Consider the following 138,597-nt stretch of genomic DNA (forward strand, 5'->3'; position numbering starts at 1 on the left):
TTTTGGGCATAAATGTTAATGCAGAATTGCATAGAATTTTATGTTCTGAAAATGACATGCCTTAGTTAACCTCTCAATATTTAGAGAGCTACTCTACTTACATGCAAATGCCAAAAATCCTAATAAGTGAATGCAGGCTCATAACTTTCTCTGCAAACTTTCCTCTTAGTCTAAACCAAACATTCCCTTAATTCTGCTCCGAGCTTCGACGGGGCTGCATGAATAGTAAACAGTTGCTTTGATTATTGATTTTACTGCTAAAAGCTGTTTTAGTTAATGTGGCTAAGATAACATGTCAGCATTGATTCTCAGTCAACTTTATGATACATCCCATTTCTAAAAAGGAAAAGTCAACGGCAGGTTTTCCACGTCAAAGCTTGTAATGTCGGAGATGTGTTCATTTGATATGATGTTCACTTGATGAGAAGTTTGGAAGTGCATTTTTGTAGAATTTAAATGTCGTGACCAGGGATTTTAACCTTTAATCAGTTAACCACTGATAATATTTTAACGGGTTAATAGGTTTATATTGCTATTCTTCAGTTTACTGCACAATGCACCAACTGGGTCTTGAAACCCCCTTTAGCACATAACCTACAGTATGTTATCACTGGTAGCTTTGTTAGTACAGTTAGCAGTGTAAGGAGGATTAGAGGTACAAACAGGGTAAACAGTGCTAAAGTCCTAGGGTGTCCGGTGGCTGAGTTGATAAAGCTCGCCCAATAAATGAAGGCAGTGTCCTTGCCACAGTGGCCCCGGGTTTGCGGCTCAAAATGAAACTCACTGGGGCAATATGGGGGAAACTGGAGGATGGCTACCATGTTTAGTCGCTAGCTAGCTTCCACCTGACCTGGATGGGGCGCAGTGCAGAGCGTCTATTGTTAGCTTACCAGTGGAGACGGGAGGGTGGGCAGTTGGCAGGGCACCCCCCACCAAACCAAAATATCCGTAGTTGATGACTGAGGAGTGCACCTCAACAATCAACTAAAAGTTGCATAATTTTGCCATAATGGGTGTTCAAAAGCAAAATTAACCAAAACTGATGACTCTATTAATGATCATTCTTGAATAAAGTTAATTATTAACCCCATAAAAAGCTGTAAATCCGTAATACATAGATTTTTTTTACCCCTTACCACCTTTCTTGGGAGTCTGTCTTTTGAAATCCCTATTTTTCCCCCCAGCTGGCGTGAACTGTATGTGATTAGGTGGATTAGACCATTGGGACTTCACTGGAACATGTATTGATTAGCTATTAACCCACTAACACCAAATAATCCATTTTAAATGTTCCAAGATTTGGCGGCGCTGGCCTGCATTTGATTCGAGGTTGCCTCAGGACATAAACTTTGATTTCTCTGTTTTTGCCGGGAAAAACTGGAGGGGTGGGAAGCATCTCTGCAGTCCCATTACATATTAACAGCATCTCCAGTTATGTTCTTAAAACATGATGAGTACACTGAAGCTGAGTTGCCTGCAAGATTAATTATTGACACTGTCCTTTGCGCAACCCGATCTTAAGAGCGCATTCACTGTTCCATTTCTTTAAAAACGTTCTCTTATATAAAAATATATTTCCTGCGTTACTTTGGAAAGCAGTTTTATTTTTTCTTGTCAACATGTTGGAACACTTTGGCTTAGATGCATGTGGTGTGGATTGGGAGTTGAGACCACAGAAAGCTATGGATGGAAGTCATCATCATTGAGATTCACTTAGGCGCTTAAATGTCCACATTGTAGCCTTGCCTCGCCTCTGATCAGCGCCTTTAAAGTGTGTGCAGCAATCTGGCAAAGACATTAGGCCTCAGTTTGTAGCAATCGGTTGTTTTTTTGTAGCGATAATGAGTTGAGGAAAGATTTGACTGGTGAAATCACAGTTTGAATATGAGTCCAGTCCAGCTGGACCATTGGGGCATAAATCCTCATGTACTGCTGCATGCTGTTAGCATATAATAGGCTCCTCTCAGCTTGTCTCATTCCCCTCCTGTCCCTCTCAGCCCCTAGTGGTGTCATTTTGTTTATTAGCAGGATTCTTGGGTCCTGTTGTTTATTCATAAGCCATTGTTTTCAAGCATGCTCTATTTTGAGGGGTTCCATATTTGTCAGCTGAGTGTCGGTGGATGGCACCAGCACGCCTCCCAGCACCTCCAGAGACTCCCATTCTGACAAGGACATTTTTTTCCTCCCCCATCCTCTTCAAGCTCGCAGTGTAATGAAAACTAAATACGCACATCTTCCCTTGCTGTCTGTCTCTTATCCAACTCTCTCTTTCTCTTCTCTTTGCTCTCCCTTTTTTTATCCTTCCCTCTCTGCTTTCCTGACACCTTGGCCAATGGGAGTTGTTTTTGTGCCCAGCGGTTGTCAGGAGAGACAGCCAATAAGCAATCAAAGTGGCGGCCAGTGGCTTAGACAAAGGAGCACTCTGCCTTTTTCTGAGGTGCTGCAGCGGGCGGTACAGAGGGGGCTTGCATGTATAATTAAGTGAGAGAGGAAGCCGGGGCCACTTAATCTTCCCCCTAATGGTGATCCTAGCTCCATCACCGGGGCCCCTCTGGGGGGGCCGTACCCCAAAGACCCACTCTCCGGGTCACCGCTGTCCCCCAATTGTCATTGGCAAATCTTTTTCATCGGCCGGAAGAGCTGTTTTCCTGGGCCGCTGGCATTGATCCATTCATCATGGCTTTGTTCCTTTAAGAACTCTGAGGGCACAGCGAGGGTCTGACGAATGAGCTATTTATCATCCAGCAGAGAAAAATAGAGAAAGAAGTGAAGAGATGCATATTTTACACAGAGTTTTTCTCAAAGCTTACAATAGCCTGACATATTTTCAGGTTTGGGTTGTATTGTTACAGGGGTCCCTGTCACCTGTGTGATTTATTTGGACAGCAATTATATTGAACCTCAATGAAACGGTTGATTATTGATTCTAAAGAATACTCTTGCATTGTAACCATGACTTCCTTCTGATGATAAGTACATACTACAGGTTTATACAGTATATTGAGATGAGTGGGACTGCTGTGTGTGGGTCTGCTCATCATTACGTTTGTTAACGGAAAAGTTACTTTATTTGTGTCTCATGTCTGTACGCTAACTATGTAACTATAATCAGCAACTGATTAGCTTAGCTTAGCATGATGACTGTAAGCAGGGGGGAAACAGCTAGCTTGGCTGTTGCTATGCCTACTGTAGCCTACTAACACCTCTAAATCACCTTATAAGTTGTTTGCTAAATTATAAGAAAACAGCAACAACTTGTAGCTGTATGAGTATCTTATTTGCTAGACTGTTTCTTATGCTAAGCTAACCACCTCCTGGCTTCCTTCACATTTAGAGTAAAGACTTACAAGTGGTGTTGATTATTTCATCGGACTCTTGAAGCAAATAAGCATAGGCTATTGCATGAAATTCTGAACCTTTTTTAAAGGAGTTCAATATGATTGACAGCATATCTGTGATTCAGAGTCTAAGCTGGGATTGTCTGCACACAGCTGTCAACATTGAGGCGGCTTAGCTGGCAGCTAGCAGCTAAAGGTGCTGATAGTGCTCATGGTTTTAACCAGGAGGGTGTTACGATTACCTAGCTTTGATTTTATCAGCAGTAACCACCGTATGAGCACAGTGCAGAGCAGCTTCAGTTAGCGAGCCAGTGGGATACGCACAGGTGTCTTACATGCACTAACATGCAAAAGCCACAAGACTGTGAACCACAACAAAAAACAGAAAAGCTTGGATAACAACACATACAGAGGGAGTGTGACTTCATTACTCCACTGTACCTTTACAAAGCATGATTTGGTTTGCTAATATTTTAAAACCCTGGATGACATAAACAAAATCTTTCAAAATCGGTGCATTAATAAATACATATTTCCCAATATGTATTCACGTGATGTCTCTGAAGCTAGTTTTGTATTGTTTTGCCATGTGTTTGTAATGGGAGTTCTTGTAGTATTGTAAAGTAATTGCTTCCTCCAGCTAGTTTATTTACTGAACACTGATTTTTGTGCATGGATTTTTAAAACAGACATAGTAGACACATAACGAAAACAGGCACAGACTTCCTTCTCCCAGACAAAACAACCCAAGGTTTAATTCTCCTGTTTCCTATTGACACAGCTAAAGGCAGCATAATGGGCCTATTACAGGCTACCTGCATCATGCCTAATTCATCGGGTGGTTTCACAGTGTTCCTTATTCAGCAGCCTCCTCATCCTTGTGATTCAAAGCAGCAGCAGCCAACAGGGGAAAAGCCCCCACTAAGGTCCCTTATGTCTGGGCTGGCACTTCCAGCCACTAGTGACCCTTCACTTCCTCAGGATGGAGGTGAGGATCTGGGGACGAAGACAGGAGAGCAGGGGAGAGGAGGGGAGAGGACCCGTGTGACTCAGTCCAAATGGAGCGTCTTGTGCTTATCCCTTTAATACAGACTATTATGTGGTCCCACCACTGACACTAATGGGATGTTACAACGATTTAAAATGATTTAATGGCTCCCAGGTTGGGGCCCCTAATGGCCCTCTTTATACGCCAATGCGTATTATGAATGGCAATGACAGTGTTGTGAAGTGCCTCTGTTTCTCTGGCTTTCTTTTCTCTTTTTTTAAGCTGCTGCTCAGGCAGTGTGACAGGTGTCGTTTTGTGCGGTGATAGGGCTGCAGACACTGCAGTGAGTCAGTGGATGGTTGACGGATTCCTTATAGGCGCCCACAGTGTCGCAAGAGTGTTCATTAAATGTCTTATCGCACGCTGCCTCACTGATGTGCGCCAGACCACATGCTGAATGACTTGTTTGTATTGTGTGTTCATCCATTCTCTGTAAAATATCTGATATGATGGCAAAAAATGACTGAAAACAACAAAATTATATACATATTTTAGCTTTTTTTGCTGTATTGTATAACAAATTATTAACCAAATCTGCAGGGTCAGACCAAGTTCAGATGCTTCTATTACCCGGTTTTAGAGTCAAGCGTGTAACCATGCAAAGAACTTTCCACCATCAGTGCTAACTGTCACTGTAGAAGCACCACCCAGGACTCTATTGATTTTTGGTATGTATGAATTTTAATGTAACAGTTGTGGAAAAAGCAAATAGATCCTTACTTGAATATAGCACAATACCTAAATACTCCATTACTAGTCTTGTATTTCGAATCTTACTTGAGTAAAAGTGCAAAAGTTTTGCCAACGAAATGTACTTTTTGTGAATAGTGGAACCTGTCAGTGTGATACGCATGATTAGATTACACAGAGGTAGCAAAACTTTTTTCTATGCTCAGGACGTCATTACTATATCTCTACGTAGCCAATATTGGTTTGCTGCGATATGAATGTCCTGAATGTTGTATACAGACACTTTCAAATGCAGAAATTTGTATGTGAGAATTTTTTTTAGCTAAAATGTAGCTGGAATGTGATAAATATTAAACTGAAAATATTTTTGCTCCCCTGCATAATAAAGTGCCTTCAATAAAAGGAAGTAAAAATATTGGCTATACCAATGATACAAAGCCGTGTCTGACAATCAATGTAGCACAATAAGCAAAGAACTTAAGAAGAGACATAACTAATTATTTTAATTATGAAGTACTTCCTTTCCCTCTACTTGCTTTCTTCCATCATGTCCGCTTTCCGGTCCTCACGGACATTTCACAGTGTGGATTAAACCTATTGATCACCTAAACCTAGCCTAGTGGAGAGGTTAAGCAAATTGCTTACATCCTGCCACTCTATAACAAGTCTCCTTCTTTCACTAAACTTCCCTCCCAAACCTCCTGCTTCCTACAGACATTTGTATTAAACTCTCAGCCACAGAGGGAGAGAAAGAGAGCCCTCCGGCCTTCCAAAATACCCTCTATTTCCCCATAGTATGATGTCTCTAGATGGCCTGGATAGCCTCTGATCCCCGGCTTTACCCACTGAAACCAAACTGTCCAGCAGACTCCCCCTACATTGTCCAAGCCACAGAGAGAATGAGAGGTTTGCTTATATATATGCATGTGAGGGTGTGCACACGTTGGTGTGCGTGTGTGTTTAGGAGTGGGAGTGCTCATGCGAGTGCGTATGTGTGTCGGCGTGTGTGAGACAGAAAGAGAGCCCAGAGGATTGACAGCTCTAGCAGTCATTACACGCTGGATTGAATGCTAGATTAGTCCAAAGTGGCTCAGGGTCAAGCGGCTGCCTGCTCCCTTTTGGCACTCAATGACTTTAATACCCGCTACTGTATTAGTCAATTACTTCAAAGGCTAGGCTGCCCTCTCGTTACCCCTCCCACAGTCCTGACTCTATACCTTCTGAAGCATTGGCTTTTTATTGTATCTATTATTGATTTGTCTTTATTTATACAGGATGTATCTCTGAGATGAAAAAAAAAACAGAAATGTGTTTTCAGGATTTATGTTCAGGCAACACTGTATATCCAGTGTAAGCACGAAAAACAAGCCGTGCTTTAGACGAGCTTGTAAATGTGTTATTTGTTTGACAGCAAAGGATTTAATTCATCTTCTGGCCTGTGAAGAAAGCTAGCAAGCCTTAATAGTCATTTCTTGTTTATATGTAAGCTTGGCAGTTTTTTTTTTACCTTTTCATGCCTCTGCACCAGCGCAGCAATAGCCGTTGCCAAACTGAGTTTGATTTTTGTGGTCAAACGTAAAGGTCACTATGACCTCATTACTCTTATGCTTGTGAACACAGAATCCCCAGAACATCTTGAGGGTCTTTCCTCAAATGTGGCATGAACCTCTACTTGGACTGAAGGATGAACTGATTAGATTAAGATGGTAAGAGGTCGAAGTTTTAGCTCACAATTACCACGTTTTTGGTATATTTGTGAATGTGATATCTTAAAAACACCTCAGGAGGAATTTCTTCAAATTTGGTACAAACATCTGCATAGACTCAGGGAGGAACTGATCAGATTTTGGTGGTCTGAGTTCATGGTCACTGCGACCTTATGTCTGCCTCATTCCTGTACATGCAATATCTTAAGAGCACATTTAGGGAATATCTTTACATTTGTCACATATGTCCACTTGGACTCAGTGATTAACTAATTAGAATTTGGTGGTCAAAGGTCACTGTGACCTCACAAAACATGCTTAAATCATAACTCAAGAAATTGCACGCTAATTATGACAAAATTTCACACAAATGTCCAGTAGGATAAAATGATGAATTCATAACATTTTATATCCAAAAGAGCTTCACTGTGACATCATAATGATCAACATCAAAACTCATGAACACAGGGAAAGACATGTGGTCAGTTACTGAACTGGTGACACTAACATTTGCTGTCCATCTTGAAACTGTGCTGATTGTAGAGATCTTCTGTGCGAGCAGGTTGAAGGTGTGTTTGAAGCATCCTTGTTGTAGAATTTTTTAGCCTCTTTGCAACAACATCCATATCCGAAGATTTGTTTACTGTAATGGCCACATGAGTCTGGATAAACATGGACGTGAACTGTAACCGCAAGTTGACTGGTTAGGCATACAACCTTGAGACAATAATTCTAATTCAAAAGTGATATCTATTTTTATAGAATTATAACACATTATTCCTTTTTAAGACATAGCAAATGATAATCTTTTAGTTTCCCTAAAAGAAATTAAAATCCAAAAGAAACATTTCGCTAAATGGGGAAATAATCCCTTCACTTTAAAGTTTTTCCGACTTGGACGTTTTTGTCTTCTGACCATCGAAACATCACGTGAAGCACTCTGTCATTAGATCAAGCTCCTCTGCTCTCCACCTCTCTACTGTTCTCTCTGTCTATCACCGCTGCACTCCTCCCATTAGCTCTGATGTTAAATTGCTCTTGTGTGATTGTGTCATCGGGCTCTCCCTTCCCTTTCTCTTGGGTGACTGATATGACCTTTAGGTACACCGACTGACAATTACTGTCACCGAGAAATTGAATTATTAGCTTTTTCTGCCAACAGAGCCGCGGGTAGGTGGTTGGTAGTTGAGAGTAAAATGCTGTAATTACTTAGCTAAATTGCCATATTATATTTTTCGCCACTCCTTTTCCTTTTTCATTCTTCCTCGTGAGTGATATAAAAGCGGGGTAAAAAAAATAGGAAAGGTGTTGAGCTGTGAAGCTTCTGAAAAGATGATTGTGAATGCCTCTCATAACCTTTCCTGGGTGTTGATTGTCAATAGGAACAATTTAGAGATGACAAGGGAGGGGTTGGAGGGAAAAGGTCACACACTGTCCTTGCTTTTTGTCTCTTGGTCAGTCTCTCTCTTTTTATTTCTCTCTCTATATATATCCTTCTCTCTACCAAACTGCGAACAATTGATTTGACCCTAATAGTGTTTCTCTTCTGTGGCCCTCCTCTTTATCACACACAACACTCACACATACACATACTGGGATTGGCCAGGCTGAACGTAATTATTTTTTCCCCATCTACTCCAGTTCTGAGTGAGCAAGTGGTTTTCTTTGCTTAGCAGCTTGTATCGTGGCCTGTCAGATCCTGCAGTTTGATTACAGTATCTAGCTATTTAGCAAAAAAAAAAAACCTAAACTGTGCTGTCGTTAATTAGCCAGCGTTCGAGGAGGATGGATGACTGCAAGGGCCTTCGGAGGTCACATGGTTTCCTAGGGAAGAGGATGTGAGGTTTAAAATGCAGTGGGGAAAAGAGGGAGATATGTACGACAGGAGGGGGAGTAAAGGAGGCCGCTTGTTTTCTCCTACCTCTCAAACATGAGCTCAGCCCCTGGCATTGTCATCCCTGTGTGCACATCTGTATTAACCTTTTCAGCTCTTCTCTAAATACACACATGTATGCATAGATGCACAAATACACATTCATCAGGCATACACAGAGCAAATACTCATTAAAAAACTTAAGGCCTTCATACTGTTTGCCTTCTTTTGAATGTCAAAAGGTGCTCTCATTCGACCTTTTGTAATTAGAGTCTATTGTATATGCATAATGAATGTGTTTTTGTGTAATGAATGCATATCATGATTGCTTACTGTAAATGTATGTCTGCGTACACACTATTGAGGCATAAAGAAGCATTATTGTGTTTTCAGACTAGGTTTTAAATTAGTTCAACACATAAACTTTTCTATAAATGTTCAGTACAGGAGAGGAGGAGAAAATACCACACCTGTCACACGTTTTTTGTGGGCACAGCAATATGTCAAAGGTAGAGTTAGAATTCAGTAATTTACTGAGTTTTATTTATGCAGTTGTGGTCATGAAAAGGTGCTGTGAACTGAAGATATGTTAAAAGAACAGGTACAGGGCACCTATCAAATTTGAGCACTGCCAGCCAAAGAAAGGATGATTAAACAATGATGACTAAGTCTAATACACAGATGTAGAGATAACATTAAAAAATGATGTCACTTTCTTAATTTTCCCTTACAATCTTTGAAAAAAGAGTATGCCTCCATATGTTTAAAGAAAGTTGTATCAAGTTTTTTTGTGACTAGCGGCTTAAAGGTTACATGAACGGCTAGCATAACATATCTAGCGTCAGCAAATCACTGATATTTATTTTGTGTGTTTCATACATAGCATATCAACATTTGGTGAAGGGAATGATGGATGGTTTGGCAGCTTGGCAGCAGAGTCACTGGTGTTTGTTTTGTTGTTTTGTTGGTTAGACCAACAAACAACAAAACACACTGGGTTATTTCCCAACAGCATTTGTGTCCCCAATGTTTTAAGCCAAAACATGATCTTTTCCTAACCATAGCCAAATGGTTTTTGTACTGAAGCATAACTACAGTTTTACCACAGCGTTGTTGATGAAGTTTCAAAGAATCCTCTACAATGTAGCGTACAAAAGTAATGTATAATTTTTTCTGGCAGCTTGGTTGTGAAACGCTGACCAGACTGTTAGCAATTGAGTTGCACTGTGGGTTATGTCGGCACCTGGTTTTGACAAGACAAGGGATGCATGGAATAAAAAAGGCAATGTATTTGGTTCTGCTGCATGAATTTTGTCTTTTCTTCTTACTTTCTATCAAGAGTCTGACATTTCTATAGGAGTGTGATGCTAAATTTGTGTTGTACTCTTTTAATACACACAGTGTAGTACACCAGCAAATTTCAGTCTTCACTCCAAATGCATTTTTCCTCAAACTCTTCATAGAATTATATTCACTTCTTTTATGTAATATTTCATTTATTTATTTGGCATTCTACTTCTGCATATTTACCACTACTTGTGTAAATTCTGTAAAGACACCTACTACAAATCCGAAATGATATTTCCTTTGTTCAGTTCTCTTTTTTTCTTCCACTTGAAATAGTTTTTCTTTGTCCAAATCGAAGGGGCGTGGATGTAATGTGTTGTACAAACTATAACACCATCTGAGACAAAGTTGTGATTTGGTCCTATGTTAGTCAAATATAATTTGACTTGATTTTGTGCACCTGTTGCTGTTGCCTCTTTGGGCTCAGTTTAGAAACAGAAGTCCTGGGAATCTGCTGTTTATAGCTCTGCGGGAATACAGGACCTTTGACTGGCTTATGATTTATGATGTCACTGTGATTGTCATTTTAGGCATAGTTGGCATCCCATTTGAGGCTGACACTGATGCTGAAAGGACCCACTACTGGATACATATGATTGTCTCCCTGCAGTACCTTTCATGCTGCGATATTGTTCAATTTTAAATGGTTATCATGCATAAAATCTTACAAATCCTGTTCTTTCCTTTAAGTGGCTTTATGGCTTTGTGACTGAACATATGTACAAATTTATGAGGTGGCGCACACTTATATACTCATAAGAAGATGCTGGATTAATATCATCTGTTACTTTAACAAATTCTAAAAAAGCAACCGAGATTTTACAGGCCTTATCGATTTACCCGTTAATTCACTAGATAGCATCTAAAATAAATGTGCTATGAATCGCAGCTCGTTACAAGCTGGTAAAGACTGAGAGAGAAGCCCAAAGTGAGACTGGGAGAAACAGGCAGAAGATGAAAGACGAAGATGGTGTTTTATTCCATCAGCTATCATGTATAGCTGAAAAAGGTAGCAGCGGAAAATATGCGAGTAAAAACTCGGAGTGAAAGACAGAACGAATGAGTGAGAAGAGACCCTGAGCGAGAGACACTCACTGTACATAAAAAGAAAATAAGAGAGATGAAGAGCGGCGTTTGTCTGATTTTTCTTCCTTAAGGTCGAGCCTGCTCAACCGCTGTAAAAAAGGGACAATTTGCACGCGCCATAAAGGACATTTATGCTCATTGCTGTGTCCCAGCAGAACCCCATTGCTCTTTGTTTTAATTGTCCATGAACAAGGCATTGTTCTGCAAGATCAGGGTCTGCAGAAAATTTCCTCAAACTCGTTCATTGTTGCAAGGAACACATTATAGGGCCTTCATTATTTTCACTCTGATATAAAGAATATGTTATTTGAATTTACATAATTCTCCGAGCAGTTTCAAAGCCACTTCTATAAATAGCGTTATTCAACTTGAGCGCAGATTCAAACAAAGGGAGAAGTCATAATCTCTTACAACGTTGTATCTTTGTCTCTCCCTCACAGCTCTCTTGTGTGTATTTCCACACAGACCAAAAGCTCACTATATCCATGCATTGTGCATTCTGTATCGGGTTTTGTTATGCACGTCAAAATCACCCATTTTTCAATGAATGCTGTGTGCATGCTAGCCAATAGGAAGATTAATTTGTTGTCTTGTAACACGGATGACTTTCTGGCGACTTTGTGCTGCTTTAAATGAAGTTGTTGTGTCGTACATTTGGCAGGGGGTTGTCCCACTTTCAGGCTCTTCACTTCGGAGACTGGCCTCGAGGTGCTGCTTCCCTCCAGCTCAAACACACAGAGTCACACATCCACACACTGTCGAGCAAACACAGACAAAAAAAAAATCACACACAAGCCCCCTCATCTGCACTTATCCTCAGCCCCGGTTTGCCCTGAAGTTTGGTTAAAAGTGTTTTATAAGCTGCTTCTGCTTGGCTAGCGCGGCTGTGCCCGAGGACATACAGTTGATCAATGTGCCATCACAGACAGAGGCAGGACTAACAGAGGCGCATGACTGACTCCAACTCCGACTACTTGGGGTGTAATAATTCTATTTTGTGGGTTTTTCTGAGTCCAGAGGTTAGGCACAATGCTTGAAGAACATCAGTGTTTTCGCCTGCTCCAGGATTTACATTTACAGTCAACTCCGGTTTCATTACACCCCACGTTGGCACAGGAATCTGGAAAGGAAGGATGTGATATATTAGCAGTATGTTAATCCCAAAAGAACACTAAAATGTATTAAAAATGAACCCTTGTTAATTGTAATGTTGTTAGTGTGTGGCCCTGGGCGCAGAACAGTCCCTCTGTTCTTCACTATTCACTAAAAGTTTATGTGGTTTTCAGAATAATTTTCCCACTCAGCCTTCTTCTATACTCCCATGGCCAGGCCGCGCTGCTGGGCGCTGCTGTATCCATAAACCCAGCCCGCAGTCTCTCACCTCTCGCCTCTCATTTCTCATAGTATTAATAATACAAAGGCATCCATAAAGTGGGAGCTGTGCTTGTATTAAAACAGCACCGGCCCAGGATATATCCAAGGTCGCCACAAGGCTGAACTGTTATTCTCCCCGCGCACGGTGAGAAGGCGAACCAACGGTCATTCCAACACATGGAGGTGAGGGCCAAGACTGAAGCGCGTATTCTCTCCTTTTTAAAAAAAAATATGCAATGAGTGAGCCATCAGAGACTTCTCTGGGTTGCGCTGCGCCTAACCTTTTTATGCAACAGCGATGTCATCTGCATTCTTTGTTGTGTTAAGAAGAGTTAAATGACCACTTGGGATAGGTACGGGCTGACCTTTTAACCCACGAGGATAATGAGTGAGATGAGGAGCGTCAGGTATAATAGACCGTTGAGGTTGATAGTATAGCAGAGGGCAAGCAGGCCTCTCATGCTCACTCTCTCGTCTTTTTACCTCGTTGGTAAAGATGATGCAGACACAGAGGAGCAATTACAGAGAGAAACAGACTTCCATTTCCATTCGACAATGGAGTGAAAAAGGCCTTGGCCTCCTTGCTTAGGCATGCAGACGGCCAGACAGTTACAGGAAGCAGGAGAGGGTGACAAAGGCCAACAGCAAGTAGCATCCATTCTCAGACTAATGGTTCTCACAGGTTTTAGAATTATGATCGCGAAAATGAATTTCATGATGTGTCTATTATTCATTAATTCCCAGACAGAAGTCGAGAAAGAAGAGGAGGAAGAATCAAGCAGGCGTCTGTGATTATTGATTACAATGCTGAAAATATAATGAACTAGATATGAGGATTCCTCATACATTTGCCCCCCCCCCTTCTCGACTGTCACAACTGAGTGTCTGTCTCGCCCCGGTGTCTCTGTCTCCAAAAGGGCACATTCGTTGTATCCGTGCTGTTGTGTCAAGAAGATGTGTGAAAGAATAGATCCCTTCTTCCCCCCCTCACACACACATTTTTAAACAATCACATGCCCGAGGAATTCATTTGTCTTGGTTTGCCTTTGTCTCTTAGGTGACACACAAGCGGGGGCTCCTTTTGTTGCTCAAAATTGATGCCGCTAACAGTGTAATAAAAATGTCCAAAACTTGCGACGCTGTTTGAGGAAGAGCTTCTTTTGTTCCTGGAGAAGCCTCTTGTACAGAGGAGATAACTGCAGGCTGTGTTGGTGGGCAAGATTAATATGTTACTCAGTTAGACCGGGATGTTTTCTTACTGTGGCTATATCTCTGGTGTCAACATCATAGCTCTTCCTTTGTGTCTTCTCACTTTGAATTCAGCCCAGTCATTCTGCTGAGGCGGTAAACAGCACAGTGTAGCGATCGTTAATGTATGATTCTCGCCTCCGCCTAAATGATACTGCCGCCATCAGGTTTGAGATACTCCAAAGCGAGAGAGTAACCTCATTTAATCATTAAAGGTTGACTTATCAGAGGGTGATAAGTATCACAGTTTGCTCATAATGGCCTTCAGTGGAAGTGCTGAGTACAATTGATGACAGTTTGGAATCAGATGAAGCTTTGAAGGGATGAATCCAAATAAAGGAAATTCAGAGGTGCTTTTCAAATGATTTCTCATGCTGATTTATTTACTTTTTTTTTTTTTGGCTCATGACAAACGGTAACCTGACACGGCTGAATTACTGAACTGTGTCTGAGGACTAATGAGAAAAATTTCCCCAGAGAATTTTTATCTATTGCTCCTCGGAGAGCACCTTGGGGACTTGCTCTCCTGTCTGTCACCTCCAACACACATTCTCGTGCACACACCCCGAGTCCACCACCACCAACCCCACCTCTCAACACCGCTCTCCCACTCTGCTGTCTGCCCATCATCCCCTCTCCGCCACCTCCCTAACCCACTGACACCCCTGTTTCCTCTAACACTATCATGTAGCACAGCCATTTCACTTTTGCACCTTGCAATTAAAACCAGAGGAGAGGCGGAGGAAAAGAATACTCCTATACTTCCCCCCTCCTCCTCCTCCTCCTCCACCTCCAGCAGACACCGCTCTCCTATCTGCAACACAACCTTTCAGGATTCCTTTTTTATCTTCTTCTTTTTTTTCGCTCATACGTGCGATACACATGTACACGGTACGTGTTAAAAATCCAGAGTTTACGAGAATGGCAAGCATGGAATTAATTAACAAAGGAAATCTCACCGCGGCTTTCAGTTGAGGTAGATAATTTCAGCTTTTTAGTTTCTGCTCTCATGATGGCAGGTGGAGGTGGAATGTGGTGAACACAATAATAAAAAGAAAGGTAAAAAAAAGTGAGATTTGTTGTGCCAACTCGAGAAGCTGAGAGTCCGCTCTCTTCTGCTGCCCAACTGATTTAACTCTTGTAGACAAGGCGTCTGTTTGGAGAATTGGTTTCACTGCGGTGGGCAACACAGAAATCTTGTCCACCATCACACAAACATAGATCGAACACACGGCCAAATGTGAACATGGTCACTCAGTCTCACACACACGTACACACACCGGTGAAGTCAAAGAAGTCTTTGATCTTTGGTGTTTCTATACTGACCTCTGCAGGATCCTGCCCCAGATCTCTTGTGGGTTTGAGTGTGCATGTGCGTTGTGTGTGTGTTTGTTTGTGTGTGTGTGTGTGTGTAGGTGTGCGTGTGTGTGTGTGTGTGTGTGTGTGGCTCGCCATGACTGGTTTGTGGGATTTGTGTGTGTATATTTGTGCAGGTGAATCAGAATTCACAGACTTAAAAGATAACAGTAAAGTTCAGTGAAGGACAAATCAGTTCTTTTCTTATATCACTTACAAAATGATCCACACTGTTGCACTGGGCGACATGTTCCTTCATTACAAATATGGAGACTCGTTTATTTTAAGTCATTCCCACATATACTATTCTGTGTACTACAGATTTTTTTTAAAGATTCATATTTTCAGTAAAAACTATTGGGACTTAGACAGGCTACAGAAATTATGCCAGCCTTACACAACATGAGTCTTCATGCGATTTCACTGTCGCAGACAAATTTCCAAAGTCAGAATAAAATCTTGAGAGTGTTATCTCAGTTGGTGCAGCCTCCCCTGATCTCAATCGTTTGGTGTTACGTGGTCACCAAACTCAGTCCGAGCTGTCTTAAGTGAGTCATTTTTTCGTCTTGACAGTCTTTGTCTTGTTCCGACAGAATGTTTGATATAATCGGATGTTTTTAGCCTTGGCTCATGCAAATACTGAAGGTCAATGACATGAACTTTGTCAACAACCAATAGCTGTGCGTTCTTTATCACCAAAGAGGGAAGCAGCAAACCGGGTGAACAGGAAACATGGAGGGGATTCCAGTGGGGTGAAAGATGGTGAGCAGGTGTCATCTCTCATGTAATGTGGAAAGAGAGGAGAAGCTGGTGGAACTGGTGTGTGCACAAGGGACAGTGTTTCATTTGTTGTGTATGTAATCTAACAAACAGTACTTATTGTAGTAAAAATCCTCATTTTTGAAGCAGTTCACCTCTCATTTACACTGTCTCTTTCCACATAAGTAGCACAGCTAACCAACGGAGGCTGGTAGCAACAAAATCCAAAATGTAAAGTTTATATCATATGCAGTTTATTTCTATGGACTATATTGATACTGTTGAATTAATAGAAATACTGTCAAAATATGACGCCTTTTATCTTGTGTTTTTAAGAGTTGTGTTTTTTTGTGGACATGTAAGGAATTGTTAATATGTCATAATTGTTAAAGGCAGTTTTGGCGTAATATTTTCCACCAGGAGCAGGATGGGATATAATCTCAGAAGGAATCTAGTTGTCATGCTCACAGTGACACTGCAAAATCCCAAGTCTTTGCAAAATCCTAAAGTTCGTGACAAAAAACTTAGATTTTCTTTAGATGTAAGATGGTGTTGGACTTCAGTCTTTTAAAAGTATTTTCATAGTCTTTTAGTCTATAGAAGGAATTCGAAAGTATTAGAATACAGACTCATTTTTGTTTTGGGGATTTAGATTGCCTGCCTTATTCTATAAGATCAGAAACTAGTTTTTCAGGGTTTACTCAGAAGTGCTTGAAAAGGGAAGCATTTGAATGACAGCTCACACATGTTTTAAGGCTTGGAGTAACGACTGATCATATTTTCAGATGTTCGAGATGATCATCAGGCTAATAAGTCTTTCCACATGTGGAAAGCATTGTCTGCTGTGTGTGATTTCTCTGGCAGAGTAATCCAAAAGTTGCTCAAAGTAATTAGGACATTTCATTTAATGCGGATGACCCAGGAAATTACATGGCTGCCTGCAAAAATGAAACAGGTGGTTAGTTATCCTTTTTATGGCCATTTTTGTGCCAGACAAGTTAAAAGCATGACCGTGTGTGTTTTAATCCATGTGAGAGAGTGATTTGTGGTGATCTGTGTTTGGATGGAGGATACCGATCAACAAACTAAGGGGAACACTGCCCAGTGTAATACACACACACACACACACACACACACACGTGTACACAAACATCCACACACACCAAGGCCTCATGGGACAACATCATCACACATTGAGTCAGAGATCAAGGCTGGGTAAACAGCAGCTCCTGATTAGTGTTACATTACTGTTCAATTTTTTATTTGTTCCAAATTGGAAATCTGAGGGTGCTGTGTTTTTGTTTTCCCCCCTCCTCATCGTATGCCACAGTTCCTTGATATTAAACATGGATTAGCAATGTCTAAGCTCTTGTTGGCCAGACATGAAGGAGTGTGGGTGGATGGGAGACACTCCTCTTTCCCCTCAGAGGCCATTGATTTTCAAGCTACTTACGTCCTGTTTGTATGTACGGACACACTGGAGTGTAAGCTTGTTAAATGTGAAGTGCATCACCTGTCACCCGCAGGTCCCAGGCTCATCTTCCCGTGGCTTATCAGCACATAAACACACACACGTACACACAGAGTGGAATCTGGATATTTTGCAAATCAGACCGAGATATTGAATGCGTTGCGGCGTCTTTTTACAAGGCTGGTTGTATCAAGGCCCCATCACTGATATCAGGCTGTTGTGGTTTGAACATAAGATGGTTTCCTGGTAAAGTGCCTGAAATAAGTTCTGTGGTCAAAACAAGCTTAAGAGATTTTACAAGTTTTGTTCAGTAAATACCCCACTAGAGACTTGAGAGACTACAATGCAACAGGTCAAGCTGATGTGAAATTTTATACTGGATGTTAAGGCACATTACTTGAAATACTCTGTTGCGCTTATACACTGTGAATTTTTAATTCAAACAGGTTAATAAAGTTTGAATTTAACTACACTTAAAAAACAGTCTCATTTTGAATGGCGATTGCTAGCAAGTGGCTGAATGGGACTACAGATTGTCAGTGCCTTATTGTGGTAGGGATGCTGAATTCTTGCAACCAAAGTGTACTTCATTTAAAGCCTATTGCTAGCTTCTTACTTCTGGTGATTGCATTTAAGCTTAAAAGAAAAAAAAAGTGGCATTGATTTGTGAAGATTAACTTGCTGAACAAAACTTAAAAGTATCAAACTTTTGTTTGCCACAAAGTTTATTTTCTGCAATTATCTAAAATTTTTGGAGAGGGCCTTAGGGTGACGCTAACTTCTGTGTCAGCATACAAAAACAAAACGTAATCCCTGCAGCACTGTTTTTCTTCAGGCCTTCAGATAGACGTGGAGCACTGCTATTAAAGTATGGTGTCTGGTTACAGATTCCATCTACTGTTATTATTCTCCTCTGAATGAGTCAAGATCTCTTGAAATTAAATTAGAATTTAAATGAAAATGAAAATTCATGTCAAGTTATTGTAATCAAGTGAATGCGCTCTGTCATTTATAATATAATGTCTTGTCTTTAATGAAAATAGTTTTATTTCACCCTAAAACTCCTCATAAGGGAAGGCAGTTTTGATTATCTGTCAGCTCCAAAAAGAAAAAATAAAAGTTTGTATTCCTCATAAAGCGAGCTTTCTATCCGGCCTTGGTACTGAAAGACAGCCCAGGTGATTACAGTCTGTAGTCTGCTCCAGCTTATTATGCCAGAACATCACTGGGCCCTTCTCCAAATATATCATAAATAATTATTACAGAGTGCATGTTCAGTGCTCTGGGCCATGGATATAACTTGTTTAGTTTCAAACACACCCCAATCAATATAAGCCTGTCATCTAAAATTTATGAGAACACCAGCTTGTATTTTATTTATTTATCTATTTATTTATTTATTTATTTATTTTATTTGGCTCAGCCTCTTGTTCCTAACTAATCTGAGTGTGTGTAGTGTACAAGCGTGTTTGTGTGTGTAAATACTAGGAATTGTGCATACCATTGTGTGCACGCTCTCCTCTGTGTGTGTGTGTGTGTGTGTGTGTGTGGGCGTGTATGTGTGTCTATATGTGTGCGAGGCGGCTTGGTCCAGCAGGCAGCGCCACTCAAGGGACCCTGGAATTATGGATTGAGGACAGGAGTCATGCGATGATTGACAGCCGCATTCCGTTGGAGGTGATTAGGTGCGCGAGGCCCAAAGAAAACAGACATGATGGAAATTTCAACATCCCTACTCTAATTTCTGCTGCGGGTAATTATGATACATGATGATCTGCAGACATCATTGGCCACACAGTCCGCTGTGCTCAATCTCCCCTGCCCGAGCTGTCTCTCTTGTTCTCCGTCTACCTCAGTAACCCGCTCACACATACACACACAGAGGCAGACACACACTTCCATACAAACTAGTGGCGTCAAAAAGCGGTGAGGCATTATAATTCAGCAATGGAAATATGGAAAACATCTGTAATTTCTATTTTATTGCAGTTTGTCCTTCAGTGAACTAATAGCTTTTTTAATTCATCTAATTATCCTTTTTAATGTATGATATGTAACATTTCCGCACCAAACTGTCTTAAAATGACTAGACTTGTGTTATATACAGTATTTTTATCGAGTTGTGTACTGTCACTATCCCAAATGTTTAACAAAATTCAAACTCAAAGAAATGTGCAATCTTATTCAAGATAACAGTGCGTTCTATTTAATCGCCTGTCAGTGACGTCAAATAACCTTTACCTCTTCAAACTGCTCTAACTTTTTGGGGAGGCACCAGATAGCATTTGAAGTCATACAGTTTCACTGAATTTCAGTTAGTAACAGTAAAACAGAATTTTAGCTGCCACACATCACTTTTTTTCAGTAATTTTGTGCCATTTTACAGCACAATGATCTAGGAGAACCCAAACTCTTTGTTATATTTCAATTATAATCCAGTTTACTACAATATTTTACTATGACAAGTGGCCTATGTCAGCCTCCAATCTAATACATACTAATGCGTATGGTACAATATCAACACTGACTGACACACAGTAATTTTCTATTTGTTTTGCTAACAGCGCTACGCTACTCCACAGTTGAATTGGCCACATAATATTAGCTACAGTCGCTGTATCAACTAGGACTAAATAGAGCTGGATGCAGCGTTAGAGACGTGGCCATGTTTATTCATATGAACGTTGCTCAGTGGCATATAAAGCCAAAATAGTTTGATTTCAGTAGTATGAAATTACTCAGATCTTCCACATCATTGAGCCCATAGAGCAGGCACACAAGAGACTTCTGGCTGCCAAGCAGCTAAATTCCAGTGTAGTTGACGCTAACTTGAATTGGGAAAAAAATGATTTCATCGTGCGGCTTGTCTAGACTTTCTCTACTTGAGAAATGTTACCAAGCCAAATGGACCAAAGCTTGATAGCGAAATGAGTCATTTCGCAGGGGCAGTTACACTCCAAAAAATTTATTCACTGATTAACAGTCTTCAATTTCCTAATGTAAGTCTGTCAGAGAAAGCATTTTTGGGCATCACGTGACGGACCCAGAAAGTGCAGTTCCATGTTTGGCCACTATATCAACTTCGCTTTAAAGCCTGGCGTTGTTCCCGGGCGCTTAAGCCATATAGGTCTAATCATCTAATGCTAATGCTAAGTTAAGAAGTAAATGTTGTTATTTTTGTTTGTTTTTGTTTTTTTCATTCAAATTAAATGACATATCATAAATAAGCATCACTAAATGCAGCATGAACAAAACTTTTAGTTCATTTCCTTGTCTGTAAACAATATTTCTGCCCGAGTCACATCACATAGATTTTCATCAGTAATGGTGGCTGTTTAACAGTAAAAACAAGTACTCCTATGATCCCACGCTACCTCATGATGTTATCAAAGTCCATCCCTTGGTTTTGATTGATAGATGCCTGGCTCCAGAAATCACATCACATGTGGGGTTTGAGTAAAAAGTCAACATTTTGAAATAAATGTATTCTCTTTCTTGTTAAGAATTAGATGAGAATCTGGATAGCACTCATATCTGCAAGGTAAATATGTACAGGGACTCCATAGAAAGGTAACAAAATCCACTGTACATGATATGTTGCCTGTTTAGTCCAAACAAAAAAAGCTGTAAAATTGACGTATTTAAAACTATCTTTTACTGGGGGGTTGTGTGTTAGAAAATTTCTTTGCCAGGCAACAGAAGAGACTCCTGAAAGTCAGTAACTACCCATAAAGTGGTGAATTGTCATTGATTTCTGTACCTTTGGAAATTATGCTAATCCAAGATAACTGACTTCTAGCACCAGCCAAGTATTTACTGTAGAGGTGAAACTGGTATTGATGTTAACATCTAACTCTAAGAAAAAACTGAATAAGCACATTTACCAAAATGTCCAATCATTTCTATAAACAATGGCTACAAGGGGTTTAAACTGAACAGCTTTAAGCAAGTATCAAATTTCATTTACCTAAACTGAACTGCAGCATATTGATGGGAAAACTAATCAGGATGGAATTTAACTGAAGCATTAAATCACACCACACGCCATCCCAAAAATCAACAACCTGAACACACACTTACTCAAACACACACTCACAGGCCAGATCTGTGTAAGTCACCAGTCTACCATCATTGCTGCGGAGCCACAGTCGAAGTGTTATGATCTGAAAGTTGCAATATTCCTCCCAACAGTTCCCCTCAGCCTCTCCTCTCTCTGGTGCTCCTCTCTCTCTTCCCCTTCTATCTGACAAAAGCTGCACGTCCTGCTCTCTCTCCCCCATGTCAGGTGCATTTAGCATGGCTTTGAACGCCATGCCTCCATATTTTATTGAACACGTTGTTGGTTGATGCTGGATTCCTCCACAATGCCTGGCGATGGGTTCATGCATTAGAGATGTGAGCTTTGGACGGGGGGCCGGAGGAGGATGGAAAGAAAAGATGAGGTGTGCAGGGGGGGGTGCTGGCGTGTGTTTTCTCTCTGTTTTGGTGAACTGTATAGAAGTCGTTGTTATTTAGCATTTCAGTATGAGCTCATGCTTGCTGCAAAGGAAAATCTATGAGTGCTCTCACAGATTCTCTCTCAAGGATAAGAGCTCTATGAGTGCTCTCATCCTCAGTGTATCTGACTGTTGCACATTGACGTGTTTTCTTCTCTCAGCAGGTGTATCTGATATTGTTTTTTCCAAGGTATTTCTCGAATGTGTACTCAGTTTTGACAGTGTGAGGTATTTGACCACCAGGATTTGTGAGTCTTGCAAGCCCCTTTTACACTGCCTGTTCAAGGTGGGAATATCACACCTTGCCATTCTGTAGAAAAGGTACGATCGCAGAATGAGAGACAGAGTTGTCTCACCTTTAAGCCTGCACTGGAGGTAGTAACAGTGCCGAAAGATGTCTGTATACAAGGTTCCCACACATTTTTATCTTTGAATTCTCAAAACTTTTTCAGAACTTTTCCATAATATTTGTCCCCATTTTGAAGACTTTATTTAAGTCGTTTAAAATGTGTATGCTCATAAACGTGTGCCTCCCAGGTATTTGGGAATAAGCAAACTGCTCAGTACTTGCAAGCTAGATTCTCCTGCTGGCAACTAGCTGCACATGCCAATAGACCAGACCAGCACATGTGAGTGCTTTGCAAAATGTCAAAGCTGCACCTCATTTTGGAGGATAGAAAATCAAAGATCCAGTCAACAGTCAAGCAATGATGCATTTAATTTTAAATACAACATATTTCACTTGTGTTAGACATGTTTTGTGAATTTTATGAATATAATTGAAACACTAGCTAAAACAATGCATATTCAAAATGTTTCCAAAACATTCAGTTAATTGCAAAACATTTCCAAGCCTGTAGAATAGTTTTTCTAATTTCATAACTTTTCCAGGACTTTCATGACCGTGGGAAGTCTGTGTATGAAAAGGGCAGATAGCACAACAGTACCATAGTCAGGATGGGTGAGACATTTTGATGGCATGTCACACAGCCACAGATGGCCAAAGTGTTTTACAGATAAATACAATACAATACTAAAAATCACACACTGGAGCGACGTGGTGCTGTTGTTGTTTGGTTTTTGGAGTCAAAGGCAGCACAAAGAAGGGACTTTCTCTCTGTGTGTAAAAAGAGCTATAGCTACTCTCTATCTTCTCCAAACTGTTGCTTTCTATTGTTATGATGTTGTAGTTTAGGAAAAATGTTTGAAAAACTTGGAAAGTGTCAGCTAGTGCTGACATTATGAGTCATCCTGGTGACCTTTTGCTTTCAAATGAAACACATTCTTGGGTGTAGCACATATAGAATAAGGCGATTTGCATATCTAAGGTTAAGCCCATTTGCCCTTCATATACAGTAGGTGTGAAAATACTGATTAATCCCCAAATGGGGTGAGTGTAGAACACATATCTGCAACCTCCTGATTGTAATGTGTAGCAATAGGAAAATCAGACAGTGATATGTGTCAGGCCTTAAATTAGCGCTCCATATTTTAGTGCTATTTCCAACAGTGCCACATTGCAAAGGCCTCTACAGACAAGAGGCATCTCACTTGTTGTCAGACAGCCTTGTATCACCTCTGCATCACTTTTCATGCATTTGCATAACATTTTGTTTCTGTTTCGAGTTTAAAATTGGAATATTAGCCAGTATTTTTCCTTTGTTTTGAGTTTGTTTTGTTTTGTAGAATTAGAAATAAATAGTGTCCAAAAGTGATATTAAACTAGCAAGTTAATGCTAGTGTTTGTATAGCTTTTGGATTATTTACAAAGCCTCTGTAAATGTGCTACTAGAAAATGTGTTTTCCGTCCAATCCATGGTTGCTTATTTGTCTGCGGGCTGCTGTAATTGTTGAGGCATTCTCTGACTACGACGCCACAGCCAAACAGATGTTTCATTTACAACTAACAATTACACACAGAGGAATCGTGGGGAGAGGGGGTGGAAACCCTGAGTTTATTTAAACAAAATCTTCACATGACGTGCCCTCTCTCCGGCACCTAGCAGATTTATTTGAAACGAAACAGTTTGTGCTGATTCTCTCATTTACTTCTCAACCCCCTCAGTCCGGGGAGCAATAATCTGGCTTCCTGTAGACTAAACATAAAATTAAAAAGCAATCTGGCTGTGCCGTATGTTTTATAGAAATCTGAAAAAAAAAGAACTCACATCAGCGACTTTTACAGATAAAAGTGCCACGGCTCGCCAAGTGAAAAGGCGTATAAAAAAAATGAATATATCTTCTTTTTTTTCTCTCCCTTCCTCTTTTTCGCCTTTGCATATGTTAGAGCAGCTTGATTAACGGCCGGGCCGTCCAAAAGCTAATTATTTTATTGAGTTGGGGGACAAGGCGGGATCCCACCCTGGGGATTTGGCTTTGGCTTTGGCTGCAAAATAGAAAAGGGCCCCACATGTGTTGTGTGATTTCTCCCTCCTCCTGGTGCCCGTCCTGCACGGTGACAGCAGGATGAGCCCCAGGTATGGGTGGTCTCATCTCTCGTCTATCAATAAGGAGCTTACTAGCCGTACTGGAAATGGGAGGGAATACAATACCGTTGCAATTTGATTTTAAGCCCCACAGGTCAATCTCCTGAACCCCCTTTTCAGGCAGTTCCTTTTATCATTCTTTTTCCCCATCCTTCAACTCTCTTTTTCTCTTTCTGAGTCTCTATCACTCTCTCACTCTCTCATTCTCTTTTGCTTCCTCAAACTCACTGTCTCTATCACACCTCTGCTCTGTGCTAAACTGTTACTGTGATTTAATTCTTTTCAGAGCTTCCCGTCTGTAGAGGTTTGTGATTCAATCGAAATTTTACTGTCACAGTGACACCTCTTTCCTGTTTCCAAGGCCAAATTATTAATTCATTTATCCAAAACCTGAAGTTCATTATGTTTTGTTTTATCTCCAGTTTGAGTTTTGATGGCTGCAGATAATATTTCACTAAAACATCCATGCTATACTTGACTTGTGTACGGTATAGCGGCAAGTCCTGAATGGTTGGCGATGCTCTTATACCACTATCACTTTCCTTTGTTACATTTAACCGTCATGAATCACTGTTTTAATACTTGAAAACTAACTCGTAGGCCTTTTTAAATTCACTTTAGAGGTAGGCAATATATCAATTGCACTCAGTGTATCCTGGCTTGTTCCATGTGGGATGTGTAATAATAACTGTATAGAGAACATCCAGTATAAATTGTCATATCATTGTTTAAAGCCACCAGCATGAGACTCACTTTAGCCTGTCGGCTTTCCCTCTGTCACAGACACAAGACAGGAAAAAAAGACTTGCAAAATTATTTTGTAACTGCGGTTCATTTAAAAATTTTGTATTTTAGAAGTTGACTGTAGTTGAGATTTCCAAATATCGAAAGAGATATATCGCGTATCATGATATAGCCAAAAAATATCGCAATGTTATTTTAAAGCCACATCTCACAGCCCTACTTGATAACTTACTTAAACTTAAAAAAAAACTTAAATTTTTTCTGGGGTATACAGTATATGACAGAATTAGTATGCAGCAGCCACTGAGTTTGCAAACTCTATTAGCTTTTTCAGTTTGACAGATAAACAAAATAAGTTCCCAAAATGTCAAGAAGGTTTTATTTGAAATAAACCCTTAACTGAGATTAGAAAATATGCGTTTTTTCCCTGCAGTCCCTTTCTGCCGTAGCGGTTGATTACCTGTAATGATATCCCCACCACTCACAGTCGCCATGATTATTAGCTCAGCTGCCTGTTACACCGATAGATACTGACCTCTAGTGTAGCGTGCTGTGCACTCCTTACAGTAAGTTTAACAGAAAGATGAGTGTCCGTATTTTTGACAATATTCCCTGGTATACCATAATACCGTTATACCACCCAAGTCTTATAACTAGTGAAAGTAAAATCATACTCAAAGTATTTCCACGTGTTTCCATTGATGGCTCAGTCATTAAGGTAAAAAGTTGGTGCTTTGGGAAAGCAATGAAGTGTTATACTGTAATGTGTGTCTGTGTGTGTGAATGCATGTGTTCACATGCAGGTCTGCAAGTACTGTATGTGTGCACATGTGCACACTTTTATGTGTTTGTGTATGTGCCTGCATGTCTTTGTCTTTGCCTGTGTCGCCGTATCGGTAGTATCTGATTGACCTCACACTCCTGTCAACAAGATGTGGCCCCTGGGCTGTGAACTCCCTCTGAAAAAAAAAAAAAGAATACCTCTATTGGCCACTCTGTATCGAAGTCGGGATGCGTGGTGGACAACAAATTGGCTCCTTCATGTCTCCCTCTCCAAATGCTAAGGTTAGGCTTTAATTGTGGCACCTGGGTTGGAAAGCAGCAGCAATATAGACAAAATAGCGACGCTCGTGTCAGTGGACGTGTTGTGAATAGTTCACATAATACCAGTGTATACACAGTGGACACGGAGCCAGCCACCTTTGCTCCTCTCCCCTGTTCTCGCTGAATAAGAATCTGACATAAATTCTGCACATATAAAATTAGTAAATGCCACTGTAGCGTAGTTAAATATCACACAAACCCCCAGGGAGGAGGGGTGGGGGGGTGCTGGCAAGTTACCTTGGCCTATTTTTTTTTTTTTTTTTTCGAGGGGGGGAAAAAAAGCCAGGGGGGGAGGGGGAGGGAGTTTGACTAAAGGAGAAAAAGGGATTGTGGGAGGTTAGAGAGAAAGAAAAAGGGTGAAGGGGAAGGAAAGAGGGAGGAGAAAACAGCTGTACATCGTCAGAGAGGGTGGGGTGAGAGTGGTGGCGGGCTGCCTGCGACAGAACGTAGCTTTCAGATATGGAGCTGTCATGCTTCACACTCCCTCCTCTTCCCCTGCTGCTCTCCTTCCTTTCTTCATATTGAAACTATCAAATAAAACAGCGTCGTGCAGAACCCTCTTTCTTCAGCCTCTCATATGGCATCATTAGAGGTTAAGTGCAGTCTAATCTCTCCCCTAATAAAGTTACTTTGAAGTGAGGAAAAAGGGTGGAGTGGGGCCAGGGGTTGTTCACACAGACTATTTAGTGAATTAGCTCAGCTGAAGCGTCGCTGGCGAAGGCTGGAACCCTGTTCAATGTGAAAACTGAACCACCCGCATACAGCTATGTTGATCCCTGACAGAGAGTCATTCTTACAAAATGTTGCTTCTTAATAAGTTTGGCTGTTGGGGGGATGTTTGCTCCAAGATCAGTTTGCTCTAGTTCAAGAACGGATGTTGATGAGTGCTCTTTTTTCAAACTTTTTTGACTTTTTGTTGAGCAGGAAAGTAAATGTTTTACATTCTGAACAACTTACATACTATGTCTGGAGAGTTGTTTGAGGTTAAGGAGGTCATGAAAAACCTGAAAAAGTCATAAAATTTGTTTTTGAAAAAACACTTGTATAATAGAGTATATGTGGTTAAGTTAACATCGACTGAGAGAAATGACTATTGGTTGAACAACACTTTGATGTTCAGGCAGATTGATCAGGCCACTTGACGTTATGTTGTTCCCTATGTGGGTATTTTCAAACTTTGACCTGTCTTAGAGCTCTGATTCGCTGGCCGAACCTGATTCGCTCCAAAGCGAAGCTTAAAACCAGAGATAAATTGCTTTGGGTCCAATTCAGTAGTGTGAACAGTTTGACAAAATAAAAAAAAAAAAGAGAGAGAGAAGGGGGCTGCAAGGCGACTTGGTTGGCAGTGTTTCCCTCTGCCTCCCCAGCAGGAGGAGAGATGTGTGTATCATGCAGCAAATAGCGGTGTTTATCATTTGAGCTCAACATTGCCATGGACTGCCGAAGTGATCATGAAAATTTGCCCCAAAGTCATGGAAATTCTTTAGCGAAAAAATGTGTATGAACCCTAAAGAAAGTCTTTCTGCCATTTACATCCTCTCAATAAATCTTCCATATTCACAGTGAAACAGAAGGAGCTTTAACATAACCTTTTGTTTTATTCACTTACGTCCACATTCCCGTATGCCTCATCTTCGCACACTCAGCCTCTCACTGTGCCCTTCCTAGATCCTCCATCTTTCCTTTTTCATACCAGCCTGTTGCCTCTACAGCCTGGGCCTGGCAAGGTGCCAGCGCTGGGCGGGAATGCCCCCACTTCCTCATTAATTTACCAACAGATTGGCACGCAGTGCTCACAGTTCACTTACGGGGGTGTTTACAACAGTTAAGTGACGAACTGATAGCCATTAAAACCTTAATGTAGCACAGCATTGCAGGGCAAAGACTCCCCTGTTTTGCCTGGCACACATGATGATACAGCAGCCAGCATGCTGTTGGCCTTCTGCCTTAATTGGAAGTCTTGGGCCACAGCCAACATCAGCAGCCAAGACACAACAGGTCTGAGGCATGCACTCATGCCAACAAACAAATACATGCAGACACATTCTCTCAACGAGCGCAATTTCTGTCATAAGCAATGGACGCAAATTATATATATGAGGATATTCGACTCCTTACATGTCAAATTGATATAGATTTATTATTGACTAAATGTGCTCTAACAGGAAATGTCTGCACCTTTTTTCTATTAATTGCTCAGCTTGCTTAAAAAAATGTGGCTCATTTTCTAGCTTTTCCTTCATTAGCAGGAACATAAGGTACAATTTACTGTATGAACGGTTATTGTTAAGGCAACTTACCTGACACAACGCAGCCCAATGTGGTAGTGATTTGCAGAGTAAATGTTATTGCACTCGCATGCATCAACACCACATGTTTTCTGTGTCTTTTGTTAGAAATTTCCCTGGAAGGGGGCAAGATTCTTTCTCCAACGGGATCATGTTAAATTACTCCAAACCGTTTAGTGTCCAACACACAAAATGGCGTTTTCTTGACCATATGGAACTCTTTATGTAATGTTTTCCTTGTTGATATACAGAATCTATAACAAATGATAATGGATTGCAGCTGTGGGACGGAGGGGTGCAGTGTCGGTCGATGGCTTGATGGCTTCAACATGAGCTGCGTGCCCGATCCTGATGTTGCTCTCCGTCCCAACAATACCGGTCTTAATGTGAAGTTTACGACTCCTTTATTCCTTGCAGTTAGGGTAAACTGGCAGATGAATTTAGGGAGGAGAATTTGAAATTACAGTGAGAATGCTGAGTGTGGAAGAGCTCAAAGAAGCTCAGCAATCAAGAACTGTAAAGTCCAATCAAATCAAAGTTGTAGTTTGACTTGATGATAAGTGGAGTAAACGGTGTCTTGGAAAAGCATGCAGAAAAGGAGATCTGGAAAATATACCCCTGTTCACACATGCAGTCTTATCCTTGAAATGTTAAGATACGTTTCCTGAATGGGGTCATGTGTGAATGGGAGCAGGGATTGATATTCAGGGAAATCTGTTCCGCCGATTCCCACCTCAATACTTGAGCCGTTTTTGCATAAGCGTTCCAGAGAATCATGCAGGAACATTGCACGGAGCTTCCTCATTCACACATGTGGAACACAAAAGGAGATTGTCCATGTCAGAAGCATTCTTAACTAATGGAGATACTCTGTCTGGTTTAGGCGAGGGGTGGTGCCTGGGTTGAGAATGCAGGACATGACGTGGCTTACACCGTGGTCACGTAGCCGATTCATTATTTGTCATAAACAAGAGGGTTTTTTGAATTTGCCTGACAATTGCAGGTTCGGCCCTCAGCAACAGAAGTTCCTGAATCTCATCATCTCTCCATTTAGACGTTTTCATTGCCCTTTTGATTTCAATTACCCTTCTTTTTTACCCCCGGATGTTTGTTTTCTCCTGGTATCACGCAAGTCGCGTGATAGAAAAGTCATCAACATGCCCATTCGCTCGCTGGAAGGATAAAGTCCGTTTAGTGTCTGATCCAACTGATTCAGATATTTTTGTATTCACATATAGATCCTATTAACAACGTCTTGACAATTTCAGGTTTGCAGTGCATGTGTGAAAGGGGCTCTGGCAACGTTTCAGGAAAAATCCTGGATGGCTGCATTCTGATTAAAAAAAGTAACATTGCAGAGACAAGCAACTAAGGGTCTACGTCCCTCTGAGAAAGCTCTAAGAAGCTTTCACGAGGAGCAAGAGAACCAATCACAAGACTCTGCCGCTGACATATTTGAAGTCACAACTACTTTATGGTGTAGCATTTAAGCAAATGCCTTCGTAAGTAATTTGATGATTAGAAGCAAATACACGTTCTTTCATTTGCAACCATATACTCCCATCGTGTTCCTAAAAATAAAAAGAGACGTCCTCCACCGCGTACAAATTTGTCTGGCCTTGCCTTATCCTCTTCCGCTGTTAATGGCAGGTAGCATCTGTATGTGTTGCATTGCTGCCACCTGCTGTAGTGGTCCTCGCCCCATATATTACAGCATGACCATTGCTTGTGTAAAAACGCGAAAGAAGAGAATGTCCCTAAATGTATTTAAATCACTATTGATGCCTAAAAGGTTAGTCCAGTTATTTACCAGGAACTATGTGTGAAAGGGGCTCATGATTCAGTTATGGTACCTAGATGAAGCGTGTGCTCTCAATTTTTCCTTCTGTCATCATGTTGATTTGGTCTTGTGTATCCATGCACAGAGCGATTGATTTTGATGATTTTGAAAGGCCCATAGTCTTGATTGTACCTACTATTGCGTGACTGAATCGTATCACAATAATAATGGAGCATTTCCTAGATGATTGCCGATATCTTTGGAAGACTGAACAGCTGGTAACCTGATGATCTCTGATATATATGCATATAAAACTTGATTTTAACAACAATTCACACTGATGGGTTCAAACATTCATGGTGATGTGACAGCTCCTTCTCATCTATTGTCACCTCAATGAAGGTGAGATATCTGTATGTAAAGGAGGGATAAATAGCAGATGCTGGTAACTTCCTCTGTCAATCATTTGTTAAAAGGTGTTTTGATGGAGGGCAAAGACTGCAGCAGAGAAAGAGGTTCAGGAAAAGAGGAAATTGTGACAGCTCCTCTAATGCAGTATGTGGAAGTGTGTCCTCTTGGAAAGGTGATATACTGTCGGTGACCACCAAAAAATGTAGGCGAAGCGGTGACAAATTGCAATACAGAGCAAATGGTCGAGTTTTTAAGAGGGCCCAATTTGTCGTCTCCAATAATGGCCATTGGTGCTCAACAGTCTGGGCTTATTGCCCAATGGCTGGTTAGAGCCAAACTGATTGGATGTAATGTCTGGCAGCTGTCGGGGGTCTACACGAATTGAGTCAACTTCTGCGTGTCACGCCAAGTTTTTGTACATCAATATGTATAAGGCAAAAAGAGAGGCCGTGAGGGCAAAGGAGAGGGAGAGCGAAAGAGGCTGCTTTACAACAAATGCATGACTGCCTGTTGTGGCAACAAGAGGCCCCATCTGGCGCTGCTTTAGGTTCCTCGGGCTGCATGTGTAGACAGAGAGGAGGTTGGCGAAGGGGGGGAGTGGTGGTAGTATGTGAGGTTGGAGGGTAGGGTAGGTGGGGGTGTTGGTGGTTACAAAAGGGACACCCCAGGCTCTGGAGGCAGTTGGGTGAGAGAGTGTCTGGGTCAAGAGGGTCGACTCTATGGACTACCTCGGGGGCCTGCAGTGTGACAAATGGGGTAATGTGGCTGTGCTGGAGATGGGTGGGCATGACATTAGCCCTGTAGGATGGGTTTAGTGAATATATATTGTAGGTATGTGTGTGTGTAGCCTGGTCTGAAGTTGTGTGAAATGAGCTTGATGTCCAAAAGTGAAAACAATTTGGGCTATGTATATACAAAAAGTTAAGGAAGTATGTTTACCCAGCATGGGAATATATTTCAAGAAGACCTGTTTGTTGGAGGAAAGCAAGGTTGCTATCATAAATCTGGCACTGCATGTTTAACTGCCTTTTTTTTTTAAAACAATGCTGTGGTTAACGTGTGGTTATATTGAGGCACAAAAACTGTTGGTTATGATGAGGGAAGAAAATATGTTTTTAGTTCAAAACACCAATTTAGTTGGCACAATCACGGCTGAAAATGCTTCAGATGTCTTGCTAACAAAACAAAAACTGCTTTTAGTGGTACAAGGATGTCTGGAAATGATGCTGATGTTTTGCTAACAAAAAATAATTCAATATTTCAGTAAAAAAACACCTCCTTTTACTGGCACAATTTAGGCTGGGGATGCAACCAATGTCACAATAAAAAATACCCACTTTGGGTGCCACAAGCATGGCAGACATCTGGCTAAAAACAACAGGTTTCATGGCACAATAATGACTGAAGATGCTGCAGATATTTTGCTAAAAATAATCTCAATCACAGCTGGAAATGCTAAGAATATCTAACTGAAAACAACTGCTTTTTGTGGCACAATCTGAGCTGGGAATGCCACCAAATCACACCAAAAATCCCCACTTTGGTTGGCACAGGCATGGCCAATATCTAGCTAAAATAAAAAAATGTTTGGTGGCACTATCTCCACTGGAAACACACCCCTAGTCTTGCAATAAAACCTTTTTTTTGTTGTTGTTTGTTGCTCTCCAAAGGTGGTCTGCAGCTTAGCAGCCGTCTTGCCTGGGTGTCCCACCATCCCCCATCAGCTTCACTGATGACACTCACAAAAACAGGTAATCACAACTTTTTTCTTTGTTGTTTCTTTTAATTGACAAACCGAACATATACAAAACATTAGGTAAAAGGACGAGTTGACTCAAAGAATTTCTGTTTGTGAATGAAAATGTAGTGTTTAGAATAACAAAATTCATGAGATATTCAAGAGCATTACTGTCTGGACTAGATGATGATATCCCTGATGCCAAAGCAGTCGACTGAGCTGGTGGTTTCAAAGTAGTGAGAATCCAGATCTGTCCAGAATTGTTCAGATATTTCACAATTAAAAAAGAGATGTGTAATAGTTTCTGTCTTTGCTAAAGCAGCAGGAGGGTCAGTGTCTGTAAACTTAGCAATAAGGCGAATAGCAGGGTATATTTTATGGAAAATTTTGAGATGTACCTCAGGTAATCACAACTATGTCATTCTAGAAATATTGATATGATACGTACAAAACCCACAATTATAATTTATCTGGTTTGCAGAAATGCACAATGCCAACATTTTCTTCTGGCGTCTTGGCTGGCGTGGTGAACCTTTAATGCAAGGCAGAGTTTTCTGCTTTGTGGTCATTACCTGCATGCATTCGGACATGTCTTCTTGCTTAACTTGCACGTACGTTAATGTGTAGGCAGCTATCGTGTGTACTGTATGTGCAACAGTAACACTCATCTTTTCCGTGCCCCTCCCTTGCCCAGGAGTGCGAGTTGAATCAAACCCCCCTGGCTTTTAGTGGATTTCAGATCTCTGTCACAGATTATCCAGCCATTAGCAGTCTCTGTTTGTTTGATTTCCTCTATCGATTAAAGCCAATCCCCAATCAAACAAGCTTTATTGATGAAACAACACGACCTCCAGCCCCATGGATAAACACAACACGGCCCGTTGTGTACGCCGTCATTATTGGAGGCAACGACACCAATTCTATCTCCGCATTTCATTTCACGACTAAACGCACCACGGTGGTTTCCCATAAGAGACTTGTAGAGGAATTATCCCTGACAGCACGAGCAAAGACATGTGATTAGATGCCATATTGTTATTGCGCTGCCATCTTTTACATACAATATTTATCCTATTGATTTCTTTTGATTAAAAATCTAAGCAGTCAGCGTTGCCTTGTCACCAGGAAAATCTTCACATTTCCCGTCCTTTTGTGAGGGATGTGTGTCAGGTGGATTAATATTTCAAAGTGCAGTAATTCATTTATGACAGGCGGCTGTTGTGACTGCGTGGGGGGAAAAAAGTGTTTTTACAGAGCATATTGAGAAAGAACAACAACCGTGTTACTGTTGATGTTTTCATTTATGTGTTTGTCAACGAGGCGCCGCGAATTGGCAACAAGGGAGTCAAGAGAGCGAGAGGAAGAGAAAAACGTGTTAAATAATACAACAAATTAGGCTGGCAACTTTCTTCCTCTCTGTCGGGAGAACAGATTTGAATATCTATTATTTACACAAACATCTTGTTAGCTAAAGAGTAAGCAGTGTTGTTTACTAAATATGTGTTTTGGGTCGGGGATGAAAACACCACAGTTGCATAATTCATGGAGCCGGGGCATTGTTTGTTCACGTAACTCAAGCGCTGTAAAATGTTGTGGTGTCAGGCACATCCCTGCACATTAAAAATAGACTAGCGCAACACAGCAAAAGCTCCTTCTCTCCAGTCACTTATTCATACGCGCTTCCACACATTAATATTGCAGATTGTACACTGGCACGCCAGGCTTTGTGTGTGCCTGTTTTTACTCAGTTTGCTAATGCCTCGTCTCAGAAAACAGAGGCAGAGGATTTCTCTGATGCTTCCTTTCTCCCCCCCCCTCAAAATTAATCCTCATTTTAAACGTCTGCTCTGGTAGCAGATCAGGCCAGGTGAGAGATTGTCTTCTCTTCCCGCCTTCAGGGCATCTCAAGCTCCATTTAATCCAAATGCCAATTTGTAGCACACAAATAGGAAGAGGCTGGAGCCAGCTGCCTGGTTGGCTGGCTTGTTTGGGCATTTTGTGCAGCACAAAGGTGTGTATGTCTTTTGCGTGTGTGTGCGAGCGTGCACACGTGAGTTCCTCTGTACGAGGGTTTACACGGGGCCCTCTCAGCTTGGTGCATCTATAATTGGAGAGCAGGGAGCGTCCGGAGGTGTGGGGTTGTCAGTCACTGTTTAGGTTGCCCCCGGGCCCCTGGCACTCCTGTGGGTATCAAAGTGGCGCTAATTAAATGTGGGCCCTGCCGTACGGCCCTCCACATCACGGGGGCCGACGGAGAGCCCCCGCTCGGCTGTCCTCCCCGTGCCTTTGAGAATCTGCTGCTTGCACTAATTACCCATTGTCCATTTGACTTGCCCATTCTGGCACACAGACACACACATTTCATCCCGTATCCCAACCCCCATCCCCATCACGAACCCCCCGCCCCCTCCGATATTTATTATTTTATATTTTCCCTGCCCACTCTGTCTTTGGCTAGCCGGCCTAATTAATCTTATGGAAATCTCCTCCAGCCAAGGTTGGCCTCCGATGTTTGTAATTTGATTTGGGGATGATAAAAGTGAAAGCCGGGTTCTGGGATGGTGAGGGAACAGTGTCATTTCTCTGTCCTCTCGCCCGTCCCCCTCCACATCCCAACACTCGGGAGACGCGTGGGGGCTATCAATCTTTCCCACGTGCCCAGCAAACTGATATCCCAGAAAATTAACTTCAATTAATAACAGAAATCCCCTGATGCGGCTGTGGAGGCAAGCCGGGGCTTTGAAGGAGAACCTTCAAAGATGTCTCTCTGCAAGTCTTTTATAGGCCAGCTGGGGAGGGGTTTTCTTTTCATTATCATCAGCCACCATTTGAACGCTCACTTTCCCCCCTTTTTTTTGTCTGTGGCTGTGGACATTTAAATAAAACCGCTGTCAACACAAAAAATCGATTAGATTCCCTCTGGCTAGAAAAGCAAAAACAAAATGGCTGCTCATTACGAAACTGCACAACCTGGCCTCTGCCTTTGTGTGCTCAATAAGCCTCTCCAGACCTTGTTTGTATGAACTGAATCACCACTGAGGTCAGCCCTCACATTAGCTTACTGCTGTTCAGAGTGATGATGAGCTCTGAAAGCTTTGGCTGAGGATGGAGGTTTGACTTTATGATATTTAGGAGGCTGGATTTGAGTCAGAATCTGCTGTGTGTTTCTGGAGGTTCGTGATTAGAGGCAATTGTGTAAGATATTAAAACGCTTTCAATATAACATTTTGAATGACCGGATTAGAAATCAGAAAAGATTCAAGTGGCTCAGATTATTGAATTCAGATTTGTCATTGCTTTTAATGAAAACAGCATGAGATTTAGATAGGACCAATTCTTTGGCTGGTCTGATATATTACCCGATATTAGCTTATTGCACATATAGATTATATCAGCATACATGTTACTCGATAAGAAACAAAAACTGTACTACAGAAATTTGTTTGGGTTCATCAAACAGTTCACACTGTTGCCATTTCATAGTTTGTCATCAAAGAGTTCTGACAAAAGTATTTTTCAATGTCAGTATTCAAAAATGTTGTATTTGCTTTGTGTTCATGTCAAAAATGAATATCTGCCAATATATAATAATGCTTTTTTTTCTGTCCATTTGACTGTTTTTCTTTTCATTTCTTCATGCAATTGGCATGAAACCAGACAGTTACAGCGTAACTCCACCAACCCTCAACCAGGGCATACGTTAAGGCACAGTTTTAAGCATTGCTTTATGAAAATACACCATAATGCAGGTGAATATAAGATTATCATATAACTTCAAAGGCATGGTACATTTTAGCTGTAAATGAAGCAGTATTTCAGTTAAAAGAATTCAGTTAAATATTTGAGTATTTTTAGTGCAAAATAATTTAACCTCATATTAAACCTTTCAGAAATAAAGGGTTTGTATGTTTTATTGCAATTTTTTTTTTTTTTTTTTTAAAAACCTTCCTTATTCAGTTATTTCTCGCATTCACTTTTATATAAACAGTACAGCACAGAAATATGTATCAAAAGAAATAAAATCAAATTGAATTAATAATCATAATAACCCTGAAAATAACCAACATAAGAATATCAGCATATTACAATAAAACTAAACATGGAGTTATATGTAAGTTAAATATTCTGTCAATATCCATAGGAAAAAGTAAGATTTTCTCTTTACACAAAAGTATGCTTTAAGGGTACTTAAGGATATCGCCTACAATCTGCATGTATTTCTTTTTTACATTTTATAAATACATCTTTGAATAATTAACCACTCAAAAAGGGTGGGGGGTCATTTCTGAGTCATCTTTTTGTAATTGTTTTCTTTGCTGCTGTTATATGTGAAAGATACATCCTTTTGCATCCATGAATCACATGCAGTTTCATGCCAAGAGTTGCTATCAGAGGGTCCCGTATCAGTTGAAATATTTTAATTCTTTGTTCGCAGTGGTAAAAATGTATTTACAGAACTTATCTAACAGTGAGAATTGCCAAAATATATATAAAAATATATGCCGGTGGCTGTATGAGCCTGAGTACAGCTATTCAGCCAGTCCTCCCTTATTTCCTGTTGTAGCTGTTCCACTTTTCTTTTCACATAATAGTTTTATTGCATTAAAAAATACGGCCTGGAACTGTAAATGGTCCTTTGCCCCAGAAGCAGATTTCTCCATGCTTGTTGTGTCCTCACACGCCCCCTTTAACATCCGTCCCCACAGCAGCAGCTTTACTTTAAGTGGCACAAATACAACAAATACACCATGCTTATCGAGTCACAGTCCCCTGCCACCCGCACAATAAAATACAATTCTGTTTTCTTCACGCCGTCTTGTGGAGTGCTAGTATGCCATGGCGGTCACGTCTGGGGAGAGAGCTCTCTGCTTATTTATTTGTGGCTGTTTCCTCGCCTGTCAGGATAAAGAGGGCAACACGGAGCCAGTCTGAGAACATAATTTCACTCTGAGTGCCTTAGCCTGAAGCACTGAACACAAGCACACACACACACACACACATACTCTATATACAGGCACACACAAACACACGCAAGCTGTGAGAGTGGCTGTTGACCTGCTGAATAATGCTTTTCGACTGGTGAAGCAGTACAATGTGTGAATGTGTGTATGTGTGTGTGTGGCTGGTTAGCAGCTTAGCCCTCCCGCTGACTCCTGTTAAGGGCTAAAGGGATCCATGTCAACAACAAGCAATAAAGAAGATGCCTCATCCAGAGAGACATGCACACACACACACACACACACACACACACACACACACACACACACAACATGATGCGCATCCGAACACACACATACAAACACGTGTACACACAACAGACTTGGCATGTCTCAAATAAAATATAGATAGAGGTGAGAGTGTTTGAAGGGTCTATTAGCGCAGGCTGTCGGGGAGTGATAGGGGTGGGATCAGTGTCACAACTCCACTCCGCTCGGCTCGGCCGCGCCGCACGCTGTGGGGAGCTTGGAGCGCTGCCAGCTGCCTGTTTACAAGCCAGACGTGCGTTTGATACCGGGCTGCTACCACTTGATAGCAGCCAAATCCCCTTCCAATGAAAAATAAACTAGAGGGCTTCCTCTGAAGTGGAATAGGCCAGCGCAGAGCAGCTCAGCTCAGCCAGGATGCTGTCTGAGAGCTGCTGAGTCAGTTTGTTTGGCTGCCCGGGTGACTGGCTCGTCGGATGATTTAACGGTTTGCTGGCTGTTGGATTGACTGGCTGACTGACTGTCTGCTTGGTTAGTTGACTGGGCCGATAAGCCTAAAAAAGTCTTGCATTTATCACCTTAAATGATTCATTTGGAGCCTCAAGTGAAAACCGGCTGTTGTAATTTTCTAATTAAAAGTAACTTTTTCAAAACTTTCTTAGAATGGAGAGTCTTCTCACTGATGGAGCCATTTGTGATGTTTTTGTCTAGTTTTGTGGAATTTCCCAAAATTTTTTCAAGCTACACTTTCTGTGAGGAGGCCAGTAAATACAATTAACGTTTTTTAAGCCGCCCTAACTCCATGGCATGCTAATTTAGGTGTCTGGTTCACAGTGGTGTAATCTAATGAAGATTGTAGTATTTTTTTTACTTTGCTACAAATTCTACCCCGACAGTGGCATGTGCCAGTGCCATTCACTTCACCATTGTACCATTGTACCGATCCTTTTTATGTCACACAAGCTTTTGTGATATTATCATAATAATGTTCAACGGGAGCCACATAACGCTAGCAAATTGTCTGGGGTTTTAACTGGTCCACTTAGCTCCTCCAGAACTAGTATAGGTGTAGTCATGCTGCACATCTATAGCACTGATTAACAAAAAATAATTGTCTTTTTTAATCAGTAAAAGTTAAATCACTCAGTTGAAATATATGTCAGTTACTGTTTTTGTGTCGTTTTCTTTTGTGTAGAATCAGCCATTTCTACAGTGCTAGCCGCCCCACCTGCAAATGATCCACCGCCCAAGACTATTGTGATTGGCTTAAAGAAATACAAATAAGCCAGAACATTTCTTTTCCCACAGCAAAATGCGTGCTTCCAGACCTTTCTGTAGCACTGTGTTTCAGTTGCAGCCCCTGCTATGCACTGTACCAGGAATTTTTTTTGTCTTTTACAGCTGGCTGTTATTTTTTAAAACAACCTAAATGATCCAAAGCAAGAGAGTCTATTATTATATTATTAATACACTATTAGTATATTTCCTAGCATTAGCAGGCTGTGAAAGTTGTGCATAATGTAAGCATCCTGCAGGCAGAACGGTGGGTGGTTAATGAAAGGTTAATTCACATTCTGAATCAACCATTTAATCTGAAAATCATCTGTAAAAGATGCATCTATTTACACCAGAATCTCGATATGACTTCTCACTGTGGAGAAGAAAATTATGATTTCTGCATTGTTTTGCAGTGCATGTTCCCACGCAGCTCTCCCACTCTTCGCTCTGCTCTCTGCCCGAGGCAGTGCCTCTCCTGTGGGAAGGTTTATATGCAGCAGTCGGCCCTCCGCTTATTGATCACAACTAATGTCTCAATGATCTCTGCCTCATGTTATTGGTGGGAAGCCGTCGGGTCCGCATGCTTACTGATTGCTTCAGATAACGTGTGATTAGGTGCAGAGTGCGATTACGCCGTGATTGTGTGTGAATGTGTGCGGACATGTGTGTACTGCACATCTCCACATGCCTCTGTATCTCTTTTTGATCTATAGCCACTCGTTAATTAGCAGCGATGTTAATTAAAAACCCACTTCCTTTACATTCAGCGTAGTAATGGAGGTTTTATTCACTTACATCTCATGTACGTCTCTCCTTCCTTGCCCGCCCTCTCTTTTCTTCAGAATCCAACTTTCGTGTCCTTCCTTCTTCCTCCCTCTCCTTGTTTCTTTATGTTAAAACATGTTAGAGCAAATTAGGGGTATTTGATATGAAAACTGACAAAGCATCAGATATCAGAGGCATGATCACTGTAATTTCAACCTGTTCCTGCTTCTGCACAAATGTAGCACAGCGAGCCAAAGAAAGACAACGTATATGTGGCTACAAAGGCCTATGCTCTCTGTGAACGACCAGTGCAACACTTTTTTCTTTTTTTTTCCTTGTGCCTATGTATATTGTAGCATTAATCATTTTCTCCAAGCTGAATGTCAGAGTCTGCCTGCTAGCCCTGAATAAACACTGTCATCCCTCTGCAGGAATAACCTTCACATATTGCTACTGCCATGTGTATGTGTGTGAGTTTTTGTGTGTGTCTGTGTGTGTGTTTTCGAGTGTTTGCCTGCGTATGTACAGTACAGCATGTGTGTGACTCTCACTAAAGGTTAGGAGGGCATGTAAATAAAAGAACAGTACATGGCAGGCCGCGAGCACTCGCTTTATGTATCTGTACATTCTCACCAGCCTTTTATAGCACTGTGTTGTGTTTGATTAGTCTGAGGCAAGGCAGACTATCTCTCCTCACACACACACGAACACACACACACACACACACACACACACACACACACAAGCGAACCCCTCTCTTTTTTTGTCTGTCCCTTCCTTTCTTTCCATCTCTCCCTCTGACTGTATCCCTCGTTTGTTTTCATTAGTGTGATTGCCTCAATGTCTCCCTGACCTTCAGCCATCTTCAGCGCTCAGGCGTTCACACACACATACACACAAACATTCCTCTGATTTCAGGGCTCATATTTTCTACCCATCTCTCTTTTTTTCTCCTGTAACAGCATGACAGTAGATGTTTCCTCCTTCCTGTGGAAAAAAAGTCAGATATAATTACACTTTTACTTTTTTTTTCTTTAAACATTTCATTTGAAGATTCCTAATGGACAGTTGCTTTCAGTGTCTTGTTCCGTGAAGGTAACGTTGCGGTTGCTATGAAAAGGAGGGGGCTGGAAAAAAAGATGGAGAGATGAGAGGGACAGGGCAGAGGAAGAGAGATGTATTGCTGAGCAGCCGTGACCTTCAGCAGTGATTAGGGACAATTAAGTCTTGAACGGCAGTTTGAACCGTGAAGCCAGTGGGACAGAAAGAGGGAAAGAAAAAGTCGCCAAGGTGTGGTCACTGGCATACATCTGTAAATGCTTTGTTTGCTGCTTCTCTCACATCAGTATTTATCAGCAGCAGCGTGGAGACGAAAGGGTTGTTGTGTGGGGGGGGGGGGGGGGGGGTTGATGATTAATATTAATTCGAGGGCTGATTGAAGGCAGCACTCGAGTGAAGTGGCTCATGATGATGTCTCCTGAGCAACTCCCACGCACTGCTCCCGCCATGAGTGGAAAGGGGAGAGGAGACTAAAGAAGACAGGATGCTAGAATTGACAGCGTGAGGAAGATGTGCCGCCTTCCTCCATCTGCCCACCCACTCCTTCACCACGTCGCAAAGAGAGATGCAGAGGCAGGGCTGTGTTTCATCACAGAAAAATCATCTATCCTCCGAAGCATTCAGCAGGCTTTCAGGTGTAATAATTCATCTTGTTGGAGACACTTCTATTTAGTACATTACCTGATGTATCAAACTGAAGCTACATACTGCTAATTGTGGCTAGCCATTAGTTTTCTTGCTTGCTAATGAGTTAGCTATCAAGAGGGAGACCTAAGTTTGTCGAGCTGAAACTTTACAGTTGAAGGTAAAGCAGAGGTCCTCTACCTTTTTTTCCAGCTAAAAACCCATTACAACATTTAGGGTTTCCGCGTGTGCATTGCAAGCCTAGGTTGACCCTGAAGACACACCAGCAGCAGGACCGTTTCTAGCTTTTTTGGGACCCTGTGCAAAATCTTTACACATAAAGAAACTTTTGAATTAACTTAGCTGCATTGTTTATATCAAAATTAAAGCTAAGTTTGTCACTGCCCCCCATCAAAAAAGGACACTTGCTACAAGGTGCATCATCTTTTCTGAGGAAAACCCTGCAAGATAGAGTAAACTGTATGCTGGGGACCCCATCTTGCCTGTCCCTTTTATTAGACGTAACCTGTTTTTTACACTTCTATATTCCTAGTCATGTAAAAGAACAATACAAGAGAAATGCATTGAAAAGATATTAGAAATGTATTAAAAGTATCTGCACCGTCTCAGAAAACCTGTAGTAAATAGCACTGTAACTAAATTAATTGTCAAAGGTAAATCAAGAGGAAAGGAAGTGCATTTCAGTACATACACATACTCGCATATCAAGAGATATTCACACTAAGTAAATAAATAGGATAGATAAAAAGGGGGATTCTGAATATTTAAAATAATAAACAATTTGTTAGATTAGAATAAAATCTATGAACTGTTATACATTTCAAAATAAGAATATCTCTCAAATTATGAAGCATTTGGTAATTGAATAAAAAACAAATTTATATCTCTGAACAGTTTTCCCAGTGCCCACTATGAGAATAACATGGAGCTCATGAAAATAATGTTAACACGCAAAAGAACTAAAGACCAAAGTAACACTGTTATTAAAAAATAATCTATATGTTCTGTATTTGATTCAAAAAGGCAACAAAAGTTGAGCAAGGCTCAGCATTTGGGTTTTTTTCACTGTTTGATATACACTCATCAAATCATAGTAAGTTATTTTTTTAAGCATCTTTCATATCTTTCTCTAAGTTGTGACCCCACAGTAGAGTACATTATGTTCTTCCAAGTGTCAAAGCATTCTCTCCCTCTGTAGGGACTCATAAAAGCTGACCAGAGGTGTTGGGTTAAGTTATGGTAATGTTGCAGGGATCATCCGAGTGTACTGGGAGATAACATGTTTTTAAGTCCGCATTGCTCAGAGGTTGAATGGCGTGGAGGCTCATGGTTGGATTGGTACCGGCGGTCTGTAGGGATGTTTGAGCAGCTGAGGCTGGACGACGTTTGAGGGCAGGCCAGAGGGGCTGGATTGGTTGAAGCACTGGGCGAGGAAGGGCACCCTTAGGTGCTATGTGAAATTAAGAATGATTAAGAGGGGAGAAAGACCGGGAGCGGCGCTTTGGAACAAGGCTTGCTGAATGAACATGGCTCGGGGGAAAGTCTTAGATGCCGACTCTCAGGGAATGAAGCAGAGAAGTGGACAAAAACATTCCTAAACATACAGAGTTAGGAATGCAGAAATTGGAAAGTTAAAATGGGCTGAAGTTTCCACCTTAAAAAGTCATTCTAAGCAAGCAACGTATATATTTCAGTCAATCTTCGAGATAGTGTATTTTGTATAGATTTGTATCCAGGTCTTTGGCGCACAGATTTTTAACTTAAAGCAGGTGAAGTGCCTGCTCAGAGGCAAGCGAGAGGCGAGGAGGTGTTGTAGCGTCCATCAGGGGCTGACATTTATTTTGGCTCGGACAGCTGATGTAATTAACTTTTAGACCTTCCTGTTCGTGGCTGCTTCTCCGGGGCAGGTGCGCCAAGGAAAACAAGCCAAAACGTACCCACCCCTCCCTTTCACATTAATTTGCACACACACACTTCTCTCGTTCCATCTCCATCTCCACCTCGCCTCTCTTTACCCCCTCACTTTTCCCTCGTTCTTTACCTTCCGATCTGCCCCTGCGTCTCACTTTCTTTCTCTTTCTTCCTCTCACGGTGCAGCGAGGTGTCTCCAAGCTTCAAGTCCTTGTAACCAGCTTTAGTGGCTTTCCCTCCATCAACACGAAAGTGCTTCCTTACTTTGTAACAAGTTTGTACTCAGGGGAGAAGTGAGAAGTGCTCAGTAGGCCTACGAGTTAACTTCAACCGCTGTGACACTGCAGAGTTGCTTAACACAGCACTTTTTTTTTCATCAGCCTGGCAGTTTTGCGTTGGAATGACTGACAACATACAGCTATTGGGTGCATGTTTGTACATTGTATGTGTCAGCGGGGCTACGAGAGTTTTCCATAAGTTTCACGGGTTATTAGACCAACTTTGAAATGTGTTTGATGACGAGATGAATACATGAATAAAAATGAGTGAGCTCCATATGAGGTAATGGCATATCTTAAAGACTTGTCACCTCACCTCCTTGGCAGGTAACCCCTCCACACCTGTGAGTCTCACTCAGCATCCCCCTTGAGTGAACTTTGTAAACTTCCTTCGCCTTGGCCATATCATCTTTAATGATGAATAATGAAGCGTGAGGCCTGTTTTTAACTTAAAAACAGGTACAACAAACATAAAGAGACACAAAATAACTGTTAAAATGGGTAATAAAATTACAAAGAGACACAAAATGACTACAAAGAGACACATAATAACAAAAATGGGCAAAACATTCAGACAGAGACATAAAATATATATAGAAATTGGGAAAACCCATAAAGAGACACAAAAAAAAACTACAAAAATGTGGAAAACAATCATAAAGTGACACAAAGTAAGTATAAAAACTGTCAAGACAAGCACAAAGAAGTGTAAAATAACTACAAAAAACAGTAAGCAATAAAACAACTAAACAGTTAATGACATTACATTACATTACGAAAATATGCCAAACAACCACATAGAGACACAAAATCACTAGAAAAAAACAAAGAGACACAAAACACAACCACAAATAGACACAAAAATAATAACTTTGAAAAATGGGCGATGGCGTGCCATATGAGTTAATGGCATATCTTAAAGACATGTCACCTTACTCAGTTAACCCCTCCACACCTGTGAGTCGCACTCGACATCCCTCTTGAGAGATGTGGTATGCAGACTGTGGGCACTGCAGGTGTACTTTGTAAACTTCCCCCGCCTCGGCCATATCATCTTTAATAATGAATAATGAAGCCTGAGGCCTGTTTTGTTTATTTGCTGGCCTGGAAACAGGACCTGGCTTATATATTGCAAGAAATCTGAGGCAGATATTCGGTTATAATGGTTGGCAGATGCACTGGCCTGTGCCGGGGCTGTAGAGAAAGCGAGGTGTTTGTTTGTACAAGCTGATTTCTCAGACTAAACGGGGTATCGCGTCCTACCAGCTGCTTTGGATCAAAACAGTCAGCCAGAGGGGGCGGGAAGGGCCCCCAGTCCACCTGGCAAAACAAGATGGGACCTCGGCGTGACAGCGAGTATAACATCTCTGCTAATAAATGAGCAGTTTACTGAGATGACACATCTGAAAGGCCTGTGCTCTGTTGTCTTAGCTGTAAATTTAGGCACAATTCAGTTATAGACAGAAGGGGGGTCAGAGAGTTAAAAAAAGAGACAGTGAGCTCCTGCTTTGTCTTCAGATCAGGGTCAGACTGAAATATGGGATCTAACACAGGCTACAAGAGCCAGACGCTATATTTAGTCTTGGGGAGTCATGAGCAGAGACAAAGTGTCTTCACCTCCTCTTCTCTTTACTCTCTGTCTGTCTTCTCCGATACACACACTCGAGGTGGTTGCGATGACAGCCGCCTTGCCTCACAAATCTACTCAGAGATATTTTGGTCAGTAACAGCGCTTGTGGAGGCATTTGGTTTACATTACACCATGCTTTCATTGTGCGTGTGAATGCATCTCTGTTTTTGCCGTCACGCACTGTCGGGTCTCAGTCAGACGCCATCAATTCGGTGTCGTTGGGTCTGAATGAAACAGTAAATCACATTAGTTATTCAGGTAAACAACTGGGGAATGGCACCCCAGAGAACTGTTGAGTTCACTCAGCAGTTTGCTCGCAATGGCACGACGAGAAAGAAAAACACAGCAAATGTTCTCATTTGACGGCAAGTCATATGTTAATTTTAATGACGGGTTCGCCCGGCGCACAGGTGCGTTAAGGCAGAGGTTTGCTGTAAAGAGGTTAATGCTCTCAGTCACTCGCAAAAAAACTTCCAGTGCAGCAAGCAGGAGGACTGGGAGAGAGAGTTTTGAAAGAGAGGAAGAGGACAGGCAGAAGAGTTTGAATGAGTTCTGTGTGTTTCAACAGGTTTCTGCATCTTGAGGAAACCTGCTGGTCTCATTGGCCAGCAGGCGGTTACCTTTGGGAATACTGAGGAAATGTCCTCATTTTCTGTTTTTAGAGGCACACCTCTGTCGATGTGTGTGCACGTGGATCAGTGTGTGTGCACCAGGTGCAGGTGGGGTTTCTAGAAAATCTTTCACACACGAGAAAAAGCGAATTCTCTCTACGTTGTTGCTCTAGCTCCATTGTCTTGATTAAACAAGAGCACATTTTAAATTGTGTGTCAACGTTTGAGATTTTAATATTGTCTGATATTTATCACCTTGTTTTCTGGTGAATATAATTACATTGACTTTACTAGTATTTTTTTGCAAGTGGTGTCAAAACACAATTTCTTATACATGAACAATTAACCCTTCAGAAACTAAGAATGCATGTATTAATGCACTAAAAAAAGTGCTGTTCAAATTATACATCTTGCCTGTTTATGTTTATTTTGACCTGGGGGAAAAAATGGCTTTAACATTACACTGTCTTTCTTGCTTAATTTGAAGAATTTAACAACCACTTTTCACTTGTTATAGCAGTTATAGTAGTAACATTTTCTGGCCCATAAACATGGATGGATCACTGAACCTGTCTACTGGGTACAGGTCCAGGGACCCACAATGTCAGGGGCCCCCTCAGCCCACATCTGCCAAATTTCACTCAAAATTACATACCAGAAGTGCCAAAAAGCTAACAAAACAACCACAGAGACACAAAATAATTACAAAAATGGGCAAAACAACCACAGAGATACAAAATAATTGCAAAAATGGGCAAAGCAGCCACAAAGAGACACACATTAACTACAAAACCAGTCAAAGAACCAATAAAAAGATGCATAACGACTCCAAAGAAATGAAAAAACAACAACAAAAATAGACGTACAAACACCACAAAGTCTGTGTGTCTTGCTCGAATGTATGAGAGGTGGTGGGGCCCTATGAAGATCTGTGCCCAGGGCCCCATTGTCTCTTCATCAGCCCGTGCCCATAAATCAAACTCAGAGAGTAAGAAAAGAGATTGTTTTGCAAAAAATAAGACAAATAGGCTAAAAGCACGAAAATGAGAAAACTGATTGAAGTTCAATGAGCATATACTTTAAAAGAATAGCTACTTGTCTCTCTCTTCTCCTTTAATTTTAAGTTTCCTGCATTAAAAATGCTGTTTGAAAAATCCTTCATCTCTCAGTATTTAAGGTAAACAAATCCCTGCAGGGAGCGAATTATCGCCTCCCTCTCCCTCTCCTCCAGCTGCAGTATTTACCTCATCCCTTCTGCTCCTCACTCAAATGATGAGCGCACAACATCAAGTAGTATCAATCTTTTAAAAGCCATAAGGATAGCATGGCTGCAGGCCACGGCATGGCACGTAGCTTTGCTGCACCATCTCCTCCTTTATCGCCTGCCTGTTACTGCTGGTGCCACTTCATAAATAAAGCCATTACACTGCAAAGAGGCTGGAGGGGGGGTGCAGGACTGTGTGTTCACATAGACAGATACACATAAACACGCTGACACACTCTGGGCAGGTACTCGGTCTCCCGTCGCTGGGGAGCTTTAACCCTGACCAGCTTAGTTCAGAGGCGAGGGGCTTTATGGGACATCGGGGAGCAGCTTGCATGGAGTAAATAGAATATCCAGTGGTGTCTGTCCCAATCTCAGATTAAGCCACCAAAATCTCTTTTCTCATTCTTTTCTCACACACTTTGAACACACGAAAAAAAAAAAAAAAAACATACACAGAGCAGTGTCTGTGAGTGGGTCCCACTGCAGCTAAGGGTTTTATGCTGACACGAAAGAATGTGTTCATCTAGGAGTGAAGGGCCTCTCTCTCCCTGTCTGTTACCTGCCTCGCTGACGGACTGACTTGCTGGCTGACAGAAGTGTAGCGTGGTGTAGTGGGGATCTGACAGGGATCTCCATGTGATCCGCTGCAGCTCCCAAAGGGCCCGGAAAGCTAAAGCCATTCCCAAGCGAATTGGTGAAACACTACTCTCTATCTGAGAGGCTCGCAGGGTGGGCCTCGAGTTGAGAGAGCTTTAACTGAAAAGTCCAAAGACGAAGAAGGTGTTTGATTTGTCAAAATGTGCCTTAGTGAAAGAAACACTACTGTTTTGCTCACCGAAGGTTGCCCTGGACAGTGATGATGTATCTGAAAACCATACTTGAGTAAAAGTAATGATATCTTGACTTTGGCAGAAGTTTACGTCACCTGTTAGAATATTGAGTAAAAGTCCTAAAGTCTCTGATATTTTCTGTACTTTAGTACAAGTAAAGTGCCGGTAATGAAAAAAGTCAGAATTTTGAAAAACATGACATTTACTTTTAAAAAAGGGGGGAAACTTGTTTCTCGCCCTATGAATTAAAAGCCTTTTTTTCTTTTCAAACCTTCCTGAGTGCCTGGATCTGGTTCTTACATACCATGTTTTTTTGTTTTGTACTCACCCCCCCCCCCCCCCACCCACACACACACACCCCTTTTTTTTGAAGTATTCTCTTCCATGAGGTGGTTTGAGGGACACCAGAAGCACTCCTGCTGTCTCTCTTTATGAAATTTATTTCTTCGTAACATGCACCACCTTAAAAATGGAGCGCTCATTTCACTGGAGAAGGTCTTTTGTAAAACTTAAAGAACTGAAAGGACGAAATCCAGATTTTCCTTCCTCCCTTCCTTCCCTAATTTGTGGTAAGTAATTAAAATGCTTCGGGAAAATGTAGTGTAGTGAAAGTATTTGTTTTATTTAGGAAATGTAGTGAAGTAAAAGTGAAAGTTGACAGAAATATTAAGACTCAAGTAAAGTCCCAACAACTTGTAAGTACTGTAACAAAGTACTGTTACTTTGTGGCATTACACAGCTGGATCTGGATAAGTAAATGTTGCTGCGCCTGTGTAGGAGAGCAAACCAGGGGGTAAATGATTCAAAGCAAAAGTTAGGGATTGTTTGAAGAGCCTTCTTCAAAACTGCGGTAGATAAAAAGAAGTGTTATGGAGAGAATGAGATGGAGAGAAAGAGAGAGAAATGGAGTGCACCCTAAGGTTGCAGAGCAAGTACAAGATTAAATCTGTGCCACTCTCTCCCTTGCTTTCTCCTGTTCTGTCCTGAAGACGGCAAGGTGGAGAAACATAATTTATAACACGAGCGAAGGGAGTTCATGAGCCGATCTTGCTTGAGAAAGAAATAGAGAGAGGAAAAGTTAGGGACAGAGTGCGATAAAGGTAACAAAACAGACAAATAGGCGGTGGAATACAGGAGGAGGAGAGGAGGTGGTGCACCCCGGAGCATCCCTGCAAGAAAGAAAATGGCAAAAGCTGAATTGGAAAAAAAAACAGCTAAATTTTGTTTGATACAGTACAATATCTAAATATTTATCTTGCTTTCTCTTTGTTAGCTCAGACAGCTCTGGAAATACTTTTACAAGTCCCTGATAATATTTATAGTTTTTACATGTGGGCTCGTAGCAGGAGCGCTTCAGGTTTCTCTGTGACGTTTTCACACAGCGCAGCAGGCATGATTGAATTCCAGCCCTGTGCGTAAGTGTTTTTTGATCTACTAGGCTTGATCCTTGCGCACCAAAGCACCGCCACCACCGCATGCACACATGTGTGTACAAACACGCACACACACCACATTATACGGCATCAGCGGCTGCTCAAAGTGGATCATTATTTACTAAACAGGTTGCCTAACAAGAAAAGACTGATTCCCCTGCAGGCTTGTATAAAAACCCTGGAAGCATGGCGGCGGAGCAATATCCATCATAATTGATGTGTTGCAAAGCAGATTACACACATTAGCGCACACTGTTCTAGCTATGACAGCTCCAACTGAACATGACAAATTCCATAATGTGGAAAAAAAGGTATTTTACTCTCTCTGGGTATTAAAAAGGCACGGCAACTAACAAAGAGGCATTTGCATTTGCAGGATATGTTTGTGTGTGTTAGTGTGCATGCATCAGTGTCTAACTACACCTCCTCCATGCTCTCATCTCGCCTTAATTACATTCTATTTGTTCCACTCGGGGCGGAGGGTCCTGTAAACTGTTTGGAGCTTGGCACAGCTTCCACAGCTCGCTGACAAGACTTCATTCAACACGGCTAATCCCGACATAGCATTAGCAACATGGATGATGCGTGTGGAGGCCACTGACAGCCACGGCATTATTTACTGAACACAGCACAACAGATAAGCCCATTGAAAAGTGCAACGGCTCATTCATTGTGTGGAGGCATTAAGGGTGTCTGTAGCTGCCTAATCAGTGGGCTGGATGCTGGAGGAATAAATAAGCTTTGGGGAAGAGGGGCGGCTCGACTCTCGCTCGCTCACTCCCTCCTCTCTTCTTAGTCACTCACTCACTCACTCACACTCTCAGTCACTCTCCTCTCACTCTTCTAATCAACTCAACAGCGTTACGGCAAATCTGCCACTGGAATTCCTGCTGGCTGCCTCTATTTCTGTATGAGTGCTATTAAAATAGAAATGATTGTAAATAACGTGCACTTACTGACAATTTAAAGCCCTTTTTTGTTTTATTTTTATTGTTTTTATTACATTTTTTAGAGATGTTTTTTGTTGTCTACTCTATACAAAACTTCATTAATATTTCTTATAATTTTAGCCAATAACTCTCAATTTAAAACACTCTGGCTCGCTGTTAATTTAATCAGTAAATAGCACTTAAAAGAGGCTACAAAAAAATGTTTTTTCGTCTTCACAAGCACAGCTTCATGTTTATTTATCTGAGCCAGATCCGCTGTCTAAAAGACATCATTTGACATAATCTCAAAAGAAATCTGAAATATTAATTTTATATATCTTTTGTATTTTCCTAAACATGTCCTCTGTTCTCAGAAATTATTTAATTCTCAGTATCTCCTCTCTAGCCTCTGATTAAATTGAAAACATTAGAAGATGTAATTTAAATAATTCTCCTGAGCACTAATTGTAAAAATTCATTTTTAATTTTAAAAGAAGGCCCAGGCTGCGGCGTGTTTATGTGTGACCAAGCTGTTCGTGTCGTTAGCCACACACACCCACTCCCGACGACCCACTAATTAACACCCCATGTTAATCACTCTCAACCCAGCCAATAACCAGTGACACGCCATCATGCAGATCACTACATCATAGCACAGCACAGCAGTACACCCAAGCCTGGGCTGATAATTTTCCCTTCCTCCTCAGTGTTGTGTTGCAGAGACGTCTCGGCGAGTATTTTGACTCATTTGACAGTATGAGAGAGAACAGCTTGAACTGTTTTCCTGAACTGGGAGTTGGTATTTAGCAGGACTTGTCATTCATAAAGATACTGAGGTGATATAAATACTTGACAAAGAAATGTGTCACCACTAACCAAACCATCTGTGGCTCTAAATTGACCCTGTGTGTTTTCCCCCAGCACTATAATTTCTGATAGCACATTTATTTTTGTCACCATACCGAGTGCCACGTGTATTAGATCTAATCCATTAGCCTGATCCTACTTTACATACACTGCTTTAAGTACATGTTGGCGAAATATCTTCCAGCTGAATCTGCCGTTCTGGCTGAAATAATGATTTTGATATAAGTTAAGCTGATTTGCCTAAGCTACCGAGTAATTAACTGAACTTAATCATTTCATTTCAATTCATTTCCATTACCTGAATTATTTTGCCAGTCTCCCCTATCTTTTGTAATGTCTGCTTTAAGCTCACTGTTGTCTGCTGGTGAAAGCAGGGGACATCTGAACTCTGTTACAACACTGACCTCTAGTGTCAGTTTGGCCCTGCTCTGGCTGCTGCATGTTTTAAATGTGACATTTTAGCATTGGTAGTCCTATCTAAAGGTAATGAATCCGCTTTGGACAAACTGCCGAGTTTGAAGCTTTAGCCTCCAAACGCCTGGAGCGGGGATTGCCCAGGATAGGGCAGAGGTAGATTAGGAGTCAGTGTAATGAGAAGCAAAGCGTCTCTTTAGCTCACCCTTTGTCTTTGCCTCCATCCACCGAGCCTTGGAGGAGAAGTGATACTTCTCAGGCCGGTGGCAGCCGCACGGGCATTGGCTTTATTTTTCATCATCCTCTTCTCCTCTCCTCCCTGCTGGCCTCTTTTCCCATCTCGGATCTATTTTTTTTCCGACACATGCCAGAGCGGCCTCACGTCCTCGATAGGGGATTGTCAGATCTTTGAGAATATGGATAAAAACACTTGGCACACTGGTGTGCAGCACGTGGGTAATAGGCATAATAGGGTCAGGGCTGCATTTAATAAACAATTACCCATGTATAATAGATGAGTCCGGCTCCTAGGGCCCAGCGCCTGGCCTGGGTCGAGAGAGGGAACAGGGGAGAGAGAAGAGGAGAGGGATGGATGAATAATGCAGACGAGATGCCCATCAGAGGGCCCAAACGCAGGGGCTCACGCAGCACCAATTATCTTCCCCTGCTAATGATGATCATATTGATGCTCTCCCAAAACTACCCCCTAACCCCTGCAACCCTATCCCTAAAACCTTGCCACTCATTCCTACTCCCAGACTCACCAGGCAGGAAGAAAAGTACGAATGCATGATAATATCGGCAAGTCTACAGTATAGGCTGAAAGTGGCTTTAAAATAAATATGTATTGGAACTGGCTAACATGCATGATTTCTGTGGATATGACAACCTGAGGTTTTTTTTATTCTTTTTATTTTAGTGACAAAGTGAGCGTGTACAAAACATGATAAATGATACAGCACAGGTAACAAAACAACATATCTAAAAGATATACAAGTGTGTATGAAGAATATAAACACACACAGATAAACAACAACCATAAAGAAAAAAAACAGGGTACAGGCATAAAGATAAATAGGTATATTCAGTAAGAATTTGGGGAAGAAAGTTGCACATTTTTTTTCAAAAAAGCACATATATATATATATTGATATCTGTATCGGTTATTGGCCAATTGAGTTGTTATATATCGGATATCGGCAAAAAATCCAATATCGTGCATCCCTAGAAAAAAGTGAAGACTGTTTTGAAGTGGTCGTATTTTATTTTGTAAGGGTTAGGAAAGGGGTTTCCTGGTAGCGGAAGGGGCACAGTGGCCATCACTCCTCTTTTGAATTACAAATCAATCAGGGACCTCTCTTCAGCAGCTTCCATTCAGTCCAAGGTCACCCAGATTACACAAGGCTAAAGTGTGTGTGTCGGAGTGTGTGCATGCAGAGAGACCTGTGAGGGGGGGGGGCTGTCGCCAGCTGGATTAGCATACAACTCCGACAGAGCGAGGGAATTAAAGGCAGCACAGAGGTACGATGGCCGAGCAAAATGGTCCCTGCTCTCTGCTGTATTTGAATAGACGACCTAAGATACGTGAAAACAGAAAGGAGAAGCTCTTTGGCCCCCAGGATCAGACGGGGGAGGTGGTTTTGGTGGGAGGACCCGTGGTGCTCTAGCAGGCTGCTAGTTAAGTAGATAGGGCCCCAGTAGACTGCTTCAGTATGGGCTCTGGGAAAAATACACAGCCATTTTGGCTCCCTCCGGGCCCAAGACTGTGGTAATAATGGGATCAGAGCCATGACCCTCCCAGGACGCCGTACCACTATTCTATTAGTTTCCTCTGCAGTGAAAAGAAGTCTGTGCTCAGCTACTTTTCTCATTCCGAATCACATTTGTTTTACTTTTATGTTGCTTTAACAGTGACTAATCAAATTATTTAAAGTTTCCAGGACTTCATTAACAATTGAAGAGAGTGCACTGCTCCTTATGACGACTGTAAAACCTTCTAGTATATAAAGCTATGTATTGTGGATATCTTCTAATCATATCTAATGTACTTTATGCATGCAAGGATATTGTAAGCTATTAACATATGCACAAAAAAAAGGCGAGCCCCATAATTGTTCCTTTTTACCATTTAATCCCAGCACTGGAAGATACAGCCGAGATCACATTAACATTTACATTTCTGAATCCCCCACCTCCTTGATACAGCTCCAGCTTTCAGCCTCAGCATCTCATCTGCCTTTACATAATATCAGGCTGTATTAGTGCTACATATGGAGCTGCACTGTCTGTGCCGCGTAGATTTACATTTTCCTAATGATGTGCTTTCATTTTTCCTCCGCTATCCCCCTCCTGTCCTTCCCTTCACCTCCAGCCCACAGCCCACGGTGATTTAAAACACATACAACTGTACTGCCGTTTTACTGCGGAATAACACAAAAGCGCGGGTTGAGACACCTTTGGTCGCCCCGGCCCCCATCTGTTGCACATCTGGAAGTGGTGCGCCGCACCAATAATTGGAAGTCAATTTGTTTGAAGTTATGTATTTGGCATCTGGCGCGATTCATAAAAACTCTGGAAATCGCATTAATTTTATAGCATCTCGGGAAGGCCCGGCCACTTCTTTTCTTTTTCTTTTTCTTTTTTTTCATCTCTCTTGTGTGCCGTCGTTAATGCACGTGGGGCCTTGCTAGTCTAGTGACGTGGGAGTTTTTTGAGCATGGTCAGGGTGTGGTCCTTAATAAAAGCAGCATGGAGGCTAATGCCCTAAAGCCGTGGTTCCCAACCGGTCCAGCCACAGGGTCCAGAATTCAAAGTCTACGCATTAGATAGATTAAAAAACAAAATAAAAGCTCTGTGCCTGAAATTTGCTGTACTTCAAAATAAAGTGAGTTTTTTTACAAACTTGACATGTTCGTTAGTCACTGCGGTCCATTCAGAAAGGACCTGCGACCTTTCTGACTGAGTTCCCACAGTCATGGAAAACCTAGAAATGTCACAATCACATTTTCAAAGGCCTGGAAAAGTCATGGAATTAGTAAAAATCATTCAAATTCATGTAATTTTGTTGTGTAAAAATGAAATTGTTACAATAATCCACAGAAAAACCTTACATACATAACACATACAAAACATAACATCACATACCAAACATAACGGCAAATTTATTTTCTGAAGCTGTTTGCTGAACGGAACGTTTTTGTTTACCGTCACATATGTTGCTTTATTTTCTCCCCACGTTTCTCCATGCCACATTCCTGAAGCTGTGTTTGCATGTAGTTTGAGTCTGACGTGTTCGAAAAACACCAGGCAAGTGGGGCAAGATATTTTTTTATATTTTGTATTATGGATCCTTGAAAAGTCATGGAAAAGTTTTGAAATTTTGGCCATGAAAATTTGATGGGACCCTGACTGCTGCAGTGCACCAAGGAGACCATATTGATTGCTTGGGTTCCTAATAATTACATGCAATGCTCAAATTTTTGCAAAGTTTTGTAATTTCACCTTTAACTTTGACCTCAACCTCAGATCATTTCTTATTTTTCTCGAAGCAAAAACTCAACCAGGGCCTAGTTTGCCACATTTCCAGCAGACGAGCTGACTGATTGAGAAGCAGCATGGTATTGTTTGTCACACCGCTCTGAATCATGGCTGAAAATAGATATGACACTTGATGTTTGGTGCCTCACTGCCGCCTGTCATATTGTTATTCCCACTCAAATTTCACCTAATTTGTGCACAAGTCTTGTCACAGTCCAGATCCTGATGAGAGCTTTTAGGTGGTTATTTTTTTTTCCCCTCCCCATAGCTTCCCCGTACGTGTGGCAACGAGGTGCAATGAGACACACACCTGTGCGTGTGTGTCGTATGCATATCTGTGTGTGTTTGCACACATTTGATTAGGCTTGTTTGTGTGCGGGCCCCTGTGCGCGTGCATGCATGTGTGTGTGTCTGTTTGCAGCGCTCCAAAGTGAGTCACCTCAGCGGGAGGTGATTAAGAGTTGCCAATGGCAGGCTCGACAGGTGAGTGCATTGTAGCACGCTGGCAGCTGTGGCATCTGCACAGGTGACAGCTTCTCCTGCTCAGTGGTGGTGTCAGTGTTGGTGGGTGGCAGGAGGTCTGACAACGTTGTTTTGGTGACAGAACGACTCTGCTGTGAGGTTCACGACATCACTTGCCTGCTTTAGATTTGTCAGTTTATACTGGGAAGTATAGGGAGTACCGGCATATACTGCCGAAACACTATTCCATATGTGAAAGAACTGTTTACAAACTTTTTATTTTTGTTTGATTGGCTTTTTTTGTTTTTAACAATCAACCACAAATGCTCTCTGTTGTACCACACTCCTGTATTTCTGTTTCCGAGCACATTGTGGTGACAAAGCAAAGCCCACTGCTGCCACCTGCTGTTTAAAACATGACACAGCAGCATCGCTTTCATCCTAAGAGTGAGGTCATTCTTTCAGGGAGACCATTTTGCTGTGCATGCATTAGCAGCACAAAAAGGAATGGAGAGATTATTTTACAAGGTGTACCGTTTTTGGCAACCAGAGAGAGATCTGTTTCATATAAAGGAGGTTTGGTGGACTTGAGAGAGAGAGACGAAAAGGTTTGAGGGATTACAAACTTTCCCAAACTTGTTTTACATGTCCAAATTTGCGTCCCCGTCTCGACATATGCAGCTAATGTCTCTGCCATAACAGCGTTATCGGATACCTGTTTTCTGAGTCCGCACTTCCACATCAGTTCCTGCGAGTTTCCAAACCGTGGTTTGATGAACTGTGATACTGCAAATAAAAAGTCGCTTGTTCTGATGTCACCGTTGCCTCATCCGACCACAGTTTCCTTTTGAAGCCTGTGCATAACTGGCCTTGAACTTTGTCCATGATCGCCTTTGATATGAAATGTATTAGTTGGGAGGTTTAATCTGACTTCCTTTTTTTTTTTTTTACCGCAGAATGCTTTGTCTCTTGAGGTAATGTGAATGTGTATTACTGTCAATACTTTCATTAAGGGTTTGTATTATCCTACTGCTGACTTTCATCAATTCCCATGCTACACTAATTGGATTTGTGTATTTCTCCCAACTTTGAGAGAAAAAAAAGCGCTGAAAATCTAAATGTAAATTGAGCCTTTTGAAATTTCAGTCACGCCGACTCTTTCTTAGATACTCATGAAAATCTATATTTACCTTCCATAACGGCTTTGGCCAATTACCCGTAAACATCACTCACCACTTTGTAGTTGGAGTGACTGTACTGCGTAATGATTGATTGGTCGGGTCTTATTTGCGGCTAAAGAGGAGAGGGATGTTTCGATTTCATTACAGAGAAACACACGCTATAATAACACTCTAAAACATTAATTCAGGGAGGCTTTGATGAGAAATCCATTTGGGAAGTATTGGCGTGTTTTTTTTTTTCTTAAGACTGGTCTGTTTGTTGTATTATTAATGCATGACTACAAGATTAGAAAACTGCATGTTGATGGATGATTTTTGAAAACAGTGCGATTTGTTATCGCATTATATTGAGGTCAATGTCACAAACTTTTCCTGAGCAAACTTTATTAATGATACAAACAGTTTGCTATTGTAAGAAAGGACACATGTCTTCATGCTGCTTACCTCAGAGGAAACTTTCTGAGCTCTCAGCCAACAGCTCTCACGGTGGCTCTTTATCCCTCGCCATTATTCATCCTCAAGGGCTCATCAGCTCACAGTAGGCTCATCAGAATTATTACTCCTCCTCTACTTGTCTTTATTATCCAATTTCCCTCCTCTCTCCTCCTTTCTGCCACTCATTGCCAATCAGCCACCTTGTAAGCCGGCCCTTCACCTTCTACTGTAAAACTTTTCTGGCTTTGTTCACTCTTTTAGTCCTGCTGCCTTCCAGTTAGAAGATTTCACACTCACTTTACCACTGGTCACTTAGTCTATCATGTCTACCATCATGCCCCTGATGTGCTGAGCTTCCTGCTCACTCAACATAGGGGAAGAGCCAGAGATTAAATGTAAGATATTGGTCATTTGAACTAAATGATGATATATTCTGGTTATTTGTCAAAGATAGTGAGCAACACTTTAACATTTGAAGTTCTAGAAATATATCCCTCTTATTTTCTCATTTTTTAAGGTAGTTTATAAAGAATTTAGGAATAGCAGTTGCAGTTAAAGAGAGTTTTTGGGGGGCATTGGTGCATAACTAGACAATTGGCCCCTGGGCACAGACATATTAAAGGCCCCACCACCTCTTCTATAAGACTGGAAACTGTTGTTTCATTTTGTGTCTTTTTTATTTTGTCATTTTGTGTCACTTTGAAGTCATTTTGTGTCTCCTTATTCTTGTTTTCACTCTTGTGTAGTTATTTTGTGTCTCTTTGATGTAATTGTTGTCCCTCTGAGGTCATTTTGTGCGTGTCTCTGAGGTCATTTTGTGATTTTGTGTGGGGGGGTTAGGAATTATTTGTCTTTTTGGTCATTTTGCCCCTTTTGTAGTTACTTTGTGTTTTTTGTATTTCATTTTGTGTTTTTTATTAAGTAATTATCTGGGGTTTTTTTTTTATTGTTTTATGTCTCCTTTTAGTCTTTTTGTGTGTTTTTTGCCCCTTTTTGTAGTTTTTGTCTCTATGGATTATATTTATTTTGCCCTCTTTTGTAGTTGTTTTTGTCTCTGAAATCTTTTTGTCTCTTTTGGGGAATTTTGAGGGATTTTTTTGTCTTTTAGTTGTCATTTGGGATCTCTTTGTATTTGTTTAGGTTGTTTTGTGTCTCTGACATAATTGTCTGTTATTTAGGTTAGTTTTTTCTTTTTTTATTATTTTGTGTCTGCATTTATTTTGACCTGTTTTGTAGATGCTTTGCTTTTCTTTAAGCTCATTTTGTTGTTTGTTTTTTGGGGTTTTGGTCATGTTTTCTTTTTGTAGTTGCTTTGTGTTTCTTTGTATTTGTTTTGTCCTTTTTATAGTTATTTTATGTCTATTTGAAGTCGTGTTGTATCTCTTTGTAATTTTGTGGTAATTTTCTTGTCTCTTTTGATCATTTTGTGCCATTTTCTTTTTTTGCATTTGTTTTCCCCCATTGTCGTTCTTTATGGTCTCTTTGCAGTTTCTTTACTTCTCTTTGTCATCTTCATGTGCCTCTTCCTGGTCGGTACATCTTAGTTTCAGTTACATTCCACAGGTGACAGCCAGGGGGGCCACCTGCACTTTGGGTCCCTGGGTCTGTGCCCAGCAGGCCCATGAATTATTTCATCTATGGTTTGGGGATGTATGATTGCAGACCTTAAATACATGATGCCTTGTGTGAGGTGACAACAACAAGCCAAAATCAGGCATACCAAAAAAAGGGGTTTATTATATTTGTTCCACCCCTGCTAAGAATAAAAAAGATAACATGTTAGATAATAATATATATCTTTTTCAGGAGTACATGGATTAAAACATATATAAATACATAAGCAATTATTTAACAAAAAAAAAACACTTAAAAGACACAGACATGTTAGGCATTGCGGTGAGTACATCAGTCACATGTTCAGATCTCTTTATAAGACAAAACAGGTGTTTGAATAAGGCACATCACTGTTTACAATCCCTCTGTGAAGTAGTAGTTTTTTCATTTTAATAAAAAGACAGTTTTGGCAGGTTTTCAGTGATTATTTTTGCATAAATGTTACAGTGTACAGCTACCACAGTGTTTACATAGACAAACAGTAGACATGGTCATTTACATTATGTACTTAAAGACTGAAAAATGTCTCCCTTTTTCTTGTGAGTCTGTTTCTGCTCTGTCCGGGAGGCAGAGAAACATATTCATTGTCTATAGTGAAGTTAAAAAGAGCAGGTGGAGGTCCATGAGTTATTTCAGGTCCGTCTGTGCTTTGGAGAATGCAAGATTTTTGGGGCCACCCACCTGGCCAACAAGAACTACACACTTTATATACAGGTGGCACTTTTAGGGGCACTGTCAGGTGTGTTAGCTGTCATTTAAATTACTTGCAACCCTGTGAGTGGTCATTGTTTGCTGGGAGCCATCAGTCTTTTAAAGGCTCTGTGTACGCCCCGTTCCCACTGGGGATTACAGTAGTATTGTTGTGTGTTACTGAGGGGGGTGCCTTATAGGTCGTCCCCCTCTCCAGAGCTGAAGCTGCTCCTGCGGCTGCTGTCCTTGGACGCGACTCCTGGCGAGCCGCCAGCCGAAAGGAGCGGGTCTGCCCCAAACGGCGAGAGAGGGTCGTCCATCAGGATCTCATCCAGCCGGTGTTCTTCCTTAAGGGTGGTGCTGAAGAAGTCTGTGAAGTGGGACAGTGGGTCGGAGAATGTGGTGCAGCCATCGGCGCCTGGGATGTGGTCCTGCGGCCTGGCAGGAGTGGGAATGGATGGCACGCCGGCCACAGCAGCTATCCTCTGGAGGTAGTCGCTGTTGGGGTCCTCTTGGTAGAGGGGCGGCTGCTGGGGTTGCTGGGCCTGGGGAGACGACTGCTGCTGTTGCTGCTGCTGCTGCTGCTGTTGTTGTTTGAGGAGATGGGACGACAGTTCAACTGTACCCAAAGCTGAAGCCATGTTTGGGAGGCCGTGTGCTCGTGCCTGGATCTCAAGCTCCTGGAAAACACCGGAAAAGAAACCATGACTTAAAAATGGTATTTTGAGAATATTATCTCCACACTCATTGCATGTTAGTGTAGATAAGAACTGAAAAAAAACACCTGAAAATGTGTGAATGCCAAACTTATGAAAAAATTTGCGATTACATTATTGTTTGACATCACCACGCACCACATCTCCTCCACATACTGAGGTCAGGTTCGGAATTAATGATACTTTGGGAGTTTGGGTGTTGACTCACACTCTTCTCCCACACAAACACACTCTTATCACAGCATTAATCACCTATCAGTGTCATCACAAAGACCTGTTTGACCTTTGTTAACATCTGTGGTAGTCAGTGTTTCCTGGATAGTTTTGTCATCTTTGAAGATGATTACAGGTTTTGAGTTCTTCCCATCATTTGAGGGAACTATATATCTGCATTTGTCAATAAGCATATTTTCATAAGTGCTCATCATCTATTCCTCACCTGTTGTTTTTCACTGAAAGAGCCAGGGTCAGTGTGTTTACTCATTAGATAATTAGCACTGAGCCCTCAGAGATAGGCAGGAGTTGAAGGAGCTCATGTAAACAACAGGAGGGATAAAGGGGGTTGGTCTTGTTTAGGTTTAGGGGTCATAATGCTCTGGAGTGAAAATGAGTTTACGTTGTGAGGCCGTAAAGCTTTGGAGTGTGAAGCACCCCGGGATGATTGAGTGAGGTGGGGTTGACAGAGTGAGCCCTCTGTCTTCACCAAACTGATGTTAGTCGTAATGAAACAGGCCTGTTAGGTGCCTGGGGGAGGCTGTTTTTAAATAAATCAGTAATGTGATAATAAGAGTTGACTTGGATTTTGCACTGGGAAGAAGTGCAGAGACTTGAGTTTATTGGCTAACCCTTTGTGTTGAGGCGTAAACTCACATTTACTCGGAGTATCACTGGTTTTGTGTTAGAGGAACGCTATACATTTTAAAAGCCAGCGCCACATGATCATTATAACCAACTCTTTTTGTAGTTCTAAACTTGTAACTGTGTTGTCCTGCAAATGATATCCAATATAAATCATTTAAAGATCCAGTGTGTTGGGTTTAGAGGATTATGAGGGACATATTGGTAAAAGTGGAAGATAATAATAATATTAATTATTATTATTATTATTATTATTATTATTATTATTATTATTATTATTATTATTATATAAGGTCATGTCATGTTTTGGTTTTCTAAAAGTGGGTAGCTCCAAGTACTGTTAAACCAAATACTGGTTCTAGGTAAGGGCCATTCAAGTTTTCGCTGTAATAAGCAGCCCCTCCACAACAAGCTGAACAGTGTCAGAGAAACATTGATTTTTAACGTGAAACTGCTTTGATTCAGTGTTTTTACCGGTTTAAATCCAGGGGTCTGTTTCTTTTTAGAGAAGAAGAGGCCTCTGTAGATAATTTGGTTTCTTGTAAAAACCTCTTGAAGATATCATAATGCTTGGCACACTGGAAAAAGTTTCAGCTGGTTGCAATCTGCAATCCTCACCACTAAATCCTACCACACTGCTGCTTTATTCTTAGTTTGAAATGTGAAATAATCTTGATTTGTAGGCCTCAATTTCCTTGTTGCCACACTTTCCTCTGACAAGTAAAAGCGCAGCAAAAAAAATGTCATCTCATATTATGCTTGTGCATCTTCCTTTTTTTTAAGACTAAACAATAATTTAATAGTAATTTACTTGTTTTAACAGAACAGATACAGATTTATGAGTTGAGGGCTGAGTTTAATTGTTTTAGTTAAAGCTGTTTTGTTGCTGTGCATACCACAAAAACACACCGAACACATTTGGCGCGTTATATTTTATTACCTGGATTCTCAGCAGAAGTCTCCTGTTGGCTTGCTCCAGCTTCTTCTGACGGCTCTCCAGCTCCCGAGCGTGCTGCTGCTCCTTCTGCAGCCACCTTATGTACTCCACCGAGGCCTTCAGGATGGTGCCTTTGTTCCAGCGCATGTCGCTGCAGAGCAGAGAAATGTAAAAGATAACCTTTTACACAGAACCCCCTGATGTCGGCAGAATATCCTCCGTAATAAAAAAAGAAAAAACGGTGGGGGAAAAGTTTTAACACAGAGGCTTTTTTTCCCCCTTTTATGATATGAATAAGAAATGGTGATTTACATGGGGCAATTATTCATCCTTGGACATTACATGGGGACACTGAATGGGAATTTTAATAGAATAGTTAAGTAGCTATGTGGAAAGTCCATTCTCGTACCTCCTTGTTCGGTAAAATTAATCCTCGAGTAAAAATAGGTGAGGGGAAAATGAGCTAAGTAGCAAGACGGAGGAGAAAATGGAGCTTTGGACTTGAGGTGCTAGAGTGCAAGTCATTCTTTTGCAGATATTATTGCTTTTTTTTAAGGGGAGCTGTAGTAAAATTGTCCTTTCCCACACGAGTGAGACGTTGGTCTGATCAGCGCTAATAATCTCCTTTATCTGGTGTTAACGGCGCGACGACAACGCCAACCTCCCATTTAAATTCGAAGCAAAGTTCAATTGCGAAAGATGGCCGGTGGATTTCAATTCAGCTCCACGCTCCATCTCTATGTTCCAATTGTGCTTCAAACTTTGATTCAAATGGTGCGGCCCACTTCTTTGCATTTGACCCTTTCCTCATCATTCATGCTTTGAGCTGAACTGCTGGGACCCAGCGAGAGGATGTACAGCTCTTGGAGAGTCGACTACAATGGGAGTTCAAGTGCACCCTTGAAATATGACTGAAATGTGCTTGAGTACTCATTTGAATTCAATGAACAACGTTTGGAGTGTCTTTGTGCTCGGAATTTAATATGCTTCCCCGCCAGACAAGGTCTTGCAGTTGTTCCAGTGACATAAAGTGAAGCGAAGTAGGGGCATTGTTTCAATAAATACATTTAGATTTCGCAACTTACGGGTCGTTCGACTTTGGTATGAGTGTCCCCAGCTCCTTAATCCTGTAGTTGATGTTGTATCTTCGCCTTCTTTCAACTAAGCAAGCAAAAAAAAAAGGGGCAATGATCAATAGGACATTGCCATATCCAATTCTCAGATGATAATCTGCAGCAGCAGGAGACACTTACTCAGATTATGGTTGTCTTTTTTCTGTCTCTCTTTGGCCATCACTCTTGTGTCATGCTCTGTCAGAATAAAAAAAATCACAGAGGGAGACAAATTGATTAGTGACGCACACTAACTTAGAAACTGTAAAACAACGAACACAGAATTCCACAAAAGGTCCAGTCAAGGGACACACAATCAGTTGTTTGAGGGAGTTCAGTGGCGGGGTCTGCCACATTGCGGAGTTTCCATGCATTAGCCCAAAACACAGACACAAGCTTGACCTCCTCACACACACACACTGGATGAGCCCAATTTATCCCCTCCAGCATGTCTGAAGCTCATTGTGGACGGAAAAAATGGGGATCACTTTAAAACTACCATAATTAAGACAGTTTAGCAAATTCGCTAATCTGTCCTGGAGAATGCCACTACATCCATATTTGTGTTCACATTCTTCCAAATTACATAATTGGCGACCTGAGATTGGATTTCCCAATTTGTCTCTGTTGATTCAATCAAGACAATTTAAACTCTGTGGAACAGCCCCATTGTCCTCTGTGCCCATGCTCAAATGAAACAGATGGCAATTTCCTTATTTGCTCCCTGAGAGTGAAGGGTTCTTCAAGCTTCCTTTCTATTTCCTAAATCAATTGGGCTTCTTTTCTTGATGCATGACATTAATAAGAAATGTCTTAAAGGGCCCTTTGTTTGTTTTTTGTTTTTGTCTAGCACTGTGTCGAAAAGTCTACACGTTTCTGCAGCCTATTAAGGGAGCCAGTGACAAGCGGGACAGTGTTTGTCAAACGCTGGACACAAATCGGCTTAGACGTTTGTCTGTTGTTTGCCTGACACATGTAATTGGAGTCGACTTTAGCAGGAACAGACACATTGCCTTTTTTTAGCTAACACAGGTACACTCTGTTCTTTGTAGCACCCACCCAGAGCTTTAAAGGGATAGTTTGGATTTTTTGAAGTGGAGTTATGGGGAGGTTATCAATCGTCAGTGTGCTATAGTCATTATCAGCTAGCATGCCCCCAAGTTTGGAGAAGCAGGCTGGAGTGCGACACAGAAGCTAAGCAATATACTGCTGTGGATGGTGGGAGAGGGGGCGGTGGGGGGCGCACAAGAAATCAACGAATCTCTGGGGGGGGGGGGGGGGGGGGGGGGGGGCAACAAAATGTATTTTAGCCACCTAAAAAAATCCCAACTGAACAAAATCAATATCAGTTTAAGTGTATGCTCTATTGAGAGTATTTTCACTGCTTTACTGTTCAGTCAGACAGACCATTAGTTCCCCATCTATGATCTTGTGAAAGCCATTGTCAAGATTCCACTGAGAAAAACAATTTTAGCTTACTGAACCCTGGAGCTGCTGGTCTGCAGCTGCTTCAATCAGTGAGCAAGTTTGTGTTTTCAAACCCAAAATAACTAAATTCATGAGGCACCTGTAAACTAGCAGTTCCTTTGTTCAGCAATATTAAATGACTGTTCTCTTATTAGAATCTTGCTTTGAATAGAGCAATATAACAACTTCATTTTTCCATTTAAAACCCCTGTCTGACATTAAGGTAGAACAGTGAAAATACTCTCAATATGGCGTACTCTTAAACTGATATTGATTTTTTGAGGTAGCACTTTTTTGAAGTGACTGAATTTCATTTTGTTGCTGGCCCCCTTTCACAACAGTACATTTCTTAGCTTTCATGTCCAACTCCAGCCTGCTTCTCCAAACTGGAGGGGTGCTGACTGACATCTACTCTTTGTCATATACTGTCAATGGATAAGTATCTCAAACAACCCCACTTCAAAAAAATCTGAACTGTCCCTTTAATGTACCAGTAATGTGCCTTATTTTTTGTTGTAATCAAAACGCTTTCTTGTAGCGAGCAGCATTTGTGTGATTTTAACTTTTACAGAAATGTGAGCATGTAATTATTCATTAATCCTTTAGTTGTTTGATCAGCGCTATGGTATGAGTTCATACCTGTGTATTCCCTTTTTACAGTGAGCTTTGTGGGGTTAGATGTGGGACTCAGTCCACCATTAGGGGCGTTCATACCTTGTTCACCCCCATAGACGTCCAGCATGCTGCTACTGAGGGACACCTAGGAGAGAGGGGAGGAGGAGGGAGGGAGAAAGAGAAATTGTCAGTCATGTGTTAAGCATGCAAACACATTTGCAAACCACAACATAAATAGCTGTTTTTAGCCACTGTGTGGCTTTGTTTATCATTGACAGAAATGACAAGAGGCGAATGGAGTGATCACAGCCTTGCAGAGTCGGCTGTCAGTCCCCAGGCCTGTGGCTCTGGACTTCCCAGCAGGGACTTGTAGTATCCACATGTCTGTCTCAGCAGGACGTACTGCATGCTCATCTTGTATCACAAAGAGTAAAAAACAGCCTAACAAGACCTTAACCTTTCTGAATCTCGCTGAAACCGGGTCAATAGAGGGTCAACCTCCAACCGTACTCCATCTAACCCTAAAGCCTTGTGAGGTTTGGTTTGCCCAGACGCAGTGCCTTGATCTGCTAATGTCACCATTTTCAAAACCCCTCCACTTGAAAGCGCTCCTAACACAGAGATGTGCTCTGTGTTAGAAATAGCATCCCATTAGATGAAAAGGCTAGCTGGGTCAATTGCTTGAACAGAGGCAAAACTGTTTTCCTACGGGTCTCTGCTCGTCTGGGAAAAGCGTGCATCAGTTCTGCGATAATGACATCTTTTCACGGACCGGGGAGATGTCAAGATATGGCGTGCTGACACACATGTGTGTCTAATTCGCATTTGTGTATTTATGGGAAAATGCTACAGAAGCCACCATGCATTCCACCAATGCGCGCAGCCAATTTTGTCCACGACATGTGTGTCAAATCTAACTGCCAGACCGGTGAACGTGATAAGGCTGCATGTCAAGTCAAGAGATGGGAAGGAATGGAAAGTAAGGGAGAGAAAAAAAGGAGAAGAAACATAACACAAGAAACTGCAGACATTTCAGTTATCTGCAGTTGGTTTGCATTTCTTTCTCATTATCTCACCAAGATGGGAGAAGAGGAGGAGGAGGAGGAGGAGGAGGAGGAAGGGACAAAAAGTGCTTATCAAAATGAAAGATTGCAACAATTCCCCTACTACTCCTATTGTAATCACTTCAGTCCCTCTCCCGTCTGTGTTCCTGGATGTGTTGACACGGCGAAACGACGTGATGCATCGTACTGTATGACTAATTAGGATGAATTGATCCATTTAAGCATGGTATCATTTCTGAACAAGCCCATGGGGAGTGTATGCATTAGCCCAATCCAATGGCTCAGTAACTCTCTCCAACAAAAATCTCTCGCTCCTCTGTCGCGCCTCTGTCCTCATTTGAAACCCACTGTTTCTCCCATTCCTCTCTCCCAGTGCTTTATCTCCCCCCTCATTCCTTCCCTGTCACAGTATCAGTTGTGTTTTGCTGTGTGTCACTTTATCTGTGTGCATGACTCTTTGTCTGCCAATCTGTCTCTCCCTGTATTTAAGGAGTTAGGCCAGATTCCCAGTTTTCCCATCCCACAAACTTTCTCAGTATTTGGCTCAGGTGTCGCTATGTTCTCCAGCCAAATGGACCCTTGTCCCACATTTTTGCAGAGAGTATTTGAATTCCTTCTTGGCCATGAATCCAGATGATGGTGCTTGTCTGTGGTGCCATTGCTACACTGCAAAAAGGATCCAATTGTTTGAACCTAAAAAAGCTAGTGTCCACGCCGCCTTAAAATTTTAAGGTGACTGAATTTGAGAGGATAAGTTGAGGTCAATTTGTAACAATTTTCCTCTCAAATGCAGTTGACTTAAAAATTCAGGCAGCTCGAACACTTTTTTATTTTTTATTTAATCAAAACAAATAGTTCCTTTTTACATTGGAGAAGAATGGACCTTAGTAAGGCAGTTACTAATAGGGCTGCACCGATTTACAGGATAAACATTGGTATCAGCTTATATTCACCTTTTTGACTGCCATCAGCCTATTAGTAAGTAAAAGGACATTCACCGATGGCTGATGTTTTTCTGTTGCGTCGCATCAATTTTTCGCAGGATAAAAAGCAGGGCTCAAGACTAATAATTTACCATTGTTCCTGAGAAGCTAGAAAACGTGTTTGGGACAAACAGAGATCTTCCCCGGGACACCTTTGGGATGAAGTGAACTCACTATTGACACATCAGGGGTGCACCCCATTTTTTTCCTGATGATGCTACATTGTGAACAACAAATTTCTGTTTAAATTGCCAGAAGGGGAATAACTATGAGCTGTTAGTTGTTAGCAGCTGGTGGCCAGAACTAACAGCTAACAGAGGTTGTACTTTGTTCGATTATGATGCGTTCAAAATCTGTTCAGTATAAATTATTATTGACCGAAGTGGTCAGTGTAAACTAAAATGTAGTTTTTGGCATGAAACTTGAATAAATACATTTTTTGGGGGGATAAATTAGTTAATGTTTTCCAGGTAATATACAGTATACTGTTTATATGATTGAATTTGTGCTTATTCAAAGCTGGTGTAATGAAGGACTGAATGAATTTAAAACAGTTCAGTTATTCTTTAAAACGAAGATTTCTTTGTGTCCGTCGGTGTCGGCTGTTAGCCAAATTATTGTCTTAATCATTAGCACTGGTGAATTTCTCAATCCCTCATTGGATCCCTAGTTACTACATATTTTTTTCTATTGTCTTTAGGTATAAACCTCTGTCTTAAAACATCCTCCTTTCATTTTTTTTTTTAACTTAATCTGCATTGTTGATCTTCTTGAGTAATGTGAGAAATGTTACTAAGCCCTGATGAACTTTGACTCATCACCATACTTAAGCTGACCCCAAACTAAGACAGGTCCCCTTTTTCCCAAGCAAGTCAAGCCTGCTTCTAAATGTTTGGGTGGAGGAACCTCACTTTCAAGTCCTCCGTTCAACTTGACAAAAGAGTAAGATTATTAGTTGAGGAACTTAACTACAATAATGAGAGCAGGTTAACAAAGAAAGGATTGTGCAGAAATCAATAGAAAAGACCTTCAAACTGCTGACCGTCTGTCGCATTTGAAAGTGTTAATGTAGCTGTTAATGTGAATCATACTTACATTGTTTTGCATTATGATGTTAGGCTCCATGCAATCCAAGCCTCCATCATTGAAACCGGATTCAAGACTAATTAGGTCATCAATAACTTCATCCATTGGAAACTAAAAGAAAACAGTAATTTCAGTGTACTCATGGACAGGCTGATGATGTTTCTACCAGAATATCAATACTGTCCAAGTCGGATCTTTTTGAAATCTCAACATTCAAACTAAAGTAGACACAGGGAAGGGGAGGGACTGTCGAGAGACTAATCCAATAACAGACAAGTTTTCCAGCGCCTAGTTAGTTAGCATCGTTGGCGAGAAAAACATGCATCTGTTATCAAACTAGTTTCCTGCTTTGGAAGGGTTCTCTCATCAGAGGCTGCATGTCTGAAGTTATTGATGAACACATCAGAGAGAGAGAGAGAGAGAGGGAGATCAATAATGGCATCACTTTGTTTGGATGATAAGTTGGAAGTGCTCTTTCAAACCCAGACATATATCGGATGCTTGTGAATTATATTACATACTGAGTGGTTGTCTAAACAAAGTGTCAGCCGTGATTTATCTCCCTTCATGACAGAATTTACAAGGACTAGGACAGAATTCTTACAAAGGGCATACAAAATGATCACAGAATGGAACATTTCCTTTGACAGGAGTGTGGTGTGTTAACAGAAAAATATGTCAAGATTGTTGCGAAATTTTAAAAAAATTATGACACACACTTTTTTGGTATGTCGCAGAGTCTATGGTTCCAATTTTGTTGTTGCAATTTCTCATCTTTCCAGTTCCATTTTGAGCTTGCTCAATTTCAGTTCCATATATTCACCAACATCACAGTTCACACTTTCTTTTTCTCACTCACCTCGCTGTCGTGATTTGCCATAGTAAGGAGGGTAACAGGGCTGTTGGGGTTGCTGCCGTCGCTGACGGAGGGCATATGTCCATTCCTCATGATCGGTACGGTGGCCAGTGGTTGGCCAGGAGCGTGTGGATGCGCAACAGCGTGACCCTGCCCAGCCGACGAGGCCAGTTTAGAGCCCAGCGTCAGGTACTGCTTGACCTGTTGATTCTGGGTCTGGTGGAGGTGGAATTTGGAGTTCTCCAGGTGGCTCTGTACCTGCAGCGAAGACAAAGCAAAAGTTAAATAGTTGACTAAACAGAAAATTAACTGAAACAGGGCTGACTAAGAACATATGTGCATGAGGTGTTCACAGCAGCTGTCGGCTTTGCGAAAAGATGGTCCAACTCAACAAACAGAAATAGTTGCGTGTCAGTATTTCCCATTATTAGTCATTTATGCCGAGCAAATTTACAGACTTACAGCAGTCCTGTATTTTGAAGCACACTCACATTAAAGTGAGTCATGTTGAAATGTCTTTATGAGAATTAAGTCTCATAAGGCCCTTTCTCAAATAAAGTATTGTCATACACTCTGACTGAAAAATGTGGTCAATGGCAAAAGCTTTTTCCCCCAGAATTCAGCTTAAGTTGACAAACAAAACAACTTTCTTCTTACTTTTATATTCTATTAATCGGCAGTAGCAAATACATATACATACAGCCAGAAGTCAAGATAGTCAAACCCATGATAAAAGCTTTACAAAAAAATATGAAAACATGAAAGGACTATTCAACAGAAAAATTTTATCAGGTATTTTCCTAGATTCTGATGTTCTTACATTTGAAGCTCTGGTCGCGTCCCGCATCGTGTAGTAACTGCAGTCAGTTAAGTGTGGCATTCTCAGAAAAGCAGATAATCTTCAGATTTGTTTGTTTTGGTGAAGCAGCAAGTCAACTTTGGGCATCCAGATCTGCTGCTGCTGCTATCCTGTTGAGCTGCTGACTTCTTGGTGACTGTCTGTACTTCCAAGTCCCCTACCAAAGTCTTATAAAGGGCCCTAAGTGAACTAATTGGCCCAAAGCTGGGGGTAAGCCTTTATGTTGCGTAGCATGATAATCACTTCAAACACTGGACTGTCAGATCACCCAGGGTTTGATCACTGCAGGATATCTGCCTTTAGCGTCTGTCACTAATTCATGAAGACCGCCCTTTTCTGTGGAAGTGACCAATCAGTGGTCAGCTGCCGACGTCCTCTCCTGCCTGCTCCAGGGGTTGTGGCAGCACAATTGACCCTTGTTCCCCAATGGGGGTTTTAAATAACTCTATTGCCATTTTTAACAAGTCTTTTCATTCATTCACTGGTTTCAATGTAGACAGTTTAGTGTGATCAGTTTCTCAAAGAAAAACTGCAATAAAGCTATTTTGAGGTCTTTAGAACTGTGTTTATGGCTATTCAGAAGGAACATCACCTAAAAATGACAAGATTACTTACTGGTCTGGAGCAAACAAAGAAGCTCACTGTTGTTACTTTTGGGTGTGCCCAGTAATAATACATGGATTGTTAGCAGTGGGATTATTATGTTAGTCTTGTCAGCTGTAGATGTTCATCGTGTCTCTTTTACCCAGTTTTGTTTTTGAACTTCCTCTTAAAAGTATTCTTTTCACTGGCCAAAATAGCGTGCTCCATGGGCTTGCCTGAACTTCTTTTTATAAATACATGGCTGTTTTTTCCATGACGGACCTCAGCTAATCAGTTAGAGGTCGTTAGATAAGTCAGATAAGCAACAATGCTGGTGTCTTACTTTAGAAGATTTAGAAAACTATGCAACATGGCTTAGGCTAAAGGAATACTGGAATGCTTCACCCACAAACTGACCATTTTTATATCAGTTAGTCATGCTGTGTTACCTTGAATTTGTGAAGAAAATGCATGCCTCGCAAGCCTCCACAGAAACCAGCATATTGATCAAAACATCTGTTTACAAACTCTTACACAAGTCATATAGTATAATCCAAGTCTCATTTATCCAGTCATATGGTTAGTACTCCCCAAACATGCATATTTGCTAAAACCTTACGATTTTTAACTACACCGAAAGTGAAACTTAGCTATGCTCTAGGTAACATGTTAAACTATGACGTATGTTGTTATTTATTGGTTAAGTGAATGCTTGGTGTTATAGGGTTCTTGCAGCCCCATTAGTAATGTTTATTAAAACCTATAGCCTATATCTACTTTAAGTTTGCTGAAACAAACAAACATAAGCCACTGTTAGCTCAAGTAAGGCTGCGTTCACAAAACTACTGGAGAATTCAATCGAGCAACAATGCATTTCATTGCTTGTGGCTTGAGTTTTAATTTCAAAGAGTAAGAAAGTTGCATAGTCTCACAGAAACGATATCTGGAATGGATTAAATTAGTAGCTTGCAAGCAATTAGCCTGTTGTGTTATCAGACCTCTAGTAGCAATGAAACTTCGATTTGGTTAAATGTCAACTAGCACAACACTGCTAAACCATGGGGACTTTCAGCCATTTCAAGTGTGGAATTGTAGTGAAACTCAGCACTAAATTCTTCATGTCAGCTAGACCAGCTTCGGTTATTCACCACTCATACTCCTAACTGAGAACGGGCTCATCCACAATACTCAACTTGTCAGTAGTGACTGAGAGCTCTTATCTGCCTTCTTCAGGCCAAACAAGATGCCAGTTGTTAGCCAATCAACATTTTTTTCCACTACGGATAGCAGGAGGGATGCCAGGACTGCGACACACCGCATCTGCTTTGTGTGACAGTGGTTTGTCCTGGTTTCACTTCAGCTTTCTCACTACTGTAAATGCCGGAGACACGCTTGTTATCCACTTAAGGGAATCTGATTAGATTTGAGAGGTAATGGTGCTTCAGTCACCGAGGCCAAGCTTGACAATGGCAGGCCCTGTGTATGTGTGAAGAGGACATGCTGAAATTATCAATGCCCGCCATACACATGGGACAGGAATGAGATATGAATCTAATCAATCGAGGGCCAAGTTTGGGATTGTAGTGACTATTTTGACGTTTGAGAGTTGAGCGTTTTTGCACTGTGGCTACCGGCACCTGCTGCAACAGTTGAGGCAGTGTTTGAGGTTACGGGTAGAGAAGAGGTCACAGGTTCACTTTCCATTTGCACACATTTGCACAGTTATTCCTGGCGTGCAAAACCTAGCAGGCAAAAAAATCACTTACATCAAAGCAAGTATATCAGTCAATGCATTTAATTTTTTTTTTTTCTAGCTCCAGATTTTTTTTCATATGGACACTACATAATGCAACTTTATCTAGTTTTGGTTTATAGTTTCTACCCTAAGTTAAAAGATATAAGTGCCATTAGGAGATCAGCTGCATCTTCCTAAACTGATTATCTTCATTGGAGACGTTTAAATGATTATAATAAAGATGTCAGAACCAGACAACGCCTGCATTCAACACGCACAGCCTATTTCTTTCTCTGTCAGACTTCTTTACTAACATAATCAGTGTACTTGCAAGGATCTTAACCACACGTGAATGCAGCAGGTTGATGGAGTCCAACAAATACTCTACTATGCTCTACTATTAATTCACATTGCACTAAAGATGTCAAGAGTCAACCATTAATGAGTTAATGGCAGGAATATTTTTGGTTACACATGTCCGTCTGCTGTCCCGTCCCGACCCAGCAGCATTGTTCTGGAAACATTGTGTCCACCCTCCAGTTGCCCCCCAGCTCACCCTGGTGAACAAGCGGCTTAATCTTTAGCTGTAACCCATCAACATTGTTGATATGTTACCGATGTTAGCTCTCTTAGTTCTCTTTGCAGTGTCAGCACAGCTAGTGGTGCTAACATGGTTAACAATGCTGAAGGGGGTTTGCGGTCAAAATGAAGCTGGTCACTCAACGAGGCAACCTGGGGGGAGTCTGGAGGGTGGGCTGCAAAAAGTTCAGCCACCAGGATAGTTTTACCAGCTGACAAAGAGCGGTGCAACTAGCTAGCTAACATTAGCTTCCTACAGATCCAGATTGTGTGTAGTGCAGAGCAGTCGAGGAACAAGTGGGGACCGGAGGATGGATAATGTTCATTTTTCCACAAGTTGGCAAGCCAGCCATCTGTCAGCAAAGCCAACAGAAAATACAACAAAAGTTAAGACATTTACATCAACATTCAAATTTCACCACCTCTAAATAAATAGCGCTTTGCAGAGCTAAAGGTCACAATGGAGCGCGGACTAAAGGGAAAGACCATTTTGAATTTCATGCTTTTTTTTTACTTAAAAATTAAGCAGTTTGTCACCAGTGAAAGGATGTCAGTCTATCAAATGCTAAATTAACCAAAACTGTAAGCCCTACAACACGTTTTTTCAATGTTTACATAGCACATGGATTTGATTTAGGCAAGCAAGTGCACATAACTGGAACTATAAAGCATTTCACAGCAATGCCCTGGTAACAACTCCATCACTCCATCAGGCCATATACTCCTAGTTATGTTATTAAAATCACACATTTTCCACAAAAAGACAACTTTAGGCTAGACACACACAGACACCCAAAAGTCCAGTTTAATATATTCTTTCAAACGATTTCCCTATTTGTGAAATTAAAAAATTAAAAAAAAATTACCTCTGAGTAAAAAGTTTTTCTTTAGTCCCACTGAAAAGGCTGCACTCACACTGCCATTGTGAGAGACAGACAGACAGACAGACTCACAGGTGTTCCCTCTAAATGAAAAGCTCTTGCTTAACTCAGTTTCAGTCTTGCCCAAGTTCTCCTTTCACTTCAGAAAAATCCAACAACTTATGAAACACTGGGTGATGGTGACATTAACTTAGCTGTACAAATTATGGACAAAACCTGGTAGGAGGTCTGGATTCATTTCTGTAAAATGTTGTTTTTGACAATGCACTGAGAATAGATTATATTTCCCCCATTTTTAAATCTACAAAGATAAGACGAAGGCTGAACGAAAAGCCTTCCTTGGACATGCTTACTGTTTTTCTGCTGAGGCTGCTAACCAGTAAATAGCTGTAACCACACACACCCTTGATTGTGAAATGTCAAGGAAGATAAGTCTGGGATAGCAAACTGATCACTAAAATTGCATTCCACGGTGGCTGTTCAGTGATTCAGCTTGTAAGTGCATGCCTCTTATAAAGCTTAGACAAATTTCTCATGCAAATACAAACATCTGCACACACAGTTACACTTTTCTATATCTGATCTCGTCCCAATTTGCCTGGCCTGTAGCCGATTCGCTTCCCCCTACCTGTAGAAGTTGGATCTCTGTCAAGGTGATCACTTTGACCACACAACAGCGACTCATGGCTCCCAGAGTGGCAGCGTCTCCCACCACAGGAGCTGCAAATTCGTACAGAAGAACATGAACTGTCACGGCTACAGCTGTGTCTCACTGAGACAGGGAGAGAAGAAGAGGAAGGAGAAGGGAGCTTTTGCAGAAATATCAGAAAGGAAGGCATGACACATCAGCTTATTTGGGAGCCGCATTGGCTGTTTCCTGTGTGTGTGTGTTAGAACGTGTGTGTTTTCGGTCAGGGAAAAGGCCTGACAGAGGCAGAAATACAGATGGCAGTTAGTGGGGTTGGGGTGTGTGTGTAGGGGGTGTAATAAGTTGACAGAATGTGAGTTCCTGCTTGTGGATCACCACACTTTTCCTTCCTGCAGAACATCCAGCCCAGCTCAGCACATTCTACCAGGTTATCTTCACGACACCCACTTCCCTTGGAAGGCTTCTCAACCATCAAGCTACACTCACAGTCAACTAGGGAAACGCACAGAAATGTAATCTGTGTATGTGTGCAAATATGCTACAACACACAGATGTACACTCACACGAAGTTGTTATCATGTCCCAGTTGCTGTCAGGCCACAACAAAGGCCGATAGAGGCCTTCCCAGAACCGCTCTTAGAGAATTCCTGGACACAGCAAAACTGTACGGGGGTCATTGCAAATCCTCCCTGTGGTCCCAACCTTTAGATAATAAAAACAATCAGCTAAATCAGAAGCCAAGACTTCTGACTTCTCACTAAATACAGGAAAAGGGAGTCCAACTTTAAAATCCAACCACAGTTAGCAAAACAATCCAAGCTAGTTTAGCATTTTTCTCTCAAAACAAATGCACATTTTGTCTATCTTGCACCAAGTTCACCTTCAAAAATTTGAGCAGCACAGCAAACAATGCAAACACAGAATACTGCTAGGTTTCTATCCTACCTGCATTTACCTGGCTTATGTAAATGATACCCCTGCCCCACCAAAATTGGCATGTGCATGTAGGTTTTTTAAACATGCATAAAAATAGGCCATAGACTGCTTTCCCATTGCCTGGAGCGCCGAGCTCTATACACGGCTCTGCAGCAGACGAGTCTGTGTGTGTCTGTGTGTGGATTGTTTTGTCTGGTTGAGGGTAAACAGTAGACAGCTGCACAACGGTGGTTACTTGTCTTCATATATATCTTACTTATTCAGTCTGTCTTTCAAACTCAGTGCAGACTAATTTGGATCAATGTTTTAGCGCTTCTTAGGTGGAGAGGGACTGTAATTATTGGCAGTGCGTCATTGCATCTCGCAGGTCACGGAGCTGAAATTAGCATGTTTCCATCAATGCCAGTCAAAGCCAGAGGTGATAAATACCTGTGATAACTGGAGAGTCAAATGACAATGTCTATTGTAAACATTACCATTGCATTAAAAAGCCAGATGTTAGCGGGTTATTTGTGTAGTGGAAATGAAGCTCTAGTAAACAGTTTTAAACCTAGAGTAAAATCCAACATGGTTCTTTACAGTTTTATTCTCATTGCTGATTCAGTAATTATTGCAAACATGAACTGAGGGTTTTTTATATCTTTTGATACAGCTTGGGTATTGTTTACATGGGAACCACTATCTGTTCCTCTACCTGGAATTTAGGACAAATAACCAAGGGTTAATTTTTTAAAGTACTTTTCTTTCTCTGTGATGACAAAAAAAATATTTTTGAACTCTGCAGGGCTGAGGTAGCTGTCTGTTACTGTACTCTCTGCTCGTGTGTTTATGTGTGTGCGTTTGTGTGTGTCTGCTTTTCTAGCAGTAATCCTTGCCTATTACTTAAATCATGTAGAATAGAAAATAGACCAGTCATTGAAACTGTCGCAGCAGATTAGCACTGCAGTGATAACTTTGGCTCAAAGGGAAGCTGACAGAGAAGTTGTTGCCGTTGTAGGATGCTTCCCCTTCCGATCTGCAGTTGAGACAGGTGGTTCTGCAAAGCTCTGTTGCCGGCCTCAGAGTTTTTACTTAGTGACTGACCCAAGGACAGGCCTCAAGAATGACTCTTTGGGACTAGCCAGTCTTTTCGCTAATGGTCTTTTTTGCTTTTATAGGCCATACAGTGGCATCAGTATTAGTATTTGTATCAGTATAGAGACTGTTTCATAACCAGTTAAAAAATCCACTACAGTCACTGCTGTAATAAATACATCAGAACCTAATTTGAGGACATCGAACGTAATAAAGCAAATTGAATCCCAATGCTTCCCTCAAATCAAGCGGGTGCAGATTATGTTTTTTGAGAATCAGTTTAACACTGTAGTGCACAATAAGCTAATGTCTCCTCTCAGCTGTTAAATTGTAATTTGTCCCACACGTGTCCATGGTGGATGATTTCATTACATAGAGAATGCTAGTCTTGATACTCTTCAGCACAGCAGCTGGATGGGTGAGCATTATTTATGCTGCTGTGTCCAAATCATTTTGCTGCCATTTGAAGGTCAACATGACGCACACTCAGCTGTTCTTCACGTCAGCTGTGTCTTCATGTAAGTGTGTGTGTCCATGTGTCTGTTGGTACATACACACATCACTGTGTTTTGTATTCTTACAACTAACCATTACCCATGTGTATATTTGTCTGCTCCTTGTTTATTTGATGTCCGCTGTGCGTGCTCAGTCTATCAGATCTAGCCAAATTCCTCGCTGGCCATTTTTGGCTCATCTCAGGGTGAGCCACAAGTGCTCACCTTTGTTAGTCCCCCTGCATGGCATGTTTTAAACATCAGGGACTTCCTGTAAGAGTTGGCCTGCTTCTGAGACAACACTTCAAAGTGCAGCTCCCACATCTGAGGACTGTTTTATCCTGCTAGAAAAGGAATGCATAATGGACACGGCACCACTGCACTTTTAATGATTCTCATATGAATTAAATATTATAGCCATTTTAACTGGATTACACGTGAAACTATGTGTGAGTGTGTGTGTGTACTTGTTACCTTGATGAAATATTGAATTTATGAAAATTGTCTGCCTCAACAGTGGTGTAAAAAATAATCAAGATTCATACTTAAAGACAGAAAATGACCTTGGTACCCAATGGAGTTTTTTTTTTTTTTTTTGAAAAAAAAAAAAAAAAAGAAGTGATTTTAGTTTACATTTCAACATTTCTTGGTGGTTTTGTTTGTTTTGAAACCATGTTTTAAATGAGCTCACAGTTTTGTATATCACTCTGTGATTATAAGCCTCTTGGGGTGAGGGCCAGTATTTTGAGCTGATCTAATCCAGTGAATATCCTGGCCAAGACTTCTTCTTCTCTGTCTGGTTATTGCGCTTAATCTTTATAAACATATATCTGCATATAAATGCTAACCACCTCTCTACATATTAAATGTTATTAGTCATGACTACACGGACTACACACAGAAACCATAACACTGCTGAAACCAAAACCTTGTATGATAATCAAGAATCTTATCTCGTCCTTTCTCTACAGATTCTGCACGCATATGCAGATGACGCTGTCCCTCTTCAAATCTGAAGGTTTCAGCGTGTCCCTGAACGCTGTGCAGGAGCTCTCTGTAAGTTCTTTTTTTTTCTCTGCAGCAGTTTGTTACTTTGCGGGGTGGTTTATTGAACTGTCATTACATTCAGAGCTGATCAGATCAATAGATCGGACGAGCAGGCACTGCAAGTGAATGCAAACTTTAAGACTCAGAAGAATGAACAGTTAAGTTTAACTTTCAATGCACCTGATGTTCTGCTGCTCCTTCGGTATAAAGAGTACGCTCTGCACTCTGTGAGTATGTGTTATACAATTCAATAGCGCTCCTAATGAATGGTCAGGCTCCAAAAATAGAAAAACTATTTGTGGCAGATGCTTTAATTGTGTCGAGCTGCCACAAAAGATAAACGTGTAGGAAACCAAGAATATAATATAGTAAATATTTACAGGAAAAAAGACAAAAAGCTCCTTGACAGTTTCGTAGACTGCTTGGTAAGCAAACAAGTGCTTCTTTGGTATTTAATTCATTTAATGGTTACACCTTTGATGTTAACAAGGGATAAAACTTTTAGGAAAGTGTGTTTTTGATTAGAAGCCATGTAAGTTTGTACAGAACTATGGTTTACACCTGACTTTTTTTAATACCCAATATGATCATTAATATCCCACAGTTCTGGCTGCTGGACATTTTAAATAACTATATAATATTCTACATTTAAAAAGTAAAGGTCTTAAAGAACGCAGTATGACAAATGTCATTGGCATTCACTCGCTGAGGTGGATTGAAGTGTATTTCCCTTCTGATCTTTAGACCCACGGTGTGTTTAAGGTCTCCCCAAAGAACATTATATGTAATGTTGTCACCTTATCACACGAAGCATGATAAAGCTGGACATGGAATTTGACAATTCGAGCCCTTTTGAGAAATTTTGTTGCTCATTTCCAACTCCCACAGTACAAGTAAATTGTCTGCAATGTAAAGCCAAAGCTCTCGACTTTTGTGCTCACACTGTGCGTCCAGTCGTCAAGCCAAGACCTGACTGCTCTCACTATACATCACTGTGACTGCTGTGGATGTGACGTATGCTCTGAAGAGGCAAACACTCTGCACAGCTTTGGTGGAGAAACAGATCTGTCTGTAACTGAAATCCTAAAATCTGGTCTGCATGATATAAGTTTATATTTAAGTTGTATTTTTTAGGTTACACAATATCAGGCTCTTTAATATGCCATTAGTGAGTTTATTAATTCATTTATTTCCCACCATACATTTTGACCATTGAAATTTAATCTTCACAACAATTGTGCGTGAAAGTGGCAAAAAGACAGCATATCCTGGCTAACATAATACCTGGTAGCATGAGTTATTTAATCAGTGCTTAAGCGCTATTTCAAAAAGATAGATATATGATGTACACAAGTACACATACCTCAATTACCATACTCAAGTACACTAATTGAGTATTTTTACTTTGTTATTGACTCATTTACTTCCAATTTTATATATAACAAACACTGCATTAAAACAGTTTTAGTTAACAGAAAGCTGAGTGGGAGACAGAGGACAGTGAGGAAGAGGAAGAGGAAGATGCAGTGCAGCCTGTCCTCTCCACCAGCGCAGACATGTGATAAGTCAAAATAGAATAATAAAATTTTGGCTGCTAAATCAGTCAGAGCACATTATGATCTGTGTGCAGTAAAAAGGAGTCTGTTCACAGGAGCACCTGGGAGATGTATCTCCCAGGTGCGTGTGTGTGTGTAGATGTATCTACAAACATGCATGCACACACAATCCCACACAGAGACGCACTGGCAAGCACTAATGCAAGTGACGTATTCTTGGGCTTCTTGTTTATAAGATTAGCCTGTGGTACTGTGCATGCCACTTTAACTAGTGAGTGTGTTTATGTGTGTAATAGTATCTTCTCTGATGAGTTGTTCACTCATGTCTCTAGTTCACCGGCATGTAATACTGTAACACCAGCAAGGCAAACAGCCCAAAAAAGTTTTGCAGGATTTCAGTAAACAAACATACTTCATCAGTTACAGTTCAGATCATTCATAATTGATTACCATTCAGTAATCTACTAATGTATTTGCAAAATGCAGTGGTTACCAGCATCTATGACTAAGCTTTAAAACATGATCGTAGCTCAGTTCCATCTCCACACTCACATATGGACTTCGAGGTACTTTACCACAAAGTCCACGAGGGCTTAGGGCTGTCCCACTTTCAAACTGTCAAGTGTATTAGGGCTCTCTCGCTTACATTTGAGCCGATAAGGCACACTTTTCATATGTCCGCATTTCGGTAGACCTTGCCTGAAGAAATAACCCACAAGTCAGACGCTACATTGACATCAAGGACTTCAAGGGGTAGCAAATGGGCATAAATTGAGAACCAGCTGCCATCAAAAAGGTTTTAACTTCCTTTTTTATTAGGTTAAACTGAATCAACTTCATAAACGTACAGAGACAAGAAGAAAAAGAAGGGACGCTTTAATAACATTACAAAGAAATTAGTTCCCAGTGAGCTCAGAAAACACTGCTACATAGCTGCTGCTAACATCCGTACAGTAGGTACACTTTCTGTTTGGGATGAAGAAACAGACAAAAACAGTCCAACAGTTAAATTTATCCAAACCACACCCTTAGGTGTGGTTAGGCTTTAGTTAACTTTGCCATAGTATTTATTTATCAATTGCTACGCTCCTATTATGTGCTCTAAAGCTTAAAAACACTTTTTGTCATCCTAAAGGTTTAAAAGAATATGTAGTTTGTCAAATAAGTTGAAAAATGGAATCCCCAAATTTTGATTCACAGTGATAAAAGCACATACATGAGTAAACAAAGGGCAATAGGACCTAATCTTCACCATTTAAAGGCAGCTCCTAGCCAGAGCCACAAAGCTGCTGAGCAATACAAAGCAGAGGATTGTGGGTAAACCACTGTGTAGTGGTTGTGTTCCTGAAAGGGGCACCTCATCCTTGACCCTCACTGTCCAGTGAGCTCGAACAGGATAGACCGGTGCTTAGCATTGCCTCTCTGAATGATGTCAGAAAGCTGTACCGTAGACAACTTTAATCTCTCACTTTGGCAGACAGTGAAAAGAAGCCCCCGGTGGGCTCCAGCTATAACTATGAAGATGAAGTCTTATTAAAATTATGCACATGATTGATTGCGAGACAGTCCCAGCTCACCAAAGTAAAGGCCTTTCAAGCCTGGGCAACAGCCTAAAGACAAAATGCTCACTACACAGTGAGAGAAATCCATGTTACTCTCAAAAGAAGCTCATGAACTGCTAGATTTGCTGTTAACTACAATGACAGGAGAGCTTTAAAACTATTTCTTTCTTATCTGTATTGTTTCTGTTTTAATGACTTTTTTCTTCAAAGAGTAGAGTGCAACTTATTTTGCTTTAAATGTATTCCTAGAATTTTCTGTCTAGATAACAGACATTAGTAAGGCCGTGACAACTTTAAAAAGACGGGATATGACATCATCGAAGATAAGAAAACAGATCACAGGTTAGCCTGTGTAGCCTGAAATACTAGGAAACACCACTATGGAGAAATTTGGAAAGTAAGAATTTGGTCAAATTCAACAAGCTCAAATAAGGTAATGACAGAGTAAAGCCAAGAAGACTGTAGATCTAGCAACAAGATAGATGAACGTTCTCTGTAATTCCTGGAGTTCTATGAGCCAACACCAGATCCAGGTTTTTGACTGTGTCCACTTTGAATGAAAACATTTAAAAGAATAAATGATTCAAGTCGGTAAAATGTCAGTGATGTATTTTATGGGATGTGTGTTTCTAGTTTATGTCTCCGATTGCAATTATGGCTTTTGCAGTCCAAAAGCGTGGTTCATACTGTACTTTGCTCTGTTACAAAACATTTCTCTTACTCTTGGTGTCATTTAAGATTCTAGTCAAAAGGAATGATAAAGAGCGCTTACATCATTTGTGGGCTTTGACAAAGTTGTAAAGAAGTTAAAATACAGTAGTATCACTGTCTCATTCTAGTGTATTCACCTCTGTCCTCATAGCAAAAGTCTGTGGTAATATTCTGTATTAGAACTTACAAACTTACAACCCTTCAAAAACAACAACACATTCAGTCTTTGCAAATGCAGACGATAAACATGGAAGGAAGTAAGATCTTATCGCAAGTGCTCACATGTTGAGATGCATTCAAATGCCAGATGTGAACAGACAGACTTAGAGATGTCCACTTGTGATTGGATCCTCCAAGACTCATGTTAGTACCAGGTGTAAACCAACTCCTGTTGTCTGAAGGTACTGACCAGACTGAAGCAGAGGACAAGATTGAGTGGTCAAGACAGACTGAATAAAAGAGATGAAGTTGAGATATATTGATTACGCCCCCACACCCCCTCCTTTAACTTGATTGTGGAAAATTAAATAATACAATAGCTGTTTAATGAGAACTAAGCAGAAAATGAAATCAACCTTGACCTTACCAGAACAAGTCATATAAGGTTAGTGGTATTGACAAAGAGCCGTTGTTTGCTGTCTTTTGCTAAAAAGGCCGAGGTTTTAAGTTTTTCATTTTACAATTGTTAAAACAGCATACTGGACCGTGATTGGCTTCCAGGCCAGTGCAGATGTAACTACATTATCTTGTATGTGCACGTGCTAAACTGAGAGCTAAAGTAAGCAAGAGAGAGTTTCCCCCTTCAGCAGATGATCTGAAGGTCCCAGACTGAAGCCTGCATTGAATTAATGGTCAGATACACTCAATAAAAGTGCCCAAAAATATCTAATGATGTTAACTGTCAGGGCGAAGAGAGAGACCAAAAAAAATGCCCAACATTTACTGTATATAACTTGTTTGTATTTGTTTGTGTTTAAAGTCTGACATGACCGTCAGCATTTTCCCTTTGCATTTTTACAGGGTTGTCCCTGTGCTAGAACACCTTTCCTTGTACTTTACAGTGCATCTGACAATAATAGAAACTTAATCAATGTAAGTTACTGTCAGCAGTACCTGGAATGGTTCCCTTTTGCCCCTTTTGGACACTCATGCCACACCTTTGTCTTTGAAAGTCATTTAAGTTCCCTCTTCCCTTTCTGCACAGAGCATGAAGGTAGTTAGTTCTCAGTGAATAATCACCCATTTCGAATGTTGGATTAGATGGGAGTTATAAGCTTTACCAGCGTCATGTTATATGGGTTAAAAGTGTCCTGTTATATTGACTAGTAGGTTTAGAGTGCACATTATATGACTGACATCAGAAGCAGTTTAATTAGGACTGACTTTTAGTTTCGTTTGATTTAGATGCTAGTACTACATGGTAAGGTGTAAAAAAAAAACATTGTGGTTTGGCTTAAAGTAAATGTGTTACGTGCATATGTCACATGACATCACATAGTTAAAAGAAAACTTAATGTTGAGTTTTGATTTGACATTGGACACAAACCCCAATCTCCTGGGAGACAGTCCTGTGTTTGTTTGACCAATACAGCACCCTGACCACCTCTTTATGTGGACTGTCTTGTACTTTATAATAATGTTATGTTATTTTTCCATTATGTGACATGTTTTTTGTTGTTGTTGTTGTTGTTGTTGTTGTTGTTGTTGTTGTTGCTTTAGCCTTTTATCCAATTATCGCTTAATTTTAGTTAGCTATTTCAACTGTTTGTTTATTATGCTACTTTTAACAATTTAGGCTACCCTGCTTGTTGCAAACTAGTTGCACTCTCAACCACATCGTAGTGCTGACTCAATACTAGAAGTATTTTTCAATCAAATTATAATTTTTTTTTTTTTTCAAAATTGATTGAACTGCTCTACAATCATGGAAATCAACTTTATACAGTATACAGCAAATCGTGACCAGACATTCAGTGCTAACATTTTCTTAGAACTTGCTTATCTTTGTGCAAATCTTAAGAGAACTGCAAAGAAAAATATATTTGATTAACATTCAGCTGAATACAGTGTAGATCAAAATCAGAAATAATACAATGTAGCTCCTTTGACCTTTGAAGCTCAACACGGCATGAAAAAGAGGATGCTGCTCTCTCTAACCAACACAAAGTGCATTTGAGGGCTAAATTTGCCAGCCACTGTTCAAAAGGTTTTGGTGGAGATGTACTGATTACCCCTCCCCCTTTAACTTGATTGTGGGAAATTAAATAATGCAATAGCTGTTTAATGAGAACTAAGCAGAAAATTAAATCAACTTTGACCTTACCAGAACTAGTCATATATGGTTAGTGCTGTGGACAAAGAGCTGTTTGTTTGCTCTGTTTGGCTATCTTTGTGCCCCTGCTATTTAAACGGGTAAGCCGCTGTGACGAAGGGAGGATTATCAGTGCTCCTCATCCCAGCAATACATGAGAGAGAGGTGAAGGCCAGAAGAGAAGGCTTTAATCACGTGCAAGTCTGGTCAGTTTTCATACATCCAGATCATACAACATAGTACTTATGTATTAGCTTGACTCCCTCTCAGACAATATTATATTACATTATCCTTAACTCCAAATTAAAAATAGAAATCCACTTAATACAAAGTGCAGTCTTTTACTGGGGACATGCCGAAATATTTCCACCCAAAATATAATCAATATTAATTTTTTCCATTTTTTTATTTTCCGGTTCCTTTATTGGATCATACTACTCCTCCAGTCGCCCTCTCACATCACCGCAATTGCCAGTCTTGGCTAAATTGAGTAATTAGCTGTGCCTGAGTTGAATTTATTTTCTCCTAAAATCATTTAGCCATTGCCAGTTGTCTGTGCTTGCCAATCCCTCCTTTATAGACTGCCACACGTGTCCTCCAGTGACTCTTTTCTTTACCAAATAAGGTTCACCAAAACTAAAAAGCTGCGCCAATCATGTCTGTCTGTCACAATCATCAGTCAAGCCTGACACATTGGACTTGGATGACCTTATCCCCAATCTGGGCCTGCGTGTTTGGTTTAAACCTCCAACCAGGATGAAACACCTACAGATTACCCAAACATTCATAAAGGAAATTGTCCAAACCATGTGTGCCTTGGTTTAGGTTTCTTAATCTATTAACACCTGAGATTCCAGTGCAGAATACTAAGGAAAAACATTAGTATTGGAGGATTCTGCATCTCAAAACTGACCTCTGCTGCCAAAGATTAGCACCAGTACTGGAAAAAGTTAGGATGCGGAAGTCAGGGTGGTAGCTGGGTGTGTAGTGCAGTGACTGGTATTCACTTCTCATAGACCAACATTAAGGCCTCATTTCAGTTTGAGACCGTATGAGTAACATACATAGCTACCGTGTTGTCACCCATTGGTTTGTGGACTGCCGTTTTGTAGCCACGAGTTTGGCATTTTGACCTTCTTTAACTTTAGCCATACTGTAGTTGCTAAACTGAGAATGTTAAAACACTGGCATCTGGCATAAGAAAAAAAATATAAATCCAGGATTTTGAAGAATCGTCTAACACTGACTCTCTTCTCTGGCAGAAGTAATAGTCTGCAAGCCCTGGTGTCAAAATCCTGTGCTTTATTTGCTCATTAACCCACTTTCTCCCCCTCAGTGTCAGAAAAATGACCATAATCCTTTTAGAATTCTGTGTTTTGAATTATAAAACAAATACGTGGACACTTATAATACAGTTATACCAACCTGACATGCCAACTCTCGACATGTTTTTTTTAAATATAAAAATGCACTAAAATAAAAGCGTTCAGGTCCCTAGTTCAACATTCTTTACATTACATCTACTCCATCTCTCTTATAAAATCTGGAATCTGGAATTTTAAAAAGGTGCATTTTTGTTTTACATCTTTCTAGCACAGATGTTTTTGACTCAGCCTCTCTGCTCACTCTCTCCTGCTCCCACCAGCGTCAGTGTTCAAGCATGCGTTGCATTTCTCCTGCTTATGCGTTGATAATGCGTGCATGAACTACAACGAATGTCGCTTTGCTGTTTTTATTTTTTCTGCTATCTGTGAAGTTTTCACAATGACAGACCCCATCAGCGGACCAAAAGTGAGCATGAAACTTAGTTGTAATCCTGTAATCAATAATCCTCTGTGATCACTTTCATCTCAGTGTGTTTGAACGGCACGATCAAAAGTGTGAAAACAGAAGTGTGCACAGTTTGCAACAGTGCAAATGCATTAGGGATTAAAGGATCTTGCTGGTGGTTGCGCATTAGCCCATTACATAAAAAAACTGTGTTTACTTCACATCACAGTCGACCATTATCTGAATTATACAGTACATTTTTAGATTGATTTCCTACCTTCTAAACAACATTTGGTCGCAGTTCATTTCAGCATGTTATAGAAATCAGTTTACACAAATTTAAGCAAATGTATGTAGGTAATCCATCACACAGAACATCTATCTCGATGATCTATTTACGTCAAAGTTATATTGTCTTTATGCTCTCGCGATCTGTCTGTGCCTAATCGCACTCCCTCTATGTCTTTATCTCCATCAGTCTCTCTCTCCATCTCTGGTTATGTTAATGATCTGATGTGCAAGCAGAGGAGGCACCTGTGCGAGGCTAACGTGAGACGACACCAGTCGTTTCATCACAATGGGGAGCCCCAGAGACCAAAAGACTCACTTAAAAGGCGTATTTCAGGGTATTAATTGCTTGACATGGCTCACCCAGGTATGGGAACCCTTTCGTATGGCATTAAAAAAGACTGGCAGAGAGGAAAAAACTGTTCTGTGGACGGCCAAGAGGATGGCTAGAATATTTCAGCGTGTGTAACAAGCAGCGAGGTATTTCTCACAAAATCACGTGCCGCGAGCAGAAAAAGTTACGGTAATTGAGTTAACCACCCCTCCTGCCCCTCGCTCTTTCATGGTGTGTCTGATTCTGAGCGTGAGTGAGAGTAGTTTCACATGACCTGGGTTTTTGCTCCAAAACTTGCCTTTGAGTTATCAAGAAATGAAAAGAGGGAAGAATGAGAGCCACAGACAGGTAAAGAAAGATTCAAGGAACTAAACAGACACCCTAAATAAGAAAAAAAAAAGAAACATTAAAAAAACGGCAACAGCCTATCATACCAGGTAGTTAAGAGTCATTGCAAAGATTGCATAGGGGTAGATCATAGGGGTAGATTTTGGGGGAGGCTGCAAGGAACATGTCCCCCTAAATATTTACAACATGTGCATTTGACCCCCCCCCCCCCCCCACCCCCACCCCAACTTCTGTAGACCCTCAATTTGTGGTGTTATTACTGTAAAAAGCACTGATGAGATTTTTGCTTTGTGCTTCATGTAGAGTGAATTAAAGCCTACAATTTTCAATATCAACAATTATAGTAGAATTAAATGTCTTTACTTGAAGTTTTCACAGTTTTTGCCAGATATACGATTTAAAAAGTTTGAGTTTTCTGTTCAGTCCAAAATCATCTCTGTCCTTAAAAATCAATCTGTAGTTTTTCAGTTGTTTATGTCACAAACAAAATGAAAATTTTTAAGCCAATAATCATCCAATTTTGGAATGATTAGCTTCTTACTGTACAAATGCCGAAATGTCAGTGAAATTACGATGATTCAAAATAATGCCACATTTTTAAAATGGGTCAGTTTTTTTGGAACTGCGTCACAGAGATCTTATTACTTAATTTTTTTTTTGCATAACAATCTGTATTATATTACCAGTTTCTGAATACTTCAATAACTGCAGTCATGTTTTTTTCTCTGCTCCTTACGTCATGGGCCTCGGTGCCTCCAGTACTTTTTAATCGAGTTGTATTCCTGTCAAATTTGTAGCACAGCCCTGTGCTTTGAGTCGGTTTAGCTCTGAATTATCATTCCAACAGAGATTTCAGGGTTGAATTATTTTAAGTGAATCTAATGACATTTAAATCCACATAATTCAGCCTTAAATTTGACATGGGTGCTTCTTTTATTTGAATTCTACATCTGAGAGAGTTGTCATAGTCATTTTGCAGCTATCACAAACAAGGGTGCTCTTTATTTTATAGCATACGGAGAGGCACATGACAGAAAAATATTGTCTCGAAATTTGATTTGAAGTTGTGGAAATACCGTTGTAACTCAACAATATTTTAAAATGAATTGACGTCATTCTGTGCATCATACAATCATTGTCTTGCTGTGATTGCCCACATTATCAATCCTTTTATGATTATAAGTTGACTTACTCTGAGGCCTTATTGCAGTATACATCTGAAAGCATTGTCACAAAGAAGGTGTGTCAGTTTCACTTACCTGTCCGTACCAGTTATATTCCAGCATCCTGACGACACTTGTAGCATTCACAAAAACGTGCGATAAAAAACTGTACCTGTCTGCTCGTAGCTAAAAAATAATCGTAAGAATTGCGGCCTGTTTCTCTCTTCTTGACTCAACTCTACAAGTCTTCCCTGTGTGGGATTGATGTCGTCAGGACGTTGGGGGGCCAGGCAAAAGCTAAGCCGTGACACACACACACACACATTTTGTACACATGCACTGTCAAGCATACACACACTGCCTCACACACACACACACACACACACACACACACCCCTGACTCTCCTGTTGAATTTTGGCACTCCCAGGGCTTACGACCTGTTGATAATGAACCTGAACCCATTATTTTGAGTCAATGAATTGAAAGAAATAGGGCAAAGAATGAAAGCCACAGGGCCAATTAACGGCATTCTTTGATGTATTACCCTCGCTCGCCACTCAACCAGACCGCTCTGCGCCTTTTTGTCTTTATTCCCTCTGTTATTCATTAATTATTCTGAGCGGGGTCAGAGTTCGTGTGGCTAATTGTGCAGACCGTCTCTCTTTGAGGATGGCAAAAGATTCGCCCAACACTGACACTCCCCCTGACTGTGCCCAGTCACCTTGAATTATGCCAATTATTCCAATTCTTTGATTTTTTTCCCTCTCTCTCTCTGTTCTATCATTGTACTAAACTGCGTGTCGTTTTTCCCCTCCTTCCTGACTTTTCATAGTTCAGTCTCCATCACTGAGCTCTCTCTCACACACACATAAACAAATACATAGTATTTTGACGAATATCTTCAGTGTTTGAGGTAGACTCAGGACAGTGAAGGTCCCCTTAGGTTAAACTCAGATCATTTTAGACCTCAGGCCACTTCTTTACATTATAAATTACCATTTCATTAAGCAGCTTTGAATTATTTGAATAATTGAGAACACAACAGGTCTTTTTCACTATCTCAGCGCTGGCGATATCCCTGGTTTGAGGCATTATGTTTTTGGATTGTCTGTCCGTCCACCTGTCCATACATACACATGTATGTATGTTTGTCCCACTCTTGTGGACTCTTGTGAGGGAATATCTTTAAATTTGGCACAAATGTCCACTTGGACTCAACAATGAACTGATTACAGTCTGGTGGTCAAAGGTCACTGTGACCCCTGTGACTTCACAAAACATGTTTTTGACATAACTCAGTTCATACGGTAGTAATGACAAAATTTCACAAAAGGATAAAGTGATGAAGTGATGATATTATATATCCAAAAGGTCAAAGGCCAACTTCACTGTGACATCATAATGTTCTGAAAGTGCACTTTTCCCCTTCTGTTCCTCATAACTCAGGAACAGAAGGGGAGACATTAAATCAGACACTGAATTGGTGACATTATTCTTGAAACTATTCTGATTGTATAGAGAGATGTGTTTGAAGCATCTATGTTTTCACACACATGAATGTAACTGTTGAATGTAACTAAACTTCACTGGTGCGCGGACGCAAACAACCATGAGGCAATAATTCTCGTTTTCTAGGGTAAGAACAAAGTCCACTTTTATAATTTATAATATTTGTTATGATTATTTTTAAGCATTATGGTCTTTTAAAATAAACACTATGCTAACACCTCAGTTCACAACAGTTATGTTAATGGGAACCAAGTCATCCAATAATTATTGTTCGCACTAGAAAATATAATTGGCAGTTCTAGCAGATGGGACAAAAAGTAACAAAGCAGTTTTCTGAGTAAGTTATTTATAATGATTGATTAACAGCTGTTTTTGGCAATCTGAATCTAACACTGACTTTTCTGAGGACCTATTTTAGAAACAGATTTAAGAAAAAAAAACTGAAAAAAATATAAGGCCCAATGTAACTTTTTTAAACTCATGGGCACAAATGCAGCAAATGCTCTTACAGCTTTTGGTCACGTACAGTTTCAATTGTGACACATAATTAACCTTCTCATGTAACCCTCATTGAGAAAGAAAATTAAAGGTATTTTCCAAAATGTTAAACTATAACTTGAAGAAAAACAATTTTAAAATCCATTGCTAATTACATCTTCAACGATTTCGCCAATCACAGCAAAGGTAGTTATAATAAACCCAGTGTGTTTATTTTTCAGAAATATACACTTCCTTTAAAAACATTGGTCTTCAAACCGAATAAAACCGTGTTTCTAATGTTCCCGTAAGAACTAAAAGGAGTGTGTGCTGCTCTTGGATTTTTCACAGTTTGAGCCTGTTTAAACTGACCATCGGAAATGCTTTAAGTAGTTTGGAGTGAAGATGAACTGGTTCAAGTATAGTTCACCGTTTCAACATCTTTTTAGGAATATATTGCACTTCTCTTTAATACGTGCAGGATATACGCCTGACCTTTTTTGTGTAGGGATACACCATACAATTTTATTTATTTTTTTTGTATCTCTTCTACTCTTTGTGGAAAAGATCTACTGTAGGTGTGCAGTCTGTCTCAGAGGAAAAAACATTTTGACATTTTCATGGGATTGCATAAAGCCACAGGAAACAAAGGCAATGCCATTCTGCAAGTGATATCAGATGTAATTAGATTAGGAAACATCTCTGAAGGCAACCCCTCTTTAACATGATTAGGAGAATAGACAGCATATAATTGTTTAATTATCTGTCAGGCTGTTTATAATTCATTTAATCTGAACCATGACGATGCAGAGTTGTATCCCAAATGTCATGTTTTAATACGGTCTCTTAAGGCAGATTGCAAAGCAAAATACACTGTATATAACAGGGGACACTAACTACTGGAATATCATCCTTTTTCTTTTGGTTTGGTTTCTTGTCCAAATCAACAGTATTTCATTTCAAATCAGTCATATATGCCACTGTGATTCAAGAACAGGACTTAACATTTTATACATACCGTCATTATAATGAGTAGAGTATTATGATAACGTATCAAGGTTAACTTTGTTTGTATTGTTTAATAAGAAGATTTATGCTCTACGAGGCTGTCAGTTTTGTCCAACAGACCTGTTGTTTTTTTTTTGTTGTTGTTGTTTTTTTTATCTGCAAATTCAACTTTTCAATTCAATTGAAATTCAATTCAATTCAATTTTTCCATATTGCCCAGTCCTACGTCCGTCCAGTTGCATCCAGAGGCATTTTGATATATGGTCAACTGAGATGTAGTGTTGCAATGTCTAGCGATGCCAGGCTGTAACGGTATTTTCTGCTTAGTTTTCAATAGATGAGAACACCTGTAGCCATGATAACTGTGAACATCAAAATCAACAATCAAACTGACTTAAATGTGACAAAATGAGGAGCCAAATGGTGCTAGCAGTGCCGTGAGTAATCAGTATCATTAAATAATAAAACAATTATTAACCTGTTAACTCACTTTTATTACTTTAAAATCCCAGATAACATCTTTCTCACTACCCATCAGATGTCAACTGCCTCTTCAGTCCCTTTGTTGTCTATTTGTCCTTCATGAAAGAAGGCCATGTAAGATCACTGGCAGCCTATGCTAACCTTTTGTCTCTTAACTCATTTTGGATGTGTTGTCTTCAAAGGGAGTCCCATGTAGCGCCTCTGGCTGTGGGAAGCCCTGAAAGGTCATGACCTAGGGCCACGTCTGTGTCACTGATGCCACTGGCTAAACACTGTGTCCCACCCTGACCTCCTTAATTCGGTGTGTGTCTGTGAAGGCTTGCTTATATCTGTTGCTGAGTATCACTCACAACAGTTACTGTTCATGAAAGTACTTTAACCATTCAGATATCCTTATTTGAATTTATTTACGTATTTCACAGTGTTATAAGAACACAGTGTAACTTTTTCAACCCTTCCATAGGTGTAGAAACAGTGGATGTTTTTCAGTCAGCTTCTCATCAAATGTTCTTTAAAACTAAAATTAAATGTTTTTTAGCTAAGGTCCATACCTTTATTATGTCTATATATGCTAAAGATAAACCTACAGCCACTAGCTGGTTAGCTTAGAAATAGTCCTGCACATATGGGTGCATAAAACCCAAACCATTTTTTGGGGTTTGGGCAGTTTTTGCACAGTTTGTACAGACTAAATGAAGGCTTTTTTCCCATAACTTGAAAAGATTTTGTGCCTTTGGATTTTCACAGTCTGGGGCAGTTTTAACGGACCATTGGAAACGCTTTATGTGGTTTAGGATGAAGATTAACTATAGTGAGTCGCATCACTTTTTCTACACTTTTGAGAAATATTTTGCACTTCTCTTTGATGTAGGAATACATCAGGATACACAACATATGACCTTTTAATTCAGGCATATATTGAAACTTATTTTATTTGTGTTATTTTCTGTGGAAAAGAAGTAGTCGTGCAGTCTGCCTCAGAGGAAAACTGTCTTTTAGCAGTGTACAAAAGGAGGGAGATGTTCACAAAGGGTCCTGATAAGATCATGTAGTAGCCACAAGCCAAAAAAAGATGGATTCAGTGATGTGACAATCTTTGTTTGTTTGTTTGTTTTTTTAAGCCTATTGCTTCCTATTTGCTTTTGACTTGAGGATGTATCACTGTAGATCTTGTGGCTGCTTTTGTACCAGGAAGGTTATGATCCAAGCGTATATCCTAGTATAAATGGTGGGAAAGTAATCAAAACAGGAGGTGCTGTTTAATAAAAAGTCCAAAAAAGAAAGGTTTTATCTATCTGCTCTGCATACACTGTAAACCGCTTCACGAACCAGTCAAGTTGCACTTACAGGCTACTTTTTTTGACAAAAACGGCCCTACTACAAACAGAAAAGTCTTCCCTTTGCATTTTTAAAAAGAAATCTGCATTAATATGACAACATTGTGAAAACGATCCTTGTGTGCACCATCTGACAATGCTGTAGTATGCATTCCAGGCCAGTAGTTGTTGATGTAACTTTGCTAATTGTCTGAAATGTAATGTGCGTGTGCGAAGTACGGCTGTGATGTCACCGTTCTCACAGGATTGGCACACAGAAGGGATGGCATTTTTTAAAGAATTACACTTTGAACCCCTCCCCCCCTGCAGCCTTGAAGATCCAGTCAGTCAGCACAGTTTCAAGTTGGGCACCCAAGACTAGTGTCACCAATTCAGTATTTGACCAAATATCTCCCATTCTGTTCCTGAAATATGAGTAATGGCACAAAAACAGTTTTTGCAGAACATTATGATGTCAAAGTGAAGTTGACCTTTGGCCTTTTGGATATAAAATGTCATCCCTTCATTGTTTTATCCTATCATTTTTAAAATTATTTTTCAGACATTTTATTTTAAGTTTTGTCATGATTTGCGAAAGAATTCTTGGTTATAGCCAAAAACATGCTTTAAAGGGTCACTGTTACCTTGAACTTCGACCACCAAAATCAGATCAGTTCATCATTGTGTTCATCAAGTGGACGTTTTTGCCAAATCTGAAGAAATCCCCTCAAGGTGTTCCTCATATATCACATTCATGACAGTGGGTCTTTATAAGTATATAAAATAACTTTCAATATAACTTTTGATTGAAATTGAGTTTACTTGATCTGAAGTAAACATTACTTAAGACCTTTTTTGGGGTAATTCCAAGATTTTTTTAATTAAGATTAACTTGTCAGTTTTTATTTTTTCCTATGTTCTGTGAATATCGCTTGTGTATGCATTCTTTGTTTGACAATGAAGATTTCATGAGAAACAAATCACATTACCCATTTGAATTACTAAATTGGGTGTAATATAATGCATTACTCTATTCTGACTGTACTGCATGTGCTCATTTTTAGATGTTTGTTGATATTTGATCAATATCACTAATGCTTTTATCCAAAATTATTTTTATTTCCTCTTTGCTCCATCACTGTTTACTGCAGCATGATAGCCCACTTACACTTCAATCACACAGCACAAAAATGTGATGCTAAATTCTTCATTCGGATCAAGTATCCAAGGATACACTCTGGATTTCCTAATACATGACAGTTTCATACACATGGATCATAAACACACAGATATAGATACACACACAAACACACTAGGGGTTCCTGAATACCAATTATGTTGTTCTCGTTCCCCCCTCTGAGCTTATCTAGCCTCTGGAGAGACCTCCAGCCCACTCCCTCCCTCTTCCTTAAGCCAAGATCCCCAAACCCAGCGGGAAGCCTCTACTGGTCCCAACACACAGTCCCTGCTCACTCACTCCCTGATGCACACTGTCCACTTCCCCAGCCACACACTAACACGACAACTCTCCACACATTGTACCTTTTTTTGCCCCCTTTTGAATCCTATTAGTGCGTGAACTTAGTTTAACTGAAAAAGACTGTCGACTTCACTCAATTAGGCCTAATAGGATTAGGTTGCTGGTATGGGCCTGGAGGTTTAAATAGGAATGGAATTTTGGCAGACACCTGCTCCATCCATTGCATTAATCTTATAAAGGCTATGGAGTATGCAGGGGCCCCTGTGATGCCCAGAGTTGAACGGTTGGTTGAATGGCTGTATTAGGTGCATGGGGTTTTAGGCCTGGTGGCATCAGTGCCAGAGGAAGTGTGGCTCAGTGGAAAAAGAGAGCATCAGTGAATCAAAATGGTTACAAAATCCAAAATGCATGATGACCAAGGCACAGTACACACAGTTGTGATGTTCTGTAAAAGTCATTGCATTCAGTGAAATTATTTCATAATGATATGATCATTTTATTGGACTGGTTCTTTTTGTGGGACCCACAGCATCAAAAATCATCTCTGCAGAAGTGATATATCTGATCACCTGCCATCAGATGCACATAATGCTCTGACATTTGCCATCTTCTAGCTGGACTTGCAGTGTTGCTGAGATTGAAGGATTTTGCCCCACCCGTACAATATTAATGGCTAAAGAAGATGATGTCAAATATGTGCTCAAATCTGATCAGAAATTTTACAAGATTTTGAGGCCCACTCTGACACTAATGTCGGGAGATTCTTGACTAAACTGACACCGACAGGCTTTTGCAGCACAGCGTTCTGCACATTTCTTGCGCAACTTGATTTTTTTTCTCATTTTCTGTCACCTCTAATTTCAGACGTTTCTGCAAATCCGCACATGCAACGAAGGCAAAACTCATCATGAGTTTTGAATTGCTTTACCTAGTGCGAATTTGCTATTGGCATCTTTGCATTTACTTTGTATGTAATGTTGTTGGTGAAGCGCTTGCTTAGGGTTCAATGTGAACATTTCAAACTACTAAACAAAATATAAAAAAGCCTTACCAAGTCACACTTCAATTCATATTATACTGACATTTTAATTTAATCAATTTCATTATTTCAATATTCTGAGTTCATCTGGCTACAGCTGGTAATTGAAGGTGTCTTATTAATTTAATGAATATGTTGTGCTCATCTCATTTTCAGGTTGTAGCCTAAGCACTATTAGTCACTTTCGTGTTTCTGTTCTCTCAACCATCAAAAGCTGAGTTTTTAGTTACAAAAGTCGAAAAGTAAATCAATTAAGATTCAAAAAGGGATTCGAATGGATTCAGATCTGATATGGGATTTGAATACGATAGAGGTTGGAGTAAAGAGTTGAAGGCTTGATGAGGCCCATGCTGTTTAGATAATTACTATCAGTCATTGTCTCCTAATACACTGAGAACAATACCCTTTTTCCACGTCACTGATTGCTTTAGTGCTTGATCTTATCTACACAAAACCCAATCACTGATCCCATCCAACAATGTAAAAAATAATTTTAGTTTAATTATTATCTTTAATAATTTTAGGCTTTTATATTTGTTTAAAGTGTGAATGCAAATGAATATGATTGTGTACATAGTACATACTATAGCTTCTAATTGATAAGAGTTGGCAGACAGACACATCAGAAAATTCTTTGCTGAAGTGCAGCTACATGTATTAAATTTTCAGCATCACCATAAATTTTAAGAAAATAGAACAAATAAGCTTAGGCCAAGAAATAAAAAACAGTAAAGGTTTATATATAAAAGTAGTTATATACTCTAGAAGCACTAATGCAAAGTTTAACCAGATTTTCAAACTTCTTCAAATCAATTAGGGGCCACATTACTTTGGAGAGGGCTGCACAGTTTGAGCAATATTTCCCATCAACTGATGGGGTTAATCCAGGTAATGATCATTAGCTCACACTGGCTGTATCTCTATAAACCAAAAAGGGACAGATGTAGATAAAGACGTAGACTTTAGTCTCATTCAGACAGACAACAGCGGAAATGCAAACCTAATCATTCATTTTAGTGGCACCGCAACGTCGGCTCAGTGCCAACACAGAGGGCTCCAGCCAAAAATACACAACAGAAAGCATTGTCATTGTTTACTCATCAAATATGTGCAAATGTACATATTCAGTACATTACATGGACTCATGACTATATTTAATGTCTTCTTTGTGACAAAAGATAAAATGACAGCCACCAAGGTACTTTTTAAAGGTTGTAAAATCCTGTTTCAAAGAGCAACTTTGAGGAATTATTCTAGGGAATTATTTTTATATAGTGCTAAAAGGGTTTTCTTATTGAATTATGGTGTCAGATTAAAGATCAGGGTTTGCCTCTAGAGTTGTGTCTGCTGACTTTTTCTATTCTAACCAACACCATTATCTCCCTCTAACATTAACCAAGTGTGGCCAGTGCCAGTGTAGGAAGCGCCTCATTTTTTGACAATTATACATGCCCACACTGCCTTTCACATAATGTTTATGTGCTACAGACCAGAGAAAAATGTATTTTTATGCCTCAGCACCTGCGACAGCCTTGGCCGGAGGCAATTTGTTTTTGTGTTATCTGTCCATTCATCTTATTTTCATGTACACAATATTTTAAGAATGCTTTGAAGGAATTTGTTCAAACGTGGCACAAACATCCCATTGGACTCAAGGTTGAACTGATTAGAATTTGGTGGTCTAAGGTCTAGGTCATTGTCACCTTGCAACCATGTCATTCTCGTGAACAGAGTATCCTTAGAAGGCCTTGAGGGAATTTCCTCAAATTTGGCACAAATGTCCACTTTGACTCAATAATGAACTGATAAGATTTTTGTAGTCAAGGTTTTTGACCATAACACAAGAATTCATGCATTGTTAAAAACTGAACCACCCTGGGCTTTCCCGACTCAGAATAATGCCACTTAAGTCAGATTTGGCTGTTCACTACAAATATTCAACGATTCGTTTTGTTTTCCATATAAAGTTTTAAAGTCTGAATGGGCTCAGCAGGATATTCAGTGTGGCAGAGGCATTCATAGTAAACAAGCAAACACAGAATGATGCATTGCAAATGTGCAGCAACATTTTTTGCAGACACTATAAAAAAAACCAGAGGCTGTATCCTGTTTACTTGCTGTGAGCTGTAAGAAGAAGTACACGGCACAGATTAAAACAACTGCTTGACTTGAGGCAATCTAAGTCTACTGAGGGTCTCGGTCTAGAAACATCACTGCATGAATCAAGAGAGAGATTTATTTGTGTATCTTCGCAAAAGCTTGCTCCAACTACAATATTTTATCATGCTCACTATTATTATTATCAAGAAAGCATTAGTCAGTGCCATGTGTATTATTTCATGTGTATGCCTTAGAGTGTAGTCAATCCTCTTCGTTACTAATCACCATTCTTCCCAGGGGTGTCATACCACGTCTCATACCAACACCTCACAATGTCTTTCCCGGAGGTCCCTCCATGTCTGTGGATGCTGTGAATAGCTATCTTGGTGGCCCTGAAACCCCCTGCCGCCCCACCATGAGGGATTATGATATGTTTTATCCAGAAGTGGCCCGTGTTTTTGTTCTGCATGTCAATTATCAGGACAGTCTAATGGCCTGATCTCTGCCGTTGTAAGAACAATCAGCGTAGGAGGAGGTCAAGGGTGAGGTGGAGGGGTGGCGAGGTGTGTGTATGTGTGTGTTGTTAGGATGAAGTTACGTCTAATGTGAGACACTAAAGAACTAAACGCGGAACATGTAGAGGGCCGTTCTGTCTAATCCGATTAGTGTCTTAGATAACCCTACCATATCAGAAGGGGTCAGGGGATAGACCTTTGGAGAAAAAAAGTTTTATCACCCAATTATGCAAGGAGAGATGAAATTTCTATCATAGGCATCATCAAAAGAAGGTTGTAATGGTTTCTAAATGTTATTTTGTTGAAAAAAGGAATAATGTATTCATTGCCGTTGATCTAAAATAAGATCTGCAAGGATGTATTAGTCCAGGCTGCATAGTTAGACTGGATAATGACATAGAAACCATTCATGTTAAGTTTATCCATATATGGAATTTTGACTAATTACTGTTTTTTGTCATAAAAATGTAGGTTTCAATTTTTTGAGGGCCCTAGAATATTTTGAGGGCATTTCTCTTACGTCTGATTTTTCACACTAATAATATGTGCTTTTTTACCTGAATTACATCATTCATGCTCATAAAAACACAAATGTTGGATGGTTTGGAGCTGTAAGAGCATGTTTTTAAAAACAAAACATTTACGCATGTTCAAAGTCAATTCCATACCAAGAATTTAAAAAATCTTCTCAATTAGCTTCCTAACTACATAAGATATACAGTAGCTCTGCTTTTATATCGGTGAACTGAAAAAATAAAATAAAACAAGTGAGACCAATGTCCCTTTAGGGATAATTTTCTCAGGTGAACATAGAAAACACAAATTAAGTCTGAGGCCTCATTTGATTAGCTAATTTAATTTACAATATGCTGTGTAAACTAGACTGCAACTTGAGCATGCAGAGAGGGTCAAAAACAGGTTTAGTACAGGCCTGTAAAACCAATGTCCCAAAACTATTGGCTGCTATTTACTAATTAGCATTTTCTAGACAGATCGAATTAGCAAATATAAATCGATGTAAGTTCTTACTCTGTGCCAGCTGTGTGACTGTCTCACGATAGCTGCTGTGCTGATGGATGTGAGGGACATGGTCAGATCGTGAACTGGAAATTGTGAGTAGAGACTAGGATTACACGATTATGGACAAAAGATCATCACAGTTATTTTGATAAAAATTGAAATTGCAATGACTTATCACGATTATTCAGTATTATTACTGATTTTTCCCTTTTTTTGCACTTTCACATTAAAAATTACCAAGCACTGCTTTCACTTCCATGTAGTGTTAGATTCTTGCTTATTAACAAATCTTTACATTAAAAAAAGATTTCAAATAAGGTTTCCTCTTTGCCTGAATTCAGTGCAATTCTTATGGGTACTTGTACTTATTGCTGTATTTTTTATGTATTTCAGCAGTCACACTACCAGCACAGGCCGAAGCTTCGCTGTTGAGTTGATGCTGGATAAGCACGGGGATTAAGTATGGGTATATCGAAGATGTTTGTTTTGGCCTTCATACATTCATTGACTGCAGGTTGTGGTGTCTATCAGGTAGTTCACGTTAGTTGTGTTGCTTTAAGGTGCAGATACATGTCTCATGCAGTCTTTGTATAGAATTTGCTCCCTCTGAAATTGGAAATACTTCCAAACAACTGAATATGATGGTTGATGCATGATTATTTTCGATTGGCCGTCTGCAGTCACAACAGTCAGGCTGGTGCTGCAGGGGTGATCACACAGCAGCATGACAGTTCTTTAAGAGTGGAGACTACTGTTTGGTTAGGAAGCACTTGATTTCTAATCAAAGGCATCTTGTTCCACTGAGTATAAATAAGCACTGTTCTCATTTTGTTATTTATACTACACCAACATTACTATTAATCTTGCATATTTAATCTAGTGCACTTTGATTCTTTCAGCACATGCAACAGCCTATGTTAATGCAATTTGTATCTTCTGTTGTCCACATGTTTCAGCCATTCACCGGGTTTGTCTTATAGTAGAAAATTGTTTGTCAATTGATATTTTTTTTCATGTTCCACCACAATTTTGATTGCAATATAAAACAGGCTACCCACACTTTTTTTGCTGAACATCAGGGAATTGCCCTGCATGGTCGTAAGCAGGTATATTTTTGCTGCTGCTTTACCCTGCACCCTTTCAAACCTAGTCAAATTGACTTGGTTTCTTGTAAAAACATGGGAAGAAGCCATTGAGCAACTGAAGAAGAAATGACCAAGAAATTAGTAAAAGGCACCAAAAAATTACCTGAAACTTAGTAAAAAAAAACAACCAAAACACAGTTGTTTTAATAGAAAATTTAAAAGAAAAAAGTAAACAAAACATGAAATGACCTAAAATAAAATGCTAAAAAAATTCTAAGAATTCTCTAAATAATTTGAAGTATGTAATTATGATAGTCATGAATATAGTTCTCTAGACATTTTTCCTTAGCTTTTGAAAAAACAATTGTTTAAATCTACTCAGGGTTCAAAGGTTTAAATACTTGTGAAAGACATCTGAATGCAGCACAAGAAAAGTGATGTCTATCCAGGTTTTAAAGGGTTAAATTGGTCAAATTTGGAAAAAAAAAAAAAAGAAAAAGTTGCTTTCATGGGGGAAAAAATCAAGATTAAGCAGAATTCACAGGAGATGGTTTAATTAATTAAATGTAATGTAAGGGACTCTCAGCTGTGACCGTCCTGCATTTCAGGGTCACTGAGTTGAAAAATGGTTAACATGCCTACAGATTTTTATGTTTCGTGAACAAACCATGACGATGACCTGAAACTTGCTGAAATGATATACCGTATATGGAATGAATCATAATTGCGTGCGATTGCTGGTGATAGCATGTGTGTTTTCCATTGACATATTTAATGTTTCCAGCACGTTGTTCCATCTATCTGAATCATCACACGGGACTTCTGTCTGTCTCTAACCCTCCACTCATTCATGCGTGCACTCAGTCCAGCGGGCAAACAGCAGTCCAGCCAGCCCAGGCGCTCAGCCAGTCCAGATGGGTGGTCCAAACCAATCACTGCTTTTCTCCCATGCTTTGGCCTGCTGGTGTCCCTGCTGCCCTGACACCCGGCTCTTTTTCTGTACTCCCTCGCATTCTTCTTATTCCTTCTCCTCTCTTGATGTGTTGTTGTGCGACTGAGCAGAGTGTATTTGCACAGATAAAGTGACAGTGCAAAACAAACCGCTGTGGTTTTGTCTTTGATTGCCACAGTGTGTACAAGCTGGCCAGCTGAATTTGTGGAAATTTGTTGCATTGCATTCACCACCCGACAAAACACTAAAGCTGTGTGTCTGTTTCCACCATGACTCACAGGCTCTGCCACAGATATCAGACAGACAAGCCTTGAGTTGTAGTGTTACTGCTGTATGTGACAGCAGTTTCAGAACACACCAGATTTGATTTTGGACCATGTTGCTGGTCTGACATCACGCTGTTTGTGCAATTTAAAACACTAGACTCTACTGTATGCCAAACGTTTTTTTATAAATAGAATGTAAAACTGCTGTGAATTTCCATGAAAAAGCTGACTTCTATATATTTAAAACACTGTGAGATTGATCGCCATATAGACATGTTTCCATGCAACGTCATGAAAGGGATACAGGAGAAAACACACCAAAATTACGGATTTTAACTTTTGTGCCTCATTCAACAACAGAGAGCTCATACTGCTTATGCCAGGGGTGTACTGGAAAGAAATTTGGCTCTGCAATCTCTGTAGAGCTTTGATGGTCTATCTGGACCAGATTGGGCCCAATCTGACCTACCAGGTTTGGGCTGAACTGTAATCTCTCAAAATTCTCCTGGGCTAGAACTGGATTTAGTTCACTCCAATTTCTATTTGTTTTGTTTGTCTTTCATGTAATTCCATGAATAATGTAGGGGCTTCGTTGCTGTCAATCCATCCCAAGTCCTACCTCTCATTAATCAGGAGAAATATTATACAATCTCTATACAATATGTATATGGCATATAACAGTTTTTGGGCCGTGCTTAACAATTTGCAGGAGGTGGGACACGTTGGGCATCACTGAATCTGGTTCAACTGACATAATTCTGAGTGGGGTACAGCCCTAGTAGGATTTAGGGGCCTCCATTGGCAGAAATTGTACATGATCTTTATAATGATGTTTTTATTGGTTTATAATCCCCTGGAACTAAGAGTGTTTGCGTCTCAGTAGAGCTTGCCTCTTACACAGAATCAGCCATGTCTGCAGCCTTGCCGATATCAGCCAGTAAAACCGACACACTAGACCTTTTAATGTCCACTAAGATTTGTTTTTCCTTAATGGCATCACAGAGGCAGTTCTGTTCTTTTGATATGGAGGATGAATCTTTTCTCCCTTCGTCTTCCCCTGCATTTACCTAACCCCTCTTCCTCAAATGCTGAGGGGGGCAGCCTGTACCTTGAGGCCGATATCAACTCACAAACACCCACATGCATTTCCTCATGCACACAAACACACACATCAAACACCAGAGCAACTTTAGCACATGAAAGGGCCTCCTACAGAAGAGGGAAAACATACTGCAACAATGCTTTGAAGTCTATCAGTCATCCATCTAATGTAGGGATGTTTTCTGTTCCTCCTCCTCTGATAGTCTGATTCATATCTCCCTTCCAGGAATTCCCTCCCAAAAGCTGAGAGACAGCTACAGCCGATCTGGGAGTCATTTGGCTCCTTTCACAACAGTATCCCAAACATCCAAAATTCAGTCTCACTTTTGCATCAAAGCAAAGCAGGAAAATATATATATTTTTTAAATCCCAAATGAGACTTGCAATCTTTGTGCAATCTGAAAGAAATGCACGCATGCAAGAGCACATGAATACACAGAGAATGCATGCATTGGGTGGTATACAGTAATTGCAGTAGCCAGTTATGGCTCAGTGATCTGTCAGCACATTGTGCAGGGTTTTGAGTTGCCTGGACAATAGTGCTACAATCCCGAGAGACTGAATTCCAAAGAAATGCCCCCTAAAACACAGCGTTCATTCAGAGAGTTCCTGACATGTGTGAACAGCAGCAATATAGACCCAGTCAGGCATGTATCAGTGGCAGAAGGTTATAAACATACTGTATCGCCCCTGAAAGCAGCATTTCACTACACTAATATCAGTATATAGTTAGACTTTCTGCAACAGTGATTGTCATCATATCATCCCTGTTTCATTAACCTTTTCATTCAAAGGCCTCTAGACGGCTGTGATTAGTAGACAACAGTGTGTCCTCAGTGTTGTTTACATACAGCCAGCAGGCAAGAGGAGGCTCACTGGAGGAGGCCCACTGGGTTTACAACCTGGTTTGGTTTCAAAATGATGACAGCTGATGCATTTATTGGAGCTCCGTAATTATACATGTGACAACTTTTTTTTTTTAACCTGGTGGTTCAGTAATTATATATCTTTGGTGATATACAGGCTATTAGGTGAGGTGTGTGAACAAGAGAAACTCTTATTCACACACTTCACCTAGATTGATGGTGGATCTTTCAAACTAGATGTGGTAGTTGTTTGCACTGCGATCACAGTTGGACACCATAAGAATGCAATGTATTGTGATGAGACTGGTAGGAATAAAACCACAGGAGACACATGGCTGCTATGTGGAAATCAGTTATGTGTGTGCAAGATACTTATAACAGTGGAAGTGGATCATTATTGTATATGTATTATTAATTTTTTGTACTGTGTATTTAATTAGTTAGTATCTAAAATGTGCATTTAAACTTTGTCAAATTAGAGAATGAGCTCTGTGGATGGTAACTTTGGTCTGCCAAATAACAACCCCAATAACTGGCCAGGCTGATAATCTATTGACCCCTAGTAATTAGCAAATGTTAGCATGCTAACATGCTAAACCAAGACACTGAATAGGGTAAACATTACATGTCTAGGGAGTAACTATAATATTTAATGCGGGAAAACGCAACCTCGACTGCTGTGAGTAGGTAGAATCAACATCAAAGACTGGACTGCCTCTCAATTAACTAATGTTAAATATATCAAAATGTGGAAATGGAATAAATGTTTAAAAAAAAAGTCATAATATGACATGTCATAAAAAAGTCATAGTGTTTCTACTTGTCCTGTGCAGCCCTTCATGGATTTTAAAAATGGCACTTAGTCATCAAAACTTAAAACTCAAAATGTCCTAAAACGGTCAGTGTAGCTGTAAAGTTGCAAACAATTCTGCCAGGGCAAGTTCTCCTGAGCACACCCCTTAGGATGTTGGGTTGCAGAGATGTTGATTGAAAATGCCCCCCACACCCAAACCATTGTTAAGTAGGTGATTATGGTTCTTTTACATGTTCACAGCCCTACCAGTCTGCTACCTCAGGGTTGTTGATATCTAACAGAATTACGATTAATGCTTTGATTCTTATTTATACAGTGTTACCATAACATTGTAGTATGGCTACCTACCTTCCATGTGTCTTGGGATTGGTACCAAACAGGGATGCGTGCTCTGGTGTAGGCTCCACCATGGGGACGCTCGGAGCGGGAATGATGAACAGTTCCACTGGGGTGAGGAGGGTAGAACTGAGGCCAGCTATGTGGGTGTGGTCCAGAATCATAAAAAACCTGTCCGCCATCTCTCTGACTAATCACCCACTGCTCGCCTGGGCTGGTGCACGACTGGAACATCTCTGACAACCTTAAACTGAATCTAAGCAACAAAAACAAGGGACATCACATTTAGTCTTAAATTTAACCAATTATTTAATAAAATTGGTTTATAATGTCCTTATTAAATCAAGACTTATTCTTTTATTTCTGTGGCTACTTGTATGCACTGCTAGAAGTGGTTGCATGTGTGTACTTATGCATTTACTGGTTTGCACTTGTTTATGTTGGTTAGGAAAAAAATTGAGCTCCACCAGTTACTTTAGACAGTTGTACATTAGAGCTTATTTTAATGGTTGCCATAGTTTGATAGGTTGCTTATTATGAAAGTTGGACTAGTTTCTTGTAAAAGCATTACAGAAACCCTAATTTTCAACCACATTAGCACGTTAGTCACAGGCTCGGATGTCAGTTATGTCCACACTGTTTCCTGTTTTTCTTGTTACCCATGTATAGCAGAATCCTTTACTCTCATTCAGCTAATGTATGTAACACTAATGGATTTCCAAAGAAATACAGTATCAACTTTGCATCTGAATGATTCATTCTCGCAATAGTCATTTTTTTCAAATTTGGCACATACATCTAATTAAACTTAAGGATGAACTGATGAGATTTTGGTTGTTATAGGCTAAAAGTCAAGGTCACTATGACCTTTTTTATCTCATTTTGGGGAATGCGATATCTCAAGAAAACCTTCCTGGATTTTTTTCAAATTTGGCACAAACACCTACTTAAACTTAAGGATGAACTGATTTGATTTTGGTGGTCATATGTCAAAGGGCAAGGTCCTTGTGACCTTGCATCAATGTCATTCTTGTGAACCCGATAACTCAAGAACACCTTGAATGAATTTCTTCAAATTATTTATTTGGATAAGAATTTGGTGATCAAGGGTCAAAGGTCACTGTCACTGTGACTTTACTACTTTGGAATTCCTGTTCTAATCATGTAAAATTTTCACATAAATTTCCAATAGAGTAATGTGTTGAAGTTATGACTTTTCAAATGCAAGCGGTCAAAGGTCAATTTCACTCTAACATCATAATGTTTTGCAAAAACTCTTCTCTGGCCATTACTCAGTGTCAGATCTAAGGAACAGAGGGGGTGACATTTGTTCAGATACCAAATTTGGTGACAGTCATGTGTGTCTGCCTTGAAACTGTGCTGATTGTACAGATCTTCTGTGTTGTGGGGTTGAAGATGTATATGAAGCCTCCATGTTTTCACAGACATGGATGTAAACTGTAAGAGGCATACACCCGCGTGGATGTAATGCTGCTTTAACTTTCTGCCTGGGAGCCTTACTGTTGGCTATCAGATTTGAAAACATTATTTCTGACATTCCGAGTCTGTTATTTGTGACATAACTAAATGAGCCCTCATTGGGTTTTATTTTATAAAATTTTAGTATTTTCATCATGGAGTGAATGGGTGGACAAAATTTATTGTCCGTGAGCTGAAGTAACAAGCAGTATGCCTCAGATCAAAGCATTAAAGCATCTCAGAGGTTGTGCATTAACTAGAATCATTTGATATATAATCAAACCAAATTTTATTGCGGAAAGATTTGCTGTCAACCATCCTTTTATACTAATTATTAATAATATCAACCATTCAGCTTAATTTATTTTCTTTGTTATTAAATATATTTATCAAACCAGTGGTGCCAGTTTTTGTTACATTAATGTTCTTTTTCCTTTATTTTTGTCACTCAATACAGTCATGATAAAAAAAAATGGAGATTAGGATAACTAAAAATGGAAAATAGCACAGATTTATATTCACAGGCAAGTGCTATGCGTAATGCTTTTAATGAACTCGAGATACTCAGACTTTCAGTTCTTTCTGTAGCTGACAAAAGATGTATGAAAAGGTGTAGCATTGAGAGTCAGTGGTGCCATGATACAAATTAAAACATACCACTTAATTTCTTTGTTGAAGGCTGAAATAAAGGTGATGTCCCACAGCTGGAAGGCACTGGAGAAACTTGCCCAGAAGTGGTTAAGATGTGGAGAAGTCGTCAATAGCCGATGGTCCCAAGGGGAGCTGAGGGCGAAAGTGTGAGAGTAAGTAAGCACTTCATATCTAAATTACAATATTTGAGTGCAAATTAGCTGTCACTGCCACGGGAGTACTAATGGAGAATACATGCAAAATAGGAGACTCATACATTTGCTACAATGCAGAACTGATTGAACACAAAGAGAGTGTGTGTGATTATAATCTCCAAGTCTAGATTCTCTCCTCTCTCCTTATGTGGTTAGGTTAATTGGCGAGGCATACGGCTGCCTGGCTGTCCAAGCATGGTGCAAACAGTGTTTAATTGCCTTTATTCTGTCGCCAACATTGCAGAATATCTTTGCTGCAGAATTTGCCAGGCAGTTCTAGGCACTGTGTAAAAAAATGTGTAGATGACGTGGGCATGAGAGAACAGGTTTTTGTAAAACTGGAGAAAGGGTTTTGTCCACCTAGCTGCATTCCTTCAGGAACAGTCATTTGGAACAAGTGGTTCGTCTGTATGGGTTTAGCCCAAGTCTTTGTCTGCGGTTTGTGAGCGTCTCTGTTAGTCCATGAGCAAGGCATCTTTCTTAAATAACAATTAGCTGGCTTAACACACGAAGAGTGTTTTATAGATAAGGGAATGCCACTCAACTAGGCTTTTGTCACCCAGTTACTCCATGCTAGCATATAAAGTGTGTATTTAGGTCAAATGTCTCAGGGTCAAAGATGGCTTGTGTACCTGCCGGGATCATATTTGGGGTAAGGGTGAATGGTGGACAGACAAAGTGCAGGACTGTGACACCAAAATCTGGGTTCACGTCTGACTGTGGTTAAGGTTAGAGAAAGGATGTGATTTCGGTTAAATGGTAATTAAATATAAAAATAAAAAGATATAAGTGGATAGTGTATTACAAGATTTTGTATTTTGGCAGAAAACAAATTAAATATGTTGACCATGAACATTTTGCTGATAATGTTCATTATCAACATTTTTGTGACTTGCCAGATACATAAATTAGCAACTTTTCTTCATTATGTTAGAAAGTGTAACTTGCTCACCATTATATTTGCCTCAAACTAGAGCTGGCCAGTGCATCATTATTATAACAATGGAGTGAAATTACATTACCTTTTCTGGCTTCATCCCGGCTGCATTAGTAAAAAGATGTAATTTTCTGAACTTAATAGACTTTTCTGTCATTAGTTACTTAGTTATTATATCCACATTACTAAGGACCATTTGTCAAAAATCTCGTTGTGTAAATATTTTGTTATGGCTCCAGTAGTCAACCCTAGAATATTGTTGCAATATCGATATTCAGGTTTTTGATTTAAAAAATACTGGGATTTTTATATTCTTTATATTGCCCAGCCCTACCCCAAACATATTTGCTGTTGCTCATTAGTTATACATAAATGTAATTTCTGAGGCCGGTCTGATAGTATGGGCTGAAATGCGACTGTTGCTGAGTATATTATTTTTTAGCTGTACTTTTAATGCCAGTATCCCTAATTCAAGATTCAAGATTTCTCATTTTCCAGAGACATAAGGCATCTTGGCATATGGATCTTTGATGGAAATAAGACCACGTCATTGACACTGCCTATTGCTTGATTAATACCCTGTAAAAATTTTCCCCAATCTGGGTTTAAGATCAGTGTGAGCTTTGGTATTGACCGTGAACTCAGGTTATTAGAACAACTATAGCTTTAACCACTTAGTCGTCATCATTTATCATCCAGTGTGAAATATTGCAGCTTCTCCTTTTTTACTGTACTTGAGTTTGTGGTGACAGCAGTGTGGTATTAATGATTAAATGCAGATTCAAACTGAACCTGTGTTCATTATCTCATCTCACACACACACAGATTGTGTGTGAAAGTGTTATAAGTGAGGAATGTTAATCCACTTTTGGCAGCATTAGCAGAGGCAGCTGCCTTCCAACTACCATTTGGTGAATGAAAATGCTTCGTGGGTCAAAAGCTGCAACGATTAGTCTATTAAAAGAAAAATAATCACTGAGTATTTTGATAATCAAGTCGTTTCAGTCATTTTTTTAAGCAAGAATGTCAAAAATTGCTGGTTGGTTCTTTATGTAAGAAGTTGCTTTTCATTTTGTCATTTGTGATAATAAATGAGGAGTCTTTGGGTTTTGGACGAAAGAAGTAAATTGAAGATGTCACTTTGGGTTCTGGAAAATTGTGCTCAACATTTTTTTACAACTTTTTACAGACTAAATGATTAGTGATTACTAATGAAAGTAACTGGCAGATTAGTCAATAGATAAAATATTTGTTAGTTGCAGGCATACTGTGGCAAGATGTGTAGGTAGTCTCATTTAATATAATGCCGTGCTCCAAAGTCATGAAGTCAGCATTTTAGGGTTTATTTCAGAAAGTCACTTTGTGGGTTGTAATGAACTCTAGTGGCCTTCATGTGGTTTAGTGTAAATCCTGACCAGAAACCTACTGGCCCTTAGAGTCTCAGGTGCCCTCTCCTCCACCTTCATTAGCTCAGCTAATGGGGCTTATTGTTGATTGTATGTTGAATGGCCGTGTAACGCTTTAAACAGTGTGGCTGTGATGTCCTGAAGTCATGATACCACCACCTTTTGATTCCCTGATTGTTAAACAAGCGTTCCCCTTATTTGGGCTTTTTTGACTTGCTTTTAATCCAACTGAGAACTGATAGCAGAACTAAAGGCCTCCTGCTGCTCTGAAGACAAAGCAGATACACAAAGCCTTGGAGCTGCTGGAAGACAATTGGGAACTGGGCTGCGCTGCTCACACTTTTTTACATAAGGTTGCAGGTCCGCTTCCCAGTCACTGTCATCTGTTTATTTATTGATTTTTTCAAAGATTATTTTTTGGGGGCATTTTCCTTTTATTTATAGGACAGTTTGAGAGAGACAGGAAAGGTGGGACAGAGAAGGGGGAATGACATGTAGCAAAGGGCCACAAGCCAGACTCAAATCCAGGCCGCTGCAGAAGCCTGAGGCATATGGGGCGCACACTCTACCCAGTGAGCTAGAGGTCACCCCCTGCCTTGTTTATTTTACATCCTTAAGATAATTGTCTAGATGGATAAAATATTATATTAAAAAGCAACAGATTGTAAATAATTTGGCCTCTTTTTGTCTATCTATCATTTTATTGGATACAATACGTCAGTTATTAATCACCTCAGGAGTGAATCACATTTGATAGCTTAATCAATTAAAATACACATTAAGATTTCTTGTTCAATGAAATGGAGTTACAGGTCTGTGTGCTAACTACCTCATACACTGCTCTCCATAAATGAAAATTATCACTATTATTATCGAAGTCAATGGTAGTAGTGTCTAAAAGTGGAACTACAACTCTGGGGCTAGTCAGGTGATGCCATGCAAACCAAAAAGACTTTCCAATACACTTACATGGCAAAATGGACATCTGTAAATCAGTGTAAGCATTTTTTGGAGCCTCACAAGCCCCCAGGAAACAAATTATTTCACTATCGTCATTCAATCCATTACGTGAAGTCAAGAAGAGTGGTATGATTGAATTATCTCCATTCAAGTTAGCTGAGTGCTAAACCAGAGGTAGCAGGCTCAACCATGTCTTCAGTGCGCTTGCTTTACGGTTCGCACAGTGCAGAGGCACTGTCGATCATCTGTGTAATTTTATATGAGGCAGTTGAACCATTTTGGCTTCATGCACCACTGAGCATCTTTCATAGGAATGAACGGGGCCGGCCCTCAATGTTGTCTCCAGGTCACCCATGTCTCACTGTGGCAATGCTAAGAGCTGGCCAACCTCCTCGACTGATATTTGCTGACATCACAAAGTCTGCCACGATACGATTTTGATTTGATTCAATTTGAGGGCCTGTCAATATGAGATGATATTATTGTCTCATTGTATTTTTCTCGGCTGCTTGCTTTTGTCTACCTGGTGCTAGGTGGCAAGCACTGTTTGAATGAGGAAGGAGGTGAGCAGGCACGCCTTAAAGGTGACAATATGTATCGATGTTTTCAGTTTGCTTCAGTGATTTTAGATTGTTCATCACTGAATGAAAAAATTGAGTCGATGACAACTGCAATGTAGAGAAATACTTTGAATGATCAGGTGGCTGTCTGTTTTAGTTAGCTATCCAGAGGCTTGTACTAATGCAGAACTACTAGCTTCAGCAAGAGCTAGCTAGCAGCTGCTCTGTCACTGCAGGCCAGTAATATATCAGCGAACTTTGTAACAGGGAGGTGGAGGAGGTGGTGTGGCACATAGGCGAGATGCGTGCCAAGCTGCAGACCACTGTACACAACAGGTAGAGACCAACAAATAACTAAGTAGGTTGTTTGCCATGAATGTTTTTTACACATATTGTGTTTTTACAGTGAGTATAGTGCCACGTCAAACTGTGTGTCACTGAGACATCGCTGCGTTTCCAGCCAACTGTGCAAACAAACAAAAAAAATTAAAGCCAAACACGATCTTTTCCTAACCATATCCAAGTGTTTTTTGTGCATAAATCTAATCAAACACCAATCACAGCTGCTATTATAATAACGTACAAATGTTCCATACTTTACAGAAACATACAGTGACAAAACATTTCTGGCCACTGGGTTGTGGTGAGCACAGACTTTGTATCCCTGCAATGTATCTATTTTATGTCTGCTTGACTCTCGGTCCATGTTGTACACTTACACAAATCCTCACCCACCCACGAGGAGACAGGAAGTTTGGAGTATCATTGCTGAGGATTTTCTGAGTGTCTGTGTCACAGATGAGAAACCCCCCCACCCACCCACACACACACACACACACACCCCAACGTCCGCCTCATTAAAACCTTTCCCATAGATGTTCTACTTTGTACAGCTCTCCACTCATCATCACCTCCAATCCGCTCAACCCTTGCCTCCCTTTGAGCTCCACTATTTATTTTCATCAAGGCCTCTCTCTCTTCCCTCTTTCTCTCTATCTCTCTCACTTCCCTCTCATCCACTGTGGGCTTTGTCGCTGGGCTGTCATGTATTGAAGCACCTATTTATTTGCTTTTTTCACCGCTAATTCTCTCTTATTGTCCCTCCTGGTGTCCCATTGCGTCGGGAACAAGGCCCCTGCGAGAGTTTTGTTCCCTTTGCTCAAGACATGAGTCAGCGAGCCAAGATAATGATGAGGAGCTCAGACACGCAGGAGATCCAGCCTCTATCACTGATCACACCGGCAAAGTCTTTTTAACATACACCCCTCACACACGGTCATTATTACTGTGTATTTAGCGTTTGTGAAGAGCTGAGGTCATCGTTTAAGGGCTGTGTTTTAAGCCCGTGTGGTTTAGCTGTTCACTTAAAAAATGCTTTGATAGGACCTAACTTGTTGGAGAAGCCATGCAAAATGTGCGTGGAAAAAGTTATTTTATATCTTAGTATGTCATTGTTTCACTGAAGTGTAATGAGCTGCACTGGAGAGGCGCAGGGACATTTATCTTCTATCATTCTATCATCGCTGTATACTGGAAAGGATTACACATAATACATTAACTGTAGTGCCTCTTCAGACACTTCTCAATCTTACTTGTCAACTGTTGCCACTTAAGTAATTGCAGTAAACTAATCCATTTTGAGATTTAACAAAATTAAAACTCATAACTCAAATTACCTGGTAATGATTTTATACCACCTAATCTCACATATTAGATGGTTTTAAAGGACAGAACAGAATTTTGATCAGATGTGCAAACTGTGACTCGCTGAAAATAAGACAAATAGACATGTCTGATAAAAAGCATTCAGGGGTAAATGTTTGGGGCCTCCACAGAAATTGGGAAAAGGGGCCCCCTATGAACACTCATATTGGCTCATTTTGACAACTATAAACCCCCTTTAACTGCCCATGAAGGACCTTTACAGTGCAGTGCAGTTGCCACAAAGAAACCCTAAGTAGGGTTCCTTCGAGCTACCGTATAACAGCTGGATACCGTTAGAACAGGGCCTCGATGGGCGTCTTTGCCTGGGGCCCCCCAGAACTGAGCATGGGCAGTGGAAACCCTATGCAAATACTTCACTGACAAAATGACCATCTGCATATCAATTACTGATGTGTCATGGTCTTTCAGTTCTGTTGCATTGTGGGAAACCGGTCCGTACAGACTTTGGAAGGCAGAGCACAGCAGAGCTTTAATGTGCTTATATACAATGTAATTATGCTTAAACTGTGGAAGAAACACGGCCGACACGTGCATTGTCAAATAGATTTCACTTCTATGTATACAGTGTCTATCTCATAAGTCAATCAGATCCATTTTGTGACTTCAAAGAGTGGTTTCAGGAAGAGGCTGCAGACCGTGGATGAACATTCACTTTCGCTTTTCATCGGTCAAGGGTGTGCACCACCGCTGAGAGGAGGTTACCACAGTCTCACTTTGAAGTCAGCCCTCGGAGCAGACAATGTTTACGTTCTTCCAGCACATTACTCCCTCCAGCCCACCTCTTCTTCTCCTTTCACTCATCTATCCATCACTCTGTTCAAATGCTTCCTAAACCCTGCCTTAAAATAATGACACAACATTATTATTATTATTTTTGTTGTTGTCATTATTAGTAGTATTTCATCAAAAGCCCAGATTGCCTTTAAGGGAAGGCTGAACAACCATATAGAGAGCATAATTAAAATAAACAAATAATGCACCCCATTACTCTGGTCCAAAGCTAACTAAACCTTATCTTAAAATAGTGATACAACATTATTGACATATTATTATTATTATTATTATTGTTGTTGTAACTACAATATTATTACTACTACCATTATCAGTCATAACAACAACAGAAATAACAACAATAATAATCATATTTTACCATTTATTTGTTCATTTATTCATTTATATTATTATTACTATTAACAGCAACAGAGATAATGGTGATCATAATAATAAATATTTATTTATTTAATGTTGTGGGTTTTTTTGTTGTTGTTATTGTGGTTAGTCAAAAGCCCAGATAATTGCTTTTAAGGGAAAGCAAAAACAGCCATATAGAGGGCATAAATAAATAACTGCGCTGATTTACTTTTCTGGAAATGAAGTTGTCATTTCCATATTGACCACAAGATGGTGTTGTATGCATCCATTCTACATCATAAAAAAAAAGACATGGTTCATGCTTGTATTTCCCTCTTTAGGGAAAGAGGGAAACAAACGCACCTTATAAAAACACTTCTCAAACGTTTGAGAAGGCACGTGTGTGTCATGAATTGTCTGTTTCTTTATGATGAGCCATGAGTCACCTCTACTATTGCGAAACTCTCTGAGTACCACGTGCATACATTTTCATGTCAAAGTGACACTGCACACTTCCATTATGCTGCACACTACTCCGAGTGTGCACCCTATCCTCAGAACATAAACCAGCCGTGTGGCACTGCACACCTCTCTTCTATTGCACACTACACAGCTACACACCACAGACACAAATTCTTTCAGATCTTTGATTAAAAAAAAGGACCCACAAAGCACTGAAATCTGTGTTTGAAGCTTTAACAAACCTTTAAAGTCCTTTTTCCCAAAATTAATCAGACACAATACTTTCTAAGATTACTTGTGACAGATGTTTAGTTCAACATCCTCTTTGAAAAGACACCACTTAGTCATCTTCGTTGTGACTCATCGTCCCATGAGGCCTTTACACACGTCCACTGACTTTACCGTATAGCGCACTCCGTCCACACAGCCCTCGCCCCACGCACAGCTCTGAAAACAACATTCCCGTGATGCAAGATTAGAGAAGTTCACAGGGTTTTTTCCTTAACCTATTGTAAATAATATCAGGTGACTAAAAAAAAGAGGAAGTACCCTATGAGGAACTGTAAAGATTTTCCCGCTGTGTCATTCTGATCACTCAAAGCTGCACTCAGCACCCTCACACATGGACGAGATGTCTAAGTGACATCAGGAAAGAAAGGATGCTGGGAGACTTTTAGGTCAATTTCATGAAAGAATATTAGTATAGAGAGGAGAACATTTCTATTGAGTGTTTTTTTTGGAAAGTAACTAAGTATGTTTACTTGAATACTGTCCTTGAATTACTTAATAATAATTATCTGTACTTTATGCTTACGCTACATAACAAATACAAGGAAAATATTGTACATTTTACTCCACTACAGTTATTTGATAACTTTAGTTACTTTACGTATTAACAAATTAATAATAAAAATAAAATTTGGTATATTAAAATAAATCATGGTATATTATAATAAATAAAGCTAAGATGTTATATAGAAGAGAAATTTAGAACCTATCCAACAACAGCATATATATTAAAATAGAGCCTTAGATTTTTAAACCACGTTTAATTTATCCCACTTGTGGGAAATTCACTTGTCACAGCAGCCCTGTGTACAGAAAATAAAAATATATAGATAAATATCAATATATACAAATATAAAAATATGAAATATACAATGAGTGCAAAAATAGGCATGTGTCCCAAGGAAAAAACTAAAAATGTACAGGTTGTAAATACAAAAAGTCCAGAGAGTGCAACATAATAATAATGAATAATAAAATACTTTTTTTTTAAGCCCAGCTAAAGCATAAAAAGTGATGTACGCATGAGTGCAACAATTAATTATTAAATCATTGATATGATACACATCTGGGGGGGGGGGGGGGGTGCATTTACTTTTAAAATGTATTTTGATGCTCATACTTTTGTTTGTGTAAGTAAAATGTTGAATCCCCAGGACTTAACATTTTCATCCATAGTATGATGCAGGATTTTCCTATAAAATAATTTATTATAGAGGGGGGGGGGGGGGGGGGGGGGGGGGGGGGTATACAAAATTGAATCCACCTCATTCACTTGTATTCCAAATGCTCCTTTTCTGAAACTTTCTCAGTTATATAAATATAAATATATATAGTACTGAAATAATATATATAATAAATTAATAATATAATATATTATATATATATATATATATATATACTGTATATATATACTGAGTATATATAATAATATATAGCGAGAGAGAGAGATATTCATAAGGACAAGAAGATCAAACTTGCCACTTACAGTTATACTTTGCTTATACAGAAACTTAGTATGTAGCAGTGGTAATGACATAGCATTGATTTCTGAAACTATTTGAAGAACGTTGTGTTGGAATAGAATAATCTTCATTTTGTTATTTAAGCATGCTTTAACAATGGGACGGGCTATTAAAATCATCATGCAATAACACACAATAAACAAATCTCATAGAAAAATTTGTATAACCTAATATGGGTTTATAATGAACTTTAATCTGGAACTATTTAAGGATGCGCATGCATGTTCTTTTAAAACATCTCCTTTGTTTATACACCAGTTGTTAGTCTTGAAATTATATGGTTTGAATTTTTAAAACATGATGCAATTATTAATTTGCTGGTCCTCGTGCACATAAATTATATAAATCCCTAAATATGGTAGTTATGATCTAGAAATATATGTATTTAAGAGCCAAGAATGTGTTCTTTATATTCAATGGCATTCCAACCTGCCACTTCCTGTCAAAGAGGATGTTGGTGGAGAAGTGGAGATAGTGATGATGAATTGCCATAAATAAACGTCAGCAAAGGCATCTCATATAAAGGACATATGAAATCACATTAAGTCACACCTCAAATTGTGGGACAATATTATCTATATCTCAGTGCACTTGGCAAAAAGGTAAAAAAAAATAATAAGAAGAATAATTTTTAATTACCTGTGGTTTGGAGGCTATGGAAGGCCGGTCTCCTTGGTAGACTGTATGTCTGCTTATCTACGACAGTCCAACTTAAAATGAACTTGCTTGTTGTTCTACCCCCTGTTCATGTTTTATCATTCTTGGAAGCATGACTAGTGAAAGGACCCCAGATTTAAACCAAATTGTGTTTCCTCTTTTCTAGCACCCTGGAGCAGGGTGCAAAAGGAAGCTTTTACGTAAACTGCACAACATTCAAGACAGAAATAATCACAGATTCTGGCAAGTCATTGTGTTACATAATCGCGGTTGCTCATAAATGAATCAAATAGAGTAAGAAAAAAACTAGAAGAAAAGTTATATAAACAAAAAGCTTACTTTAGGTCTGATGTTGTTCTGAGGTTTTTCTGGAAATTCTCAACTAAACTGCGGTACTTACCTGGTAAATTACAGCAGATACTTCAGCTGATAATGCAGCATGCACGCTCTGATATTGTTGTCAAGGTCGATTCTGAAAATAAAGGCTTGACTTTCAAGTGTAGACTGAAGGCTGTTAATTTCATATTCTTGAGACAGTTTGTCCATAACTGATCAGCGCTGCTCGACTCGTAAGAACAAAACAGACAAGTGTTTTCGGTCAGCTTTATGGAACGGCGGCATTTCATTCCAGAGGAAAAGGGCTCCGATATTGCATTCACGGTCACACCGTAATCTGCATAATGACAATGATGAACAACCCATCAGGGAAGGTTTGAGAGAAAAAGCCTCCAAATTCCCCTTCAGATGCATGTTGATTGTGTTTATTCATGGCAGTTAGGTTGATGAGGGAGCAATATGGAGGAGGTTGGATGGACACTTGTTACGCGTTACCGTTAAAATAGCAGACATCTCTTGACGAAGAACAAACAGCAAAGGCAGACTGAAATCAAGGCGTCTGTAAAAGCTCTCAGGAATGCAAATTCAAAAGCACTTCATTACTTGCTTTTTCCCTGCAATCTTGTGTCTGAGAGACTGAACTAAGTGGTTAATCAAGCCAAAAACCAAACCATGTCTGAGGGGCCACAGAGGAGACACCTCTGCTCATAGACAAGGCCAAGGCTGTGTGTATACATCTTCACATTATGTATGTGAGCGCATGTGAAAATACACAGTAGTGTGTGTAGTTTGGATACGTACCTGATCAGAAAGATCTATAGCTAATAAATAACCATGCTATTAATTATTTTCAAATAATCACAAGATTTGTAAATAAATTAATAATTGCAATATGGATTCACCTGGGCAGTAATCTTAAACATTTGACACATGACATCAAGAACATTACTACAGCAGGAAATCCTTTACTATGTAAAGATATAGTGGAGTAATAATGTCCCAGGCATCACAATGAATGATGTCGTGCTGCCTCTGTGTGTGTTGGAATCTGAGCTTCTCACTTTTTTGTTGTGGTAGACGGCTTTTGTGTGTCCCACAGGCTAGCTAATCGCATCACTGCTCTCATATTACAGTTGCCACTGATAACAGAGATGTCATTGTGGCATCGTTAGCACTGTTAGCTTAGTGCTGTAAGCTGCTAGCCACCCGCTTAGCCAGCTCCTTGTTGAGAGCCGTGTGGAGACAATCTCTGGAGACAAATCATTGATATTTTCTGAATGTCGCATACAACTCCTTTAAGATACTTAGTTCTATTACATTGTTGGAAGTGAAAGGATAACAAGCCATGGTGTTATGCTTCCAAGTAGTTAAAGATGAAAAAATGTATCTAACGCATTTTTAGTCTTTTGTCTACTTGTCCTTTTCCCTGTGTGTCTCACAGAATTGCTTTAGTAAGTAACTTTCTTTCTGTCTTTTACGTATTTAGTAGCTTGGAAAATATAATATTAGAGTGGATAGTTCCTGTAATGCCCAAAAGTGAAGTAACTGGCATTTGCCAAAACAAGATACAGTGGTCTCTAGTTATGCTACTAGTGCTTTAAGTTAAACATTAACAATAGCATTTTTACATGCTCACGCTGGCAATGCTAACAGGTATAATGTTTGCCATGTTCAGCATCTTAGTTTAGCATGTTAGCATGCTCACATTTGCTGATTAGCACTAAATAAAAAGTACAGCTGAGCCTGAGGCTGAGGAGAATGTTATTAGGTTCGCAGGTATTTAGCAAGGGGTTATCTACTGGTCTGAGAAGTGACGCCAAGTGAAAGTGCCGTAAAACCCTCATTCTTTCCAATGGCCAGCAGGGGGACTGCACTAGTTGCAAAAAGAAGTCAGATTGTAAAGAAGTCTGTGAGAAAATAATCATTTTTTCACTAGATTTATTACCTCAGTAAATATTTTCCTAATGAGTTTAAGGTCTCATCTCTAGTTACAGGCCTTCTTCAACACAGGATGATGTTCATTTTGTAAATTATGGTCCCATTTAGAATGGTTATTTTTTGGTTGAAAAGTACATTAGCAATGATTTTGGGTTCTTAGTCAGATCATCCCTTCCCCTTCCACTGCTCCACACTTTCGTCTAAATATGGTCACTTCCGACTAAAAAAAAAAAACAAAAAAAACATGCCAACAGCCAGAATGCCAAACTCAAGGCATTTAAACAGTAGTCCACAAACCGGTGGGTGATGTCACAGTGCCTACATCTCCATTTTATACATCTATGGTTTTAACTTAGAAACCAAAGAAATGGATCAATTAAAAATTTTGTTTAGATGGTAGTGCAAGAGGAAAAGTAAAAGGATCAACAGAGTTAAAACAATATATCCTGATGGGGAAAATTAATGCCTATACCACATTTCAAGGCAATCCATCCAATAGTTGTCAAGACATTTAATCAAAAACACAAAGGTGAACCTCATAGTGGCGCTAGAGGAAGAGTTAGATGATCATCAAGGTCATTAGGATTTATCATATATGAAACATGGATATCTGTACAAAAGATATCATTGCAATCCATCCACCAGTCTGAAACAAAAAACGACCCACTGCCAACATTCTCAAAACTTTACAAACTTTCTCTAAACATGTCAAAGGTCGACAGAGGTTATTGACCTTACATTTTCAAATGATCTCTATTCATTGTTTGTTATAAATACTTGTGTTCAGGAACACTGTGACAGCTGACATGAAGCAGAAGATGTACTGTCTGCTTTTATAGTTCCACATCGTACATGATAAGAAATGCATCTATATTCCAGTTGTTGTATCTGTCGCATGCAATTTCAGACAACCGACAAACCAAAATCAGATACTTTTGCCAGCTACAAGAAGAATTAAAATAATAAGGGTTGATTTTATGCAGCTGTCCAGGAATAGCTTGCAATGTTTCTGTGACATGTAGTGCAAGGATAACAACTGAAAAGAGCAAATGCTGTACTGTAGGTCCAAAGCGTGATCCAAAGTGTTAAAGCCCTTAACAGACTCCAGGAAGTTAGGAAAAACAGGCTCTTTCACACATACATTCCTTAACTGCCTGAATTGAACTCTTCTGGTTGAAGCAGCAGCCTCTCCTATTCACATAACCAAGGCCATTTAAACACACAGTTTAAATGCTATGTGACCATTTACACACCAACATCACTAAGGTCCCCGACTGTCCGAAATTAGATGCATTTTAAGTCAGAGAGTTGAAGGTGTTGTACACGCTTGCAGACAAGATATGCGAGTAAAGAACATGAGCAGCAATGTCACATTGTCCAAATTGCTGTAACTGATTTTCACACATAACACAGTGCTGCAAAATGCCATAAAATTAATAGTATGAGCCAAATGTGTGAAAGTGTTTCTCATGGATTGTTTCCTAACATTGTTAATGCAATGCTGAGCACATGTTCAAGGTTGTATATTGTATTAAGATATATGTGTGTGTTCCAATCATACTTTTTATGACACTTGTAATTTACTGATATTTTTAGCTATAAACAGAGTCCGTTAAGAGCTACAACAAACTATTACTTTAATTCCTGATAAATCAGTTATTTTTTGGTATTTAAAATGTTGCAAATAATGAGTAAAAAATTTAGCATATCTTCTCAGAACCCAAGTAGACTCACATTTGTCCTTTTACTCAAGCAACAGACCAAAAGTCCCAAAATATTCAATTTACCAGCAGTCGGACCAAGACCTTGTTTTGCAAGTCCTAAACTTTGAGTTTCAAGTCCGTTAACAAGTCATAATGCTCTCCTTACCAAGTGTAATGACATTTTAATGGCAGAGTAATTCAGTTCATTTGTTAAAACTAGATGGAAGTTATCCGTCCCTGTAATTTTCAACCCGCATTCTTTCCATAGTGCAGTTCGAGTTTTGTTGGGGGTTTTTTGTACGTAAATTTGGTATGATTTCCCAATTTTGTAATTGGTAAGAATGGTTAGTTCTGCATGGTGCTCCCCTGCAACTTGATTGAATGTTGTGAACGTGGACCATCTGGGGAATTAAGCTTCGACTTGTTTGGAATGAATAGAGTTAACATTTGTTGATTTGGACAGTTAATTGATGTGTGACGCCGCACTTGAAGTTATCAAGTGTTTTCAAGTCAAAATGCTAAGGTCCAAGTGAAGTCACACGTCATTGATATTAAAGTTGTTTGATTTTGTCAAGTCAAGTTTCAAGTCATCAGATTTGTGAGTCTAACTTGAGTCCACATCATGCGACTCAAATCCACACCTTTGCAATTTACTGTGATAGAAGACAGAGAAAACCAGCAAATATTCACATTTTTTTTGTAGTTTCTTAAAAAATTATGTTAACGACTGATTGATTATTAAAAATCATTGCTGTTAAATTTTCTGCCCATCAACCAATCAGTTAACTAATTGTTTCAACTCTATATCAATTTAGACCGTTTACCTAATCCAGATGAGATTCATGTAAATATTGAAGAATTATTTTCCATGATGTCTACAGGGCTTAAATCAGCCTCAATAACCTCCAGTGTATCCAAGAACATGTAATGCATTTGACAAATGTCCGTGATTTACTCATGACGTAGGGATTTCTCTCCCTGATCTTGTTATTGTCCGATAGACGGAATGTGCGGAATGCCAGTGTGTGAGTGAACTCAGCAGGAGCTGACACTCGACATTAGATTTATGGGTGGAGATTATGACCCAGGGCACTCTGGCAGAAACAGAGAAAAAGACAGCAAAGCCAAGGCCAATGGGAGAGACAAGGGGTGGAGAGACAGAGGCAGGGAGAATGGAGCAAAGGCCATGAAATGAAATGAGGTGTTTGATCTCCCCAGGACAGGTCAGGTCTTACCGGTGGAGTGTCTGATCTGATGCAGAGCCGATGAAAGAACGGACACCACCGGCTGCACTGGGCATTCATTATGGCCGCACATAATGGAAAACGAGATGGTTGCTCAGTGTGATCTGTATATTTACTTGCCACACCATCATCCTGTCTTTGTACATTCCATTAGTCTTTTAATACTTCCTCCATTTCTCTTCAAATCCTTTGAGCAACACACGCTGAAATCACACCTAAGTCTGCACCCTTTGTCCAAAACTTTCCTTGAGAGACACTCACTCCGGGCCTCTGTTGTATCTTCAAATGCCTGGTCGTCTCTCTTTTCCTTTATTCTAATCGATGCACTCGGTACAGTGGAAAGGTATCCGCCTGCAGTCGCAAAATAAGAGCCTCTGAAATGAAAACTTTCCCCCCTCTTTTAGATGGCAATTGTATGTGGCTGTGTCTTCGTCTGGTTTACCTGTGGTTCTTTGATCATGACAGCATGCGACAGTGTTTGATTCCTGGGGTACTTTGACAGTTTGCAGGCTGGCAAAAGGCCCTCCAGTGTCTGAAGTTAGATCAGAGGAGACAGGGCCTGAAAAGCAGGCGTCCAGCTGGGAGAAGATCAGAAGAGACACAAACTTTAGCGAGAGCCATTGTGAGGTACACAGCGGCTGCTGGCTCCCATAACTTTTCCCTTTTGTATGTTTTTTATATCGCTCTCTTCTGCCTCTCTTATCTCCTGCTCAGAGTGTTGAATGGCTCAGTTAAAGGTCTGTGAGGTTTTATCTGATTCTGACAAAAAGAGACACCTTGTATTTGTTCCTTCTTTCAGCTGTCTCTTGGGGTTTAAGGCTGGGCTGTGTGTGTGTGCATGCGTGCATGCGTGCGTGCATGCGTGTGTGCGTGGGTGCGTGCGTGCATGTGTGTGTGTGTGTGTGTGTGTGCGTGCATGCATGTGCATCTCTCCTTTACAGTGTGAGCGTCAAGCCATTAGGATGTTGTAGTCAAAATAATAACGACTAAAAAGAATATTATTTCCTACATTATAAAGGAGACAAGGAGCATATGCAAGGCTTGTTAAAAGAGGTTTTATCCTCCTATAGATTAAGTTCATTCAAATATTGGATATGTGCATGAGGTTTTTTAGAGCCTTTAGTGAAATGAACACCACTGATCAATCACTTTAGTTACTGGTCATATTAGCCAATGTATGAAATAATGTGATTATTTTACTTAGGAGCACAAGTAGGGTGATTTGAGGAGACGGTCTCATATGCTTCGTAAGTGTGGCAATGGTGCCCTCTAGTGGTTAAATGACAGAACCAACATTGACTTGTTAAAACATGCAAAAGGCAGGTGTTATTTTGCCAATTGGTTTTCAGGTCTGAAGGTCTGTAATCAAATAAATGCCATGTACAAGAAATTTTTTACTTTTTTTTTATTTGGTAAATCATGAATATTCCAGGTGTGTAATGTAATTAACATGTTGATTATTTGTAGTAGTATTTTATATGACAATTTGCATTAGGGCTGCACAGTTAATCCGATTATTTTTGTAAAATTGCAACATGCAAGCGCAATATCCAAATCATAGGAGCTGTCATTTTTTTGATAAAGGTAAAATTTGTCCTAACATACTATTATAAGTAAAGCCCCATGGAGCTACAGAGATGCCCCGGCCTACAAGTCACATTCCAGACATTAGAGAACCTGCTTGTTTGGTACAGACCCCTGCAAAAATCATATCATAATACTTTTTTGTAATTTTTTTCAGTGAAAATTAAATACAAAAATGTTAATTTCTGCTGAAATATGAATCATATCGCAATATTCTTCGAAATGACAGCAGTATGATTTTTTCATATCATGCAGCCCTTATTTGTCCACATTGTTTACACAGAGATATGCAATTTTTAATATTGGAAAAATATTATATCCTTATTGTTATTATTAGTAGTAGTATAATTATTATTATTAAAGTTAAGACATATGTAGCAGCCCTATTTTTTATTAATCATTGTGCTGTGATGGAAACAGATTTGAAACTGTCTTTGTCATGGTCTTAATTCTGCAGTAGTTGAATATATGTGTTTGTTTACATTTTACTGGCTGTTCCAAATAATTGCTTCCATTGCAATAAGCATCCACCCTGATACCAAGTAATTTGAAAGTAACTACATTTACCCAAGTATTGCACTGAAGTACCGTGTGTGGATCTTGTTGGAATATCTCCATTTTATTTGTGCCCCCACACTGGTGGTAACTGTGGCCAGGGGCAGTGCATTTTCGGGTTGTCTGTCCATACATACATATCTCAAGAACGCCTTGAGGGAATTTTTTGAAATTTGGCACATTAGTCCACTTACACTCAGCATTGAACTGATTAGATTTTGGTGGCCAAAGGTTGAGGTCACTGTGACCTTGCATATGTCTCCTCCTTGTGAACGCAATATCTATAGAAACTTGAGGGAATTTCCTCAAATTTGGCACAAATGTCCACATGGACTCATTAAAATTTGATATTCAAAGTTTGTATTTTATTTTATAGTCTAAGTGTTACCTAGTGTACTCCTCTAGATCTATCTGACTTCAGTAGTTAGGGCCACTAGTTTCTTTGTGTGATCAAGATTTTATTCATGAAAAATATTATCATTAACCCTTTAAAACATGTAGCGATGTCATTTTGTGCTGCTTCAGATGCCTTTTACAAATACTTAAACCCTTAAAGCCTGAGCAAATTGGTGCAGTTAGTAGGTTCAGAAAAAAAGTTTTTTAAAAGCTAGGGGAAAAATATAGGGAAAACCATATTTCTAATTATCATAATGACATAATTAAAACTATGTTACAAAATTCTTGCAATTTTTAATGGTTAAATGGTTATTCCTGTGGGTTTTTTTTTTTTTTTTTTTTTTTACTCTTTTTTTGTTTTTTGTTTCTTTGTTTTGCTTATCTAAAGAATACATGTGTCAATTCACACACCTGCATATGTCTCTAGGATTTTAGGACATTTATATGATTTTGAGATGTTTCTGGGATTTTTAGACATATGATTTCATTTAAAGGATTTTAAAAAAAAATTTGGACTTCAGAACATTTCTAGGATTTTAGGACATCAGTTGCTCAGCTAGGACCTCTGTCAGGGGGTGCCGGGGTCCTCCAATGGCACTTTTTTCTGATAAACAAGCTCTATTTTGATGCCGTTTTATGCACTCTGGCCCCTTCTGTATACTTAGCATACAAAAATAATTCTCAGTGTGAATCACTTCCTTTTTTCATTATGAATTTGAAAATGGCTGGGGGTATCCTAGTGGGGGCCAGATTTGGCCCGCGGGCCGTAAATAAACTATCATTGCTATGTATGGTTATAATTGAATTACTAGGCATCACCAATCGATCGACGATGCTCGTGCTCTGCTCGTGCTGCGCTCTGCACTTGCTCTCTGTCCTCGCCTGCACACATCCTCTGCTCGTCCTCCGGAGACATGCCAACAACAGTGAAACTGAACACCGGTGCACAAATGCCCATTGTGGGACTGGGGACATGGAAGGTGAGTTTTTTCTATAATGTACTATTTAGTCCTGCCTTCCGTTAGTTAATAATTAACTTTGTGACGTTAGCAAGCTAGCTGGAGGTGCCGACAGAAAACATGGAGACTTACGTTACAAACATGACTCGTTAAAACGAACTTTTCTCGACATACCTATCGATGTAGAAATATAAACTCGCCAGTAATTGCGTTTTATTTAATGAGTAACTGTGTATTGATAGTTTATGTCACTTAGCTTACGCTTAATGACAGTATACAAACCGTGGCTAATGCACCCAGACAGCAGGTTTCTAGATCATGGTCGGCCTGAGCAAAAGCTGCTGGGTTAAGTTACGTTAAACTGTCCTTCATTGCAAGCAAGCTTTACTTTCATTTCATTTAACCCACATAAGTCAATAGCACCTCAATTAAAGTGCTGTTATAGATACCATCAATTATGTAACCTAAAGCTTGAGGGGCTAGGGAGCTGTTCTTTAGTCTACTTATCAGAGGAGGGGACGACCAGGGTGTGACTTTGTTTTCGTTGTTGTTGATGTTTTACCTTTCCCAATGCTATAAATATTTCTTCCCTGAGCCTCCCTGGCTGACATGGTGATAATACATGAGTACAATAGCCGAGTTATTGGATTTTAAAAACTTTAGCTAAAGCTATGACGTATGAAAGTTCTGGAGTTGAAAAAAAGCCTTGGTTTTTCCACGCTTTAGGTGCTTGCTGGTTTGTAAGTGCAAACTGTTTATTTTTTGCCAAGTTTTCAAGGAGAAATACAATCACAAGCCTTTTTATGTTTTGAAAGGTGGGGTTGTTCATGTTTTTTTGTGTACTTTAACATGAACAACATTATTATCTAATGCTGTCTGAGAAAGCTGCTGTTTCCTGCTTTACTGAAGATGTAATTTTCTTCCATGAAATATCTTATGTAATGGCAGTTAGTATTATCAATAAAATAGAGGAGGTAAGTATATCAGACTTTGTTGTCCACCTAGAGAAAGTTGGCTTTCGTTCTACCATGAAAGACATTCATATATATGAATATTCAAAAATAAGAATTGGAGTTGGACAATCTAGTGCTCCTAAATAGTATGGTTAGATGAAATACATAGGACATATTGTCCTGCAGGACAATATAAAGGGTAAATTTAAGCAAAATAGTCCCCATAACTGAATTTAAGGACAAAATAAGGAACCAAAACTTTAGTTGAGACAAGAGACAATTGCATTAAGAGTAATACTAAATAAAATAAAATAATGCAAACATAAAACAGAATACATTGTCCTGTACATTGACACCATATGAATATGTATTTACCTTGGTGTTATTATAGCACAATATATCTTTATGATTGAAGAGTGTTATTACATTTTGTACACCATAACTGACCATCCCTGTCTGTTCCAGTCTCGCCAGGGCAAGGTCACTGAGGCGGTGAAGGCAGCCATCTCGGTGGGTTACAGACACATTGATGGAGCATTTGTTTACCAGAATGAGCCAGAGGTGGGAGAGGGTGTTCAGGCCATGATCAAAGATGGCGTGGTCAAGCGGGAGGATCTTTTTATCGTTAGCAAGGTGAGTTGTGGGTGCATAATGTAAAAATGCATGCTCTTACTGGTATTATTTTTTCCACAAATAGACATTTGAGCTGATGCTCATTCACTGTATGTAAAATATTAGTACAGGACTCCTGAACATACATGTCAGGTCATTGACTTCCTTTCATTTTATAGCTTTGGTGCACTTTCCATGAGAAGTCCCTGGTGAGGCAAATCTGCGAGAAGTCTCTCAGTGATCTTAAACTGGACTACCTAGATCTTTACCTAGTGCACTGGCCTATGGGTTTCAAGGTAGGTACACTGTTTGTCTTGTCAGCAATGTGTGAAAATATGTGTTTTGCTAATGATTATGATTGAATCTGTCAGTACAGCCTCCATATTGTTAATGTCAGTAATTTGGTTTTAAGGGTATTAATCCTTTTGTTACAGGCTGGAGGTGAAGCTTTTCCTTTTGACAGCGCAGGAGAGTTGATCAGCGATAACACTCATTTCCTTGAGACATGGGAGGTGAGATAAACGGACAAACTACTCACTTTTATCAGACGTAAGACTCAAACAAGTTAAACGTCTTGGGAGTTTGCTCTCCTGGGTTATGATTCAAAACCAGATCTATTTTTTTCAGCCCCATGTCTTTATGAGTCATGAGTTAATTGTTTATAAGTAACCTTTTGTTGAGGAAGTCAGAAAAAACGGGCGCTTTAAAATACATTGAAAGTTGCTCATAGTAGTGACACAAGACCTGAGATCAATGAGACTTTGACTTTAGAAGGGGAGTGGAGACAAATTAAAGCTATGGCTCTTTTAAGAAGGACAAATAGGAGTTAGTAGTAGCTGTAGTCTCAAAACTAGACTTGTTTTTATGGTCAATTTTCACAGGGGATGGAGGAGCTGATGGATGCTGGCTTGGTCAAAGCTATTGGTGTCTCCAACTTCAACAAAGACCAGATTGAAGCCATCCTCAACAAGCCAGGCCTCAAATACAAGCCTGCCAACAACCAGGTACACTTAGACACATCCATCCCACTCCTGTGACACATTATCTCAAGCACACCTTGAAGGATTTTTTTTTTTTTTTTTTTTTTAAATTGGGCACAAACATTAACTTGGACTCAACAATGAACTGATTCGATTTTAATGGTCGAAGGTCATTTTCACTGTGAAGGCTTGCATCCATGTTATCCTCTTGATTGCAATATCTCAAGAATACTTTCAAAGTTTTTTGGGGGGGTTTAATGTTCTGAAAAAACACTTCTGGCCAGTACTCAATGTCAGAAGGGGAGATATTTGGTAAGATACTGACTTGACTCTAACTTTGAGTGGCCACCTTGAAACTGTGCTGGCTGTGTAGATCTTTTGTGTTGCTGGGTTGAAGATGTGTGTGAAGCATCCATGTTTTCACAGACATGGATGTAAACTGTAAGTGCAACTTAACTGGTTCACAGAGGCATACAACTGTAAGGCGGTAAGTCTAGTTAGATATCTCATGTTTGAGTGGAGGCTACTGAGCAGCAAGAAAACAGATACACATTAAGATTGCTATTCCTAAAGGGCAAAGGGCCATAATGGCATCAACTGTCTCTTCCTATCAGGTCTGAGAAATAAAAATCTTGTTAATTCGAAATGAGCCACTGCAGTATCCCCTCAGGCTGGACCAATTAGCTGCAGTGACCTTATATTTTTGCTGTTTTTCAGGACCATCGGTCGCCATCAATGTCTTGTTTTGTCTGGATTTGTAGTATATTCGATTACATTACTATTTTCCCCTTTGTCACCAAACACAGAAAAAACGACTCATATTGAATAAGAGCAAATTCATTCCTGAGAATGATGTCAAGTAAGTCCAGTTGGCTTTATAAGCTTATGTTTAATGCAGTCACAAAAATACACTCTTTATTTTAATTGTATTCGAGTAAATTTAATACTGTAGTTTCATCCTTTGAAATATTTAGACCCCTTATAAGTATTTAACCCTTTCTCTTGAAATCTAAGCGAATTGGTTTGATTTCTTTTGAAAATACGGGGGAAAAGGCAGTGGTCAAATGGAAAGAAAAGTCCCACACATTGCAAGAAATGAGAACAAAAAGAAGAAAAAATTACTTAAAAATTAGTTTTAAAAAAGAGTGAAGGATGAGTAGTAAACTATCCAAAAAAATGGGAAAAATGTCCTGAAAACTATATTTATAATTTTAATTATTTTATATTTTAAAATGATGTCACAGGGAAAAATTAAATAAATAAATACTTTTCTTAAGCACTTTGTTAGGTGATTTTCTTGCTTGTTTTATTGTTGTTGCACTTTTTTGTGTTCATTTTGAGTGATTTTCACTCAATTATATGGATTTTTAAATCAATATAGTGGATGTGTCTTAGATCAAGACACTAAACTGAATATAACTGAAGCTCAGTTTGAAGCCACTGTAAAACCAGTGTGTATAAAACACAGTTATTCATACAAAGTTGGTTTATGCATAACTTCATGGTTTGTGAGGAGCATCCTAAGAGTTGTGTGTTTGTCCCATTAGGTGGAGTGCCACCCATACCTGACTCAGGAGAAGCTGATCAGCTACTGCCACTCTCAGGGCATCTCAGTGACGGCCTACAGCCCCCTGGGCTCCCCCGACAGACCCTGGTCAGTCATGTCAAAACATAAAACAGGATGTGCTTATTTCTTTATCACCACACTGCTACAAAATGGGTCATTCTTGCTTGAATGCTGAATCAGTATTATGTCACTATCCCTTTGGTTAGTTTCAGCATGTGACTGTTGTTCCTCTTTGTTTATATAATTTGTCCGTGTGAGGCACACTTTTGCCCTTATTTGGACAGGAGGAACAGTGTTTAAGATTATGGGAGATTAATGGCGTGTAGTGGTGAGGATTACAGATTGCAATCAGCTGAAACTTTTCCTGATTAGAATTTTTTTCAGTGTTCATTGTTCAGGAGTTATATTGTATGCAGCGGTCTCTCTCCTCCTAAGTTAAAGGACCAGGTGATTAAAACTGGTAAAAATACTGAATAGAGCAGTTTCAGTTTGAAAATCAGTGTTTATCTGCCACTTTTTGGCACGTCGGAAGGTGGCCCCAAGCCCAGCACCTGCTAATGTGTGCTCACCTTTTTTCTCTGATAACATAAGATCGAGGTGTCCAGGATTTCTGCCGGGAGCCATATTATCCACATAGGTTTCTTTATCCCTAAAACAAATAGATCTGGCAATTTAAATGAATAAAAACACTGAATACAGCGTTGCAATGTTAAAAAAACAACAACACACACACACACACACACACACACACATATATATATATATAACTATATATCTCTAAATTATCTTATTTGCAGAGATAATTTAGTGTTTTTATACCTCTCTAATTAGTCTGAATTTGCTTTGAAAAACCATGCATACAGACTTAGCGCTGTTTGATTAAGTTAAGGCTAATTCAGAGAGAGCCCTTTTTTGAGGTATTTCCATTATTTTGTCTACTTTTGATTTTGATTTTCAGCAAAATATTGCATTGTGTGTGAATCCTGTAAAAAAAATTACTGGAGATTGGATTTAAATTGCAGGGCTAAACCTGAAGACCCCTCACTGCTGGAAGATCCGAACATAAAAACCATTGCTGAGAAGCACAAGAAGACATCTGCTCAGGTACCGTACTGTTTTGAACAAAAAAACACCAAAAAAATCCCTAAACCAAGAAAAGCACAACCCCAAAATTGAAAAAACATATCTTTATTTTTCCTCTTTCCTCTTGCATCTACCACTAGCTCACCTAGAACCTCAGAGCTAGCTAACATTACAGCTCAGCAGAAGAGGATGACATTAATGTTTACATTTTGCCCTTTCAAGAGCTTTCCGTCCATTAGTAGACGCACTCTTCCTTCTTCAAAAATGTTTTCTACATGAAACTGCTCACAGCAAGGTCTGTAGAGTAACAAGGTCATCATTTCTGGAAAAAAAACATTGCTGTTGAGTTTTTCAAAAGTATTTTTAAGGAAGAAACTATTGCTTTTTACTAAATTACACCCACAAACCATATTATCGTGCATAAGAAAGGGTGCATCTGTTCATGGACGAGAAGCTCATAAACATTAATCATGTTCTCCCTTGCTGAGATGTAACATTAGTTAGCTCAGTAGTGCTAGATGAGCTAGTGATAGATGCACACTTCCTTCTGCGTAGTAATACCATTAGCAGGTTTAGTTTGGTAGGGAGAAGACAGTTCCTACATGAAGCTGCTCTCAACAAGGTCTGTGGATTATCTCGAGTAACAGTTATGATTTATGTAAAGGGACGTTGCTGTTGAGTTTTTCAAATTTGTATTTTGGAGTTTTGACCACCACAGGCCGAGCGCCATCTAGGTCCATCATAAGTGAAAGTAGGCAGACATCTCTACAGCTGATATCTCCAACACTCAGCAACTCACGCCAGAACAATGTAGATTGTAGATGTAGATAAACAGCACTACAGGTAAAGGAAAAAAATGTATTTTGAGTTTTAGGATGAACTGTTCCTTTAACAGTTTTTGTTCACACACAATTGTCTCTTATAGAAGAATGTGCGATCACATGTACATGTTATTACACTTACAGATTTGACCTCTGGTCAACTCACATGTTTATACCATTTCTCTGCCCTTGCCAGGTCCTGATTCGCTTCCAAATCCAAAGGAACGTGATCGTGATCCCCAAATCAGTCACACCTGAGCGCATTGAGGAGAATTTCCAGGTAATTAGCTGAGAAATTGTTCAGATGTTTTTCAGGATTAGCCCTCAGTTTGCCTCCCTTGCATACCCTGTTGGCATGTGCATGAAGACTGTTGTTTAAATCGTTGCAGGTGTTTGACTTTGAACTCACTGAGGAGGAAATGAAAACTATAGCAGGATTTAACAGGAACTGGAGAGCCTGTCCTATGCAATGGTGAGATCATGAGGTCACATATATCATTGTGTCCTTTTCTTTGTTGTAACATTGTCGAGTTGTGCCAGGTAAATTTTCTTTTCCTTTTTCTTCTCTCTATAGGGGCACAAAGCACAAGGACTATCCATTCAACACTGAATTCTGAAATAAAAAATGCAGATTTTCCGCAGGTTTACAGTGGGTGCTGGAGTTTGCATCTTCACCTTCTCAGCTGCTCGTGTTCATGCTCTTTAGGGCGGTTTGCAAAATTAGCGTGGCATTTCTCAGAAGAAACATTGACCTCTTTAGTTACCCATATTGTCTCGACAAAAACTTGTTACACACACTCCTAAGACTTACTTGTACCAAATTTTACATGCTCATTGATACAGATTAGAGCCGTTTTGAGTTTTGTATCTTGTATAATTGAGTATTAGCATCTTATACTTCAGTTGTCATTTTCTGTTCTGTCGGCCTGTGCTTTCCCATCAACACTAGGTGTAGGGTAAATTCCACTGAATTAATTAATGGTCATTGTGGTATTTCAAGTAACTGATGGTGTTGAATGTATCCCATAGTCAGTACAGATAAGCACTTTCTTCAGCATAAGATAAGCGCCTGTGAGTCACAAATGTCACTTTATCATCATGTGTATCCGCCATGTTACAAAATAGTCATTTTCACATCCTGTGTGAGCCTTTTTGATAAGCACGAAATTAAATTGCTGTGGGTGAAAATAAAAGAAGTTGGTGCAGGTTTATATAGAAGTGAAGAGACTACTCGGGCAGAGTGAAAGTTTGTGCTTCAGTTGACCACTAGAGGGCAAACAAACTACATAGTGAGAGTGAGGGAATGAACGAATAAGCCGCTTTAGCCTTCAAATGTGTCCACATTTTATACAGATCTCCACACACATACATATATAGCCATGATTAAATATATTGTGACATGTATTTTTTTATTTTTTATTTGCAGTTAAAGAACTTGTAGCTTTGGTTATCTAACTAATAAGTGTTTTAAAGTAAGGGAATTACATATTATGAGTGACAGGGGACAGAAGAAAACTTTGTCTTTATGTGCTAAAGGCAGTGTTGTTATATATATATATATAACATTCAGCCTCACATATGCCCTTATATCAGCAGGAAACAAGGATCAGGGTCGTCAACACGGCACTGCAGAAGCCTAACTGCCTCAAAACTACCTATTAATTATTTCTGTATAAAAGAGGTTGGCCTTCCCAACAAACTATAGTGCAAATATTGATTTGATTGATTTTAATTTAAATTTAAATATAAATAGGCCTAAATGAAATTATATAAAACTATCCCTCCTAGCAGCATGAGATGATAACAGATTTAAAAGGGAAAAAAAACCATTTAAATGTCATTTGAACCGAATATGGGGTAAAACTAATTCAACTAAGTCAGTTACTTACCAAGCTATGACTTTATAGTGGACTAGTCCATTTTATTTGAAATATTTATCCCAAAAGCATTGGCTATACCTCAGGGGAAGAGATCCTAAAATCATTTTTTTAGACAAACTGTTCTTCCTCTTAGTCAGCATCAGACTGCTGGGGTTGTATAGCCTTTTCATATGTGCACCAGATGGCAGTGCTGTTTTTCAACACTTTAGAGGACTTTTACTAACTGCCGATTACGCAGATATTTGAAGAATGTATGTGACAGAACATACATGTACATTACTGTGTTTCTGTCAAATGTTACACCGGCCAAGGGCGCCCTCAGCCGAACCTGTGACTTTTATATGACAGTAAGTTATATAAGAGTATCCATGTTTATGACAGGCAGGAAGGGACAAATATAGGGTAATAAAATAGCAATGACAAAAGTAATGTATGAGTTAGTGTATGAAATATGGACAAAAGCATGTTTTGTGGGGTCACAAACCAGAATCAAATCAGGTCATAACTGAGTCAAAGTGAATGTTTATGCTAAAATGAAAGAAATTGCTTCAAGAATATAAAAGACAATATTGTCCACTTTCATTGTGGTTTGTCTTTGGCTTCACATACACTTACAAACTTAAGATTCTTCACATTCATACACAATAAAATCTGTTATGGTTCACGATACATGAGATACAAACAATAAATAAATAAGTGGGCCAAACAGTTTGGATGTGCTAACATTAATGCACATTAATGTTGTGCACTTTTTTAACTCAAAATAAAACTTCTCAGAGGCTTAATCGTAAGAAATATAAAGATATTTAATCAAAGACCTGAGTTAGTTTGCAAAGCAACTGAAGCAAACCACATTTCACAGACAGTGATTACATCTTCTCATAGGGGCCGGTCCTTTTTCACACACCAATAAAAATGGAGATCGGACCTGATTATTAACCATTCCTTAAAGTCATCAAATCGTGGTATCATAGTAACTTTATTGTTTTTACTATGTCACAACATGCAGCCTACTTCAGTACTTACATAGCATTTAATGATTAATTTCAGTCTCTATAATGCACATAATTTACACCTTATCAGATATTGTCCCAATCATTTATCTCACGTAATCTCAACACACAACCTTTACATCCCAATAAAAGGGACGATACTTTAATTCTGATTTTACTTTTTCTACTTAACCTAAGTGTTACGTACATTCATTAAATTCAGTGTTTCCTTAGCAAACATATTTTAAATATGGCCCAATATAAGCTTAGTAGCATTATAATTCAGCTGTCACATTAGTCTGGGAATAGTAAATAATTCAGTTTGTAGATTTTCCATAATGTAGTTGAAGTAGTCAATGAAAGCAGAAACGGCGCAGCAAATTCTGATGAGTTAATATTCAGCATTCAGAGGGAAGTCTTTGTGTGATGAGGCCCTGTAAAGAAAAGAGGAACATTATTTGAGGTTTGTTGCTCATGATAATAGGTCCAGTAACCTGGAGCCACATTCACAAATATTCTGAGAATACTCTCAGAGAGCTTCATACTTAGCCTGAATATTTTTTTGCAAGGAGACCTACCTTAGCAGTGATTAAGGAAAGGTCTCAGAGCAGCTCTGAGCACGGATGTAAGGAACAGAAACTTTGACCATATTGAGATGTGGTTGACCACATGTCTAGGTGTGATGCATTGTTTTAACAGATGTGATTGGTTGTCACATGCACACCTTTTTGTGAACCTACAAGGCGTGGACACCAAGTGGTAATGAAATGAACTGCATCACATTATGAGACCTTGAAAGTGCTGTTTGTGGATCAGACTGCTGCAATGTTATTATCTTCCTAATTGCCATTTAGCTTAGAGTTTGGATCACTGTGAGTACATTTTATGAGATCAGCCACAAACATCATACCTGCATGATCGAATCTGTAGCGTTGCATTTACTCACCATTATTCGGCATTTGGAAGATTTTTTTCAGACCTCTTTGTGTTTCTGCCATTTTTTCCTCCGCTTAAGAAACTCTTAAACGTGTTTAAAGTCATCCTCCCTACTCCGAACAGTTTGTCACCTTAGGAGCTCTCTTAAGGGCTAAGATGCTTTGTAAATAACTTTTGTCTTTACTAGGATCAAGTCTTAACTTTTAAAATTCTTACAAAACATCATGATTTTAAGAATCATGTCAGAATTTCCTCACAGGGGGGAGCAACTCTTTGTACTTGGAAGCTTTGTGAATATGGACCCAGTTCTTTGACCAAATTCATTTGAATAAACTTATGTCAGTTATTGTCATATTGCTCTGCTTGTCTCCCTGTCTACTCACCATAGTAGTTTAAATGCTCTCCTCTGTGTAAAGCTCATCAGCGTGGTCATTTCGTCTTCACTCAAGACGTCGGATGTAACCCTTTTGTAAAAAAGATCAGAAAAGAATAAATGATACTTGATGTTTTGACACTTTCCTGTGGGAACTGTGTGTATGAGGTGGCAATGCCTCTCACCAGGGTCTGTCAGGGGAGCCCAGGGGGCTGTAAGCCGTCACTGAGATTCCCTTTGAGTGGCAGCAGTTGATCAGCTTCTCCTGGGTCAGGTAGGGGTGGCACTTGATCTGGGGGAACATTCAAACGCTTTAGCTGTCATTTTCTTCCTTCTACAGCATGTTCAGAATTAAAGTATTGTGTCTAGGATTACAACAGAATAAGGAAAGATTTTAGGCCTTTTTAAGGACCTGTCTACACATCTACAGATATTTTTTCATAAGCAGATTTTTTTCCCTTTACATTTTGGTCTCTCTTTTACATGCAACAGAGTTTTGATCACTAAAATAAGATATTTGTAAAAACAGGTGAAGATTTTTGAAAGCTTAGGTTACGGTGTATCTGTGTGAACAAGTAAAATGTACCTTCTGAGGAAAGATGACATCATCATGCCCATTTTTGCATTGTGTAACGAACAACAAAGATGGCAGCCTACCAGTTTTGTTTACAGTTTTGTTCCACTTGATGGTTTTTCATCATCAGACCCAGTCAAAATAGCAGATGGCAGGTCATTTTCACGTGTCTGTTTTCTTGCTGCTCAGCAGCCTTGACTCAAACATGTTAAATCTAAAAAGGCTGCATGTATAGGTTTAAACAGCAGCTTGCCCCTGTAGTTATCAGGTGAAATGTGTCGTCTCTTAGGTAAAAAGGTGTTTTACTCTACCTGGTGGTTGTCAGGCATGTACTTGAGTCCTGGCTTGTTGAGTATGGCTTCAATCTGGTCTTTGTTGAAGTTGGAGATGCCGATAGCCTTGACCAACCCAGCATCCACCAGCTTTTCCATGGCCTTTTGAGACATATTGCTTCATTGCATATTGATTCTTTTGCAACCTATTTCTATGTCAACATTTAGTTTGAGTTAACGTGCCAGCAAGCCAGTTGGACTATTGCTGCGTCGGTCTTAGCTTGACATATGTTGGTGTATTGAGTCACGTAAATTACCTCCCAAGTATCCAAGAAGTTGCTGCCATCAGAAATGAGCTGTTCATTCTCATCACGTGGAACAAGGTCATCCCCTGGCTGCATTTAAAAAGGAAAATATCAAGCGGGACATTAGATGAACTGTTGTTTTTTGTTTTGTTTTACTGCCTGGTAGTAAGGCTTAGTAGCCTAGTAAGGAACCCTATTAAGCAGAGAAACATTGAGAAGAGTCATAACTTTAACTGTTGCAGAATCCTTTGATACGCTTATACAGGCCAAACAGGCTAAAAGTTAAGCTTGACCGGATCCCTTGATGGTTTTACCAACAGACAGACTGTTTTCTATGACCAGGACAGGACAGTGATATCCAAACCTTGGCTCCGAAAGGGAAATGCATGAGGCAAAGGTCCAGGTAGTCCAGTTTCAAGTCACTGAGCGTCTTCTCACAGGCTCCTCTCCCCAGAGATGGAATGTGGAAGGTGCACCACAGCTATGAAAAACGATGAAGTGATAAGTGTGTTAGTCCTTATCGTGTCCAGTAAATAAATGTTTTGCAATGAGTAGCTTTTAACAATCGAAACTTAACCACACACAACATGACTTAAAAGTTCTAATATGTAAAAGTTGTATTTTGGTTGGGGTGGTAAACATAGATATAATTGTGGTGAGTGTCCAGACAGAAGAATGGCACAGTTAGATCTACTGTATGTGGGGAAAAAGAACCTATATGGTAAAAAAAAAAAAACAGACTGGCATTATCCTGCGCTTCCTGCCAGCACTGCAATTACCTGCAACAAATCTGCAACGGCATTAATTATCAATACCACAATATAGCAATAATTTAACCCGAGAATGATTACAAAGGAACCTCAAACCTGCGGTCCTACGTGATATAGAAGAATAAGAAACAAGAAAGCTGCGTCACGTGAGGGACTCAGAGATCACAGAGCGCCGACAGGACTTCCGTATAATACATCCATGCTCAGTGTCAGTGTGCTAGCAAACTTATGCGCTTCGCTACATTAATTAAACATTAATGCAAAACGGAATGACAAACTACAACAAGAAAGCACCTGGAACCACATTATTCTAATTCTAATATACACGACCGAAGTGTTTTTGTCCACATGGAGAGACTAACTGCAGTAAGTATATCATGAACTCATTTTCCATTTGCTAGCTGCTAACGTTAGCTGCTAACCTACAAGGTCAGGAAATTCAAACTTTGAACAATGTTTCCGTTCAGCCACAACAGGGAAGCCTACAACAGGCTTTGCGAAAATATGTGAGTTAAAATATAAATGCATATTCCACATAATGTTACCGACAGTTTTAATGTTATTGTAGTGTTTTTTGTAATTTAGCTCGTTGTTATTAGGGCAGTATGCAAGGTATGTATGCTACCAACTCAATAAAGTCCACAATTTTAATTGTAATATTTATAGACCGCATAAAATAGGGAATATTAAGCATGTAAGCACGACAAAAAAAACATCAAAATAAATAAAATTAAATTAAACAAGACCAAAAAAAAGCAAGGGGGATTTGTTTATATAGCACATTTCCTGCTTTACAGATTAATCAAGTCAAAGTTCGTTGTAGGTCAATCACAAAGCATGCCCTAAACGTTCAGCTGTTTGGTCAGTTACAGTCCACAACTAGAAGAAACAACGTCCCAAAGCTGACACTAGATTTAACCCTAACATCTCTAGTTACCACTGTAGCTGAACATTAGCTTAAACATGCAGAAGGCTGCAAATTGCATATTTAAAATGTTGCTGACTTGAAAATGCTGTTACCGCTGCTCAGTCATACTGTAGCCAATAGTCACTCTTGATGCTGCATGAGCATCAAACATTCAATTAAAATAACTCAAATTCCCTTTCATGATGGTAGAGACCATACTCACATACCAGCGGGCAAATCAGAGCTACGTGCAGCCTTATTGTGAATTGGAGTTACTTGTCTCTACTTCTTGGTTCTTCTTTTGGTGAATTTCATGTGAACCGATGAAAGTGTATTCCTCAGAGGCTTTCTAGTCAGCTCAGGGCGGTCATCGTCTGGAAGTCATCGCTGCATACACGGGTTATGTGGTTTGACGGAAACTTTGTAGGCTTTGTTTAAAACTTGGAAACAACGGGACAGATTGCAGTTGAGTGAAAACATCGAGGCTACAAAATCATTATACAGAAATTATTAAAAACTGACAGTTTTCGGGTTCGCTGGGCGCGCTCCCTCCCACTCTC

At 39.9% G+C, this 138,597-nt stretch overlaps 3 protein-coding genes across 9 annotated transcripts; 1 reads left to right on the forward strand and 2 right to left on the reverse strand.

The window, feature by feature from the left end:
* Positions 1-58,798: 58,798 nt before the first annotated feature.
* Positions 58,799-116,397, reverse strand: tfec (transcription factor EC). Of its 7 annotated transcripts, none has more exons than XM_042511614.1 (10): positions 116,280-116,397; positions 106,461-106,586; positions 104,337-104,580; positions 69,081-69,335; positions 68,231-68,332; positions 65,188-65,233; positions 63,148-63,204; positions 62,980-63,055; positions 61,898-62,045; positions 58,799-60,063 (listed from the first exon to the last, which is right to left on the reverse strand). In XM_042511614.1, exons 3-10 carry the CDS (start codon positions 104,556-104,558, stop codon positions 59,578-59,580), a joined length of 1,392 nt encoding a protein of 463 aa, XP_042367548.1. In that variant the 5' UTR covers positions 104,559-104,580; positions 106,461-106,586; positions 116,280-116,397; the 3' UTR covers positions 58,799-59,577. The 7 variants fall into 7 exon arrangements, with proteins under 7 accessions (XP_042367548.1, XP_042367547.1, XP_042367549.1 ...); XM_042511613.1 differs by having other exon boundaries at positions 65,113-65,233; XM_042511615.1 differs by lacking the exon at positions 68,231-68,332 and having other exon boundaries at positions 65,113-65,233.
* Positions 116,398-124,923: 8,526 nt separating this feature from the next.
* Positions 124,924-132,255, forward strand: LOC121961230 (aldo-keto reductase family 1 member B1-like). The gene is made up of 10 exons (XM_042511139.1): positions 124,924-125,033; positions 126,431-126,598; positions 126,757-126,873; positions 127,012-127,089; positions 127,459-127,581; positions 129,105-129,211; positions 130,147-130,228; positions 131,225-131,308; positions 131,418-131,500; positions 131,603-132,255. Exons 1-10 carry the CDS (start codon positions 124,968-124,970, stop codon positions 131,643-131,645), a joined length of 951 nt encoding a protein of 316 aa, XP_042367073.1. The 5' UTR covers positions 124,924-124,967; the 3' UTR covers positions 131,646-132,255.
* A 1,488-nt stretch (positions 132,256-133,743) lies between these two features.
* On the reverse strand, positions 133,744-136,538 carry LOC121961127 (aldo-keto reductase family 1 member B15-like). The gene is made up of 4 exons (XM_042510997.1): positions 136,095-136,538; positions 135,395-135,501; positions 135,220-135,300; positions 133,744-134,334 (listed from the first exon to the last, which is right to left on the reverse strand). The coding sequence occupies exons 1-4, from the start codon at positions 136,227-136,229 to the stop codon at positions 134,292-134,294; spliced, it is 366 nt and encodes a 121-aa protein (XP_042366931.1). The 5' UTR covers positions 136,230-136,538; the 3' UTR covers positions 133,744-134,291.
* Between the last annotated feature and the right edge of the window lie 2,059 nt (positions 136,539-138,597).

This window comes from Plectropomus leopardus, chromosome 22 (genome assembly GCF_008729295.1).
Source record: "Plectropomus leopardus isolate mb chromosome 22, YSFRI_Pleo_2.0, whole genome shotgun sequence".
Taxonomy (NCBI): domain Eukaryota; kingdom Metazoa; phylum Chordata; class Actinopteri; order Perciformes; family Serranidae; genus Plectropomus; species Plectropomus leopardus.

Bases quoted from the DNA above. Each gene is read 5' to 3' on its own strand.
- tfec (XM_042511613.1), bottom strand. From the start codon at position 104,558: ATGTTCCAGTCGTGCACCAGCCCAGGCGAGCAGTGGGTGATTAGTCAG. The intron at 63,205-65,112 runs GTATGAACTCAT...TTATTCTGACAG, and splicing joins TGTAAAAAGGGAATACACAG to AGCATGACACAAGAGTGATG. The intron at 62,046-62,979 runs GTAAGTTGCGAA...TCTGCTCTGCAG, and splicing joins ATACCAAAGTCGAACGACCC to CGACATGCGCTGGAACAAAG.
- LOC121961230 (XM_042511139.1), top strand. From the start codon at position 124,968: ATGCCAACAACAGTGAAACTGAACACCGGTGCACAAATGCCCATTGTG. The intron at 125,034-126,430 runs GTGAGTTTTTTC...TGTCTGTTCCAG, and splicing joins TGGGACTGGGGACATGGAAG to TCTCGCCAGGGCAAGGTCAC. The intron at 127,090-127,458 runs GTGAGATAAACG...CAATTTTCACAG, and splicing joins ATTTCCTTGAGACATGGGAG to GGGATGGAGGAGCTGATGGA.
- LOC121961127 (XM_042510997.1), bottom strand. From the start codon at position 136,229: ATGTCTCAAAAGGCCATGGAAAAGCTGGTGGATGCTGGGTTGGTCAAG. The intron at 135,301-135,394 runs GTGAGAGGCATT...TTTTTACAAAAG, and splicing joins GGCTCCCCTGACAGACCCTG to GGTTACATCCGACGTCTTGA. The intron at 134,335-135,219 runs GTGAGTAGACAG...TTTTCTTTACAG, and splicing joins AGAGCATTTAAACTACTATG to GGCCTCATCACACAAAGACT.